We start from the raw sequence: 144,179 nt of genomic DNA, 5'->3' as shown, positions 1-144,179 counted from the left end.
GAGGCCTCATGATCTAATAACTTACCAAAGGGACAGCCTCTGAACAGTGCTACACTGGGGACCTAGCCTTCAACACATGAGCTCTTGCAGGACATTTTGGATCCAACTCATAACACCATCTGTATGAGTTTAGGTAGGTCACCGACCTACCTAAATGTTCTCATTTTTGTCATCTGCAAAAGTAGGTAATAGAGTACTCTCCTCGAAGAATTGTGTTGAGAATTCAATCAGGTGATGTTATGAGGAACTAAACCCAGGGCCCAGAATGGAATATGTTCCCAGTAAGCATTATTTAGTATAATTTTATTATTAATCCTCCTGCTTTTCTTCCAACTATTCAAAGTGAAGTCATCCTTCCTCTAAAATGATGTTTTTCCCTCTTTGCCACACTGAATGTCAGTGTGGACCACTTTCAGGACTTGAAAATGATTCAGCAAAGTGAACCTTTTGGTTAATGTTGTTTACTGGAGTGGGATTTGAGCGGTAGCAATTTAGACACATAGCTGGCAGATGGTCGATGGCCTTGGGAGGCTATGCCATTTGCTTAGAATACAGAGTTTGAAGTCTCTCTTCACCAGTCATTTAAAAAATGAGTCTCACTTAGAATTTCACCGAAGCAAATGAGACTGTAGTTAAAATCCTGGTGAAATAACCACTAGTTTAGCATTTATTTACAGCCTGGAAACCCAGCAGGTACAATCCCAGCAGGTACTTAATCTTAAAAGCAAATTCTAGGATTCCCTTAGAGTTCTCTCTCTCTCTGTGTGTGTGTGTGTGTGTGTGTGTGTGTGTGCATCTAGAAAGATACATTAGAAAACCAGCTTCTGCCCATCTCCTGGTCCCATGACAGAAATAAAAAATGAGGAAAAATTTTTTTCTCTCTAATTTGTAAAGCAAACAAGAGAAATAAAAAGAGCAGGAGGAGGCCAGCTGCTGGAACAACAGCCAAGTGGAACCATTGTCAATAGGTGAGAAATCACAGCCTGAATGAAGCTGGGATGAGGGTGGTCTCCAGGCTTTCAGACCTTTCATCAAATACCGAAGCACCAAGTGGTGACTGGGGACAATGGTGACAGGACTGTGATGAAAAATAATGGTTCATCTTTGTGCAGACAGAGCACAAAAAGCAAAGCCTGATGAGAAGGCTCTTCTATCAATCATCAATGACTGACAGGATAATCTCAGAGCTGGAGGGATGGACCATACAGGGGACTTAGTACAGAAGCACGAAGAGACTTGCCTTGGTTGAATGAGCAAGGTGAGTGGGCAAGGCAATGCACATTGCTCCGAGCTCTGATCCTAATATACTAGCCTGCGTAAAACACCTTCCCTGTGTTCTCCATGAAATGTAAGCTCTCAACACAGATGCAATGGAGGGAGGTGATAGCTAATATAAAGGGATCTCACCCTTATTGTGCCTTATGTATGTGCAGGGATTTTTGCATACATTATGTCAGCTCGTCTTGTGAAGGGTGTGTGGCTGGTTTTCCATATCACAGAGGAAGACACTAACTTTCCAGCAAGTGGCAAAACTCACCTTTCACCCCAAGAATTCTGTTTACAGAACCCATCATCTGAACCTCTAGCCATACTGCATTACAACAAAGAAACCCTCTTCTCTCTGAGTTAATGAGGCCCTACAATGAGGAGGGCCTCATTACAAGTGTCATTACAAGTGTCATAGTTTTGATCTGAATGTTCCCCAAAGGCTTATGTATTGAAGGAGTAGTCTCCAGCTGGTGGTGATTTGGTGAGGTGGTAAAACCTTTAGTAGGAGGAGCCTACTTGGAAGAGAAGTGTCACACGGGTTGTGCCTTTGGAGACAAATCTTGTCACTGGTCCTTTTCTCCTTTTCTCATTCTTTACTTCCTGGTTTCTGTGAAATGTGTTTCTATTTTTTCTACCACACTCTCCTGCCACAGGCCCAGAAGCCTTGGAGCCAGGTGACCATGGATTGATACTTCTGAAATTATGAGTCAAAATAAATCTTTCCACGTCTATGTTGATTTTCTCAGGTTATCTTGTCACTGCAATGGAGTGTTGACTAACACAGGAGGCAGAGAACAAAGAACCATGTACCTACTCAAATGTTTCTCTGGTGAGAGTTGCTTCATTCCTTTGGGGTTACACTTCAAGACACTGAAAAGCAGAATTTGGCTTGTTTGAACAGTGAGTAGGGTCTGTTTACCCAGTGGCAACAAGGGGCCGCAAAAGGGCCCAGGTCTCCAGACCCCTGTCATTTTTATGTTTAGCCAAGGTGTTCTGGTGAAGCCCATATTCTATGCTAAACACTGTGGGGGAGAGAAGGAACACAAGAAGTTGATTAAAACCCATTTCTTCTCATAGAAATTGCACCCTCTACAGGGAAAAGACAGACAAATTAATAATTATAAAGCAGCCATACCCTCCTGCTACTTGGTTTAAACCAAGTCCTTAAAGATCACAAAAGAGAAACTGAAGTGGAAACAAGAAAGTTCAGAAGTAAAATATCTGAAAGAAGAGGTTTCTTTTTTCTTTTTTTTGGTACTGAAGATTGAACCCAGGGCCTCTTACAGACTAGGCAAGTATTCTAACATTGAGCTACATCCCAAGCTCTTCTTTAACAATGTATTTTATGTTGAAGACAGGGCCTTACTACGTTGTCCGGGCTGGTCTTGAATTTATGATTCTCCTGCCCCACCCTCCCTGGTAGCTGGGATTACAGATGTGTGCCACCATGCCCAGTGGAGAGAGCTTTCTACATCAAAAGCGATGGCAGAGCCAGGCGCAGTGCTCCATGCCTGTAATTCCAGTGGCTCTGGAGGCTGAGACAGGAGGTTTGCGAGTTCAAAGCCAACCTCAGCAAAAGCAAGGCACTAAGCAACTCAGTGAGACGCTCTCTCTAAATAAAATACAAAATAGGGCTGGGATGTGACTCAGTGGTTGAGAGTTTAATCTGGGTACACACCTCCCATCCCCCCAACTCCCCCCCAAAAAAGCAAAGGCAGTAAGTTCCACAGAAAATAGAAGTTTATTTTTCCATGGAAACTTTAAAAAGTGGAAATTTAATAAATTATCATATATATGGCATATACCTATATACACATATACAAACAGAAAGAGAGATTATGTAAAAAATTCAAGAAAAGGTGGGAAAATATACATGAGGATGTTCTTATAACATCATTTATAATAGTAAAATATTCAAACTACTGACAATGTGAGAATGGTTAAATTAACTAAGAAATATTTTTATGGTGGAATACTTTTAGGAGAGATTTTTTTTTTTTGCAAATTATTAGGCATTTATTAGGTGAACTGTGCTAGATATATGGAGCTTATGCAATGATTCAATCCTTTAGAACTTACTTAAATATATACCTACCTGTATCTTTTTAACCAGATAATGTGTCTTATTGGATATGTTCCACTAGGATTACTTTTAGAAACATATATTTTTAAAATATTTTAGCAAATATATATAGTCATAACATTGTCCCCAATTCCATTACATCATTTTGTGATCTCCCCCTCCCAATCCTCAGACACCATTTATCTGATTTCTTTTTTTTTAATTTTTATTTTTGGCTGTTCAAAACATTACATAGTTCTTGATATATCATATTTCACACTTTGATTCAAGTGGGTTATGAACTCCCATTTTTACCCCATATACAGATTGCAGAATCACATCAGTTACACATCCATTGATTTACATATTGCCATACTAGTGTCTGTTGTATTCTGCTGCCTTTCCTATCCTCTACTATCCCCCCTCCCCTCCCCTTCTCTCCTCTCTTCTCTCTCTACCCCCTCTACTGTCATTCATTTCTCCCCCTTGTGTTTTTTTTCCCTTTCCCCTCACTTCCTCTTGTATGTAATTTTGTATAACCCTGAGGGTCTCCTTCCATTTCCATGCAATTTCCCTTCTCTCTCCCTTTCCCTCCCACCTCTCATCCCTGTTTAATGTTAATGTTCTTCTCATGCTCTTTGTCCCTACTCTGTTCTTAGTTACTCTCCTTATATCAAAGAAGACATTTGGCATTTGTTTTTTAGGGATTGGCTAGCTTCACTTAGCATAATCTGCTCTAATGCCATCCATTTCCCTGCAAATTCTATGATTTTGTCATTTTTTAATGCAGAGTAATACACCATTGTGTATAAATGCCACATTTTTTTTTATCCATTCGTCTATTGAAGGGCATCTAGGTTGGTTCCACAGTCTTGCTATTGTGAATTGTGCTGCTATGAACATCGATGTAGCAGTGTCCCTGTAGCATGCTCTTTTTAGGTCTTTAGGGAATAGACCTAGAAGGGGAATAGCTGGGTCAAATGGTGGTTCCATTCCCAGCTTTCCAAGAAATCTCCATACTGCTTTCCAAATTGGCTGCACCAATTTGCAGTCCCACCAGCAATGTACAAGTGTACCCTTTTCCCCACATCCTCGCCAGCACTTGTTGTTTGACTTCATAATGGCTGCCAATCTTACTGGAGTGAGATGGTATCTTAGGGTGGTTTTGATTTGCATTTCTCTGACTGCTAGAGATGGTGAGCATTTTTTCATGTACTTGTTGATTGAGTGTATGTCCTCCTCTGAGAAGTGTCTGTTCAAGTCCTTGGCCCATTTGTTGATTGGGTTGTTTGTTCTCTTATTGTCTAATTTTTTGAGTTCTTTGTATACTCTGGATATTAGGGCTCTATCTGAAGTGTGAGGAGTAAAGATTTGTTCCCAGGATGTAGGCTCCCTATTTACCTCTCTTATTGTTTCTTTTGCTGAGAAAAAACTTTTTAGTTTGAGTAAGTCCCATTTGTTGATTCTAGTTATTAACTTTTGTGCTATGGGTGTCCTATTGAGGAATTTGGGGCCCGACCCCACAGTATGTAGATCGTAGCCAACTTTTTCTTCTATCAGGCGGCGTGTCTCTGATTTGATATCAAGCTCCTTGATCCATTTTGAGTTAACTTTTGTGCATGGCGAGAGAAAGGGATTCAGTTTCATTTTGTTGCATATGGATTTTCAGTTTTCCCAGCACCATTTGTTGAAGATGCTATCCTTCCTCCATTGCATGCTTTTAGCCCCTTTATCAAATATAAGATAGTTGTAGTTTTGTGGATTGGTTTCTGTGTCCTCTATTCTGTACCATTGGTCCACCCGCCTGTTTTGGTACCAGTACCATGCTGTTTTTGTTACTATTGCTCTGTAGTATAGTTTGAAGTCTGGTATTGCTATACCGCCTGATTCACACTTCCTGCTTAGCATTGTTTTTGCTATTCTGGGTCTTTTATTTTTCCATATGAATTTCATGATTGCTTTCTCTATTTCTACAAGAAATACCATTGGGATTTTGATTGGCATTGCGTTAAACCTATAGAGAACTTTTGGTAATATCGCCATTTTGATGATGTTAGTTCTGCCTATCCATGAACAGGGTATATTTTTCCATCTTCTAAGATCTTCTTCTATTTCTCTCATTAGGGTTCTGTAGTTTTCATTGTATAAGTCTTTCACCTCTTTTGTTAGGTTGATTCCCAAGTATTTTATTTTTTTTGAGGATATTGTGAATGGAGTGGTTTTCCTCATTTCCATTTCAGAGGATTTGTCGCTGATATATAGGAATGCCTTTGATTTATGCATGTTGATTTTATATCCTGCCACTTTGCTGAATTCATTTATTAGCTCTAATAGTTTCTTTGTAGACCCTTTTGGGTCTGCTAGGTATAGAATCATGTCACCTGCAAATAGTGATAATTTAAGTTCTTCTTTTCCTATTTTTATGCCTTTAATTTCTTTCATCTGTCTAATTGCTCTGGCCAGTGTTTTGAGAACTATGTTGAACAGAAGTGGTGAGAGAGGGCATCCCTGTCTTGTTCCAGATTTTAGAGGGAATGCCTTCAATTTTTCTCCATTCAGAATGATGCTAGCCTGAGGCTTAGCATAGATTGCTTTTACAATATTGAGGTATGTTCCTGTTATCCCTAGTTTTTCTAGAGTTTTGAACATAAAGGGATGCTGTACTTTGTTGAATGCTTTTTCTGCATCTATCAAGATGATCATATGGTTCTTATTTTTAAGTCTATTGATGTGGTGAATAACATTTATTGATTTCCGTATATTGAACCAGTTTTGCATACCAGGGATGAATCCTACTTGATCATGGTGCACAATTTTTTTGATATGTTTTTGTATCCGATTCGCTAGAATTTTATTGAGGATTTTTGCATCTAGGTTCATTAGAGATATTGGTCTGTAGTTTTCTTTCTTTGAAGTGTCTTTGTCTGGTTTAGGAATCAGGGTGATGTTGGCCTCGTAGAATGAATTTGGAAGTTCTCCCTCTTTTTCTATTTCCTGAAATAGCTTGAAAAGTATTGGTATTAGTTTCTCTTTAAAGGTTTTGTAAAACTCTGCTGTATACCCATCCGGTCCTGGGCTTTCCTTAGTTGGCAGTCTTTTGATGGTTTCTTCTATTTCCTCAATTGATATTGGTCTGTTTAGGTTTTCTATATCCTCCTGGCTCAATCTGGGCAGATCATATGACTTAAGAAATTTATCTATGCCTTCACTATCTTCTATTTTATTGGAGTATAAGGATTCAAAATAATTTCTGGTTATCTTCTGTATTTCTGAAGTGTCTGTTGTGATATTGCCTTTTTCATCCCGTATGCTAGTAATTTGAGTTCTCTCTCTTCTTCTGTTCATTAGCATGGCTAAGGGTCTGTCGATTTTATTTATTTTTTCAAAGAACCAACTTTTAGTTTTGTCAATTTTTTCAATTGTTTCTTTTGTTTCAATTCATTAATTTCAGCTCTGATTTTAATTATTTCTTGCCTTCTACTTCTTTTGCTGTTGTTTTGCTCTTCTTTTTCAAGGATTTTGAGATGAAGTATGAGATCATTTATTTGTTGGTTTTTCCTTTTTTTAAGGAATGAACTCCAAGCAATGAATTTTCCTCTTAGAACTGCTTTCAATGTGTCCCATAGATTCTGATATGTTGTGTCTGTGTTTTCATTAATCTCTAAGAATTTTTTAATTTCCTCCTTGATGTCTTCTATAACCCATTGATCATTCAGTAACCTATTGTTCATTCTCCAAGTGATGCATGATTTTTCCTTCCTTCTTTTATCGTTGATTTTCAGTTTCATTCCATTATGATCAGATAAGATGCATGGTATTATCTTTACTTCTTTATATTGTCTAAGAGTTGCCCTGTGACATAATATATGATCTATTTTTGAGAAGGATCCATGTGCTGCTGAGAAAAAAGTGTAATTGCTTGATGTTGGGTGGTATACTCTATATATGTCAATTAGGTCTAGGTTATTAATTGTGTTATTGAGTTCTATAGTTTCCTTATTCAACTTTTGTTTGGAAGATCTGTCCAGTGGTGAGAGAGGTGTTTTGAAGTCTCCCATGATTATTGTATGGTGGTCTATTAGACTCTTGAACTTGAGAAGAGTTTGTTTGATGAACATAGCTGCACCATTGTTTGGGGCATATATATTCATGATTGTTATGTCTTGTTGGTGTATGGTTCCCTTGAGCAGTATGTAGTGTCCCTCTTTATCCCTTTTGATTAACTTTGGCTTGAAATCTATTTTATTTGATATGAGTATGGACACTCCTGCTTGTTTCTGAAGTCTATATGAGTGATATGATTTTTCCCAACCTTTCACCTTCAGTCTGTATGTCTTTTCCTATCAAATGCGTCTCCTGTAGGCAGCATATTGTTGGGTCTTGTTTTGTGATCCATTCTACTAGCCTGTGTCTCTTAATTGGTGAGTTTAAGCCATTAACATTTAGGGTTATTATTGAGATATGGGTTGTTGTTCCAGCCATATTTGTTTATTTATGTTACTAAACATGGTTTGTTTTCCTCTTTGATTATTTCTCCCCCTTTACTGTACTACCTCCCACTGTTGGTTTTCATTGTTATTTTCCATTTCCTCTTCCTGTAATGTTTTGCCAAGGATGTTTTGAAGAGATGGTTTACTAGCTGCAAGCTTCCAGCTGTTCTGTCCCTCTGCAGTCTTGGGTATTGTGCTTAATTCTTTCAGCAAATGATGTATAACAACACATGAGAAGACATTTACACACAGAAGTTCACCTGAGCCCTGGTGTGCAGAGTTTTCCTGGGCACGACTAAATCAGTCATGCCATGCTTATGACTAACTGCTATTGTGTCTCCACACTTCACCCCAACCCCACCTGAGCAAAACCAGGCATTCATCATAAATCACATTATTAGGATGAACTTATCAAACCTGAATGGCATGGTGCAAAGCTTCAGGCATACAACTCTGAGAGTGGACTAAGCACTCCAAGGGACAAACTGAAGACCTTTCTGGGGAACATCCAGGGTTTGAATAGCCCAGCTGAGTTACCCCTTTTTTTGAGCAGTCATTGTGATGTTAATTTACTTACTTAACATCTATTAATGTTTAGTGTACTTTTACATGCTAAGTTATCAGTAATGTCTTTTCTCTGATCAAGTGTCCACATCTTTGGACATTTTTAAAGATTTGCTTTTTTTGTGTTCTTTTTATTGTGCTGTAAGAGTTCTTTGTATATTCTGGGTACAGATTGCTTATCAGGTGTGTATTTTAAAAATAATGTCTCCAAGTGTTTGGCCTGTCCTTTCTGTTATTGGCTTTCAAACATTAGAAGTTTGGTTTTTTTTTTTACAAAGTCCAATTTACTCATTTTTCCTTTTATGTGTTATATTTTGTATCTTCTTTAAAAAATCTTTCTTTACCCAAGTTGACAAAATATTTATGTATTTCTCCTGTTTACCTTGTGATTTGCTTTGTATCTATATAATTTCCTAAGCTCAAATGTATCTTCTCCTCCTCTCCTGAGGGCAGATGGTGTTTGGTTTTATTTCTCTCCCAGAAGCAAGTTACTTTTGCCTTGTATCCTCAGCTTGCTAATGAGCTTAAGACAATTTATACTTTTGTAAATTGTCTTGATTTTTCACATTTTTAGTGTGAGAGTGACATTCTCTTGCATCTTTCTACCCCTTACATTGAAGATAAATTCTCAAGAGAAATATTTTAAAATCTGGGGAGGTTCTTAGGATTTTTTTAAATGCTAGCCATTTCCAAAAGTAGAAAATATTGAATGTACAAAACTGTATTTACAGTGTAATCTCAAAATTAATAAACCTTTTGGTAGGTACTCATGAGCAAGATTGATATTGTGAATTCTTGCAAAGAAATTATAATTAACATTCTTCTACATAAGCATGGAACATATCTGTATATCAGAAAATAACATAATCAGAATTAAAAATGAAAGAATGATCTTGGGAAAACATATCTAACAAGTATGACAAAAGTTAATATTTTTATTGTGCACAGAACCCTTGCCATGTAGGCAATTACAGTGAACTTATAGTAAACATTGTCTCTGCTTCATTCATCCTCCCTTGGACACTACTGTCTTTGTCACACTGGAGGCTGGTGTGTGTTCCCTTCCAAACACGAGTACCTGCATTTCTTCTTTGAAGCCTGTTCTTATCCAAATTGAGCATGCTTTGACTGGCTGCATGGAGAATCAAAACTGCTAGGGAATACGAGTTTGAATCCAATCTCTCCTGACACAGGATAGTCCTATGAAGAGCCAAGAGGCAAAGCTCCCATGTCCTCTGGCCAGGAAAACTTAGAGTTGTCACCTCTTATTTGAAGGCTTTCCCTGGGGCAGGTACGACAAACCTGCTTGCTCTTCTTCCCTTCCTGTCCCACTTCTCCACTCCCCTATTAGTCTTGCCTAGAAATACTTCCTAAGAAGTCACTTTTATACAAATGCTCATCTCAAGGATCTTGAAATAGCTCAGTTCTGTGGCATGAATCAAAATTAAAATACTAAGCACAAAGGAAAGAAAAGAAGCTAAGGAGGAAGACTAGGAATTCATAGGAGAGTAAAACACATCCCATATGGATAGCTTTTACTTAATGTATTTTCGGGGAAAGGAGACATTTTCCTCCTTGACTTCCATAGCTTCTCCACAGTGCTCCCACCTCCCCTTTTCCTCTCAACTCTACTTTGAGTACCTTCCCACTTTCCTGATGCCACTAAGACCATCAAATTTTTCTCCCTCAACTTGATACTTTCACTACATTGTTGGCTTCTGTGAGTGGGGTGATAGTAGAAATAATATTTTAATTTACTTCCCTCTATAAATACGTCAGAAAGTAGACAGAATGTTCAAGGATTGGTAGCACTCCTTTTTTTTTCTTTTAAAACATTTTTATTAGTGCATTAGAGTCACACATAATATTTAGACTCATTTTTAAGCTTATATTTTTAAATTTTTTATTAGAGATTTATAGTTATACAGAGTAATTTGACTCATCTTGACAAGCTCATACATGCATGGAATTCAATTTCAGTTTGTGATTTCTTCATTCCCTCCCCACTTTCCCCTACCATTCTCCCTCCCCTCCCCTGTTATCCTTCCTCTACTCAGCTAGACTTACTGTTGCTCATCTATTTATTTATAGGTGATTTGTTCTTTTTACTTATGCATAAAGCTGCAATCCCCTGTTGTGTATTTATATATGCATGTAACATGATTTTAAGAATTCATTCTGCATTGCCTCTCTTTACCATCCTTTCACTCTGCCTTCTTCTATATTACTGGTCTTCCCTTTATTTTCTCTTATTTTATTCTAGTTTTTGTGTATGAGAGAAAACACTTAGCCATTGAGTATCTGACTTTTGCTTATTTCACTTAAAATGATTTTTCATCATTTCCATCCATTTACTAGCAAATGCCATATATTTCATTCTTTTTATGGCTGTGTAGAACTTGTGTGTGTGTGTGTGTGTGTGTGTATGTGTGTGTGTGGTATGATGAAATCTTAATGTTTTTGGTGGTTCCATCTCTAGGTTTTTGAGGAATCTCTAAACTGCTTTCCAGAGTTGTTCTAGTCTGAAGTCCTACCAACCATGTACAAGTGTTCCTTTTTTTCCCCCATAATTTCACTAGCAGTTATTATTGTTCATTTTCTTGACCATTTTCATTCTTATTGGAGTCAGATGAAATCTTAATGTAGTTTTGATTTTTAAGAATTCATTCTGCATTGCCTCCCCTTACTGATCCTTCTACTCTGCCTTCTTCTACATTACTGGTCTTCCCTTTATTTTTTTTAAACAATTTTTTAAAATTATTTATTTATTTTAATTAGGTATATATGACAGCAGAATACATTTTGATTCATTGTACACAATTGCAGCACAACTTTTTATTTCAGTGGCTGTACACGATGTAGCATCACATCATATGTGTAGTGATACATGTACCTAAGGTAATGATGCCCATCTCACTCTACCATCTTAGTTATTTCTTGTCTTCTACTAGCTTTGGAATTAGTTTGTTCTTTTCTTTCTAAGCCCTTCAGGAGGTGCATAAGCTCATTTACTTGGGATTGCTCTATTTTTTTAATGTAAGAATACTCAATGCTATTAATTTTCCTCTAAGAACTGCTTTTGTCCCAGGTATCTTGATTTCTGCTCTCATCTCTTCTTTGATTCATTCTTCATTCAAAAGAGTACTGATCAATTCCTGTGTATTTTTGTGTTGGCTATTATTTTTCTTATTGTTGATGTCTAGCTTCATGCCATTCTGATATGATAGGACACACGGGATTATATAATTTTTTCTTTTTTGTATTTGCTAAGATTTGGTTTGTAGCCTAGAATATGGTCTATTTTGGAAAAAAGTTTCATGTGCTGCTGAGAAGAAGGTACATTCAACTGTTTGGGGATAAAATATTATTTATATATATGTTAGGTACACTTGATTTATAGTATTATTTAGGTTGGAGATATCTTTATTGATTTTATATATTGATGACCTAATGGTAGTCAGGGTGTGTTGAAATCACCAAGTACTATTCTGTTGGGCTCTATCTGGGATTCAATGTCATGTAGTATTTTTTGTAAATGTAATTTGGTGCCCTGATATTTGAGTCATAAATGTTTACTATCATTATATATTATTGCTGGATTGTTCCCTTTACCAGAATTTAGTGGCCTTCTTTTCTCTTCTAATTAATTTTTGCTTGAAATCAGCTTTGTTAAATATGAGAGTAGCTAATCCTGCTTGTTTTCAGGGCCCAAATGCGTACAACATTTTCCCCCATCCTTTTACCTGCATCCCGTGGGTGTCTTTGCCTGTAAAATGAGTCTCTTGTAAATAGCATGTAGTTAGGTCTTGTTCCCCACCTCCCATGCTAATCTGTGTCTTAATTGGGGAGTTGAGACCATTAACATTCAGCATTCATATAGATATATTTTGGCTTTCTGCCATTTGATATTTTCTGTATTTAATTTTCTCTTGATTCTCATTTACTGCTTCTGTTTGGGAGCTTGGGGAACTGTTTTTTAGTTCTTCTGTGTTTAGTTTATCTTTGATTATTCTTTGTAGTGCTGGCTGAGTGCTAATGAATTCTTTAGTATTTTCAAGGAAAGTTTTTATTTCCTCCTTGGATTTGTAGCTGAGCTTTATGGTGTATAGTAATCTTGGCTGGCAGTTGTTTTCTTTTAGAGCTTGGAATATCTCATTCCAGACCAGCCTTGAATTTGGGGTCTGAATTGAGAAATTAGAAGTGAGCCTTATTGGTTTGCCTCTGAATATGTCTTGGCTTCTATCTTTACCAGAATTTAGTGGCTTTTTAATGTTCTGTACTTATGTTATATATTTTAGATAGCTTCTCATTTGAATAGGTCTAGTTAGGGTCATGTAAACCTCCTGTATGTGGATATCTCATTTCTGATATGGGAAAAGTTTTCTGTAACTATCTCATTGAAAATTTTCTTTATGCCTTTAGTTTGTATCTCCATGTTCTCTTCTATCCCGATGATTCTCAGGCTTGATCTTAAAAGCTGTCCCATGTTCTTGTGTAATCTGATCATGTTCTACAATTTTTCCCCATTATTGAATTCTTTATGTTCAAGATCATATACACTGTCTTCAAGGCCTGAAGTTCTATCTTTTAAGGATTGAATCTAATATTTTATTGATGCTTTCAAGTGAACTTTAAAATTTGATGGGTTGTGTCTTTCATTTCTGGGAATTCTGATGGGTTTCTTTTCACTATTTCTATTTCTTTATTAAAATGGTCTTTTATCTCTGTATTTGCTCTCTTTATTTATTTATTTATTTTTGTGAGGTGCTGGGGATTGAACCCAGGGCCCTATGCATGCGAGGAAAGCACTCTACCAACTGAGCTATATCCCCAGCCCCCTGTATTTGCTCTCTTAATTCCTTCTTTGGATCTTCTTTTAGTTCATTGAACATTTTGGTAATCAGGGTTTTTTTAAAATCTAATGTTTCTTTGGGATTTCATCCACATCACTGTCAGTGGGATTCTTTCTTGGGGGATCATAAAGTTTGGGGAGAGATTTGTTTGCCTGCTTCTTCATGTTTTCAGAGGTCTTGGACTTGTACATCAATTTAAATGAATTCTTCTTTTTCCATGTGTCCTCTTGTGTGTAATTATGTTATTTGTTTTGGGACTTCTTTCTTTTTTTTGTTATATAAGTATATGTCCAGGGGGGGAGATCTGAGGTTCCTCTCTCATTGTTTTCTTTGGGTCCTTTGCTGTTGGTTTGAGGCTTTTGTATCCTGAATTCTTTGAATTGGAATAATGTCAGGGCTTCAGTGGGATAAATTGTGTGTGGAATGAATCTCACTCCACATGGTTGAGATGTATTTCTCAGATGTAGGGTCTCTATTCTGTGATCTTTAAGTGTCACAATCTCTTTCTAGCCTTTCTCCGAGGGAACTCGGAGCCAGGAGTGGCACTAATGTCAGCAACAGATGTACTGCTTTATAATAAATGTCTGGTGTCTGTGTTGACATTTATAACACTAATTGCACCTATACACAAATGGTGTGGTCAGCATTTAACAACAGTACCAACAATAAAAAAGAAACATGAACTGGATCAGGAATTTGACAGCAGCTGTCTACTATGTTGTCTAGCATATTAATGGTCACATCAACTTGAATGGGGTATAGGAATTTCATAGTATAATTTTGAGTTTTGTTCTTGGTTTCTTCTATTCTTTGTATAAAAGCATAGCTGAAGACCAAGTGCCATTAATTTTTGTGTGCGGCAAGTCTTGCTGTCTTTTTGTTGAGTGTGTTTCAGCAGCAGATACTCTGCCCTGTGAACTTTTAGTGCCTGTCTTAGTCAGCTGTTCCACTTCTGTGACTAAAAAAACCTGACAAGAACAATCTTAGGAGAAGTTTATTTGGGGACACCCAGTTTCAGAGGTCTCAGTCCCTAGATTGCTGGCTCCATTCCTTAGAGCTTGAGTGAGGCAGAACATCATGACAGAAGAACGTGGAAGAGGGAAGCAGCTCAATACGTGATGATCAGGCAGCAGAGAGAATCTCCACTCACTGAGTACAAAATATATACCCCAAAGGCATGCCTCAATGACCCACCTCCTCCAGCTGCACCCTACCCTTCCGAGCTACAGTTACCACTCAGTTAATCCTTATCAGGGGATTAGTTCACTGATTGGATTAAGGCTCTCATAATCCAATCATTTCACCTCTAAACTTTCTTATTTTATTTCACACATGATCTTTTGGGGAACCCCTCATATCATATCTAAACTATAACAGTGTCCCTGTAAGTTCCTAGCACCTTAAAAAGTGGGGCAAAAAAATTAGGAACAACCACTGCAAATGATACACAGCATTACAATAAACACCTATTTTCCTCCTCTGACATCTTCCACATTAATTACCACAAATAAACAGGAATGGTGGGGTAAGCAATTGTTAAGAGTGAAAACAATAACCATGAACTATACTTACTTTAAAGTAAACAGCAGGTGTCAACTATGTAATCCACAGCAGTAATGATTGCATCAACATTAATGGTGGGAGCAGGAGTTATATAAACAAATTAGTTCTGAAACATGGCAAAAATACAGAAATTTGGAGAAAAAATGCAGTAGGAAGACACAAAAGACTTTATAGTTTCAAAAAGTGGACAGAGAGAATACAGGAGAGAGGTAGTAGGTGATGGTTATAAGGAAGGAGGGAGAAAATAGGAGACTAAAGTAAAGAGGAAGACAGAACAATAGAATTTTGCCATTATCAGGAGAAGAAGAAAGAGAAACAAATGATTGAAAACAAAATAAAAACAAAATATACAAACTAAAAAACCCGAACTCTCAAAAAACAAGGCAAGGGAAAAAAACACTTTAAAAATGCTAAAAATGAGAATAAAAAGGAAACAAGTGCATGTATATATGTCCCTGAACCAATGAGCACCAGCAAGAATTCTCTCCCTCCTTTCCTCCCTCTCCCTCTCCCTCTCTCTCTCTCTCTCTCTCTCTCTCTCACACACACACACACACACACACACACACACACACACAGAGACAGACACACAAACGATTCTCAGTGAAAAATGAAGGAAACACCTCCAGTAAGGTTGTCAAAATTATTGATCAGAATGGATGGTTACTGTCTGTGTTCAACTCTATTTCTTTCCATTTCTTCTTGATCTACATACGGATAGAGCAAGGGCTGGGTGTGTTAACCCTTCCTGATTTTGTATTGCTCTCTGAGCTGCCAGTTGGAGAGACTGAAGACTGAAGCTCTTTGACATACATTTCAGCTTCCCTTCTCACCAGTATGAGGTGGGGTGGATTAGGAAACACTGTCAGTTACAGTTCTGTCCACTCAGACCAGATTGGGTGCTCCCAGGGTGGGGCTGCTGCAGAGTTTGATGAGTGGAGTGCCAGTGGGTAGGGCTTAGGTCTAATCAGACCTCAAGTGCTTTGTTGGGACTTAGGACACAAATTCCCTGAAATGTCTGGAGCTGCTCAGAGCCCTGCTGATCACAATGTCAAGAAAACCTACTTGGAAACAAAATGAGCAGAAAAGAAAATAATGTTTTTTAAAAAAGGAAAATGGCGGGGCTGTGATCATGATTTTAATAACTGGATAGAGCTCTTGCATTTCAGTTACTTAAGCCAACAAATGCCTATTATTGCTTCAGCTATTTTGAGCTCAGTTTCTGTCACATGTGACTGTGTAAATTTTGATTTATGTAATTGTGAAAAGAACACACTCATCTCCCACAGGCAGCCAATATTTTTCAGAAAATAAGGAAGAGGAGACTTTTCTTACAGATACTGTGGAGCCTCACTTATTATGCAATGTTAATTATATTTTTTTTCATCCTACTTTCAAGTTATGCCCAAGGACTTACTAAACAACAAACCTAGAAACCTTTACTTACTGAAACATAAAACAAGAGTTTGTAAGTTAATGTTCACTCTACCTTCCTTCCCTGCCTCTCTTGGGCCAAATCAGAATGCTAGGTCAAACTCTCTCCTCTCCTTGGATTCTGCAGATAGAAGCAATGCAGAAATTAATCTTCTCCCTGAAAGAGGAAGGCTATTATGAACAGTGTACAATACAAAAGCTTAATGACTATTTTATATGGGAAGAAAATATTTCTAAAAATATGTCCAGTGATGACATACAATTTACCTCTATCATATTAGAAAGTTTTGATACAAGTTGGTACCCACAGATGGATGTGGCTTGGTGAAATAAAGACTCTTTCATAGAATTGGACACAAACTTACTGGAAAGCAATCTGTCAGTATAGAAGCTCATATATTTCTATTATCTTTTGGTCAGCAATTCTACTTCTAAGACTGAATATTAAATAAATGATCAGAAAATCAGATGGAAATTTATACTCAATGGTATTTTTACCAGCATTGCTCATAATGCAGAAACGTTGGAGAAAAAAATCTAAATAACTTAAACTAAATGAAAGGTTAAAGAAATTAGGGTCCAAATATACAATGAAATTATCATCTCTAAAAAGGCATTTTCAAGAATTTTAGATATAACTCTGATATACTATTTAAGAAAAATCCGCATGCAAAATAATTTGATCTCACATAAATAATGGTAAATAATTTGATCTCACATAAAAATGCATACCCCTCTTGACTCAACTTCATATAGGCTGAGAAAATTCTATTATCTTTGTTTTCACATCTGCTAAGATTTCACCCACTTCCCCACCTGGTGAACCTTTGCTTTTCCTCCAAAACCTACCTTAAATACAATGCCTTCTGGGTAAGTTTTCCTGGAAAAGTAGTATGTAGGACAGCATATCATTCTATTCTGAAGAATAAATCACATTTTAATCTAAAAATTTACATTTTTCTCTCTCTGCATTTCTCTGCAGCCTCTACCATCCATAAACATTTATACCTGAGGTGAGAGCATTGGCTATTCTGCATCTTTGCTTTCCCAGGGGACCTCTGTGGGACTGGTCAGCAAGGACCACCGAGGATACCCTGGATCCTGTTATAAATGAGGTCCCCTGGTTGGCAGCTCTGAGCAGGACAATTATAGATGCATATCATTTTTAAAAGATCTCTTTAGTCTACGATACAGTATTTCATAATTATGACATGTTGATACACTTTACAAAATATGGACTTATGCCACTTTTAATGTGTCAACTATTGGGTGGATTCCATGAATAAAATCAGCCAAGCTTTAAAAATATATATTATTGTCTCTAGAAACCATAAGGGAACCATGGAAATAACTCTGTTACTAACACAAACTCCAGCGGGAGCCCTGCTGCCTCAGGCAATGTGAAACTACAACCTGGTGTGACAAGTGATAAGAAGGTGAGTTCTTGTCCTGTTCTTAGTTGTATATTAAACAAATGAGCAATGCTATCAATATGCCCCCTGAACTTGATTTCAATGTGTTGCCTTCTCCATCAAGGGTCCTTTTCTGCCCAGGTGGTCCCATTTTCAGTTACTATGCTATTATTATTATTATGACTAATGTTTTGTCAATAATTCATTGTTAATGACGCTAAAATTTATTTTTACGACCATAATTTTTTCATAAAGGACAGGTAGCTTTCAGATAAGCTTTTTTGACTATGTTCTTAGGTAGTTTACTTAACATACTTCAGGACTGGATGGAAAATTTTAATGTAATATAGGGGCAATAATGAGACTGATGCTTAATAAAGGGTTGTAAGGCTTACAGGAGATAGCGCATGTGAAAATGTGTATATGTATCACATATCAAGTGCTTAATATATGCCAGTCATTATTATTAGTTTGTTTATGGTTGTTGTTTTTGTTGTGGTTATTGGATAGATATGAGGAGGAAGTGATCCTCCCCACTCTGCATTGATGGTGGGTCCCCACCATTGAAAGTGGGAAGAGAAGAAAACATTTTCTGAGTTGCCCTTGGTTGGACAGAACTCTTTGAACTGATCAAGATGGGGTTCAAGTTGATGCCTGGCATTGAGCTGGGGTTGTCTCTCCTGTTGACACTCTGGGGAAGTAAACATTGTCTAGAATATTTTCTATGGGGTCCTGATGGCTAGTAAGCACGTTGTCTTTATGCTTCTGCCTCGTGGAAGCATAGGAAACATTCTGCAAATGTTTAAGTGACAGTTATTAGATTAAGTGGCAAGGTTTTGTTACACCCTGGAATGATTGAAAGAAATACCTTTATGGAATATCTGCATTTATATTCCTGTAGCCTTACATTCTTTCCTCCAATATTGCTTATCAAATTATTGCTGTGTCTTTTTCTTTTGTTTATTCTGGATGCTCTTGAGGGTAGTAATAGAGAGTCCATTATTCATTCATTCAAGAAATACACCAAACTGTGTGGAACCCAGGCCCATAGTAGGCCTAGATCCATCCCTCCACCAGCAGACACCTGCTGGAGCTCAGGTTCCAACACAGGACCACCTCTTCCTATCAGCAGACCACCACAGGAGCTCAGGCCCAGTCCAGATCTGCCCACATTGACATACATGGGACCCAGGCCCAGGGTAGGTCCAAGTTCGCCACCCTCCCCTCACCTGGGAGCTCAAGCCTAACCCACTTCCATCTTGGGACACTGCATACATTGCCATAGCTTTCCCCATGCAGTAGCTCCTACTTTTTTGACAATAGACAGGGCCTAGAAGCAGCTACATCTCAAAGCAAGCATCCCCAAGACAGTGTAAGGCCCACCTTTTCAGCTCCATCTCTGTAAGACATTGCATTCATCTTGGGGCACCACCTTTACTTGTACCACCATCCATTGAGGGACACCAACATCAAGGTGAGATACAGACAATCTGCACGGGTACCACAAGAATGTAGGGAAGAAACTGTAATACCTTAGATCCACACTGCAAGAAAGGAAGACACATAGATAACATGAAAAAACAAGGGAGGAAAGTGCCCCAAACAAACCAGGATACAATAATAACAGAACCCATGGACAGTGAAGATGATGAAATGTCAGAGAAGGAGTACAAAGTTTCATAATGAAAATGATCTGTGAATTAAAGAATGACCTAAATGAGCAAATATTGGCAAAAATTGATCACTCAACAAAGAGATAAGAGAGCAAACACAGGTAGCAAAATATTACTTCAAGAAAGAGTTAGAGGCTCTGAAAAAAAGCCAACCAGCAATCCTTGAAATGAAGGAAACAATAAACCAAATTAAAAAAATCAATAGAAAGCATAACCAATAGACTAGATCACTTAGAAGAAAGAACATCAGATAATGAAGACAAAGTGTACAATCTGGAAAATAAAGTTGATCACACAGTGAAGATAGTAAGAAACTATGATCAGTACATCCAAGAATTATGGGACAGCATCAAAAGACCAAATCTAAGAGTGATTGGGATAGAGGAAGGTACAGAATTTCATACTAAAGGAATGCACAATCTCTTCAATGAGATAATATCAGAAAATTTCTCAGCATGAATAATGAATTGGAAAGCCAAATACAAGAGGCTGACAGGACAGCAAATGTACAAAATTACAACAGATCTATACCAAGGCACATTATAATGAAAATGCCTAGCATAAAGAAAAAGGATAGAATCTTATAAGCTGCAAGAGAGAGGAATAAGATCACATCTCGGGGAGGGGGAGATCAATTCATATCTCAGCAGATTTTTCAATCCAGACCCTCAAAGCCAGGAGATGGTGGAACAACATGTACCAAGCTCTGAAAGAAAATGGGAGACAATCAAGAATCTTATATCCAGCAAAATTAAGCTTTAGATTTGATGATGAAATAAAAACCTTCCATGATAAACAAAAGTTAAAAGAATTTACAAATAGAAAGCCTGCACTACAGAACATCCTCAGCAAAATATTCCATGAGGAAGAATTGAAAAACAACAATGAAAATCAGCAAAGGGAAATATTACACTAAAGGGAAAACTAATCAGAGGAGAAACCAAGTCAAGTTAAATACCAAAAAATAAACAAAAATGGCTGGGAATACAAATCATGTTTCAATAATAATCCTTAATGTGAATGGCCTAAACTCACCAATCAAAAGACATAGACTAGCAGATTGGATTTTAAAAAAAAGACCCAACAATATGTTGACTCCAAGAGACTCATCTCATAGGAAAAGATATCCACAGACTGAAGGTGAAGGGTTGGGAAAAATCATAACACCCACATAGACTGTGGAAGCAAGGTTTCCATCCTCATATCAAATACAGTAGACTTCAAGCTAAAATTAATCAAAAGGGATAAACAAGGACACTACATACTGCTCAAGGGAACCACACACCAACAAGACATAACAATTATAAATATATATGCCCCAAGAATGGAGCATCTACATTCATCAAACTCTTCTCAAGTTCAAGAGTCAAATAGACCACAACACAATAATTTTGGGTGACTTTAACACACCTCTTTCACCACTGGATAGATCTTCCAAACAAAAGCTGAATAAAGAAACTACAGAATTCAATAATACAATCAATGATTTAGACTTAACTGACATATTCAGGATATTTCATCCATCAATGAGCAAATACACTTTCCTCTCAGCAGCACATGGATCCTTCTCTAAAACAGACCATATGTTATGTCACAAAGCAACTCTTAGCAAATATAAAAAAGTAGAGATACTACTCTGCATTCTATCAGATCAAAATAGTATAAAATTAGAAATTAGATATTAGAAGAAATAAAAGCTACTCCAACACCTGGAGACTAATATGCTACTGAATGAACAATGGGATACAGAAGATATCAAGTGGGAGATTAAAAAATTTTAGAGGTGATTGAGAACACAGATACAACATGTTGAAATCTCTGGGACATTATGAAGGCAGTTCTAAGAAGAAAGTTCATTGCATGGAGTTCATTCCTTAAAAGAAGAAAATATCAACAAATAAATGACTTAACATTACATCACAAAGCCCTAGAAAAAGGAGAACAATTCTATACCAAAAGCAGTAGAAGAAAAAAAAATGACTAAAATCAGAGCTGAAATTTAAAAAATGAAACAAAAAAGTAATTAAAAAACTGACAAAACAAAAAATTGGTTCTTTGAAAAAATAAATAAAATTGACAGACCCTTAGCCATGCTAACGAAAAGGAGAGAAAAAACTCAAATTACTAACATATGTGATGAAAAAGGAAATATCACAACAGACACTAAAGAAATACAGAAGATAATTAGAAATTATTTTGAAAACTCCAATAAAACACAAAATATTGAAGGCATCAATAAATTTCTACTCATATGATTTGCCCAAATGTGATATACACAACTTAAACAGATCAATTTCAAGTGATGAAATTGATAAAGAAGATATCATCAGAAGCCTACCAACAAAGAAGAGCCCAGTACTGGATGGATACATAGCCACATTGAACAAGACAATGTGGTTAGTTCTTTAAAGAAGAACTAACACCAATAGTCTTCAATTTATTTCAGGAAATAGAAAAAGAGGCGGCACTTCCAAACTCATTCTATGAGGCCAATATCACCCTGATTCCAAAACCAGGCAAAGACATATCAAAGAAAGAAAATTTTAGACCAATATCTCTAAAGAACATAGATGCAAAAATTCTAAATAAAATTCTGGGAAATTGAATACAAAAACATATCAAAAAGATAGTGCAACACAATTAAGTGGGGTTCATTCCAGGGTAAGTTTGGTTCAACATATGGAAATCAATAAATGTAATTCATCACATCAATAGACTTAAATATAAGAATCATATGATCATCTCAATAGATTCAGAAAAAGCACTCAACAAAATTCAGCACCCCTTCATGTTCCAAACACTAGAAAAACTAGGGATAATAGGAGCATATCTCAACATTGTAAAAGCTGTCTATGCTAAGCCTCAGGCCAACATCATTCTAAATGGAGAAAAATCGAAAGCATTCTCTCTGAAAACTGGAACAAGACAGGGATGCCCTTGTTCACTACTTCTATTTAACATAGTTCTTGAAACACTGGCCAGAGCAATTAGATAGATGAAAGAAATTAAAGGGACATGGATAGGTAAAGAAGAACTCAAATTAGCACTATTTGCTGATGATATGATTCTATACATGGAAGACCCAAAAAATTATACTAGAAAACTTCTAGAACTAGTAAATGAATTCAGCAATAGCAGGATACAAAATCAACACCCATAAATCAAAGGCATTTCTGTATATTAGTGACAAATCCTCTGAAAGGGAAATGAGGAAAAAACTCATTTACAGTAGCATCAAAAAAAATAAAATAAAATACTTGGGAATCATTAAAGAAGACCTTAGAAGATGGAAAGATCTCCCTTGCTCTTGAATAGGCAGAATTAGTATTATCAAAATGACCATATTACCAAAAGCACTGTACAGATTTAATGCAATTCCAATCAAAATCCCAATGACATTCCTCATAGAAATAGAAAAAGCAGTCATGAAATTCATCTGGAAAAATAAGAGGCCCAGAATAGCTAAAGCAATCCTTAGCAAGAAGAGTGAAGTGTATAGCATTACTATACCAGACCTTAAACTATACTACAGAGCAATAGTAACAAAAAAGTATGGTTTTGGAACCAAAATAGATTTGTAGACCAATGGTACAGAATAGAGGACACAGAGACTAACTCACATAATTACAGTTATATTTGACAAAGGCACAAAAAACATTGGACAAAAGATAGCCTCTTCAACAAATGGTGCTGGGAAAATTTGAAATCCATATGCAACAAAATGAAATTAAACCCCTACCACTCTTTGTGCACAAAACTCAACTCAAAGTGTTTGATCAAAGACCTAGGAATTAAACCATAGACACTTTGTCTATTAGAAGCAAAAGTATGACCAAATCTCCATAATGTTGGATTAGGCCCCAACTTCCTAAATAAGACTCCGATAGGGCAAGAATTAATACCAAGAATCAAAAAAAATGGGATGGATTCAAACTAAAAAGCTTCTCAGCAAAAGAAATAATCAGTGAGGTGCATAGAAAGCCTATAGCTTGGGAGCAAATTTTTATCACCTCCACAGCAGAAAGGGCACTAATCTCTAGAATATATAAAGAACTCAAAAATATTAACACCAACAAAACAAATAACCCAATCAATAAGTGGGCCAAGGAACTGAACAGACACTTCTCAGAAGAAGATAAATAATCAATCAACAAATATATGAAAAAATGTTCAACATCTCTAGCAATTAGAGAAATGCAAACCAAAGATTTATCTCACTCCAGTCAGAATGGCAGCTATTAAGAATACAAACAACAATAAGTGTTGGTGAGGATGTGGGGAAAAAGGCACACTCATACATTGCTGGTGGGACTGCAAGTTGGTGAAGCTAATATGGAAAGCAGTATGGAGATTCCTTGGAAAAGTGGGAATGGACACCATTTGACCCTGCTATCCCACTCCTTGGTCTATACCCAAAGGACTTAAAAACAGCATACTATAAGGACACAGCCACATCAATGTTTATAGCAGCACAAATCACAATAGCTAAACTGTGGAAGCAACCTAGATGCCTTTCAGTAGATGAATGGATAAGGAAACTGCGGTATATATACACAATGGCATATTATTCAGCATTAAAAGAGAATAAAATTATGGCATTTGTAGATAAATGGATGGAGCTGGAGAATATAATGCTAAGTGAAATTGGCCAATCCCCCCCCCCCCAAAAAAAAAAAAGAAAAAAAACAAATACTGAATGATTTGTCTGATTTAAAGATGCTGATTCATACTATGATGTAGGGGAAGAGATGGGAGGATTAAATGAACTCTAGATGGGGCAAAGGGAAAAATGGGAGGAAGAGGAAGGGCGGTGGCATAGGGGTAGGAAAGATGGTGGAATACAATGGTCATCAGTACCCTAAGAACATGTATGAAGGCACAAAGGATGTGACTCTAATTTGTAACAATCACAGATGTAAAAAATTGTGCTCTATATGTGTAATATGAGTTGTAATGCATTCTGTTGTCATATATAACAAATTAAAATTAAAAAAGAAATACTTACTAAGCAATTGCTAGGGGTCTATCATGAATATTAAACTGTATTTTCAGTCATTAGAGGACTAACTGGCACATTACACATGTTCAAATGTGTTTAGTTTAATCCATGTGAAGAAGAGGGATGCAATGATCACAGTATGAGATCACAATTTATAAAGAAAGAAAATTAGAAACTTCCTCTTACAGATATACTATAATATTTAGAGTTGCTTAGCAAGTGAATATTGCTTCCCTGAACAAAGGTAGTGGTGACAGCAGTCAATGAAAGGGATAAGTGGAAGGGAAAAAATAGAGTATGGAAGAATGCTAAATTTAGGCTAGAAGTATCCTCTGAGTAAGAGGTAAGACATAGTGGGATTTATTTATATTTGTAAAATTGTATTTCTTAAGTTAGGTGGTGGGTAAAGGGACATATATTTTCTCTGTATTTTTACATTTTATTAAAAATAGAAGGGTCATTATTGATTCTTCATTATGCCTAAATATTTTTATATATTTTAAATTTCTTGAAGGTTCAGTGAGTTCTTCTATTTGTCCTGAAATTTAAGCTTGGCTGTTTCCAAGCTATCTCCTTCTCTGCCCAGCGAGGTCTTTTTACTTTGTTAGATGAAGTTGAGAATCGCCAGTCTTGCCTAGAAAGGACATCACAGTTTATTTCTTATTTACCTTTGGTCTTTCTCCCACTGCAGGATACTATGTTGATGTCACATAGCCCACTTGATCTCCCCCGCCTAATCTTACCTAGCATGCTTTTTCTCAGTGTTTGCACTGATGCTGTCCATTACACTCGAAAAATGAATGCAAAACCGAATGACTTCACTTTGCTTGTTCATTTTGGGGAATTGCCTAATAGGAGTCATTATTATCTGGGAGCCTTGGGTAAGTGTAAGGCTAATATTGAATATATTAATAATTAATAAGGGGGCAGACCCGCGACCCAGTGGTACATGGGTGTGGTAGGAGGGGCAGGGCAGAGCCGCCGCCCGCGCTTGCAAGGTAAACAGACCTGTGACAGCCTGGCGGGTCAGGCCCAGTGGCCTGCCAGTGTGGTACACACGTCACCCCAACTGGAGTAGGGGCAGAGCAGATCCTTCTCCCACGCCCGAATCAGGCCCTGCCAGTGTGGTGGCCACGTGACCCCAATTGGAGTGGAGGCGGAGCGGAACCGCCACCCGTGCCCGCAGGGTGGGCAGACCTGTGACCAACCTGCAGATCAGGCCCAGGGGTCTGCAGGCGTGGTAGGAGGGGCAGGGCAGATCCGCCGCCTGCGCCTCCAAGGTAGGCAGACCTGCAACAGACCGGCAGATCAGGCCCAGGAGCCTGCCGGCGTGGTACACACACCACCCTAATTGGAGTAGGGGCAGAGCAGAGTCGCCACCCGTGCCAGGAACAGGCCCAGCGTCCTGCAGGCGGGGTAGTCACGACACCCCAATTGGAGTAGGGGCAGAGCAGAGCCTCCACCCGTGCCCGAAAGGTGGGCAGATCTGCGACCGACCAGCAGGACAGGCCCAGTGGCCTGCCGGTACGACAGACACGTCACCCCATTTGGAGTAGGGGCAGAGTAGAGCCGCCGCCCGCGCCTGCAGGGTAGGCAAACCTGCAACTGACCGGCGGATCAGGCCCGGTGGCCTGCCAGCGTGGTACACTCGTCACCCCAATTGGAGTAGGGGCAGAACAGAGCCGCCGCCAGCGCCCAGAACAGGCCCAGTGACCTGCCGGCGTGGTAGCCACGACACCCCAATTGGAATAAGGAGAGAGCAGAGCCGCCGCCCGCGCCTGCAGGAAAGATACGCAATCAGTATGAAAAGACAAGGAAAGAAAGGACCACAAGCAATGCAGGTCAACACAACTTTAGAAGAGGTAACAGCTGCAGCAGATGGAATGTCAGATAAAGAATTCAGGATATACAAGCTTCAGACGATCTGGAGTATCAAGGAAGACATTAAACAGCAAAATCAGACAATGAAAGATCACTTCGACAATGAATTACGCAAACAAATCCAGAAAGCAAAGGATCAACTATACAGGGAGATAGAGGTTATAAAAAACAAACAAACAGAAATCCTAGAAATGCAGGAAGCAATAAACCAACTTAAAAACTCAATTGAGAATACTACCAGCAGAGTAGAACACTTAGAAGATAGAACATCAGACAATGAAGACAAAGTATTTCAACTGGAAAATAACATAGACAGCTCAGCAAGACTGTTAAGAAACCATGAGCAGAACATCCAAGAAATATGGGATAACATTAAGAGACTAAACTTAAGAGTCATTGGGATACAGGAAGGTACGGAGCTCCAAACCAAAGGAATGAGCTGTCTATTCAATGAAATAATACGAGAAAACTTCCCAGACTTGAAGAATGAGACAGAATCCCAAATCCTAGAAGCCTACAGGACGCCGAATGTGCAAAATCATAAGAGATCTACACCTAGACACATTATAATGAAGATGCCCAACATACAGAATAAGGAGAGAATTTTAAAAGCTACAAGAGAAAGGAAGCAGATTACATTTAGGGGTAAGCCAATCAGGATAACAGCTGATCTTTCAACACAGACTCTGAAAGCTAGAAGATCCTGGAATAACATATTTCAAACACTGAAAGAAAATGGGTTCCAACCAAGAATTGTGTATCCAGTGAAATTAAGCTTCAGGATGGAAGATGAAATTAAAACCTTCCACGATAAACAAAAGTTTAAAGAATTCGCAGCTAGAAAACCATCTCTTCAAAACATCCTCGCCAAAACATTTCAGGAAGAGGAAATGGAAAATAACAATGAAAACCAACAGTGGGAGGTAGGACAGTAAAGGGGGGGAAAACAATCAAAGAGGAAAACAAACCATGTTTAGAAACAGAAATAAACAAATATGGCTGGAAGAGCAACCCATATCTCAATAATAACCCTAAATGTTAATGGCTTAAACTCACCAATCAAGAGACACAGGCTAGTAGAATGGATCACAAAACAAGACCCAACAATATGCTGCCTACAGGAGACGCATTTGATAGGAAAAGACATACATAGGCTGAAGGTGAAAGGTTGGGAAAAATCATATCACTCACATGGACTTCGGAAACAAGCAGGAGTGTCCATACTCATATCAAATAAAATAGATTTCAAGCCAAAGTTAATCAAAAGGGATAAAGAGGGACACTACATACTGCTTAAGGGAACCATACACCAACAAGACATAACAATCATAAATATTTATGCCCCAAACAATGGTGCAGCTATGTTTGTCAAACAAACTCTTCTCAAGTTCAAGAGTCTAATAGACCACCATACCATAATCATGGGAGACTTCAACACACCTCTCTCACCACTGGACAGATCTTCCAAACAAAAGTTGAATAAGGAAACTATAGAACTCAATAACACAATTAATAACCTAGACCTAATTGACATATATAGAGTATACCACCCAACATCAAGCAGTTACACTTTTTTCTCAGCAGCACATGGATCCTTCTCAAAAATAGATCATATATTATGTCATAGGGCAACTCTTAGACAATATAAAGGAGTAGAGATAATACCATGCATCTTATCTGATCATAATGGAATCAAACTGAAAATCAACGATAAAAGAAGGAAGGAAAAAGCATACATCACTTGGAGAATGAACAATAGGTTACTGAATGATCAATGGGTTATATAAGACATCAAGGAGGAAATTAAAAAATTGTTAGAGATAAATGAAAACACAGACACAACATATCGGAATCTATGGGACACATTGAAAGCAGTTCTAAGAGGAAAATTCATTGCTTGGAGTTCATTCCTTAAAAAAAGAAAAAAACCAACAAATAAATGATCTCATACTTCATCTCAAAATCCTTGAAAAAGAAGAGCAAAACAACAGCAAAAGAAGTAGAAAGCAAGAAATAATTAAAATCAGAGCTGAAATGAATGAAATCGAAACAAAAGAAACAATTGAAAAAATTGACAAAACTAAAAGTTGGTTCTTTGAAAAAATAAACAAAATCGACAGACCCTTAGCGATGCTAGCGAAGAGAAGAAGAGAGAGAACTCAAATTACTAGCATACAGGATGAAAAAGGCAATATCACAACAGACACTTCAGAAATACAGAAGATAATCAAAAACTATTTTGAATCCTTATTCTCCAATAAATTAGAAGATAGTGAAGGCATAGATAAATTTCTTAAGTCATATGATCTGCCCAGATTGAGTCAGGAGGATATAGAAAACCTAAACAGACCAATATCAATTGAGGAAATAGAAGAAACCATAAAAATACTACCAACTAAGAAAAGCCCAGGACCGGATGGGTATACAGCAGAATTTTACAAAACCTTTAAAGAAGAACTAATACCAATACTTTTCAAGCTACTTCAGGAAATAGAAAAAGAGGGAGAACTTCCAAATTCATTCTATGAGGCCAACATCACCCTGATACCTAAACCAGACAAAGACACTTCAAAGAAAGAAAACTACAGACCAATATCTCTAATGAACCTAGATGCAAAAATCCTCAACAAAATTCTGGCGAATCGGATACAAAAACATATCAAAAAAATTGTACACCATGATCAAGTAGGATTCATCCCTGGGATGCAAGGCTGGTTCAATATACGGAAATCAATAAATGTTATTCACCACATCAATAGACTTAAAAATAAGAACCATATGATCATCTCGATAGATGCGGAAAAAGCATTCGACAAAGTACAGCATCCCTTTATGTTCAAAACTCTAGAAAAACTAGGGATAACAGGAACATACCTCAATATTGTAAAAGCAATCTATGCTAAGCCTCAGGCTAGCATCATTCTGAATGGAGAAAAACTGAAGGCATTCCCTCTAAAATCTGGAACAAGACAGGGATGCCCTCTCTCTCCACTTCTGTTCAACATAGTTCTCGAAACACTGGCCAGAGCAATTAGACAGACGAAAGAAATTAAAGGCATAAAAATAGGAAAAGAAGAACTTAAATTATCACTATTTGCAGATGATATGATTCTATACCTAGCAGACCCAAAAGGCTCTACAAAGAAACTATTAGAGCTAATAAATGAATTCAGCAAAGTGGCAGGATATAAAATCAACATGCATAAATCAAAGGCATTCCTGTATATCAGCGACAAATCCTCTGAAATGGAAATGAGGACAACCACTCCATTCAAAATATCTTAAAAAAAAATAAAATACTTGGGAATCAACCTAACAAAAGAGGTGAAAGACTTATACAATTAAAACTACAGAACCCTAAAGAGAGAAATAGAAGAAGATCTTAAAAGATGGAAAAATATACCCTGTTCATGGATAGGCAGAACTAACATCAAAATGGCGATATTACCAAAAGTTCTCTATAGGTTTAATGCAATGCCAATCAAAATCCCAACGGCATTTCTTGTAGAAATAGAGAAAGCAATCATGAAATTCATATGGAAAAATAAAAGACCCAGAATAGCAAAAACAATGCTAAGCAGGAAGTGTGAATCAGGCGGTATAGCGATACCAGACTTCAAACTATACTACAGAGCAATAGTAACAAAAACAGCATGGTACTGGTACCAAAACAGGCAGGTGGACCAATGGTACAGAATAGAGGACACAGAAACCAATCCACAAAACTACAACTATCTTATATTTGATAAAGGGGCTAAAAGCATGCAATGGAGGAAGGATAGCATCTTCAACAAATGGTGCTGGGAAAACTGGAAATCCATATGCAACAAAATGAAACTGAATCCCTTTCTCTCGCCATGCACAAAAGTGAATTCAAAATGAATCAAGGAGCTTGATATCAAATCAGAGACACGCCGTCTGATAGAAGAAAAAGTTGGCTACGGTCTACATTCGGTGGGGTCGGGCTCCAAATTCCTCAATAGGACACCCATAGCACAAAAGTTAATAACTAGAATCAACAATGGGACTTACTCAAACTAAAAAGTTTTTTCTCAGCAAAAGAAACAATAAGAGAGGTAAATAGGGAGCCTACATCCTGGGAACAAATCTTACTCCTCACACTTCAGATAGAGCCCTAATATCCAGAGTATACAAAGAACTCAAAAAATTAAACAATAAAAAACAAACAACCCAATCAACAAATGGGCCAAGGACCTGAACAGACACTTCTCAGAGGAGGACATACAATCAATCAACAAGTACATGAAAAAATGCTCACCATCTCTAGCAGTCAGAGAAATGCAAATCAAAACCACCCTAAGATACCATCTCACTCCAGTAAGATTGGCAGCCATTAGGAAGTCAAACAACAACAAGTGCTGGCGAGGATGTGGGGAAAAGGGTACACTTGTACATTGCTGGTGGGACTGCAGATTGTTGCAGCCAATTTGGAAAGCAGTATGGAGATTCCTGGGAAAGCTGGGAATGGAGCCCCCATTTGACCCAGCTATTCCCCTTCTTGGTCTATTCCCTAAAGACCTAAAAAGAGCATGCTACAGGGACACTGCTACATCGATGTTCATAGCAGCACAGTTCACAATAGCAAGATTGTGGAACCAACCTAGATGCCCTTCAATAGACGAATGGACAAAAAAAATGTGTCATTTATACACAATGGAGTATTACTCTGCATTAAAAAATGACAAAATCATAGAATTTACAGGGAAATGGAAGGCATTAGAGCAGTTTATGCTAAGTGAAGCTAGCCAATCCCTAAAAAACAAATGCCAAATGTCTTCTTTGATATAAGGAGAGTAACTAAGATCAGAGTAGGGACGAAGAGCAGGAGAAGAAGATTAACATTTAACAGGGATGAGAGGTGGGAGGGAAAGGGAGAGAGAAGGGAAATTGCATGGTAATGGAAGGAGACCCTCAGGGTTATACAGTGGAGGGGGTAGAGAGAGAGGAGGGGAGGGGAGGGGAGAGGTGGGGAGGGGGGAGGGTGGAGGATGGGAAAGGCAGTGGAGCACAACAGACACTAGTATGGCAATTTGTAAATCAATGGATGTGTAACTGATGTGATTCTGCAATCTGTGTATGGGGTGAAGGTGGGAGTTCATAACCCACTTGAATCAAAGTGTGGAATATGATATGTCAAGAAATTTGTAATGTTTTGAACAACCCACAATAAAAAATTAAAAAAATAATAATAATTAATAAGTAAGTAGGTGTTGGGTATATACTGGTAGTTAGAGTGCCAAGAATAGCATTTCCTCTTAACATAGTGGGTTGTCTGTATAATATCTGTTCAGCTGTGCAATGCAATTGACCAAATTGTACTGTTATATCATATACACACACAAATACATAACAACAAATCCCCCTATTACATATCATTAAAATGCGCCAATAAAAAATTAAAACAAAACCAAAAATACCTGTTCAGTGAAGTTGAAATTTAAAGCAAATAAATATTGAGATTATGATACTAATATCACACAAATGAAAAAAATAAATTGGATAAAAGGTAAGAATTTGATTTTTGTTAGTTTTTCTACATTTCTTCTATAAAGAATGTGTGCTGATATAGGAGACAAAACAATGGACTACAAATCTTGCATTTGATCATAATTTTTTGGTTATGTGCTTAAACTCTTGGAGTTTCAATTACTTTTCTATTGCTTGAGTCACAAGATTAAAATTTAGAATATAATCTGCCTTGTTTGGTTGGAAAGACAAAAGTCTTAATATTTCCGAAACTCAGTAGAAAATTCCTGTCCATTACCTACTGTAGAACAACTTTCTATGATGGGTAAGTTTGCATCTAGTGTTCTATGAATCCCTTGTAGTTATATGCATGCAAGGAAATAGTCTTGATTTATTATCATGTTGACTTAATAATCATGGATTAAGTGTATAAGATCAGGACATACTCTATAAGCTTTACCATCTTGTCTTTTGTAATACCTGCTGGTAATACCTGCTGCAGTTCCAGAGTCCAAATGGTGGAGAAGGCATCAAGAGAAATATTTACTGGCTTTTTGTTTTCATTTTAGAGAACCCCTAGGAGGTCCACTTTTTTTCTACACAACTTCAACCCTAAAATGCCACTTTTATAATTTCTTCTTATTTTTAAGACTTTCATTAATACTGTCTACATTTAAAACCTCTGGGGACATTAAAAATCTGAGAAAAGATGTGGGAGAAATGGAGATTTACAAAATGGGGATGGGAGTTGTAAGTGTTCATAATCAATATTAAAAGATAAATACTATGGAAATTGAAGTCCCAAAGTTCAACTTGTTTCTCAGTTTTGCTAAAACTTAGCACTGGTGTATTATTATTTTCCCAATAAAATCTATGTATTCTAAATGTGCAGAAACAAAAGATGCAGTGGTAGATATTATGGTATATTAGGTTGTCATTCAGCAAATATTCATTTCATGTCCTACTCCTCCTGTCTCCATGGGAGATTATACTCCTTACCCATTGATGTTGGGTTTGATTTTGTGACTTTTTTTGCTTCTGGTGGTCAGGAACTGTAAAAGATCGGATATTTCACCCTATTTACAAGCTAGCATAGTTTCATGCAGGTGGGAAGGAGGCATGAACCTCCTGTCAGAATTGAAGAACTTTATTATTCATGGTAAAAGCAGAAGTTAGATTATCCATATTTCTTGGTTTGGTCGCCCAAACCCAGTTTCCACTGATTTGTATGAAGAGGGCCACCTTAGGCTTATATTCAGTGAGTTGCATTACAGGAAAGAAACTCTGAGTTTAGGTAATCCAGATCTTTTATAATGCCCCTTATAAAACCCATTGTTATATGCCAGAATATCTGCCTTTTATTCTGAAGGGAGAACGTATTTCTGTCTTCCAAGGCTGTTTACCATATCTCTTTGAAAAGAGAATCTGGGGGCTGGGGATGTGGCTCAAGTGGTGACATGCTTGCCTGGCATGCGCGGGGCACTGGGTTCGATCCTTAGCACCCCATAAAGATGTTGTGTCCACTGAAAAATAAATATTAAAAAAAATCTCTTAAAAAAAGAAAAGAGAATCTGGAACAAAGGTAGTCATCACTTCTGTCCACAGGATGTGCAGGAGTGTAAATGACTCATGAAACATTGTCTATAAACATAAACTCTGCCAGGAAAACATTTCCCAGATATCTGCTGCTATGTGGGGCCAAACTCAGTCAAGTTACACCCTGACATAGAGTCATCACAGCCAAATTTATCCTGAATTAGCTAAACTATAGTCACCATGAAGATACATAAATATGGGAATTAATTACTCTAAATTACTGAATTTTCAAGTGCTTTCTTAAAAAATATATTGTAATAGCAATAACTGATTGATATGGAAATTAGTGATGGAAATGAGGTTTGATCATATCAAAACCTCAAATATTTGACTGGCTTTGGGCTCACTGAATAAGTGATGAGGAAATTTAAAGGAGGAAGGAAAATGGTGACATATATTATAAAATGACAAAACAGTTGATAAAACTATTGCTTCCAATTACCCAGAAAATAGAAAAGGCACCTACCTAATAAACTTACAACACTTGCAAATCTAAAAAGCATGAGCAGACACCTGCTAATCATGAGTGATAAAATGCTTCAAGAATATGAGCTCAGCAACAACTGGTTGGTTTGCAAACAGATTTAGATAATAGAAAGCCTAGAAATCTCAGATTTGCAAAATAAATTGGTTTCCTATCAAAACAGAGATGTGGTAATTAATTATAGAGACTAAATCAATGATTGCTTTAGTATCATTTTTTAAGACATATGAGCAGATTAAAGTCTTTTCAGCTAAATGAAAAGGCTTCTAGAAAAACACAGGCTAGATAACACAGATGTCTAATGTATTCAAAGTGTCCACAATTAAGTCTAGACAGAGATATGCTTTGCAAAGAATTGTGTCTGTGGTTCTTGACACTTGTATTAAACTATATTTAAGTACATGGGGGGGAAAACAAGCTTTTGAGAGATTTATATTGGCAAAACACCCATCAACTTAGACTGAAAGACACCAAGGCTGTTATAGATATAAAAAATCTCTTGCTCCCCAAATTTATATTGTGAAGAATTGAACTTAAAAAGTTGTTGGACCACCCAAAGGGGATTATTTTCAAGTGCCTTCTTAGACGTAGTCAAAAAGAATGATGTTAGAGAAAGGACCTCCAAGAGGGCCAACTGAAATCTGTGGAGATAGTGAAGTGAAAGCTATTCTCAAGGAGCAAAACTTAGATCTTTTTGAAAAATATACTCATAATTCCGTTATTTATGATCTCCATAAAACATTAGCAGAGGATAAATTCGATCACTTTGTGTCAACTCGTATACTTGTGCAGATACAAGTTCCCAATTATTTTTTGGTTCAAAGCGACTCATCTTCCTTCTATGAGAAGATGCACAGGTGCCATTCAATGCTGCTCTTATAAGACCTCTAATTTTGGTCAATCTTTAGAGTAAGAGTAGTTAGCAAGCAATGATTTAAGCTCCCTAATGTTTGAAGATCTGATGACATTGACTCTGGAGGTTCTAAAATTACTATGGACTTGAGACCATTAGGTGCTTTCCTTTCCACCCCTTTTAAATACAGGATTATCTATTGTGGAAATATCCAAGTTACACAACTATATATTCTATATATCAGGTATGTAGAAGCAGATAACTTGTGTTTTTAGTTCTTAGGTCAGTGAATTAAAAAACTGCATCCAGACCGATATAGAGATATAGATGATGAGATTCTGGATTTTGAATATGATGCTGTTTGTTATACAAATGATATTTTGCATATGGGAAGACAGAATATTTGAGAACAAAAGGGGGTATTGTGGCAAAATTTGTTATTAAGTAAATATTTACTCTATCATCCTACTTAGATGTAAAGAACATATATCGCTTCTCACTGATGTTAGGCTTGACTATGTAACTTTTGTCAATTTGATGCAAACAGAGGCTTGAAATACATTTGCATGGTTGGGTTTATCCTTCTGCACTTTGGCCATTACCCTGGGAAGACCTGCTGGCCTTCCAGTCTGGGCACCAGTGTTAGATGAGTGAAGCAGACTTGTCTCAACCCACAGCCCTGCAGCCTGAAGCAAATCTGCCTCAGCCAACTTGCAGGTGCATGAGAGAGTAGTACATGCTCTTTGTTATGCAAATGAGATGTGATGTTTTTTTTTTTTTTTTTTTTACTTTGCAGCAAAAGCTGATTTACATTTAAAGACTATGGTACAGACAATGCTTCCTTTAAGAAGAGAGCAATGGTAAAATTAAGGGTTTTTGCTGGTGGAGAGAGGGCAGGGACTAAATCTCAATTCAACCAAGAGTTCCAGGTAGATGATCAGCAGTGAGTTTGTGAAGTCTGTGACCTTCTGAAATCAAATGCTTCTCTACTTTTTATGGTGAATTATTTTGAAGAACTTCTGTCCAATTCCATGAACCTTTATTTGCTTTTTAAAAATTTAACACTAAGTGTTGCTTGTTTGTTTGCAGTATGTAAAATGCTGGCATCTAATTCCCCTGGGAATGGTGAGCAGGAGTGGAGTTTGGGCTCACTTGGAGTGCGCTGACTTAGCAGTTGATCACATTTTGCAGAATTCTATTTGCAAGCTTAGAAAATTACCACACACAGTTCACCATATGGCACCACTGACTTTGCTAAGGGAACTATTGTATTTGAAAAATCAAAAACACTCACTAAATCCTCCAATCTCTTTTTTCTCCTACTGTCATGGTTTCCATGACTACATTTCACAGCCCCATGTTACATTTTAAATGTAAATGATTTTTTACAAAAAAACACTATAAAGTATTTTCAGAAACAAGAAAGTAACAGAGACATTTAACCTCCTGGGCAAATGGTATATTGTGGTCACCACATTACAAATACAGAACAAATAAGAAGTCAATTTTTAAAGCATGATTTCTTATATTTATATATATTTTTGGAGTACCAGGGGTTGGACTCATGAGCACTCGACCACTGAGCCACATCCCTTGCGCTATTTTGTATTTTATTTAGAGACAGGATCTCACTGAGTTGCTTGGGGACTGGCTTTTGCAGAGGTTGGGTTTGAACTTGCGATCCTCCTGCCTCAGCCTCACAAGCTGCTGGGTTTACAGGCATGTGCCATGATTTCTCATATTTTTAAGATGAGTTCTGTGATAGGATATACATATTGTACGTGTAAGACCTCAAATAGAAGATAAAAGTGGGAGAGTATAGAATTGTATCTAGCGAATTGGATTCTAATACCTCTGAACAGACTTTAAACATTTTGCTTTCCTCTCTCTTCGATATGGTTATTCTATATGTCTTATTTTAAGATGTATTCTGAGCATATTCTTTTTGGGTGGGAAAAGGGGAAACCACATAAGTTTTCCCTTCATGAATCTATTAGGATAAAAACAGATAAATATATCTTTTTTTCTAACTAGTAAAGGAATATTGAATTTAATTCTACCTGTACTACTTAAAAACATTCTTTAAGGCTGACCCTTCCTAGTTTACCTTTCGCTTTATTGATGGCCATATGTTGTTTTCAGTTGCATGAATACTGCCTAGTCTACAAAGTTATTATTTTGTTTAAAAGGAGTATTACTGAGATTCTGGAAGTCTGAATCCAGATCCAAGGGTCTTCACTTGTGTGTTTTATAAGTTCTGGTGCGAGGGCATTATTGTAGTTACTAGGAAAGAAAACTCCAAATATGCCTCATCTTATAAACACACAACACTGTATAGAAGCTTTCTACTCCTTGTTGTAGAACAACATCATTCTGCTAACACTTGACAGACATGTTTGATGCAAATAGGAATTACTTTCTTTCACCTGTATATTTCAATGTTTAGCACCTTTCTTTGGTTAGCAATTAGCATAACTAAAATTGGCCCAACATAAGTATTGTAATCTTTGTCTTGCACAAAGGAAGGTTTTTAGTGAAGTCTCAAGTTGAAGAATCAACATTGGGTAGAACAAGAGTTGGGTGATATGAAAAGACAGAGGCCACATCAGAAGCTACTCAGCATATCTAAAATAAAGTCCTAGATCTTTGTTTCCTATTTCTCACCTAAAGGGGCGTGAGTGTGTAATATGAAGGGAGACTATTTGCATTCCCATTTTATTTTTTCTTCAAGTATTGAAGACCAAAACGTATGGTGAAGGTTGAAGGATGGTGACATGAACTGGGAAGATCATTACTCTTACAGGAATTTTTGCAGCTGCCACACTGGAGACTCCACTTGTTTGACATCTGAAAAATTGGAGTCCATTCAGTTGATATGCATGTAAGGACAGAAATTAGTCAATGCTGGAGCACAGTGGGAACTCAATGGGCTTAAGGAGGTCACTTTTGTATTTGTGTGTGTGTCCATGATTATTAGAAGATTTTTCAAATAATATGTCTCCTTTTGTGGCTACTTGTACAAAACTACATATGTATGTAGATATAAATGAAAATTTATTAGTGATATGTATTAAATGAGATATGTAGAAAACTCAATGTTCTAAAGCTGAGCAAAAAAAAAATTCATCAGATAGATGAATTTAAAAATATGTATCAAATTTGGTGATAGGTTGAGGACTTCAGTGATAATGGCAGAGGAAGGAGTTGCAAACATCTTCTCCATAAAATCATTGAAAAATAGCCAAAACATCCCAAATCATTTTTTAAAAAAAAAACTGTAAATTTAAAAGAGTATTCATTATCAGAATTTTAGAGTTTTAATAAAAACAAACAAACAAACAATACTATTATTTCTGTAGGGAATGTGAAATTTGTGAACACTTTAACTGGACCTTTTCTGGGTTCCCTACCCACCTCTGAGAAAACCTTGAAAAAAAACATCTTGCAATCTTAGATCACTTAGCCTGGACAGTCTTTTCTCCAGAGGAGAAAACAATGGGAGGCAATTATTTAACACTGTGCCTGCCCGAGGTGGTACGTAACAATGGGGGGCAAATAGGCTAACCAAAAAGTTTAAGAAGAAAACCCAGAGAAGAATATGTCTGAAAGAACTTTGAAAAACTGTAAGGTATTTCTGGAAATAAAGAAGTCAACACTCATATGTTGGATTTTGCATATGTCTAGGAACTTGTGTTGAGAAAAGATTGGGAAAATCTCTGTCCTCACATTTGACCAATCTCTAGACTATTCCTGAGTAGGAAGTGAAGGCTGAAGTCGAGTTATAAATATCCTGGATGAATCCAAGGCATTCCACAACAGACACGTAGAGAATCTTGGCAAAGACTGGAAGGCTTGACTGGTTCTGGGCATTTAGAAATATCTCTGTCCAATCATTATTTGACCACTAAGCAACATGAGTAGAGATTTCCGTGATTACAAATGAAAAAGAACACAGATTAGATAATTAGTTCAGAGAAGTCATTAAGACAGTAAGTGACAACAGATAGTAATTAAGACAAACCTTGGGGAAGGATTAGAATCTGACTTCCATAGTTTTAATTTTTTAAAATGCTCATTTACAAATTTTTAATTTGAACATTTTAATCATGTAAATTAATATAAGGTGCTCAATTAGAATTAGTTAATGAAGGGGCTGGGACTGTAGCTTAGTGGTAGAGTGCTTGCCTCACATGTTTGAGGCACTGGGTTCGATCCTCACCACCGCATAAAAATAAAGACATAAAAATATATTGTGTCCATTTATAACTAAAAAATATTTTAAAAAAGAATTAGTTAATGGAATTTATGTTAATGTTTTACAGAATAAATTTCAATTAAGAATGTACATATCTAAAATTTTAATTTAAGATGCACATCAAAAAGTACTTTGTTTGGGCTGGGGATGTGGCTCAAGCAGTAGCATGCTCGCCTGGCATGTGTGGGGCACTGGGTTCGATCCTCAGCACCACATAACAATAAAATAAAGATGTTGTGTCTACCGAAAACTAAAAAATAAATTTAAAAAAATTCTCTCTCTCTCTCTTTTAAAAAAGTACTTTGTATCCTCAATATCCTTAACATATACAATTTCCTTTTTAAAATTATTTTAATTAGGTATATATGACAGCAGAATGAATTTTGATTCATTGTTCATTTCCTACACAATTATAGCACAACTTTACCTTTCTATGATTGTACATGATGCAGTGACGCATCATATGTGCAGTCATACATGTACTTAGGGTAATGATGTCCATCTCATGCCACCATCTTACCTATCTCCATGCACCCTCCCCACCTTCCTTTCCTTTGTCCAAGGTTCCTCCATTTTTCCCATATTCCTCCCAATTATGGCTCAGTATCCACTTATCATAGAGAACATTTGACCTTTCGTTTTTTGAGATTGGCTTACTTGACTTAACATGATATTCTCCAACTCCATCCATTTACCTTCAAATGCCATAATTTTATTCTCTTTTAATGGTGAGTGATATTCCATTGTGTATATATACCACGGTTTCTTTATCCATTTGTTTATTGAAGGCCATTTAGGTTGCTTCCACAGTTTAGCTATTGTGAATTGAGCTGCTGTAAACATTGATGTGGCTGTGTTACTATAGTATGCTATTTCTAAGTCCTTTGGGTATAGACTGAGGAGTGGGATAGCTGGGTCAAATGGTGGTTCCATTCCAAGTTTTCTAAGATGTTTCCATACTTCTTTCCAGATTGGTTGTACCAATTTGCAGACCCACCAGCAATGAATGAGTGTGCCTTTTCCCCCACATCCTCGCCAACATTTATTGTTGTCTGTATTCTTGATAACTGTCATTCTGACTGGCATGTGATGAAATCTTAGAGTAGTTTTCACTTGCATTTCTCTAATTACTAGAGATGTTGAACATTATTTCATATATTTGTTGATTGAATGTAAAATATTCATTTTTAACCAAAAAAAAGAGACAACAATAACTATGGTCCATACAGTGGAAATAGTAGTCAGTTGAAACTGATACTGAGGAAGCCCCAATGTTGAACTCATTAAATAAATATTTTAAATCAGTCATTTAAAATATTGAAAAAAATGAAGAAGTAACACCCAAAGAACTAAAGAGAAGAGATAACGACGTCTCACCAGATGAAGTGTATTAATAAAGAGGTAAAAATTACAAAACTAAAAACTTCAGAAAACAATAGTGAAGTAAAAATTTCACTAGAGATACTCCAAGGCATATTTGCAAAGGTAGAAAGCAGAAGTAGAGAACCTAAAAACAGGTGAACCAAGGTTTTGTTGTCTACAGAAGAAAAAGAAAAAGAACAAGAAAAATTGAACAGAGCCTTAGAGATCTATGGGATACGACTAGGAGTACCAAAATATGCACAATAAAAGCTGCAGGGAAAAGGGGGGGGATAGAACCAATATATGAAAAAATAATGGCTGAAAATTTCCAAATTTGAAGAAAAAACAGTCTATATGAATCTATACACCTGAGTGTGACACATCAACAAAATCCAACTAGAATAAGTTCAGAGATTCACCTCTAGAGTACATCATAATTAAACCCCTGAAAACCAAAGCAAAAAGGAAATCATGAAAGCTTTCATGAAAGTGAAAGATTCATCATGTATCTGGAATCCTTAACATGATTAGCAGCCGATTTCTCATTAGAAATCGCAGAGGCCAGAAGGCAGTGGGATGCTGTCAACATGGTTTCTATATCCAGCAAATTTATTCTTCAAAAATGATACTGAAATCTCAGATTGAAAAAAAAAACAAAACAGAAAATCCATTGCTAGCAAACCCAGTGCACAAAAATACTGAAGGAAGTTTAAGTCAAATTTAAGATTTTGGGCAATAAATCAATCATTCTTAAGAAATAAAGAGCACTGGTAAAGGTAATTACATAGGTATATATATAAAGGACTATGAAAATATATTTTCTGCTTGTAATTCTTTTTTTTCTCATATCTTTTTAAAAAGATCACTGAATTAGTCAATTATTATACATTTGTGTTGATGGCATTTGTGTAATTTATATGACAATAACAACTCAAAAAAGAGTTACATAACAAAGTTTTATATAGTAATAAAATTAAATTGATATTGATCTAAACTAGTTTGTTATAAATTAAGATGTTAATTAAAATTTTCAGAATAATCACTAAGAGACTAACTCAAAATATACAGTAAAAGAGTGATAAGAAAATTAAAATGATATATTAAACTTATCTATTTAACATAGAAGAAAGCAGTAAATATAGAAAGAGCAAAAAGGAATAAGATATAGAAAACAAATAAAATGACAGGAATAAATCCTACCTTATCAGGAAATATATTAACTGTGAATGGATTAAACACTCTAATTAAAAGACAGAAAATGCAGAATGAATTTAAGAGATGTGATCTTATTATATGCTATCCATGACAGACATACTTTTTATTCAAATGTATAAAATATATTGAAAGTAAAAAGATGAAAATGGATATACCATGAAAATAGTAACTAAAAAAGAGATGCAATGGCTATAATAATATCATATAAAGATTTTATATATTGTTCTTGTATTCCACAAACTTGCTAAACTAATTTTTTTTTAGCTGTACACACACACACACACACACACACATGCATACACACATACTGAAAAGGTGTGATAATGTTTGTTACTCACAAATAGTGAATTTCTTAAAAGAGAAGTCAAATACCCAAACTTTTGCAGAATGGCTTGAGCAAAGGGGCAGGCTGTTTCTTTTGTAATTTGGGGGTGGACCCAAAATAAATATGCCCGTGGCTGAGTTTTGCACTCGGTGAATTTCCACTTCTGCACCAAAAGAGAGAAGGCTCAAACTTTCTTATTGATTTTCTCAGATATAGGCAAAAGGGAAAGAGGGAATAATAGGATCTGAAAGCTGTCAGTGTTGAAACATAAAAAATGGAGTCAGACCCTTTATAATATATTTTCATTTCTTTGATGTCAGAGCCTAGGAGTGAAATTGTTGCGTAAAAGGGTAACTACATACCTAGTCTCTTAGGAAACTGCTGATCTTGTTCGTCCGCCATAATGACTTGATTTGATTTGATTTGCCCTACTTCTTCCCCCTCAAATACTATTCTTAGTCTTTTTTATTTTAACTATTCTAGTAGATGTGAAATAGTATCTCATTGTGATTTTTCTTTTTCTTTTTTAATTTTAGAACCTTTTTCTTTTTTATTAATTGATTTATCTTAATTAGGTATGTATGACAGCAGAATGCATTTTGGTTCATTGTACACAACTGCAGCACAACTTTATATTTCTATGATTGTACACGATGTAGCGTTGCACTATATGTGCAGTCACACATGGACCTAGGATAATGATGTCCACTTCATTCTACCATCTTTCCTGCCCCCATGCACCCTCCTAACCCTCCCTCCCCTTTGCCCAAAGTTCCTCCATTTTTCACATGCCTCCCCCCTCCTCATTATGGATCAGCATCCATTCGGCCTTTGGCTTTTGGGGATTGGCTTACTTCACTTGGCATGATATTCTCCAACTCTATCCATTTACCTGAAAATGACATAATTTTATTCTATTTTAATGCTGAGTAATGTTTCATTGTGTATATATACCAAAATTTCTTTATCCATTCATCTATTGAAGGGCATCTAGGTTGCTTTCACAGTTTAGCTATTGTGAATTGAGCTGCTATAAACATTGATGTGGCTGTGTTACTATAATATGCTGATTTTAAGTCCTTTGGGTATAGATTGAGGAGTGGTTCCATTCCAAGTTTTCTAAGGCATTTCCATACTGCTTTCCATATTGGTTGCACCATTTTGCAGTCCCACCAGCAATGAATGAGTGTGCCTTTTCTCCCACATGCTTGCTAACATTTATTGTTGTCTGTATTCTTGATAACTGCCGTTCTGACTCAAAAAACTTAACACCAAAAAAACAACAACAAAAAAATCCCAAACAACAACCCAATCAATAAATGGGCTGAGGAGCTGAACAGACACTTACTGCAAGAAGATATACATTTGATCAACAAATATATGAAAAATGTTCATCATCTCTAGTAATTAGAGAAATGCAAACCAAATTCTAGGTCTTTGATCCATTTTGAATTAATTTTTGTGTAGTGTGAGGGATAAGGGTTCAATTTTATTCTTCTACATATGGATAACCAGTTCTCTCAGCACCATTTATTTAAAAGGCTGATTTTTTTCCTGCAATGTATGTTTTTTGTAACTTTGTCAAGGATCAGTTGACTGTAGATGTGTGGGGTTGTCTCTATGTCTTCTATTCTGCACCATAGGTCTATGTGCCTATTTTTATGCTTTTTCCATGAAGTTTTTGTTACGATAGCTCTATGGGAGAATTTCAAGTCATGTATTGTGATACCTATAGCATTGAGGGTTTTTTTTTAAGCTTAGAAATGCTTTGGCTATTCTGGGTCTTTTATTTTTCCAAATGAATTTTAGCCTGTGATCTATTTGAAGTTAATATTGGGTTTTGGTGTGAAGTAAGTGTTAAGGTTCTTCTGTTTAAAAATACAGGCATGCATTTTGTCCAGTGCAATTTGTTTTTATAAAAGTCCATTTGACATTTCATATCTATAGCATTTTTGTCAAAAACCTGTTGACCATGTATATGCAAATCTATTTCTGTCATGTTTATTGTGTTCTAATAATGTAGATGTCTATCTTTACATCATACTATGTTGTCTTGTTACATGTAGCCTTAAAGCAGGACTTGAAGTCAGTCAAAACAGAGCCAAACTTGGTTATACTTAATTTTAACTCTTTTAGGTTCTTTATATTTCTATATAAATCTTAAAATTAACTAATTTCAAGTCCTACCCCCAAAATGTTATGATGTGTTATAGTTTAGATATGAGGCATCTCCCAAAAGCTCATGTGTGAGACAATTCAAAGATGTTTAGAGGTGAAATTTTTGGGTTATGAGACCCTTCACCCAATCAGTGTATTAATCCCCTCAGGGATCAATTAGGTAGGAACCATAGGCAGGTGGGGTGTGGCTGGAGGAGGTGGGGCACTGAGGGTGAGACTTTGGGGCTTATATTGTGTCCCCATGGGGAGGGGGGCTTGCTTTCTGCTTCCTGGTGCCATGATCCCAGATACTTTTCTCTGCCACACCCTTCTTCCATGATGTTCTGTCTCACCTCAGGCCCCAAGGAACACAGTCGGCTGTCTACGACTGAAACTCTGGAAACCGTAGTGAACCCCCAAATAAACTTTTCCTCTTTTAATCGTTCTTGTCAGGTCTTTTGGTCACAGCAGTAAAAAAGCTGAGCAAAACATGATAAGAATGGGGGTGCATTGAATTTATAGGTTGATTTGGTTATTATTTGCCTTGGTATAATTTTTCAAGATTTTTCTGCTTGGAGTTGTTCTGTGGGATTACAGTTTTAATCAAATTTGGAAGCAATCTGGCCATTTTTTCCTTTAATACCTTTTTCAGTCTTTCCTTTACTCATCTCTTAGGGATTCTAATTGCAGTATTTCTGGCTGCTTGAAGCTACCCTAACAGTTCACTGAAGCTCTCTTCATTTTTATTCATTCTTGGTTCTCTCTGAGTTTTATTTTGTATGGGACAAAAAAAATCATATCTATATCTATCTCTCTCTCTCTATATATATGTCTATATAGACACACATATATATATAGATATAGATAGATATAGATATAGATATAGATATATAGATATCTTTAAATTCAATAATCCCTTCCAGAATATCTTTCCTGCTGTTAATCCCATCTAGTATATTTTTTCATCTCAGATATTTTAGTTTTTATTTTCAGAATTTCAATTACAGTCTGCATTACATCATTCATATCTCTACTTAATATGTTCAATATTCTGCTTTCATAAACACAGAGTGCATATGTCACTGTTATAATGTCCTTGTTAATGAGTTCATTTGTGCTATTTTTATTAACTGATTTTCTTCTTATTCATGGGTTGCATTTTTCTATTCTTTTCATGTTGGGTAATTTTTGGTTGATTACCAGACATTGTGAATTTTGCCCTACTAGGTGTTACTCATTTTCTAATTCTACAATTATTGTTGACCTTTTGTTTTGGGATGTGATCAGACTTCTTGGAAACAGTTTGAGACTTTCAGGGCTTGCATTTAAGCTTTGCTGGGTGAGATGGGACTAAAACTGCATTTAGTTTAAGGTTAATTTTCCACATTACTGATCCATGACTCTTCTCAGTACTCTAACAGATGGATACCCAAATATGAGGTGTCCCATTCTGGCTATTGGCAGTAAGTAGTATTTCCAGCTCTGTGTTTTGACCTGAGCACTGTCCCTCCACTTACCTTGGCTGGTTCTGTCCTTGGCCTTGCCTCATTTGTATTATCTAACTTGTACTCAGCTCAAGACTTGAGGGGACCACATGCAGACCTCTGGGACTTTCTCTCTATTTAGTTTTGGCCTCTGTGGCACTCTGCCTCGTGAACTTAGTTTCCAAGGTTTACTAGATAGTTGCCTCCTTATCCTCAACTCAGGATGTCTTTTCTGAGATCTGCCTGGTTGCCCCCTCTTTGGATACTTCCTCCAGACAGGTGATCACAGTACTTACCTCACTTGTTCACCATCTTTCAAGAATCAGCATCCTCTGCTACCTGATCTCTAATGTTCTTCTGTCATGGTCCATCTATTTTGTCTGATGTTGTTTTAGGTAGAGGTTCTGTTCAGGCCTTGCCACTCCATCTTAAATGGAAGCAGGGAGATTTTTTTTTCTTTTGTACATAGAGATATATTTTTTAAATATAATAGTATTCAGTGTTAATCAGGATATAGCAAAATGAGCACTCATACGCTTATGGGGTTATTAATTTGTTAGAAGTTATTGAAAAGAACTTTGACAATATATTTATACCAAACAGTCCATGTCCCCAAATTCCATTTCACAGAATATGTTCTAAGGAAATAATATGAAATACTGATATAGATTTATACAGAAACTTAGACAATATAAGATTTTCTATAATAGCACAAACCAAGAAAATCTAAATGTTTAACAATAGGGTAATACTTGAATGATCTATACTCAGTTCATTGATGGAATATTATGGAGTCATTTTAAAAAGTCTTTGAGAAACAGGAATCATAGTTAGATTCTTATTATATACTTGGGGTAAGAAAAGAAGATTAGGAAATTGTAAGACTTTAATATCTTCCCTGTATGAAAGTGTTTATAGAGAAGCATTGAAATGTGCCAAAATGAATTAGTGGCTAACTGTATTTTGATATTACATTATTTTCAATTCTCTATAATGTCTAAATTTTTATACTTAGCATATGTTATTTATACAATAGCCATATAAAGATCATAATATCAATATAAATTATTTTATAATTTATTAGAATATTTCATAATTGGATATGAATTATACTAAGGACCTAAGTTGAAATCCTAACCTCATGTGGGTGGAGTAGAAAGACTTTTCTAGAACTCATTCAAAGTCATCAAGCCATTTTTTAAACATTTTTTATCTGTGTATTATTTTAGCAGTGATCTTAGATTAGATCTAATGGCTAGATTACAAAAGGCAGCAGCATCCTCAAAGCAAGATATGATGAGTGTGTACCCCAGTATTTCAGAATGGAACTCCAAGTTGATCAGTAGGAAATGTGTGAAAGGGTGGGATGTAGAGATTGGTTATTAAGCTCAAGTGTTCCTTGAAACTTGTCCTTACTATTTTTAATATATTAATGAGGATGGTAGACGTCTAAAAACAAAGTAATTTCAAACTATGAGAATTATGTGTTCTGTGCTGCAAGCTGTGGGTCTAGGGCAGTCTGTTCCTTTGATCTGGAAAAGCTCCCTATGGGGAATGGTGAAGAATTGCAGCTAGGAAAGCTGTTATAGGTGATATTGCTCTAAAGGACTAAAGTGGTATCACTTGTGATAAACTCACATTTTAAAATCCGAAATGTATTTCTTGTGCATTTAAATCTCTTTAAGAGAAATGGTTTGTTTTTTCCCTAAAGGTTCAGGGGAACATTTTTTTCCCCTTTTGCCTTAGTGAGATTTCTCTTTTGTTGGAGTGGCTGCCGACAGCAGACTGGATGCTGGGAGGTAGAAAGCTGAAGGAACTGATTTCCGCATTGACTTGGTCAGATGGTGCTCAGTGATATTTTTCAAGGACCCCTGGTGATACTTTGAGGTAGGATCGGTTTTTCAGACCAAGGCACAGGATATTGCTGGGTGCAGAAACTGGGCAAATATGGTACAGACCCCTGAGACTTTTTTTGGTGGAGCTGAGTACCTACAGGAAGTATCAGCACCTGTTGGAAAAAGCAAATGGAAGTACACACCTAAGTCCTGTCAGAGGTGACCCAGAGGGTGCTAAGGTCTTGCCTGGGAGGTGGATCTTCAAGTGTTTATAATTCAGCAATGGTGTGAATGCAACCTCAATTGTATGCACAGGTTAGTAAAATTTATCCCACGCTGGGTACAGTTATTGAGAAAAATGATGTTCTAATTTTTAGTTCTAGAAAACAAAAATAATATGACACCAAAGATCATGCCCTGGCTTAATATGTTCGAAAGTATGAGCATTTTTTAAGATTAATCTATGCCTGGACCCACTTAATGCAGTGTGGTTATCAAATGTATCTCTCTCTGAAGGGGTCATGCTATCACAGAGTCATTGCCTTTGTTGTTGAATTACTTTTCTTTAGAAGTAGGAATTTGAATGTACTGGTTAGTAATTCATTACTTTACGACAAGAACCTTAGACCTCTGGAGTTAGTGGGGTTGAATTTTCTGCATGTACATGTTTTAGAAGGCTCTATTTTTTTTTAGAGAGAGAGAGAGAGAGAGAGAGAGAGAGAGAGAGAGAGAGAGAGAGAGAGAGAGAGAGAGAGAGAGAATATCTTTTTTTGTAGATGGACACAACACAATGCCTTTATTTTTATGTGGTTCTCAGAATCGAACCTGGGTCCCGCCCGTGCTAGGCGAGCTCTCTACCGCTGAGCCATAATCCCAACCCAAGGCTCTATTTTTTAAAAACAGTTGTTATCATGAAGTTTACTGCACACAGAATAATGTCACAATAAGGTTAGTGTCTGTACATCTTTTATCTAACTGTAAAGATGATACATGAAAAAAATATTCTGCCTCTGTAATGTGACAGTTATGTTTTCAATAATTTACAGTTCTTAGAGTCAAGGGTGAATCAGATCTGTGAATTAAGAACATAAAATATAACGCAACATGAGTAAAACATTTTAGAAATGAATAGCTTGAAACTATTCTTTCCTTCATTTTTATACTTGTTGGATTCTCTTATTAATAAGAATTATGTCTTTACTAAGAGTCAAAAAATCAAAATGCTAACACCCACCAGTAAACTATGCTATTAATGCAAAGCATGGTTAAGTGTGTATACAAGAAATTCCTTCGAGTGCAGGGAAACCAAGGCTAAGAATTGGTTTTGTCTAAAGGTATTTCAATAGTAAGTTCAGGAAAATAGAGGAAGTCATTTCTTTATTCTTTCCTGATTTGGAAGAAATTGAATAGAAATAATCTCATTAGATAATATGTACAATTTTATGAAAGCATATGAAAACCTTGAAAAAGCATTGTATATATGCTTAGTTTATTGGGTGATCAAAATTTGATTTGGATCCCAAATATTTTTATTAAATAGATCATTATGTATTGGGGATATTTGTTTCTTACAACAGAAAGTTTTACTATAATCTTTTAATATAGTGAGCAATATTTTGCCCCAAATTCTTGCATACTGGGGTAATCTAGTAGGATCTATGTAATAGAAGTTGAGAAATTTCATACAAACAATATGGAGATAAAACTGGGTAATTATTTTCTAAAGTTTCTTTTTTGTCAATTATTACTCTTTTAGTAACTGCCTTTGGAGGTCCTTGGAGTGAGGGAAGCAAGAAAACAGGATCATTTGGTTTGGTTTCCACTTAACGCAAATTCTGAAACAGAGACTCAGTGATGAGGTTTGTCTGTGGGAGATCAGAGGAAGTAGAAGAGAAACAAAATGGGAAAGTAAGGCAGGTAAAGGAGGAAAGTGAAGAAAGCCTGTGTTAATGTAAATAGGGGACAGCTGATCCAGATGGATTGGAGGAATCAGAAAAGCCATGAGGAAATACTTAAAATTTTTCAGTGATGGATGGGGAGACTAGATGTTCATCTTCCAATTCCATTTCCCTTTGATTGACAGCTGCCTTCAATACATTGATTCCTCTATTCTCCTGGATTACATCTGAGAAGATGGTAGATTCCGGTCTTAAGGTAAACAGCTGGCAGCATGCTGGGATTTAATTGTTTGCAGCTGTGAACTGGAGTTCATTTTCCTATTCCCATATACAGGTGCCTTCTAATTTTTCCTTCTATATCTCTATATCTATATATCTCTAGGTGCCTTCTAATTTTTCCTTCTATATCTCTAGGGGATTATCCTTTTCACACAGACTAAGATGACCTACAACACCTTGTCCACATTCAGCTATAAGAAAGTCAGAAAAGGGACCAGAAGTTGACATGCTTTCCTTTTAAGGGCTTAGCTCAGAAATGGCACATATAATTTTCCCTGGTATGCTATTGCCAAGAACTTAGTACTGACTCTAAGAGATCTTAGAAGGATCATCCTTCGTTGATATAACACATTTAAATAAAACCTGGGGTACCCTTGTCTGGAAGCACTGGAATGTCTTCAAAGGTCCTGCTCATCCACAGAGATATACCTTTATAATCTCTGGCCCTCTCCCTGACATGCTGGGAAAATTCTCCCACTGATAAACAGAGAGCACAGCCAGCAGAGGGTCAAATAGGCTCGGGGTGATATCTTCTGAGCACAGTGACAGGTGTTGAGCAAGTCTCAATATCATGGGTGGCTGGGGCCAAGTCTAAATGATGGGGGATCACTTTTCCCTGGTGAGAGCCGTGATGGCCTTCATCATTTGAACTGTGGTTCCTGAGCTTCAGTGTGCACTCCCAGACTCACCTCATTTGAACTTCACAAGACCTGGTGGGTAACATTGGTGATGTAATTGGCTCTATTTTATGGAGTGAAAAGACCTCCACTCCTTATGTAAATTGTGAACTGATTTGGTCATGATGTGGCTAATCAATGGCAGAATCAGGATTGGACTTGGTTTTTATGTTCCCTAGTTTATTTCCATTGCTATTATGTCTTGCTCTACCTCTTCTTCCCTTTGTTTGTATAATGAACCCCCTCTCATCAGCCAGAGAGAGGAAGGAGATTATTAAGCAAGCCCGCTGCTACTGTAGAAATCTCTAAGATAATGTTTATGCAGCCCTATTTTAAACAATGCAAGTAGGGAGCAGGAATTCTTTTTCCCTTCAGTGTCATGGTTTAAAAGTTCTACCCACTTGGCAACCTGCTTTCAGCCTCATATCATTTTGCACAGTTGACTTATGAGTCCATGTGTCCTTGGTGCCCTTCCCCCCTTCAGTAAATTGGGTTTATAATAGAAACACTAACTCAGCGTTAACTAAAGTGATACTGTCAGGTGATGTGATAAGACTGCTGGGTGATGTTTTATGGCAATAGATTCTCTTTGGGCTTCCTCTCCAAGATCATGAGATGATGTCTCTCCTTTAAAGGGCAGTCAGAAAGTGTGGAAGTCACAGCAGAAGGAAATCTAGGGCAAGTTATGTCTCCATTGTACCTTCCTTCCCAGCTTGGTGAAAGAAACCAAATGTGATCTTTTGTTAAAAGAAAACATAGGCAAGATTTTTGCAAAAAGGATACCTAGATAGTGAGAGGGGGCCTATAAAATGACTCACTATGTTATCCCACCCATAAGCTTGGCTTCCTAAGTGGTCATTTTTGCATATTATAAGAATCTGTTTATTCTAATCCTTAGATCTAAAGTTATATCAATCCCTTTCTTGGTTTCTCTTGCCTAATTTAAGGCAGATAAAAATTCATAGGAAAACAAAAAGGAAATCAACGCACAGAAAAGATAAAGAAATATAAAGAATATCAGAACTATTGAGCCTTACAAAGATTTCTGTTTCTGTCTTACTAACTTCTAGTGTCTAAGGATTGAAAAATTTCTGTAGGTTTCTTGCCAGGCTTAGATGTTTCTAAATATATCCTTTATGTCAGAACTTATCTTAAAACTTATCTATAGCCTTATAATCTGTGTTACACGTTGCAGGCTACAATACCTTTGAAAAATAATAATAATCAAATCTAAAAAATATGAATAATAAATGCACTTATGCCATTGGATTATTGGTGGGACCAAATGAGATATTTTTAAGTATTTAGTATTTTGTCTGGCATAGAATAAATGCTGATTAAATATTATCTGTAATTATTACCAGGTATCTTGATAAACAAAAGTAGCCTCCTCAAAAATTATATTACATAGGTATATAATTATGTCAAAATGAACCTTACTAATGTGCATATGTATAATACAATTAAAAATTACTGAACTTTCATTCATTAGTTACGAATTCTGAAGTATTTAGGGGGGAATGAACATATCTGCAATAATTTACTTTCAATAGACCAGAGGGATGCTACATGAATGAGTATAGTAGAATGTTAAGATAACTTTGATAGGTTTTCTGTTTTGGAGGTTTGTTATGTAATTATTTCAACAAGCCTGTAATTTTGGAAATTTTCACAATAAAATTATAAGGAAAAAATGCCAGGGTCCTCAGAATGCAGGCATTTCCCATGCCACAAAAGAAGATTCTGAATTCTCTCTCCTTCTATGGCCAACTCACTTAGATTTAGCTTTCTAACAGAGGAACATATTCCTTTCTCAGTACTCCTATGATGCAGTGAATAATTTCACCTGTTAGCTAAAGTTTCTGCATTCTTGAGGTGGTGACACCTCAAGAGCTTGTCTTATACTTTACACACCTGCCTGTGTAATTTCCTATGCAGAATTTTAGAAAACCACAGGGCTATGGGCCTGTAACTGTTATGTAGATATTCAAGCTATTGGGATCTCTCATTGTGCTTAGTGGGGATATTTACTGAAGGAGAGTTCTTCAGAATTGTTATTATTATTTTTTGGTGTGAATTTTTTCTTGGGCAAGATATAAGAAATATTTAAAATTCTCTTGTTTGAGTTATTTTTGTGATGAGCAGAGTATAAATATATATACAGGAGATTGCGACATTTTGAGCAGAGTGCCCTGAGATTTGTGAGTTTGTAGAGTAAGTCTAGTGGTTTCATATCCCTTCTTGGTCTAAGGAACATTCTGTTTGCACATAAGGATCAGGAGGCTGTGTTGGACAGAGGGCAGATGGTTGAATTTTTCCAGTGAGCAGATTGCTCAACCCACAGAAGGCTTGCACCTGGTTGCCCTCCTGCCTGGCTGCTTGGAAGTCTACCAGGTGACTTGGTCACCACTCATCCACAAAGGGGAGTGTGCATTTGCTCATGTCTTTTCAGTCTAGAAAAGGACATGGACACTTAGGGTGGACTGACATCTAATCTGAGGAGAAATCTCACTCTGAGCAAAATGTTGCCTAGCAGCTGTGTTTCTCTGTACACTGTATAAATTTCTAAGATTCTTCTCCCAACTAACTTTTTTTCTTCCTTCCTTCCTTCCTTCCTTCCTTTCTTTCTTTCTTATGAACCCAGGGATACTTTACCACTGAGCCACATCCCCACAAGTTGCTGAGGCTGGCTTGGAACTTGAGATCCTCCTGCTTCAGACTTCTTAGTTGCTGGGATTACAAGTGTGTAAACCCCTGTACCTGGCTTCCTGTTCCAATATTCAAAGGAAAATATGACACACTAATAAAATACACCTTGAAGGGAATGGATTGGAGATCTGTTTCCTTCTTTTCACTACACAGATAATTCACAATGTAAAGAAAATCCCTAAGGGACTTTACCCTGGGAAAGCAAGAACCCAATATGAACAGAGTTACTGTGACAACATTTACCTCACCAAGCACTCTGGTTGGAACTGTGCTCATAGATTTTGAACATACATTCCTTACTTAGATCTTTCTGACAGCCTCAAAAGGGGGCAGATTGTCTGGCAGGAAGTAATCATGGAGAAAGGAAAATGGGTTTAAGAACTAAGATTGTATAATTTTGCAGTTGTACTTTTTTTCACTGAAGAAAAGCAAAGAAGTTTAAAGATGGGACCCTAGAGTTTGAGGTCTGAGACATAATAACTGGCCCCAATATAAAATATGATTGGGCATCATGACTTTCTGACCTGTGTGGGACTGTGGCTTACTTAGAATGTCTTAATGTGATGGTGCCTTGGAGGTGACAGGATACAACCCTGAGTGAGCCACACTCATCTTTGATACCATTGTATTTGAAAGCTGAGTTGGTGAGTGGGGGGCAGATGGGCTGGGGATCAGATCAGGGATTCTAGGGCCCATGCCACCTTGATGCTGCCGATGAGAACCTTATAGTGTTAAGGTTGCCTGGCGAGTAATTGCCAGGATGGAGTGCTAAGCAAGCAGCCGCCGTGTCAGAGAATCTGACCTTGGGAAGATAATGAGACAAGGAGAATTCAGAACAGATGAAAGCCAAGAGCACCTACTTTATCTACTGACAGCCAGAGAACACCTTCATGCTCAATCAGTTCCTGCTAATGAGACAAGATGGGGCAAGATGGTAAAACAGCAGTAACAGGAAAACTTTTTTTTTTTCAGCTTAATGATCTATAACTTAGTTAGATAAAATTGTCTTTTAGGTCAGGCAGCAACATAAGTCTGAGCATAAAAAACACAAAAGCTACACCTGAATCATTTAGTTTTGTTTAGTTTATAAGGGGAGTGATGAAGTTGAAGAAAATAATGAAATTGTGAAGGTTGGAATTGAAGGGAGCCCCTGCATGCTTTCAACATGCCATTTCCTGGTAGAGTCTACAAGGTAGACAGCATTTTAATATGGCTGTGCCATGGCCAGTGAATTCCTTAAATCATTCTCTTTTACAAATCCTGTCACTAGCTGTTTTAACATCCAACAGGAATTTTAACATGCGCCTGACACTTTTAATTAATCAGTGCTTTAATCTTTCTTTTCTGTGCTGCTGCAAGTTATTACATGCCTCCTGCAGATGACATGGCAATTTCCATAAAGATTTGAATACCTATCAAGGGGGGAGTTTTGGGATACCTCCTACTCTTTTTGCAGTTGCAGTAATGGTGCCCAGGTCATGGGAGGAAGGATCATTTTCTGGGTGACATCATGCTGGGTGCTATATATATAGGATCACATTCAATGTCTCCTCAATCCCTGTGTGGCAGTGCTTTACTCAGCTGTTTATAGATGAGAAAACCGAGAACTCACAGGCATTATGAAAGTTAAACAGAGTTTGATGGATAGAATATCAACATTTACCATTTTATTACCAGAGTTCCCGTCCTTTTCACTGTATCCCTATGGTCAAGTTTTCAATATGAATACATGGGAAGGGGGAAGTCATAATCCAGAAAGCCAGAATCTGTATCTTTAATATATGGAAAAGCTGTTTCTGAGTGGACTTTTATATATGCAATAGTTTTAAAGTAATGCAATAAAAGCTTAGTATTGTCATGGCATATGATAGAGGTACCTTGTGGCGGTTAGAAACAGGTTAGTAATATTTTCATAGCTGAAGATATTGCCCTATTAGATGCTACTGAGACCTGCAGGAGAAAGCTCTCACCTTCTGAAAGAGGGGGAAGCTGTCTTAATTTTCTCCTCTTGCATTGTTCCTCCTCTACCCCAGCATATGCGTGCTTACACACACACACACACACACACACACACACACACACACACGCCCACCAGTTCTGTCAATCCCAGGCTAGCAGAAGGCTGCTCTCAGGAGTGACAGATGAAGGATCAAAGGACTCCCATGGAGATGGGAAGTGGAGCTCTCTTTTGCATAGGTTCTCTTAGAAGTCTTGATCTACCTCTCACCTCTGCACACCTCTGAATGACCGAGCCTTTGTGAGCAGTCAGCATCATAGGTTTCATTTGTCATAGGTTTCTCTGGGTTGGTGAAACATGTATCCGAGGAAATGCTTTTAAGAGTAAAATCGTGGTCTTTTTCTCAGCCTGGCTCATGCTGACACTGCTCCGCTGTTTTGTAAGTTCAGCTTTTGTAATAAAATGGCACTGTAATGTGGCCTTGGGGACTGTGTTGAAGCTGCCCTGTGTTTTTCCCATTTCCTTACAGAACCTGCTCAGCAACTCCTGGATGGAGTTGGGGGAGGAGGCAAGGTTAGGGGTAGAAATGGGCCAGAAAGGATAAAGGCAATTAGTTCATTATTTGGTACCACAGGTTGAAAGAAAGAAAGAATTGCCACTTTTCTTCCTGTAGGAAAAAGCACTGCCACTTATCCATATGTTTCCATGACAATAGTCAACCTTTTTCCCTGCATCAAATTACTCAAAAGTCATGTTAGGTTTTCATTTGTCTCCTCCTCATTAAAAGAAAATTGATCTTATAGTACAAAATTTTAGTTTTTGTAGAAAAAATAGTAAAGGCATATAAGTAAAAAGAAATCTATTTTACTATAATTATACTTCTAGATATTAAATATTGTGGCATAGTGTTCCATTTCTATTTCTATATATACTTTACCCACATGCATAGAAATAAATGAAACAATAACACAAAGTTGTTTTCTGTAAACTATTTTCCCTACTTATCTATATATATGCATAATATGTATATATGAACATCTTCCATATCAATATATATTTTTCATATCAGCACCTTAATATTATACATGACATTCTATAATTTGTAAATACCATGCTATATTTATCAATTGTTGAAATTTAAGGCTATTTACAAATTTCTGATGTTGTTCAATGTGCTAGAGACTATGTTTTTGTATAGCTATCTTTTTCATACTTGTCCAATTGATTCTGGTAATAAATGTTTTTAGATGAAATGTGTGGGTCAAAGGATACATGCTCTTAAAAGTGCTTTCAATTTTTCTTGGAAAATTAGAGAAAAAAGGTTTTACTTTGCTGTTTTAATTTGTAAATCTTGAGAAATGCTACTCACACAGGCATTCAGTGCCTTCAACCAGAGTTGTCACCTCTTTTGCTTTGGAGCAACTGTCTTAATAGAAGTCATTACCCTTCACATTAGGATTACCCAAGGGAATTAGTTCCTGAATGAGAAATGGGTCCCCATGATTTTTCTCTCACATATGACATACACACAAGACCTGAAGGTACAGAGGTATATGAATATCAGGGAGTTAAGAGAATAAAGAAGATAAGGGCTAAATCCTACAATGGCTAAAACAAACCAAAACATCTATGGAATTGCAACCCAAGTTTAGGCAATTTATATTCTCTGTAGTGGAAAACACTTGAAAAGGTGATCCTGGAAAAATTACTGAATATCTTAGGAATCATGGCAAATCTTTAAGGTCAAGGAAAAATGTTTGTTTGAGATGAAAAAAATACTCTTTCTTAATTTAAATAAAGGAAATGTGTATGTGTGTGCATGTGTGTGTGTGTGTTTGAAAGTACTGATGAAATTTCATTCTATCACCAGAAAAATGCTAGAATAAATTATTTAAAAGGTGAATTTTGGAGATGGGGCTATAGCTCAGTGGTAGAGTGCCTGCCTTGTACTTGTGACACACTGGGTTCAATCCTCATAAAAATAAATAAATAAAAATAAAGGTATTGTGTCCATCTACAACTAAAACATTTTTTTAAAAAAGGTGAATTTTGAATGTCTGCAAAGGAAATAATAATCAGTAGAAATCATTATTAAATACTTAAAAACAAGAAATATCAAATCATCACCATTTATCTCTGCCAATAAAGCCATTGGGTGGGTGGTCCTGGGGAGTGTCACCGATGTGTGTGCTGACATTAATTGGGAAGTTCATCACCTCACTCACAACTCCCCTGCAGGAAATTAGGAGACTTAGGCAGTCTCTATGAAAACTGTAATCATAAACAGTCTAAGGATGTGTCAGGACAATGGAGATGTCTTCAAACTAACACAGGAGAGTGGGGAGATGAAGCTCCAGACCCTGGTTCTTATATGCCCATGAAAGAAAATTTGAAGTCAGACAGGGGAAGCTAAGCAAGAGAACTTCATTATAAGTGAAAGAAAAGTAAGCCTCAAGCACAAAGCACTCTATCCCCCCCACCCCCACCCCACTCCATATTATGGTTCTATGGATTATTGGTAATATTTTATGAATAATGTGTACCTACTTTTCTATTTTAAAATATATGCCAAAGGAGTTTTTCCCTTTAATTTTCTTGAATATTTTCAGTTTTATATTTTATTTCTCCTTATTTCTATAGACATAGCATTTATTGTTGATAAACTTCTTTCTACCTGACTCATTTATCCATTCAATAGAATTTTTGTAGGTAAAATATTTTCAAGTATTTTATAGATGAAACAAATAAACAAAAAGAACAAATGATTAGGATGTGGGCTTTTACACACTGTGCTAAATTCCTTTTCCCTGTGCATCTCTCCAAGAGATGTTTTCCCCGTAATTTGAAATTGTTAGGAACAGAAGAGGTCTCTTAAGACAGCCCCAAACTGATTTTATCCCCTCGCCCAGTTATCTATGGTAGCATTTGAAAACTGTTACGTTATTTATCAGATGGTATACTGCAGTCAGTCCTTTAGACTGAATGTTTTGAAGGCAAAGGCTGTGTTAAGACATAGTAGGTGAGCTTGAATGAATGATTGAATTGTGATAATACAGTTGTATCTGGGGGGTGTGGTAGAAAAGACCCTAGGCTGACAGGCAAAGGATCTTTGCCATAGACCTGATGCATCTGGTACTCACCATATAATCCTCAGGAATTTGCTTTTCAGTTTCCTCACTGCTATGATAAAAGAGTTGAGTAGCTGTCCTCTTCTAGATCAATTATATGGCATATTTTTCATAGTGACATTTAAAGTCATTTCCCAATCACCCATGATAAATGGTTCTTTAACAAAGGAAGAGGACAGAGAGGGGGAAGCAGGGTTGAGAAGTGGCTCTGAAAGATCTGGGGTGGTGGATCATACCCTAATCTTGTTTCTTGCTTTTTGTAATTTAGCAGATGGCTTTTCCTCCTCACCATGTTTCCCTTTCCTAATTGCTTGGACAAATATTCAGAAGATCTTATTTTTCATTCTTTGAGTACCTGTCACTAATGTCAGGGGAAGGTGTCTCAGATCCATGCTGGGTGGGGGGCTAGCAGGGAGGAAGATAGTGGGGATTAAAATATGACCACTACTCAAAAAACAATCATTTCTAAGCCTTTATTTCAGTAAAGTGATTTTAGCCACCTGGATGAGAGCTATTTTTTTTTTAAATCACTCTTTGTGATTGCACCTTCTTATGGGCATGATGGATGGTCAGGGTGACAGGCAACATCTGCCCCTGACGGCATGTTATGTTGTCGTGCAGAGAGGCAGTGTGGCCTAGTGCACCTCTCAGGTGGGGCGAGTCAGGGAGCACACATTCTAACCCCAGCTCTGTCCTTCAAACTTGTGGGGTCACCTTATGGAAGATACTTAACGAATCTCTAGCTCTTTTTATCATCCATAAACATGGAGGAAATAAAAACTTTTTGGCTTTTAATGAAGGACTAGCTAATAAATCATGGGAATGTGCTTGGCGATAAAATGCTCTGCAGAAAAAAAAGGCAGGCTAACAGCATGCAAATTGACTAGAGATTGCATTTGTGTGGGGAAAGAAATTTTTGCTCAAATCCAGTCCAGGAGAAATGAGCATAGTCCCAACTTAACACCTTTGAAATGATGAACGAAGGTTTTATCAGTTTTTCTAGGTTCTCTGGACACAGTAAGTAGGCTGGCTAGGTGCCAGGGGTGGGTGGGGTTGTAGCTCAATGGAGCTCAGGTTGGAGAATGTGGCCCCTTACGTAGCACCTGTGTCTTACTGGAATTCTAATTATGCTGCAAAAGAGAGTCTGAACTTGATACCAGTCCCCAAAAGTTAATCTAATCAGTGGGCTGATAGTTTGGGAAGGAGCACATGGAAAACCTTTGAAGAGAGAGCATCTATGGATAGTGATATTTTAATGTAATCATCTTTGTGCTAATGTGTCCATACCTTCAGTGGCAACATCTCAGAGTTTCTCAGACTAAAAATATTGCTTTCTCAATAGTTTGGATTTTTAAAAATCTATTTAGATCTCACCTTGAGCTTCAATTTTTAAATTGCTCTTCACTGCAGTGCTAAATTGCTTTCTCTTCTGCCCATCTTTTCAGTATAGATCCTACCCAACCTTCATGACTCCTTCCTCTAATAGTTTCTTCCAACTTTGGGCCTTTACCTTTGATGACTTTGGATTCCAAAGAGCCTCCATCTGTGCCTTTGGCTCATCTTGCTGGTCTTGACTGCAACTAGTGCATATTGTAGCTTTTTGCAAATATGATAAAGGCTCTCTAGCCAGGAGAGAAATAAATGACAAGGCTTTGAATTATCTACTCCAGTCCCTGTCCTTTCTTGCTCCCTTCTCTCCTTGTCTTCTCCTGCCCCCATTTTTAATGCACAAACTTCTTGGTCCTCTATGGGGCCCTGTGTGCCTTATCTTCTGTTTCTGTCACTGTGGCTTGCAGTGCTTTCTGGGTGCAGGTGCTGAAGATTACTTTGCTGCAAGTCCAGTTTCACCTGGAGCCCAGAGCAGCACTGACCATGCCAGGTAGACACCCTGAGGATCCTGTAGCTGCAGGATTCATGACCTGGCATGAATCCTATGGTCTTGCTCTCATCCTGTCCACACGTGTCCCAAATATCCACTGTTATTTTTAGTTCTCATGATTGAACTGTGGTTTGGTTATCCTTTTTATTCCCCAAACACTTTTGTTCTCATTATGGAAACAAGGCCTTCTCTTGTAGAAATAACTGGAAAATAAAGAAAGATAAAAAACAGAAAATATAAGCCATGCAGATTGCCAGCTCCTAGCCATGCATCTCAGTATTACCCCATTTTGTGTGACTTTCTTTCTAGTATATTTTTAAAATGTAGACACATGCATGCATGTGCACATTTATCAAAATTGAAATAATCCAAAATGTGTATTTTATACATGGAAGTCTTAGTCAAAAATAAACAATACCTTTCATACTTGTTGTTAAAGTGATTGGAAAAATGATTCTGAGTAGCTATACGTTGTTCTTTTATATAGGAATACTAAAACTTATGAAATAAAACCCCTAATTTGGAAATTTTACATTGTTTCCAAATGTTGCTCCTGCAAATGAAGTAAACATAAACCTATCTTCAGTCTCTCAATCTCTCTCCATCTCTCTTGCCACCCCCTGGCCCAAGTGACCATGGTTTCTCTATTGCATGACTGAAGGTGAGCATGGTGATTCATCATGTATTAGAGCCTGTTTGATGAATGTGGCCTTTGGGAAGTTACTTGGTTTCCCTTTGCCTCGGTTTCATCATCTGACATATGGAACCTATTGAATTCCTCATCTGCTAATAGAACCTACTTAATTCCAGCTGGCATATGAATAATTATTCATAAGTACTGCCTTTTAAACAACTGGATCACCACTTTTGCCTGAATTTGTTCTCTGTGTCAATCCCCTTATCTAATCCAGATTTGCAAATACATAAATGTACATTGAGTATATGCAGTACAGCTTCTACTAAGATTTACAAGGGGAGTTCAAGTGTACATGGAGTGGAGAAAGGGACATTTTTCTTCCATGCTTTCAGAGGATGATATAAATTGTGCTTTGAAACATTTCCTGACATTCATTAAGCCTTTAGAATGGGGCAATAGAACGGTGTTTTCTGTATTTTTCAAATATTATGCCACATATCACTATAATTTGTCCCTAAGTTCACACCTCACCTCAAACAGAAGTTTCCTGATGAGGTCATTAGAAGTCTGTAATGATTCATTAAGAAATTTGTGGAAGAAAGCAACACAGATTTTATTTTATAAATTCTTCAGAACATAATTTAACATCTTGTTCTCTAAAAGTGTTCTCTTTGGTGGTGACAATTATCAGGGATGTGAGCAAAGCTGTATTTGAATCATTTAAGACCTCAACATTCATAAATAATGCCCAGTGGAGCTTATTTCTAAGATTGATGTTTAGGCAGTAATTCATATAATGAAGTCTTATTGTGTTTCAAGAAAATCAGTAACCCAGTAAACAACTTGTTCTGTATGGAGATGAGTCAATACGGGCATTCTACAATTCTCTCACTTACTTAAGAAGGACCATTATTGAAGCACTGTGGGGTTTGTAAAGGTGTAATTCTCTGATGAAGTATTTGTTTGGTATAGTAGGGTTATGGGACAAGTTTGAATTAAATTATAAAATGTGCCAGCAATGATAAGCCTATGAAATTAGTCAAACTAAAAGACATGCATAATTTCTAATTATTACCTAGAGATTAACTCAAATTCATGCTTTTAATGAAGCTTCTTCCACAGGGAGTGATTTTGTCTGACTTTTGGCAAGTTTCTTTCCAATTACTTTAATACCTTATAGGGTTATGAAAGTCTTTGGGTGTTAAGAGTTCATAATTTTCAAAAACCAAATCAAACTGTTAGAAAAATAGCAAATTTATGAGGATTAAATATGTTATATTTTACTTTTTGTCAGGAGCTCTGTGTGTGTGTGTGCATGTATGTGCATATATGTTTGTATGTGCATGTGTTTGCACACACATTGTAGAGGTTGCCTTTTGTGTAGTTCCAGGACAAGTGGCATGAGCTATTTAATATAGCACAGATAGATTTTTTTTATTTTAAAAAATTTTTAAATTTTATTTATTCCTCTTAGTTATATATGACCGCAGAGTACAATTCAATTCCTATTACACAAATAGAGCACAATTTTTCATGTCTCTGGTTAAACACAAAGTAGAATCACAACATTCATGTTTTCATCCATGTACATAGGGTAATGATATCGGTCTCATTCCATCGTCTTTCCTACCGCATCCCATTCCTTCTCCTCCCTAACCTTTGCGCTATCTAGAGTTCCTCTGTTCCTCCCATGCTCCCCTCCATCCCCATTATGAATCAGCCTCCTTTTTCAGCATTTGGTTTTTGGGGATTGGCTTACTTCACTTAGCATTGTATTCTCCAGCTCCATCCATTTATGTGAAAACACCATGATTTTATTCTCTTTCAATGCTGAATAATATTCAATTGTGTATGTATGTATGTATGTATGTATGTATGTGTATATATGTGTGTGTGTGTGTATATATATATATATATATATATATATATATATATATCACATTTTCTTTATCCATTCATCTACTGAAGAGTTTCTAGGTTGGATTCACAATTTAGCTATTGTAAATTGAACTGCTATAAATATTGATGTGGCTGTGTCACTGTAGTAAGCTGTTTTTAAGTCCTTTGTGTATAAACTGAGGAGTGGAATAGCTGAGTCAAATGATGGTTCCATTCCAAGTTTTCCAAGGATTCTCCATACTTCTTTCCAGATTGGTTGCAACAATTTGCAGTCCCACCAGCAATGTAAGAGTGTGCCTTTTACCCCACATTCTTGCCAACACTTATTGTTGTTTGTATTCTTAATAGCTGCCATTCTGACTGGAATGAGATGAAATCTTAGAGCAGTTTTGATTTGCATTTCTCTAATTGCTCGAGATGTTGAACATTTTTTAAAATATATTTGTTGATTGATTGTATATCATCTTCTGAGAAGCATCTGTTCAGTTCCTTGGCCCATTTATTGATTGGATTTTTTTTGTGTTAAGACTTTTGAGTTCTTTATATATCCTAGAGATGAGTGTGCTATCTGATGTGCATGTGGTAAAAATTCGCTCCCATTCTGTAGGCTCTATATTTACTTCACTGATTGTTTTTTTTTTTTTCTGAGAAGAAGCTTTTGAGTTGAATCCATCCCATTTATTGATTTTTGATTTTAATTCTTGCTCTATAGGTGTCTTATTAAGGAAGTCTGGGCCTAATCCAACATGATGGAGATTAGGGCCTACTGTTTCTTCTATTAGGTGCAGGGTCTCTGGTTTAATTCCTAGGTTCTTAATCCACTTTGAGTTGAATTTTGTACATGGTGAGAGGTAGGAGTTTAATTTGATTTTGTTGCATATAGATTTCCAGTTTTCCCAACACCATTTGTTGAAGAGGCTATCTTTTCTCCAATATATGTTTTTGGAACCTTTATCAAATACAAGATAACACTCATGAGGGTGATTCTTTGTATCCTCTATTCTGTACCATTGGTTTATCAGTCTATTTTGGTGCCAATACCATGCTGTTTTTGTTACTATAGCTCTGTAGGATAGTTTAAGCTCTGGTACAGTGCTGTCACCTGCTTTATTCTTCTTGCTAAGGATTGCTTTAGCTATTCTGGGTCTCTTATTTTTCCAGATGAATTTCATTACTGCTTTTTATATTTCTATGAGGAATGTCATTGGGGTTTTGATTAGAATTGCATGAAATCTATATAGTGCTTTTGGTAGTGTGGTCATTTTGATGATATTAATTCCCCTATCCAAGAGTAAGGTAGCTCTTTACATCTTCTAAAGTCTTCTTTAATTTCTTTCTTTAGTATTCTGTAGTTTTCACTGTACAGGTCTTTCACTTCTTTTGTTGATTCTCAACTATTTTATTTTATTTGAGGCTATCGTAAATGGGGTTGTTTTCCTCATTTCCCTTTCAGAGGATTTGCTACTGATATACAGAAATGCCTTTGATTTATGGGTGTTGAGTTTATATCCTGCTAGTTTGCTGAATTGATTTACCAGTTCTAAAAGTTTTCTAGTGGAATTTTTGGGATCTTCCATGTATAGAATCATATTGTCAGAAAATAGTGCCTTTTGAGTTCTTCTTTTACTATCCATGTCTCTTTAGTTTCTTTCATCTGTCTAATTGCTCTGGCTAGCAATTCAAGAACTATGTTAAATAGAAGTGGTGAAAGAGGGAATCCCTGTCTTGTTCCAGTGTTTAGAGTGAATGCTTTCATTTTTTCTCCATTTAGAATGATGTTGGCCTGGGGCTTATCATAGATAGTTTTTTTGATGTTGAGATATGCTCCTGTTATCCTTAGTTTTTCTAGTGTTTTGAACATGAAGTGGTGCTGTATTTTGTCAAATACTTTTTCTGTGTCTATAGAGATGATCATATGGTTCTTATCATTAAGTCTATTGATGTGATGAATTATATTTATTGATTTCCATATGTTGAACCAACCTTGCATCCCTGGAATGAACCCCACTTGATCGAGGTGCACAATCTTTTTGATGTGGTTTTGTATTCTATTTGCCAGAATTTTATTGAGAATTTTTGCATCTATGTTCATTAGAGATAATGGTCTGAAGTTTTCTTTCTTTGATGTGTCATTGCCTGGTTTTGGAATCAGGCTGATATTGACCCCATAGAATGAGTTTGGAAGTCTTTCTTACTTTCTATTTCATAAAATAATTTAAGTATTGGTGTTAGTTCTTCTTTATAGGTCTTGTAGAACTTGGCTGTGTATCCTTTTCATCCTTTTCTTTTTGGTAGGCTTCTGATGGTGTCATCTATGTCATTGCTTGAAATTGATCTGTTTAAAATGTGTATATCATCCTGGTTCAGTTTGGGTAAATCATCTGACTCTAGAAATTTGTCGATGCCTTCAATATTTTGTATTTTATTGGAGTACAAGTTTTCAAAATAATTTCTAATTATCATCTGTATTTCTGTATGTTTGTCATAATATTTCCCTTTTCATCATGGATATTGAGTTTTCTCTCTCCTTTGTTAGTATGGCTAAGGGTTTGTCAATTTTATTTAATTTTTCAAAGAACCAACTTTTTGGTTTGTCGATTTTTTCAATTGTTTCTTTTGTTTCAATATCATTGATTTCAGCTCTGATTTTAATTATTTGTTGTCTTCTGCTTTTGGTGTTGATTTGATCTTATTTTTCTATGGCTTTGAGATGTAATGTTAGGTCATTTATTTGTTGACTTTTTCTTCTTTTAAGGAATGAACTCCATGCAATGAACTTTCCTCTTAGTTCTGCCTTCATAGTGTCCCAGAGATTTTGTTATGTTGTATCAGTGTTCTCATTTACCTCTAAGAATTTTTTAATCTCCTCCTGGATGTCTTTTGCAACCCATTATTTATTCAATAGCATATTATTTAGTTTCCATATGTTGGAGTAGCTTCTATTTTTTATTTTATCATTGATTTCTAATTTCATTCCAGTATGATCTGATAGAATGCATGGTAGTAGCTCTAGTTTTTCATATTTGCTTTGAGTTACTTTGTGGCATAATATTATGTCTATTTTAGAAAAGGATCCATGCGCTGCTGAGATGAAAGTGTATTTGCGCGTTGATGGATGACATATCCTGTATATGTCAGTGAAGTCTAAGTTATTGATTGTTTTATTGAGTACTATAGTTTCTTTATTCAGCTTTTGTTTGGAAGATATATCCAGTGGTAAAAGAGGTGTATTGAAGTCACCCAGAATTATTGTTTGTAGTCAATTTGACTCTTGAACTTGAGAAGAGTTTGTTTGGTGAACATAGATGCTCCATTGTTTGGGGCATATATATTTATAATTGTTTGTCTTGTTGAAAAGTGGTTCCCTTGAGCATATGAAATGCTTTTGTTTATCCCTTTTGATTAACTTTAGCTTTAAGTCTACTTTATTTGATATGAGGATGGAAATCCCAGCTTGTTTCTGTAGTCCATGTGAGTGGTATGTTTTTTCCCAGTGTTTCACCTTTAGTCTGTGGATGTCTTTTCCTGTGAGATGAGTCTCTTGGAGGCAGCATATTATTGGGTCTTTTTTAATTTTAAATCCAATCTGCCAGTCAATGTGTTTTGATTGGTGAGTTTAAGCCATTAACATTCAGGTTTATTATTGAGACATGATTTGTTTTTCCAGCCATTCTTCTTTATTTTTGGTATTTAACTGATTTGGTTTCTCCTTAGATTAGTTTTCCCTTTAGTGTAATATCTCCCTCTGCTGATTTTCATTGTTGTTTTCAATTTCTCCTCATGGAATATTTTGCTGAGGATGTTCTGTAGTGCAGGCTTTCTAGTTATAAATTCTTTTAACTTTTGTTTATAATGGTAGGTTATTATTTCATCATCAAATATAAAGCTTAATTTTGCTGGATATAAGATTATTGATTGACATCCATTTTTTTTCAGAGCTTGATATATATTTTTCCAATTTCTTCTAACTTTCAGGGCCTGGGTTGAAAAATCTGCTGATACCCTAATTGCTTCCTTCTATGTGTAATCTGATTCCTTTCTCTGGTGGCTTTTAAGATTCTCTCCTTATTTTGTTTGCTAGGCATTTTCATTATAATGTGACTTCATGTGGATCTGTTGTGATTTTGTACGTTTGGCATCCTGTAATTCATTCTTCATGTTTGAAAAATTTTCTGAATTTATTTCATTGAATAGATTGCTCAATCATTTGGTTTGGAACTCTATGCCTTCCTCTATCCCAATAACTCTTAAATTTGGTCTTTTACTGTTATCCCATATTTCTTGAATGTTCTGTTCATGGTTTCTTACCATCTTCATTGTGTGATCTACATTATTTTCAAGATTATATGGTTTGTCTTCATTGTCTGAGGCCCCGCCTTCCAAGTGGTCTAATCTGTTGGTAGTGATTTCTATTGAGCTTTTAATTTGGTTTATTGTTTCTTTTCAAGGGTTTATGTTTGTTTGTTTGTTTTCAGAACCTTCATCTCCTTATTGAAGTAATTTTTTGCTTCCTATATTTGCTTATGTAGCTCTTTATCAAAATGATCTTTTGCTGCCTGTATTTGTTCTCTTACATCATCTTTTAAGTCACAGAACATTTTAATTATGTTCATCCTGAACTCCTTTGTGCTAGCCATGGATTCTAATAATGTAGTATCTTGATTTTGGGGGGCACCTTTTTTCCCTTGTTTTTTCATGCTGTTTGTGTGTCTTTCCTTCTAGCACTGAGGATCCACGGTGTTACTGTTTTTTAAGCTTTAGGTTTACAGTGCCCCTTCAGGGTTCCAATACCTGTCCTGCAAAGCCAGTATTCCAAGCTGGGAGTTGCCACAACTAAAGATGGCGACAGTAGTGTCCCAAGATGGAGGCAGCTGATTTCAGCAATGGAGTGTCAGGTTGGGTGGGGGTGCCAGGCAGTGGTGTTTAGCAATGTATTCAAGATGCAGATTGGATCCAGTGCGGGTTCCGTGCTGCATTTTGGCAGGGCTGTCCTGGGCCTGCCTGTGTTCTGTGGATGTTGGCAGGGCTCCAGATACATTATTTTAGAGCAGGAAACAATAATTTTAAATTGGTGGATATAATTCTTTCATTTTGACAAGTAGAAAAGCAATCACAGAAAACTTAAAGACTTACAGCAAAGTTACACCATATTTCTAATTTTGGGTAAAAGACAAAACAAGATAACTTCACAAACTTAGGTATAGTGAATAAGATTGTGCTTTCTTAACTTGGATGGGGGAAGGTAAAATTTTCCTCCCAAAGGAGCATGGTGAAATTGTGGCTACAGTGAGTTGATTCAAAGCTCATGAGATGTTTTCCAAGGGAGCAGTTAGCCTCTGCCCAAATCACCAGGGTAGGGATTATAGCCCTAACTTTCCTTGGCAAGAAACAGGAAGAAAAGCACAGGGAATGTGTGGATAGACAGAGATTTTTCAGATTTACTTTCACATGAAAATGTTTCCTTCCTTTTTTTTTCTACATTAAAATGAATCAAAATGTAAATTCCTCCATTTTTGAGGGAAGAAGAATAAGGCTATTTGGGGAGTTTTAGTTTAAAGAGTTTTTAAAGACTTTTGCAATTAGAGAGTAGTTCATATTGGGGATTAGAACACTGAAGGAAAAGGGAAAATTAAGTGGTGTGGACACAATGTGTTAGGCAAGCAGTAAGGAAAATGGGTTTTACCCTCACACTCTAGACTAAGGGACTTTCTCCAGACTAGGGGTGTTGGAGAGAAGCCTGTGAGTCAGGTCCCAAGCTCTGAGGCCTCACCTCTTGGCAACATCATTCCAGAGGCAACAAGTCATGAGACAAGAGAGAGAGAGCTGTGAGATACAGCTGGATCAATCAGGATGGGGACTTGGTGGATGTCCTTTGTTAAACAAGAGGGACATTAAGATGTACAAGTTCAGGGACTTGTAATGCTTTCATACTAGTTTCTGTTTTTATTTTTTTTAAATTTAATTAGGTATATATGACAGAAGAATGCATTTTGATTCATTGTACACAATTACACCACAACTTTACATTTATATGGTTGTACACAATGCAATGTAGCATCACACCGTATGTGCAGTCATACATGTACTTAGGGTAATGATGTCCACCTCATCCCACCATCTTTCCTGCCCCTGTGGACCCCCCCATCCCTCCCTTCCCTTTGCCCCATCAAAGTTCCTCCATTTTCCCCATGTTCCCCCCCACCCCCCACCATTATGGATCAGCATCTACTTATCAGAGAGAACATTTGGCCTTTGGATTTTCTTTTTTCTTTTTCTTTTTTTTCTTTTTTTTTGGAATTGGCTTACTTTGCTTAGCATGATATTCTCCAACTCTATCCATTTACCTGCAAATGCCATAATTTTATTCTCTTTTAATGGTGAGTAATATTCCATTGTGTATATATACCACAGTTTCTTTATCATTCATCTATTGAAGGGCATCTAGGTTGCTTCCACAGTTTAGCTATTGTGAATTGAGCTGCTTTAAACATTGATGGCTGTGTTACTATAGTATGCTAAATTTTTCACCAGGGACTTTTGTTGTGCATTAGTATCTCAGGGTCCAGAGAGACATTCAACTCATTAACACCAAGCATCTTATCAAGGGATGCTTTGTAACCAACCGTGGATAGGCTCTCTCTCAACACCAGAGCACATAAACCTGTTGAAAAGTGAGTGAGGACCTGGATACCTAGTGGAGTGAGATTTTGAAGGCAGGAAAGCCCTTTCCTTTAGATTCAGAGAGGCTGAGCTGAGTTATCTTAGACTAAGTTGGAAAAATAGATTATGTCATTCCACTAGAAGCTTAGAAGCCCCAATTATGGGAGTGTTTTAAAATGTCTAATATGGATGCATCTTTAAGTCATTTTGGTATCTCTTAAGTTTATTGACTCTTGGGACCTTAAAAAGTAGCATTTCTCAAACTCCAAATAAAGATGAAAATTGCATTACTGTATTATGGAGAAGCAGGCTTTCCCCCAAAGCTCCAGCCATGACTCTGTCCTTGTGCAAATCTCTTTTGATCTTCTCCAATAAAAAGGTGCTGAATGCAGACATAAATGTAAACAAAACACACTTAGGTCTTAGTTGTAGTTGCATCTACTTTAGTTCTGTCCTTCCTGCTATCATCTATCAACCTGGGGCTTGCATAAGGCTGCAGAAACATGTGGCTGAGATTTCTGTGGCTATACCAAGAAGTCACAATGGAAAGCCTAGGTCAGTGGATGTCTCTGTGATAAAAGCATGTTGATATAACATAGTCAGAATTTGGGAAGTTTCTCCATATTCTACAGGGCAACTGATCTTTTTTGTGGGACCAGGGATTGAACCCAGGGCCTTGTGCATGCTTGGCTATATCCCCAGTGAGCTATATCCCCAGCCCCTAGGAAAACTGATCTTGTCTCCTTAAATGACAATGGCATAAAAAGAATGGGGGAAGCAATTATAAGTTTAAATAACTGGAGTCATAACAAACAAATGCAATGTGTGGACCTGTTTCTGATACTTATTCATACAAATCACCAGGAAAGAGAAACTTTTAAGGCAATTAGAGTAATTTAAATGTGGTTTAGTATGAGATAATATTGAGCAATTATTCATTCTATTAGTTATGATGAAGATATTGTTTTAAGAAAATGTATTTTTAGAGATGCTTGTGAAAGTACTTATGGATAAAATAATGATATCTGATGTCGGCTTGAAATTATCTCAACCAATAGAAAGGTACAAATATGGAAAAATTTTAATCAATGTTAAAGGTAGATGATGGGTGTATGTAAATTAACTCTACTATTCAGCTATTCTCTCCATTTTTTACTTCTGATTTTTAAATTTTCAAATAAAATGACTTTTAAAACACACTGACACAAATTTTCAATATTTGTTAATGTGAAAAGCCAGTGTATACTCTTGGTTTATTTGGTTGTTCCTGCCAAATAAATGAATTGCTATAGAAATGTCATTGTATTTGATCCACCTTAGTGTTACCAAGCGTAGTATAATGTAGATGTCTTGAGTTTGCCCAAGCATCTGTGACCGTTATTCATTTGTTCCTTTATTCAGACATCCTCAGCATTTAGTACCAGCTACATTCAAGACTGGAATGCTTTTCCCATTCCTCCTTCAGGCTCTGGACCTCAGTGATAGTCTTTTTTTTTTTTTCTGTGCTACCATCACCACTTCCCCTCCCAGGCTTCCCCCTTTCCAGGTCAACTATAACCTGAAATTTGCTCTCTCAGCATATCCCTTTTGAGTGGGGAAAGAGGCATGTCAGAAGAAAAGTAATGATGAATGTGAGAAGCAGATATGAATTCAACTTTTGGCTCTTGGGTTGGACAATTGCTTGCTCTGTGACCTTTGGGGTTCTTATCTTGTCCTTTCAGATCATCATCATAAAGTAGAGGCAACAAATGCCTAATGCCTAAGGTATCAGGATCCTGGTGAGACATCATCCACATCCCATTGGTCCTTATGTTCCCTTATATGCCAATAGCTTCTCACTGCAGGGATCTGTGCCTCAAGGCTCTCTGGACAGAGGGAAGGCTGGCATGGAAGGCTAATGCTCTCAGGGATGCATTTAACCAGTGATGGGAAGGAGTTGGAGAATATCCAACTTCCTTGACTCTTGGGTTGAACCACACTGAGATGTGTTCCATACCATCTCACAGAGATCCCAGTGGGATCCAGTCCCAATTCTACACCTGTACCCTGCACATTAACACATCCTGTATAGGCTTTCTTCCCTTCTCTGTCTCACTTCCCCATCGCTTATGATCCTTCTTAGAATCACTTACCAAATCAATTACTTGTGCTCAGATCTTTGTTTTGGGTCTGCTTCTGAGGAGCTCACCTACCTAAGTCATCTGCCATGGAATAGTAACTCAGTAAAAAGCAACTGTTATTACTGCCACTGAAGAACATCACACCAACTTTTAATGTGATCTTCTGGTGATTCAGTGATAAGAAATAGTGTTTTGAGAAGATGTCTTAGGTAGGTGAGTTTTTCAGAATAGGATCCAAGATAGAGCCGAGGTAGGATCTTCCAGAACACACACACACACACACACACACACACACACACACACACACACACCTGAGAGAAGCAGTGCTGTAGAGACTGCATCAGGCTCTGGAGAAGTAGCCAAGGGTTCAACTGGAATCTAAAGATTTACAAGCCTAATTATAAGCCAGATTCTGTAGGGGTGGGAGTGGGGGTGTGAATATAGAGATGGGAAATCCAGCAGGTAGTTAGTACTCAGGAATTGTGTGATAATCAGACAGGAAATATATTCTGAATATCAAAATGAATAGCTACTGTTTTATTTGCTTGAATCCATCCCTTCTCCACCCCTATCTTTTTCTGCTAAGAAATGTTCTTTTAATAATGTTCTTTTGGGAGGAACTTGGAACCTGAATCTTCTGAGAGATTCTTACTTCCCTGAGTCTTCTGAGAGTCCTTTTTGTTGGGGGCTTGGAGTATTTATATTTGAAACTAAGGGAACAATGGCAGTTCCTTTAGGGTAATGGAAAAGGTAGGTAATCTGGAAACATACGAGTCTGGAAGCCAAGAGTGACCGTGGTCACTGTTGAGCAAAAGAAGGCAGTTCCCAGGAGGAGAGAGCAGAGGTGACACACAGAGAAGCAGAGAAGCAGAGGTAGGTGTGTGGGTGTGTGTGTGTGTGTGTGTGTGTGTGAGAGAGAGAGAGAGAGAGAGAGAGAGAGAGAGAGAGGAGTCAGCTTTTCAAAACTGGGACAAAATACATGAGAAAAACAACTTAAAAGAGGAAAGATTTGTCTCCTGGCTTTGGAGGAGCTTTCAGTCCGTGCTTGACTGGCTTCAAGGCACAAACATCAGGGTGAAGGGCATGGTGGAAGAAAGCTGCTCAGCTCATGGCAGCCACAAAATAGACTGGGAAAGAGAGAAAGAGGCCCTTGCAAGATCTACTCTTGCAGGGCTTGCTCCCAGTGACCTTCTTCCAATTAGGCCCTACCTCCTGACATTTCCACCACCTTCCAATAATGTTATCAAGTTATTAATCCACTGATGAGATCAAGAGCCCTCATAATCCAGTCACTTCCCAGAAGCCTCACCTCTGAACATTTCTGCACTGGGGACCAAGCCACCAACACATGAGCCTTTGGGGAACATTCCAGATCTAAACCACAACAGTGTGCATTCATGTGCAGGTGTGTGTATTAGAAGCAATAGTAGAAGAGAATCTCCTTGGCATTGAGGTTCCTCTTTCCAGATATCCTGAGATCCATCAGAGCAGTCTTCTCCTTCTGCCAGATCTTCTTTGCAGTAACTTCTCCCATTCCTAAGCTACTCCAAACTGAGTTCCTGTCACTTGCAATTTAAAGAATCCCAAATAACACATGAGTTTATCTGGGGCATATATCCCCATACTGTTTCATTTTGTTAATCCACTTTGAAAAGAACTACCATAAGTATCACAGAAAGTCTCCAGTTTTAGAGTCAGGGAGCACTGTTAGGAAGAGTAAATATTAAGAGTTCTGGGCTGAGGGTCTGGACTAGGGAGGGATAGCTGAGTTCAGAGCAATAAAGGTGTGCTGGGCAGCTTGAATTTGTAGCAAGGAGGAGAAGCTGGGGCAGTGCAGGCTCCAGAAGGCCTATCAAATGATCAGGCTTCTACCAGACAAGGACAAGCTGCTCGAATACTTTTTATCTCAGTCAAAATACCTTAGCTTGGGCTGCTTTTTTTGCCAGGGTGGAGGTGGGGGTGGGGGCAGGAGCCAATGGGTGAAGAACTTGTGCTGAGATTAATTAGAAAGGCAGAGGAAGGGAAAAGGTGCAGAAAGATGATGATATTTTTAGAGTTTTACTTCTTTTTTAAAAAAACTTTGGTGCATGCATTCCACTGTTTGTCTGGATAGGTTTATTGTCCCAGTTCATGGGAGAAACTTCAATAACCTGCTTGTTAAGATTTGTCTTCCATTCCCCACTTGGTAAATAAAAAGTCTAACTTTAGGCCACCAGAAATCAACAAACATCTCAGGGGCCAGGATCAGTCATCCTTTACCTATCCCTATGGATTCAGACTTTCTTATCTTTTCTGGCTTCTAAGAAAATTCTCAACTTTCTTATAGAACTTTTACTGCTATCTAACATCTTTGATGTGCATATATAACTCGTATCACTTCATCCATCATATTGTGAAATGAAACATAAATGCCTGTTAAAAATTATCAACATAGGTGTCTCCTTGCAGTGGTGAGGAGAGTCAAGACAGGATGAGCATTTGGCAAGTTTCTTTCACTCTTTGAACATGTATTGGTTGGAAGGAGTGCAGCTAAACCGTAACCAAAGGAGGCATTATGCTTCCAGAAAAATTTGGAGGAAAAGTACTGTAAGCTACAATGATTAGCTGTGGGATCAGGCTCTAAAGGAAAGGGAAGGGAGATCCAAATAATAAGTGCAACAGTGGGAGATGAAGCTCTTCTGCCCAAACATGGAGGCACCAAAGGATTGTTTCTTTAGAGATGGGGACATTCTTGGAAAATCTGTAGAGTGAAATAAATCACTACTAAAATGGCATTGTGTGAAGCTATCCATTCCACTAAAGTTCTGAAGTCTTTCATCATGTAAATAATTTCCATGTCTCTCTTCTATATTTACTGGATGATAATCTAATCTAAAAAAATTACAAATATTAACAGAGGGGAGAAAAAAGCATTAGCTTTGGAAGGAAGAAATATCCTTTTCCAATTCCTCTGCATGGGAATTAGCATGGGCTCTAAGAAAAACTATAACCTCAACACTTGTGCCATTTCTCATTTTTGCAATAGGCTGTGTTCTTAATCCTTCTGGAATCTATATAGCTGTAAGCTTTGGGGAAAGTACTGCCATGGGCCACTTGACTAAATGACATATCACTTTGGAAATGGTAAAATTTGGGTCAGTTGGCCAATAAGATCCTGCATCTTAATTTTGGAGAAGAAAATTTTCAAAAGAGTTTACCTACTTGAGCTCATCATTTTTGGCAAATCCTGAAAATATTTGGATATGTCCTAGAATTTAGGAGAGGTCTTATAATTTAAGAGTTCTTACATTAAAAATTTTTTTTTAGTTGTAGAAGGACACAATGCCTTCATTTTATTTATTTATTTTTATGTGATGCTGAGGATCAAACCCAATGCCTCACACATGCTAGGCAAGCACTCTACCACTGAGCTAACCACGGCCTCAAGAGTTCTTACAATTTTAAGGTAGGAGTTCTCAACTATACTGACCTGAGTTTAAGAACAATAAAGGAACTCACCTGAAAGGGCAAAAATAATGGACAATAGAGCAGTGATATCTGGTAATAAGCTTCAGGCTTTTCTTTATTTTGCTTCCATTTCCCTTGTGTGGTCAGGATATTTGGGATACACTTTTATTAAATACTTGGGGTCTGAATATATGAGTAAGTGGGAAAATGGGAAAAAGAAATCATAAAATAAAACATGGCAATTGACCAGAGCAAAGGGGATAACTGGTGAAGAGAATTGGGAATTATAAATTCTTAAGAATTCTTGCAAGTATTTAAGGGTGATGTCTGAGTTTTCCATGGGGATGGGTGACTCTATAATCCTGGAAAGCTTGGGCACTTAATTACATAAAGTTTCCAACATTAATAGATTTTTCAGAAGTCAGATGATTAAGATGTAGAAATTCTGGAATATCCCCCATAAATCAGAGAGAGCAAAAATAAGTTTAAGAATAATGATTCAATTTTAGAAGGTGGTTCATGATTAAAATTAGTGTCCTAGGGAGTATGATCTTATAGGTGGAACAAAATCTTAGGCATTTCTTTTCCAAAGGAGACTCTCTACTTGGTTCCAGGCAGTACATGTAATTTGGAATGGAAAATCAGCAAGCAATAATGTTTTTCACTTGTAAGTTAGAGATAATAATAGTACTTACATCACAAGGTTTTTGTGACAAATGAATGCATGTCTACATGTAAAGCACAACATGTATATAGTGTATGCAAAATAAGTTTGCCTAGTTACTATTATTGCCTTCCAATATGCTAGGAGAGAGGTGTGGGGAGAAACTGGAAGTTTTATGCTCTCAGTGCTTCCTTTGGACACAATGTATCCTATACCAACATAGGAAATATCTACAAAGTTATCCCTAACATATCCACTTTAATCTCACAGGAGGCATCACTACCCGCAGGGGACAGGGCTTATGGAAGGTGGGCAAAACAAATTTCCTTCTTTCTCACTTTTTTGCATGTTACCACTTGGGAGGTTTTTAGAAATCTCTGCCATGAATTTTATATCATTTTGGATTTTGTGTGTGTGTGTGTGATGCTAGGGATTGGACCCAAGGCCTTGCACATACTAGCATACTAAGTGCTGTACCACTAAGCTACATCCCCAGTCCTGAATCTTAGTTTAGCAATAAGACTTTATTATTCTTCTCTGACACAAGATGAAACAGCCCTGTTTGTATTAGAAGTCCCATGGAGTTGCTCATGGTGGCCTCAGTTTGATTTTGGTTTGGCTTGGCTTTATACAAAGGATCTCTTTAGGTATGTAGTTATATCCTCTTGTATTGTAAATCTTTGTTTAGTGAAGATGGTATATTCATTTGGGCCCCAAAATTCAGCACATTTTAAATCTCTTCCCATCTCTCAATGATTTCTTGGCATTTTGTTGTTCCTGCCCCATTAGACAAGATCTTCCAGCCAAACTGCTCAAACTAGTGGAAGAATCAAGTAGAAGAGGATACTCTGGGGCTGGGGATATAGCTCAGTTGATAGAGTGCTTGCCTTGCATGTACAAGATCCTGGGTTCAATCCCCAGCACCAAAACAAACAAACAAACAAAAAAACACTCTGAGTCTATCTCCATGAAGTTTGACATTTGGACTTAAATATGTTTGTCAGTCATTTCTGAAAGTTACTCAAATGTAAAAATATACAAACACACACACTCACACAGAAGCTTCTTGGGCTTTTTTTTTTTTTTTTTTTTTTTAAATCAGCATTCAAGTTTTTGGTTCTATTCTCTATTAAATGATTCCAGGTTTTTGCTTGCATTAGTTAAAGATTTGCTTCTGTTATTTGCAACTAGAAGAGGTTTAGTGAAGCCACTCTCACAAATATTAAGGACACACTTCTTACTCTTTTTAATAATACCCTGACCTCTCTCTGGAAAACTTTCCTCTTCCTTGTTCCTCTTGCAAAAGTGTGTTCAATCAGCCTTTTGTATCTGCAGGTTCTTCATCCATGGATTCCATCAACCTTGGATCAAAAATATTCAAAGAAAAAACTGTATTGTGCCAGATGCAGTGGCACACACCTATAATCCCAGCGGCTCAGTAGGCTGAGGCAGGAGGATCATGAGTTCAAGGTCAGCTTCAGCAATTTAGCAAGGCCCTATGCAACTCAGTGAGATCCTATATTTAAATAAAATATAAAAGGGCTGGGGATGTGGCTCGGAGATCAAGCCCCCCCTGGGTTCAGTGCATAGTAAAAAACTGTATTGAACATATACAGACTTTTTTCTTGCCATTATTCCCTTCACAACACTGTGTAACAACTATTTGTGTAGCATTTACATTGCATTAAGATATTGTCAGCACTCTAGAGATGATTACAGTATACAAGAGGATGTCTGCCGACACTACATTATTTTATACAAGAAACTTTAGCATCTGTAGATTCTGAAGTTGGTGGGAGTCCTGGAACTATTGTCCTTTGAATTCTGAGGGAAAACTGTCTGCATCCCCCACTCTTATCTCTTTCCTCACACTTCACCTCTCATAAGTCCTTTCCTTTTCCTAATATGGCTTTGGCTTCTTTCAGTCAATCTTCAATTCGTATGTTGATAATAGGTTCCCACCTTAATTGAAATATTTGCCTTCACTTATTATGCTCAGCTAAGATCAGGGTCTGTGACATTGGCATTAGTTGCTACCATCCAAGAAGCCTTCCTACCAGCTTGTAACTTGACTTTTTCCCCAGACTTCTGACAGACTCTCCTTTTCTGCTTTAATATGCCTCTGTTTCAAGACAGTTGCTGCCAGCCATAACTGAGTGGCCATATTGATCTAATTTTCCCACTGAAAACAATTATAAAAGTTGGAGAAGATAAATAAAACAACAGTTTGAAGGCTTTTGGGAGTAACCAACACAGAAAGGACATGGAGCTTTGGCTTCGGAGAGGAAGGAAGAACTGAGGTATGGATTACATTCACTCCTAGGTTATTTTTCCCTAAAAGCATCATCTGTTTTAGAAGAGGAGGATTAAATTTCAGGGGAAGACCAAGCAGTTCCACTGGATGAAGCAACAGAGGTCTGAATTCCAACTGTTGCAGCAGACATTTCAGTAGAAATCCCAGAAAAGCCACAGCATAGGAGTAAAAACTAGAATTGAAACAGAGTAGCCTAACATCAAAAACAACCCTTAAAAGGACTAAGGAGTCCTACTTGTACTCTTTATACCTACCGAGGAAATGTACCTTCTTTGGAAGTAGAGAATATCATTTAATGCTGATAATTTTTCATATAGAATTTTTGGCATTTTATACAAAACTATTTGTCGTAAAAATAAAACAACAGGGCTGCGTATGAAAGAACAAAGTATTTCCATGGGTGATTCAAATGTTAGAGTTGTTATATCCGAACTTTAAAATAACCATGATAACCAAGAAAATAGGAGAGAAGATGGAGTACTGGATTTTATGAAAAAAAGAAACAGAAAGAAGAGATGTGGCACCTATTTAATAAACCAAATGTAAATTCTCGAATTAAAATATACAATATTCAAATAAAGATTAATAAATGGGGTTAAAGAGACAATTAAGAGTCAAAGGTTAGAAAAGTAGAAGTCAAATCATTAGAAGAAAAAAAAAGTATGAAACACAGCAAGGCGCCTAAAATACATATGGAATCTGTTGAACCAGATTAGTATGTGAATTCCAGAAATAATATTTAAACAAATCAAGAACTATACTTGTATTTGTTTAAATATTAATTATATCAGGGCCAAACTGCTAAGACAAAGAAAGAAAATCATAAAAGCAGTTAAAGAATAGGTAAAAAAAAACATTATTTATAAAAGATCAACAATAAAACTTACAGCCGACTTTTGAACATAAATTGTAGAAAAAAACTTACAGCTGACTTTTTAATATAAATGGTAGAAACTAGAACACAATAGAATATCTATATCAAGGTAAATATGATTAACAAATAAAAGTGAAATAAAGACATTTTCAGACAGAAACTGGGAGAATTATTGTTAGTAGATCTATAGTAAAGGAAATATTTAAACAAGTTCTTCAAGTGAGAGGACTATAATCCTATATGGAAACCATGGATGTACAGGAGGACATAAAGGACTACAGAGAAAATAGAGTTGATAAATATAAACAAATATTGACTGCTTAAAATAATAGTCTTGTGGAGTTTATGATAGATTTATCATAAGTAAATAAAGAGATACAATGTATGGCAAAAACAATAACAAAAGTTAAAATAGTAAAGTTAAACTGGTGTAAGGACTGCAGGGTAAAGGTATTAAATGAAGGTGGACAGTATAAGTCAAGGCTTCATTTTGAAATCTCTAAGATAATCACTAAAATAAAAATACAGATGTCCAACAAATCTGCCAATAAAGTGTGTTTGGGAGCACACCTGGCATTCTGTTAAGACTTACTGAAGGTAGGATCTGAGAAATGGGTTAGCCGCTCCACATTGCAGCATCTCTTTTGTTAGAGTCTGTAAACAAGTCAGGATGGCGCCTGGCATTTTGCCAGAGAAATGTTAGAGTCTGTAAACAAGTCTGGATGGCGCCTGGCAAAATGCCAGAGGGAGTGGTTTGTGAAGTAACACCAGCAAGCCATTAAGTGTGGAGATTTCTTATTGGTTGACTGATGTATCTAGTTTATGTTAATTAAGATAAGCTGTGTGAAATGTATAAATACCTCTGTTGTCCTACAATAAACGGCTTCCACTCCTGCTGTATCAATGTGCACAAGTTGCTCGTCACCTCCCGGTTATTTTGCTGCAGCCAGACTGCGGCACTCTTTCTCACTACAATTTGGAGTGGCTAACCCCTTGGCTAATTCTAAAATCATTAGTAGTTGAATTCAGAAGGCATTCATTTTTTCACAAAGGTGTCCACTCTTTGGGGAAAATATGTCATTTTCAATCAGTTATAGAATGAGTAGTATGGGCTCAAATGGAAGTTAAGATAGTGGAACAAAGATTACAAGGCTCTTTGCTTGTGGTACCCTTCGGGTCTCTAGTGGGGACCATGGAGTGGCAATTGGGTATCTTGAGTTCTGGTACACCTACTTACCCTCACGTCCATTCTGATGCAGGGGGATTCCTTAATGCTTTTCCCCAAATCCTGAAAGTATGGTCTTCTCTCCTTGTTCAATAAGGGGTATTTCCAGAATGTAGACATTCTAAGGTGAGAAACAGGTCTTGAAAGCCACTATACCTATCTTCCTCATCTCACCAGAGGTACCCACACACTCATGCTTGGCTTGAGGCTCTGAGGAAGCACTACATTCCTATTACTCATTCGATATAAGTTCCCCCACATCATTCTGGCAGTGGATCTTGGCTTTTGGTGAGGGGCTAATGTTGATAAGCCCTGCACAGATGGCCCAAGACGTCTTTACAGATTGAGTAACAAGATTACCCACTCTCTAGCCTTCTCAATCTAAACCAAGAAAAGGGGTTAGAAAATCTCATAAAACACTCTGCTCTAATGCAGTGTACTCATTCCTTTCTCCTTTAAGCGTGTTTGTGCAATTTGTCAACAACACAAGGGAGCTTCTGGATTTTCCTGCTCTGCTCATCTGCTCTAAGATAAGGGAAACTTAAGAGGCCACATTATGATCCTTCATTTGTATAGTAATCTGGAGCTTTTAATGCATTTTTAACATTTGTTATATTCTTACCATACACTTTGAGTTGATCTGAGAGGTTGTGATTGTTCCAAACTGGGCTAGTAAACTCCAGAATACTTAACAAACTTGTCTTGGTCACAGAGCAATGGGAACTTAAGGCTAGTTTACCCCCTGGTGGCTGTCTTAATTAAAGAACAATGGGAAAAATCACTTAAACAGTCAATTGGGTTGAAATATAATATGGCTTCACCACAAATGAGTTGGAATTCCTGCCTTTTCACTTTCCTTCCTAATCTTAAATTATTGGGATTCAACTGTATTTCTTCTTTTCACTTTTGAAATGAGGACGTCTTTGAATTTGTAGTTTTGTGCTTTTATAACCAATTTCTCCTATCCATCTGTTCTAGTCAGATTCTTTGCTGCTGTGACCAAAAGACCTGACAAGAACAATTTTAGAGGAGGAAAAGCTTATTTGGTACTCCCAGTTTCAGAGATCTCAATCCATATATGACTGGATCCAGTTGTTCTGGGCTGGAAGTGAAGCAGAACAACATGGCAGAAGGGCATGGCAGAGAGGAAAGCAGATCAGGACCTGGTAATCAGGAAGCAGAGAAAGAAAGCTCTATTCATCAGGAAACGGAATATATACCCCAAAGGTGAATCCCCAGTGACCTACCTCCTCCAGCGACACCCTACCTTCCTACAGTTACCACCCAGCTAATCCATTACAGCAGATGAATGTATTGATTAGCTTAAGGTCTTCATGACCCAATCATTTACCTCTGAACTTTCTTGCATTGTTTCACACATGAACTTTTGATGGACACCTCATATCTAAACCATAACACCATCCAACTCTAACTACCCTTTGGCAATGTTCTTAAAGCTCTGCTGTTTTAAGAAAATATAGTTTATTGGGTATTTACCCTCCTTATAAAAGAATTCCTTTTCATAAGGACAATTCAATTTATACTATTACTCTCTAGATATAACAATTGTTAATATTTTGATTTATATTTCCTTAGTCTTTTTTTCTGCCTGCATTCCATATATATTTTCTTACAAAATTTGGCTCATATTTTTGTAAACAATTAAAAACATATTAACATTTTCCTTTCAGTAAATAGTCTCATATATTATTTTAAAAACATTAATGAAAATACAATGGCATCATGTTATCTCCATTGTTGGCTTTCCATCCCAATTTTGCTAACAAATGATGAAATAATGGACATCTTTCTATACAAATCCTAGATATATTTTAACTACAGGAATGATTGATTCATCAGAATAAACTTATAGAAGTGAAATTTCTGAATGGGGAAGCAATTTTTTACAGAAACATTTTCATTTGAATTACCAAGTAAGTCTCCAAAAAGGGGGTTCCAGGTAATAACTCCATCTCTTTTTTCCTTTGTTCAGTTCTTTATTTCATTTTTTTTAAATGTGGTGCTGAGAATCGAACTCAGTTCCTCATTCATGCTAGGCGAGTGCGCTACCACTTGAGCCACATCCCCAGCCCCAACATTTGTTCAGTTCTTGCCCTGATTTTTTCTCATTGCGAAGCTCTATGTTAATTTTTATTATTTTCTTCAAAAATATTTGGATAAGAAAAGTGAGAGCAAAGAGCAAACAGGAAAACCTATTTTTTTTCTGTCCCCTGTTTGTGGGTGTCTCTATGTCAGCACTATAGGGAATCAGACACTTTCCAGGCTGTGTTACCACAGTTTGCCTTTCAGATTTCTATGGCCAGTTCTTGGTAATCCATTTAGGTTATTAAATAAGGCAAGGCTCATGTGGATGTGGAGAACAATAAACTTCAAACATATTTTTCTCTCAGGTAGTTTTCCTGCAGAACTCTCCCAGGTCAAAAGCTGCAGTTCTCTGCAGTTACCACTAAGTGTCAGGCAGGGAACGGTCTATGTCGCACATGCTTTGATTTTTTTTTTTCTTCAGACTTTCAGACTCTTTTGCATGGGAATGTTCAATAAGAAAGCACATTAAATAAGCACACGGTGAATGTTCTGTTCCATTCCTCTTTAGATTTTGAGATGAAAACAATAATCTGATGCTTTTCTCTCAGAAGTAAAAAAAAACAAAACAAAAAAAAAAACTATTCACACAAATGTCTGTCCCATTGTTCAGTTACTTGGCATTTTAACCACTTTTTGATAATAAGTTTTTATTATAGTATTTATATTTCCAAGAAAGATACCAAAAAAGACACTGAATGCAAATCAAAACCCAAATACTCCAAATTAATAAACTGTCTAAAAATAAAATACTCATTCAACTTCAACTACACATTTGAAAGGACTAAACAAACACTCCCCTCTAATCCCTACCCAGGATTTTCTTATTAAGATCACATCAAGAAGATAGCCCTCACAGGCAGCCCTTAAAAACATGATTAAAAAACATAAGACTCAAGATATCATTGTGCTCAACAATTTCATAAATAACTTGTTCTGGGAGATGTGAGAATCCCAAAGTTATTTCCTGTTGCTTAGAAATATTTTCTGCCCAGATAAACTCCTAGTTTCAGATTGGGAAGGTTGACAATTATTGTGGAAAAATTCATTCTTTCAGGGACTTTTAGAGAAATTAAAACACTTTGACCAAAGAGCCAAACAACTTGTGGAATTAAATGTGTTCTATTTCTATTTAACTTTACAACATATACAGATCTATTTTAAGATTTGCTTTTTCTATGGTTTGGATTGTGTCATTCCCAAAAATGATATGTTGATACCCAAATATCTCAGAATGAGACCTCATTTGTAGAAAAATAATCAGATCTCTGCATCCATGGGGGATTGGTACCTGGACTTCCCACAGAAACCCAAATCCTCAGATGCTCAAGTGTATTATATTAAAATGGTGTGGAATTTGTATGTAATCTAAACACATCCTACTATTTATCATCTTTATATGCTTATATTATTGACTACATGTAATTGTATTAAGTATAGAAATATATTTATATAAATATATAAACAGCTGTTGTGCACCATTTAGGGAAGAATGAAGAGAAAAAATGCCCATGTACAGGTAAGTCTTCTTCTTTGAATATTTTTGACCCATAATTGGTAGAATTTAAGGACATAGAACACACTGATCAAGAGGGCTAATGATGATTAGTAAAGATGAGGTCATACTAGAATAGTGTATGTCCCTAATCCAGCATGACTGGTGTCATTATAAGATGCTGGTATCATTATAAGATAGTGAAGACAGACACACTATTAAAACTCCATGTGATGACAAAGGCAGAGATTTAAAAACTGCCAGCCAAGAAATCCTCCAAACTGTCAGAAAGCCTCCAGAAGGCAGGAAAGGGCAAAGAGGAATCCCCCACAGGTCTCCGAGGGAGCATGACCCTGGTGATCCCCTGACTTATGAATTCTAGCTTATAGAACTGTGAGAAAACACATTTCTAACATTTTAAACCGCTCAGTCTGTGGTACTTTGATATGCTAGCCCTTGAAAACTCATAAAGCTTTGTTTAGAATAATAAAAATTCATCAAAACTGCTTAAATGTCTACCTGTTTGTGAGTTAGGGAACTAGTTCAATTGATGATTCATATGTATAATAAATAACTAGACACAAGTCGTCATCCCTTGGTATCTGTGGGGAAATATTTCCAGGAACCCTATAGATACCAATTTCCACAGATGCTCAAATCCCTTATATAACATGGTGCAATACTTCCAGATAACCTGTGCCCATCCTCTGTACATCTCAAATCAGCTAGACTACTTATTATACCTAATACTATGTAAGTGAAATGCAAATGATTGCTATACTGGGATAGTTTAGGGAATGATGATCTCAAGAAAAAAGTCTATTTATTCAGTACAAAAGAAATGTGTTATGTAATATTTTTGATCCAAGCCTGGTTGATATCAAAATTGTGGATCCCATGTATACAGAGGGTCAACTGTATTCATTATTGTACAAATACACTGGAAGAAATACTTACCAATTTGTTAATTAATTTGTTTTGTAATGACATACTGTACTGTCATGGATTGTTATCTTACAGTGGAGAAAATCAGTGACCTTACAGAGTGCCCACCAATAGTGTGATGTCATTGGATGCCTGATGTCTATTTGATGCCTCTTTAACTTTGCCTGCTTATATACATACTCATATATATCTGAAGTTTCTGAAAGTTTCATAAGGCCTATTTTTATCTTATATTTTAAAATTTGTTCTTTTTAGTTGTACACAACAGTAGAATGTATTTTGACATATTATACATACGTGGACTATGATTTTTCATTCTTGTGGTTGTACCTGATGTGGAGTTACACTGGTTGTATATTCATATATTAACGTAGGACAGTTATGTCTGATTCATTCCACTGTCTTTACTATTTCCATCCTCCTTCTCTTCCTTTCATTCCCCTTTGTCTAATCCAATGAACTTCTATTTTCTACCCCATCCCCCCTTATCCTTTATTGTGTGTTAGCATCTGCATATAAGAGAGAATATTTGGTTTTGGCTTAGTTCACTTAGCATGATAGTCTCTAGTTCCATCCATTTACTGGCAAATGCCATAATTTCATTCTTCTTTATGCCTGAGTAGTATTCCATTATATTAGCTATTGTGAATTGAGCTGCTATAAATATTGATGTAGCAGAGTCACTATAGTATGCTGATTTTAAGTCCTTTGGGTATATGCTAAGGAGAGGGATAACTGGGTCTAATGGTGGTTCCATTCCAAGTTTTCTGACAATCTCCGTACTGCTTTCCAGAGTGGTTGCACCAGTTTGAAATCCCACCAGCCATGCATGAGTGCATCTTTCCCACCCCCCCACATCCTGGATAAGGCCTGTTTTGAAAACTGGAGCAAGTAGGGAGGGCCCAGACCAAGTGCAGTGCTGGGATCATGTCATATACGTAAGGCAATATCTCTAGCAGAGATCTGTGCTTAGGAGATAACTCGTAGACATCTATTGAATACAATTTTAAAAGAAGTTACTTAGGAAAATATTTTGCTGAGATAAAAACATGCTTGTTAATTTACTTACTATATATTATCAAATGTTATGAATATATATTCATTAAAAATAAAAAAAACACATGACACTATTTTAGAACAAAAAAAAAATGAAGAGATGAGGGAATGTACTGGAGTAACCACAGTTCATAACTCAGTCTCCATGTAAGGAAAGACTGATTTTGTTTAATAAATATGTGATAATTCACTGCCTAAATTTAGCTGTGAGGTGTAATTTAAGGATAGGATTTTAAAAATTACTGATTATTTTAAAAATTACTGATATTAACCAACTATGGTGGCTCACGCCTGTAAACCCAGAAGCTCCAGAGGCTGAGGCAGGAGGATCAAGAGTTCAAAACCAGCCTCGGCAATGGAGAGGCACTAAGCAACTCAGTGAGACCCTGTCTCTAAATAAAATACAAAATAGGGCTGGGGATGTGGCTCAGTGGTTAAGCACCCCTGGGTTCAATCCCCAGTATCAAAAAAAACCAACTGATATTATTACATAATTTCTATACTAGTCAGTTTTTCATTGTAATGACAAAATGCCTGACATAAACAACTTTAAAAGGAAGAAAGGTATATTTTGGCTCACAGTTCACATTCTGTTGGTTCTGTAGTTCCTGGAGCCTGTGATAAAGTACTACATCATGACAGAGGGGTGTGGCAGAGCAAAGCTGCTCATTTCCTGGCAGAGATAGAGAGCATGAAAGGAAGGGGACAAGACACAAGATGTACCCTTCCATGTCACACTCCTAGGGACCTACTTCCTCCAACTAGACCATACCTCCTAAAGTGTCCACCACCTCCCAATAATCCACTCAATTATGCATGCACCCATGAATCCACTATTGAGAGTAGAGTCCTCTTGACCCAATTGATTTCCCCAAAGCCCCCCTTTCTAACATTACTGCATTGGAGACCAAGTCTTCAACACATGAGCCTTTGGGACATTTCATATTTAAACCACAACAATTTCAAAGTGTCATTACACTCTCTGGGTTTCTGAAGCACCAATATATAATTTTTTTACTTTTAAGTGTTGATGTTCAAGACAAATTTTAGACACCATTTGCTGAACCTTGAATTGTGAAATCTTAGCCAGAAAAAAAAGTGATTATATCCTCAATTCTATGCTGTGAAAAGAAATAAAACTCCCAATTTTTCACTTAGTGGGAAGGTTGCAGATATGAAAGATCTGGAATTCTTTCAAAGAAAGGACTCACATAAATCCCAAGTATTACTCTCATCACAAAAATGACCATATATAGAAGGTGCACAGTGTGCTCCACAGACATGAGTGACGCGTTCCATCCTCAGTATCATGTGGGAGATATTGATGTCAACAGCAGAGCAAGTGAGGTTAGTAACTTACCCAGGTCTGACAGCTGGTAAATGCTACCGTGGGGATTTAAACAGGAATTTTGTCTTAAGAGTCTTTGAACATGTATGGTGCACCTACTATTTGTTGAAAGTGCCACAGTGAATAAGACAGAGATCACAAGTGTTTTAGTCCATTTTTTTTTTCACTGCTGAAACCAAAAGACCCAAGCAGAACAATGGTAGAGGAGGAAAAATTTATTTGAGGGCTCATGCTTTTAGAGGTCATAGAAGGCCAGCTCCATTCCTCAGGGTTCGAGATGAGGCAGAACATGATGGTGGAAGAGTGTGGTAGAGGGATGTAGCTCACATGATGATCAGAAAGCAGAGAGCGAGAGCAAGAGAGAGAGAGAACACTCTCCAGATGCAAAATGTGTACCCCATAGCCATGCCCCCAATTCCCACCTCCTCCAGCCACAACCCACCACTTCAGTTACCACTCAGTTAATCCCTATCAGGGAATTAATTCACTGATTGGGTTAAGACTCTCACAACTCAATTATTTCTCACCTGAACCTTCTTGCATTGTCTCACACTTGAGCTTTTGGGGGATACCTCATGTCCAAACCACCACAACAAGGGAGGTTTGGGTTCTTGTATCCTGTAAGTCTGTAGCATAGATGGTTATTTCCCTTTCTTCAGATTTTTTTCTTCCTCTCACTTAGTAAACTGATTCTTGTTCCCAATGCACTGTCAGGATTTTTTTCCCATTTGGGTGATTTGCACAGTTAAAATATCAGGTGCTTTGGGAGTGTAATTGTTTTGTGGACCTCTGACTGTAGAGTGGATGGCACCAAACCTTGGATCTAATTTGTTCAGACTACATCCAGTTCATTCACAAAGCAAGAAGCACCATCTGACTAATGTTTTGCACATATCATTTCACTTCCAAATGTCAAGTACTATTTTTTTTAAAACTGTAAAGTAGTTAACAACACACTTAAGAGCCTTCAAATGTGTTACAGTTGAGGTATTCACATGCACATAAGTTGTGGTTGAATCTTACTCACTTTTCACATGTTTGACAAACATGGTTTTACTAGCAAGTTGAAACTCAATCCAACTGACCTTCATTTTGAAAGGCTCACATGCACGTTTCTTCACAATGGGTCTTTGTCCAATATACACAGTTCTACAATTGCTGTTTTTACAATTGGCAAGCAGGGATTCTACTCTCATTCAGGCCACTTTTAACCCTAAACCTGCCTTCAGGTTTTCAATGTCTGTGCTTTCTTTTGCATTTGGAGTTCAAATTAAACTGAGCAGTTGCATCTCCAATTGTCAAAAAAAAAAAAAAAAAAAAAAAAAAAAAAAACCAACCCTCAGGGCAAACAAGGCACACTTTGTTCCTGGGAACAGCATCACTCTCAAGAAAAGGTTTTGGTTTTGGCTGAGACATATCTGTATTTTTGTTGGAATACCCCAAATTGGAAAATTACAGTTTTCTAACCAGGCTTTGGTCTCCAGGCTGCCTGCCTGACACTTCAGATGACATTTACCTTGCTTCACCCAGTGGCACATCCTTCCCTTGATCAGCATTTTCCTCTCTGGGGTGGATTTTTAGTTGGGAACGTCTGCCTCAGTCATGAGATGATTGCACATGGCCACTCAGACTCAGGAAATTGCATTTGATTCTGTAGAAAATTGTCAGAAACCTGGAGGAGTTTCCTGAAAATTCCTCATTCTGAAGGATCCCTTCCCAGGATCCATTCTGTTCCCACTAGCATTCATGCTTCTTCTGTGCTTAGTCACCTACATTTAGACCTAACAGTAGCTGATTCTTGAAAATTTCCCCTAGTTATAGGGAAATACAGAAGGAAGTAAGATTTTTTTTTCATTGAAGATTATGAAAAGAGATAGGGTTAATGAAATAATTTTGATCTTAGCATCACCAAATTTAGGAATAAGAACAGCCAATTTCCTAGCAATTTAGCACATTTATTCTTTCAAGTCAAAGAGCACATCTGATCTGTCTTGAATGCAAAGTTCTTAATGTAGGGCTGGGCACACTCTGGCACTCGATAACTGTGACTGACTGACTGACCACACTACAACTGTTTGACTGAGGTTGCCAAGAAGGTTTGGCACACATGTCCTCAATTAACAGATTGGATAGTTGCTAATTATCTGGATGAGGGATTTGGCTCCCCGAGCTTGCCTTTTCCTGCAAACAGGAAGAAAAGATTCCACCATAGTGTTCTGAATTATTGGAATTTGTCCCCTGCGGCCTACCATGATGTCACGCTGACATTTTCTCACAAGTAACTTTGAGGTAAATTTGGAGTTCAGAAAATTAACCAGGTGGATTACAAAAAAAAAAAAAAAAGACTTAGCACTGAGAGAACCAAAAATCTGAATGTTCCAATAATTATGAGCACCATAGAAATGCATGTTTTGGGAAATGCTATTTTTAGGGTATTTAATGATCTCTATGATTAACTACTAACAATCTGGTGATAGACTTCCCACCAGGTAGATTGTCTAGGACAAACTGTTTGTGTAAACTGGATTCCTTTGCTATTCAATGTACTCCGGATTCCTAACAATATCAGGGCCCACTCTTGTTAGTGATAAAAATTAATTTCATAATAGCACAACACAATTTCATTACAAAAGGAGTTTTTTAGCCAAAATATAGATTTTTTTTGTATTGCACATAAATAAATATGCAGAAGTTAGTTAGAAATCCTATTTGCCTTTAATTCTTATTGCAGATTATTATTATAGAACAATTCATTTTGTTATTAAGTGGTGAACATCTTTCTTTGATGAGGAAATCAGGTTAGATCCCAGAGACTTCAATTTCAACATCAATTTTCATCACTGGTATCCATGATTGTGTTGGAAGACAAGTGATGAGACCAAGTGTACGCCAATTTCAAAGTTTGAGAGTTCTTTAATGACATAAAATAGGCAAAAGGAATATACTAAGAATAATGACAAAAATAAAACTATAACAAAAACTAGCCAGAATATTAATTCTTTGGCCAAACTTTACCAGGATTGCAAATGGCTCCCCTCCCTCCTAGGTATGTGAATGAAGACAATTACTTCAGTCTTCTGTTCTTTTTTTGTAGGGATTAAACTGGGGATTGAACCCAGGGGCACTTTACCACAAAGCCACACCCCAGCCCTTTTATTTTTTTATTTGATTTTGAGACAGGGTCTTGATGGCAAATTGGTGCTCCTCCTGTCTAGCCCCCTGAGTCACTGAGCTTACAGGCATGCACCACCCCACTTGGTATGTCCTTCAATATCTTCCACTGTAAATATGGGTGATGATATCCATCTCATAGATTTATCATAAGGGTTAAGTGAGTAAATGATTTGTGCAGGGCCTGACATATGTATACTAACATCATTTCATGTTAGCTATGGCCACTTGACTTATTCATTTCAAACTTTAAAATACACTTGTAGGAAGTTGGCCAAGGTGAGGTAATTTTAACTAAAACATTTTCAGAAGAGCTACTTGTTAGGAGATGACTAGCAATTTCAGCTTCTAGGGATGAAAATTATTATTACTGGGCTGGGGATGTGGCTCAAGCGGTAGCGCACTCGCCTGGCATGCGTGCGGCCCAGGTTCGATCCTCAGCACCACATACAAACAAAGATGTTGTGTCCGCCAAATACTAAAAAATAAATATTAAAAAAAATTATCCCTCTCTCTCACTCTCTCTTAAAAAAAAGAAAAGAAAATATTACTTTGTCTAAGAGGAGTTTCCGAGTTAAACAAAGAAGACTTCCTGGAGAATACTGAGAAGCTGTGTCTGCGTTGACCCATGTTCTGGGTATAGAAGTCAATACTCATATCATTGTCTGTGATTTTTCAAGGCAGAAGAAAGCATGATTGTTTTGCAAAATTCAAGATTTAGATTGAAATTTGGGTGCCCCACACAAGTTAAATATTCTAGATCTGGAAAGTTTTCTTAAGACAATTATTTTCCCTTTTATCAGATTCTGCAGGATGCTTTCAACTGGTATGTGAGAAAGAGTGGTGGCTCAGGAGAAGACGAAGTCAAGGCCTGCTACTAATGGAAGTTCTGACCCTTAGATAAGTGCTATCTTCACCTAGAACCCAGAGATATCAGTGCCCAGAGCAAGGCAAGTAATGGTGAATGGACATGTGTTCTGGATTTCTTGGAATGTTCAGGTTTACATTCATTGTTTAAGGTAACAATTTGCAATGATGGCTGTGGGAAATGAGACCCTTCAGTGTACTAGCTGAATAGGTGACGATAGATGTCCGGAGAGCTCCAGGGGCTTTCTAAGTTCACAGGAGCAAACTGTGATGAAAGCACAACCAAAGTCCTATTTTCATGACTTGCATCAAATGCTCTTTTATTTCCTTCCAAGTAATTTTAGAAATTTAGAAATTTTTCTAGAGCTATAATGGTGCTTTATTCTTCAATAGGGACGTGCATGCATCTGGGTAAAAGCTACCTGGTCAAGTGGAGCTTCAGATAAACAAATCCAGAACCATGCTTGACAATGTGTGGAATATGAAATATGCTTCAGTCCACTCCTGCTCTCTAGTTCTACCACTTCTATTTCTGTGTGCTGACAAAAGCAGAGGACACTGGAAAAAGCTTTGTACACAATTAGCAAGCCACCCGATATGCAGAAGGACAGTTTGAAGCCTGTCTCCCCATAATTAGGGGAGGCAAAGGTGTTTCCAACATTTATTCCTGAGTTATGGAAATGAATATCTTGAGCTTTCCCCTCCAGCAAAGACTGTCTGTTAATATCCAAACTACTTTCAGATTTATTGTGACAAGTGATACAGTACCATGTTCAAGGAAGAATTTTGGGATGCGTGCCTTGGAAACTTTTTTTTTTTTGTTGCCCATCTGTTTTGCTTGTCGCAATTCCTGTTTGTTTAAGATGTACGTGTGCCAGAAATGTGGAAAGAATGTGTGTAGCGACAAGTGCTATCGAGCCATTTTCACACTGGACTTATGGGAAGCATGTGCTGCCCATCTGTGAAGTTCTCATTTTATGCAAATTTAGAAAATATATTCTTATGTCATGTTGCCTTAATGCCCAGGGGTATATTAGAACATACATAAGGAGGAGAGAGACAGGGAGGAAGTAACCCCACTGACCATGGCAGGGTGGCTTTGCCGTGACTAGAGGAAGGTCTGAAATGCTTGCTAGTTGTCAGAAGGTAGCAGCTGCAAGGGGAATTTTCTCTCCAAAGTCACCTACAGTAAAACACTGTCTTCAAGATTCATTTTAATCTATGAATGAGATTTTAAAAGCCTCTGTCTCAAGAAAGTTTGGTAGAGATAGAGAGCACTTGCTTAGGTGTGGGTCTTTTTTTTACCTCCTAGAATATTCTGGGCCAATGGTCTCAGATGTGCTCTGAGTTCTCAAAGAGAACTTTTTTTTTTTTTTTTTTTTTGAAGGAGGACATCAGTATGTTGCCAGGTCAGCATCTATTTCTGAGATGTTACTTTCTCTGCACTGTTAAGACTATAACTATGCCATTTTTCAATCAACAATTTAAACTAAAATCAATTTTAGTTAATGAAGAAAGAAATTACCTTGGAACAAAGCCTTGGGTGGGGAGAGATGTATTAGAGAAGCAACCTGGAATTCTGGTAGCTTGGTGGGTTGTGATGAGACTAAGTTGGGTGAAGGGTCTAATGTTAAGAGTACTGGCTTCCTTAGTGTCCCCCACATTCATGATGTTGGGGGGAAACAACTCCTCAAATGTCATGCCAGACTATAAGTATTTGAAATGTATCTAAATCTACTCTTAGTCTTCAAAAAAATAGCACAATATAAAGCTAAATATAAATGTCATTTTAATTGACTGAGATAGGACTCTAAGAAGCAGATAGTGAAAGAGCTAGAATGATGAGGTAGGGTTGGTGGCAGTCTGACTGCACAGGAGCTGAGATAACCTAAACTCAGAGAACGACTAAGAGTCCACCAGGGCCGGGGTTGAGCCCACATTGCCCCATGCTTAGAAGCATCCTGGATTTGGATGAATGCTCTGCTACAACCATCTTGAAGTTTTTAATGATTTTTCAAACAGGAAACCCTTTATTTTCATTTTCACTGAGTCTTACAAATTATGTAGCTGGTCCTGTTAAAGATAAACACAAGCAAATATTTATAAACTCAAACAGAGCTCAAGAAATTGAGGTTTAAGAGACAGAAGGACCAAATATAATCAAGGGTCAACTCCCCCTTTGCTCCCTCCTCAGAACTCTGCCTTTTCTAAGGCACAGTGAGGACCTGGAAGTTGCAGCGATTTCTTTCCTATGGGGGCTTCTTGGGGCTCATTCTTACATTCACAGATGCCAGTCACTTCCAGCTTCACCTTAGACCACTGTTAATTTTGCTGCTGGTAAGTGCCTGGAACTCCTTAATGTAAGTTCCTCTGTTAAATGTTGCCCTGACCTGAGCTCCAACAGAGAAGATCCCCCATTTTCCCTGACACCTTGTCCCTTTCTTCCCGACCGCTTCATCAGACAATGCTTTCTGAGTCTAACTTCATGTCAGTAATAGGTACTAAATTATTTTTCCTGAAATTCAAGAGTAACAACTGAAGGATCCTTTCAAAGACATTCCTCTGTGGATACATGCCTGCTCTTAGCCTGCTCTTTCTCTCCTTTACATCTGTTATAAAAATGTTCTTGCCATGACATGGAAATATTATTGCCTCCTTCAAAAATTGTTCCCACTGAGGATTTATATCTCATTCCAAGTGGTACATTACTCAAGTCTGAGACTAAAGTAAAAGAAAAGTTCTGGGGAATTTCAGCAGAATTGTTACTGATGGTCAGTGATACCTCAAGTTCAAAATAAAGTTGAAAGGCCAGTATGATATTGAGCCCTCCAAAGCCAATCTTCTTAAGACCTCTCCATTGGAATAAATTTCTGGCCCCTTTATTCTTCTACTAGTCCAGTGGATAACTGTTTAAGTATATATGGGCATCTATATACCAAGAACAAACATGAGTCCTTAAGACAGCATATTCTAGATTCATAGAAGAGTTAAGAAATATTCTCATCTCTGACCTATAGTTTGCAAGGTGCCTCTCTCAAAATAAAAATCAATATTTTGCATTGTTATGCACTTATGGGATTGTTTTTCTTTCATTTATTCAAAAATATTTTCTCTTTTATCCATTCTAACCATTTCCTTTAGGCCTAACAGGATTAAAGAAGTCAGTCCATCTGTTATTTGGTCTGCCCCTTGATAAATATTTATTTCTTACTGTAGATGCTGGGAATAAAACTATGAACAAGTCAAACAGAGCCCTGCCCTCTAGAAACTTTCTTTGTTGGGAAAGGACAATGAACTCATTAACAGACACTTATGAAAGAAAATGTTAGGTACTCTTAAGTGCTCTGGAAAAGATAAAGTATGATAACCTTGTAGCAAGGGCTGTGGCTTCAGCTTAAGAGGTCAACAACAGCCACACGGGAAGTGACATTTGCACTGAGACTTGAAGACTTATAAGGAGTGCCATGTGATGATAAGGAGCAGAAGCATTCTAAGTAGAAGAAATAGCAAATGTGAGGCATGTTTATGGCAAAGATGAAAGGCAGGAAGACAGTATGAGAGGTTGCTAATCAATAAAGTGAGGAGGTGATAGGAAGGAAGGAAAGTCAGGGAGATGTATAGGAGCCACATCATAAGGGTTCTGTTAGGCTGTGGGCACAAGTTTGACCCTTATTCCAGTTGTCATGGGAAATCACTGGAGATGTAAGTTAATGGTGTGATCCATATAAAGCCTTGTTGAGATTGCTCTGGAAACTGTATGAAGGATGGACCATGGGGTGTGGAGAGGCAAGACCAGTAGCAGAAAGTCAAGCCAGAAAATAGGAGATTATGGAAGTTGAGATCATGATTGTAGTTACGGAGATTGTGTTAGCTAGCTTTCCATTACTGGAACAAAACACCAGAGAAAAACAACTTAGAAAAGGTTCATGGTTTCAGCCCATGGTTGACTGGCTCCATTGCTGTGGGCTTGTGATGAGCCAGAACATCATGGGAGAGAGGGAGGCCATGGCAGAGCCAAACTGTTTACCTTATGGTGGCCAGGAAGCATAGAGAGACAGACAGAGGAAAGGCAAGGGGACAAGATATAGTCCCCAAGGGCGTGCCCCAGAGACCCAATCCTTTCAACTAGGTCCTACCTCCTACAGTTTATTTCACGTCCACATAGTCTATTCAACCATCATGGATTTTGATGGGGCTAGTGCCCTTATAATCTGATTTCCTTCTACAAACTCCACTTCTGAACACTACTGCAGTGGGGACCAAGCCTTCAATACTTGAGACTTTGGGGGACATTCCAGACCCAAACCAAAATAGAGATGGGGAAAGGTGATCACATTTGGGATCTGGTGTGCTTTGGAGCTAGAGCCAATAGAATTGACTGTTAATGTAGCATGTGAAGGAAGAAAAACCATCAAAAATTACTTCTCCTAACTGGTGGGGTTCAGTTCTCTTTATCCAGCACATGGTGTGACCCGTGGAAGCAGGGGATGGGGTATGAAAATTCAAGAGTTCTGTGTAGGTTAGGTTAAGTCTGAGATGTCTATTCATGAGCTAGTTGAGATATAATGTGGGCAGTCAAGACTAGCTATGCAGAACTCAGAATATCTAGAAGTTGATGAATTCAAAGTTCCCATAATTTTACTTTCATGATATCTACTTCATTGCTGTACAATGATCCAAAGATAGCTTAAAGATTATCCTTCATAAGGACTCATTACGATCTTAGCTAAAGACTTCTTTCAGTTGGCTAGAGAAAAAGGAGGAACGGGTCTTTTATTTTTTTTTAATCCACATTTAATCCACTTTTATGAAAGAAGTAGGCCACTAGGTGATGTCAACAAGCTCAGGGATGGCTTGAGATAGAAGGATGCAAAGGAGCAGCTGGAGATAGCCACACTTGGCTGAATGTTTTTAATTGCTGTATCCTGACTCTTTTTAGCAGCCCACTGTGTTTGGCTGATAAGGAATTTATTGACCTGACCATGGGTCCAACAACCCAGTACATACCAGGTACATATATTGGGAGCTCCATAAACATCTGTGAGATTAATGGAATGACCTAGAAAAAAAAATCTCTTCAAATTGAATATATGATTATTTAGGTTCATATGATCAGGGAACCTAGTGCTATTCACAGTCTCTGTACCCATACATAGAAGTTTTTGCCACCATTCATATTATTCATTATTGATTTACACTGTGTGTGGTATATGCTAGAGTCTGAAACGCACACACACACACACACACACACACACACACACACACACACACGAGAGGTAAGAGAATGGCCACTGGTTAAAAAAGAAAGGGACTCTTTCCTCTTTGTACAGTTTAGAACTTAAAAATGCATCTCTAGTAAATTCCTTGAGAACCTTCACCACGTCCACCCAAGCAGCCACTTAGGTATGTCTCTATTAAACATAAAGGAAAAAAAATGGACAGAAAAAAAAATGGCACATTTCTTGTTCACAGAATAAATAACATGTGTTGGGAGAACCAAGTTTAGACTCTCTACAGCACAAAATTTCTAAAGCCAAGCTCCTATTTTGTTCTATGCAACTATTTATGGCACCCCGTTCTATCCATCTGTTGAAGTCCTTGGCCCAGGAATAATCTTTGATTCTTCCATCAATAGCATTTAGTCCATCAGTGGGCCCTATTGGCTTTACTTAAAATCTTTCAAAAGTGCTCCTTGCTCTCTGTCTTTATTCTCACTTCCCTATATCATCTGGACTTTAAAAAAAAAATAGTCCTGTCTTCCTACATCCTCTCCTGCCCACCACTTCATCCACCTTACACACAATAGAGGTGTCATGATCATCTATGCCTCAGTTTCCTCATCTGTAAAAGGGGAACAATAATAGGTTTCATCTTGTAAAGTTCTCATGAGGATTCCACCACAGTGAAAGGAAAGCACTTAGAACTGTGCATTATACAAACAATTTTAGTTGCTGTTACCATAAATACTTAAACAGCCAGGTGCAGATTGGGAGGCCAAGGTAGGAGGATCCCAATTGAAGGCCAGCCTCAGCAATTTAGTGAGACCCTGTAATAAAATAAAAAAAGAAAAAGGGCTGGGGGAAATAGCTCAGTGGTAGAGCACCCCTGGGTTTAAGCCCTAGAACTGAAGAGAATAAAAAAGGCTTAAATAGGCTTTCCCTTTTTATTTGCCCCCTGGAACTCACTAAACACAGCCAGAGAAGTTTTTCTAGAATGCAAATCTGACCTTGTTCTTTCAAAAGCTTCTCCTTGATTTCAGGGTAAATTCAAACTTCCTAGACTGATTTATATGTCTCTTTATAGTCTTTCTTTTACCTACATCACTTACCACACCTTTTGCCTCAATTTCTCCCATCTGTCCTCATTTAATGCACAAATATCTTGCATCTCTCTACTCTTCAGCCAGCCGTACAGAACCTTAATGCAAGTACCAAAAAGGAACTCAGTCTAGGTAGTTGCATATGTTTTTTTGATTCGAAATGCCTTTCTTCCACTCTCACTACTTCTCCTGCTACACACATTTGAGTGCCCCCAGTCCTTCTTAGTGATTCAAGCTCCACTTAATTTTCTGTTCACATTCAGTTTTCCCTAAATCCCATGTGACTGAGGTAGGTTTGCCTTTATATAAATCTATAATAGAACATAGCATCCTTCGTGTGTGTGTGTGTGTGTGTATGTGTGTGTGTGAGTATATGTGTGTATGTGTGTATATATATATGATAAACACATGGATCATATACAAACACACATGTATATACACAAATACACACACATATGATACAACTTCTATCAGAATGTGAAAAATAAAGTCATAGCCAAGTTCAAAGAAATAGTGTCCTGAAGGAGATCTAGAACACAAACAAAATTTATAAAGAGATACTTGAAAATGGTTACTTGACTTTCCAACCCCTTTAACTGCATCAATATAGGAAAGAGAATAGAGAAGAATTAGGAGAAGCATTTCTTTTATGGGACTCATCCTGTAAATTCAACTTTCTCTACCTAAAGGAGTGGTGGGGTGTTTGTGTGGGGTGGGGAAGATTGCCACCAGAAACTTGTGGGAGAAAGAGGGCACAAGTTCTTAGTCAAGACTCCAGGTCTCATCTCTCCACTGGCTGCATAACCTTGAAAAAAATCATTAGAATTGAAAAGGACAAAGTAGACTTCAATGGTTCTTTCAGATTCTAATATCCACGACTGTACAGTTTAGAAAAGATGAAGAAGTCTGTGTCAATAGGCTTACTTGACCAGAGAATTAGAGGAGATACAATAGCTTATTGTGATCTTTCACCTGGGGGAGAGAAAGCCAGAGTGAAAACTGAAGTTTCCTGGAAGGAAGAGAACTGACTCTTCAATTCTGAAGGTGTGGTGACCCACCCCTCTGTCTATCATCTCCGGTCCAACTATTCTGTGTGGCTTTTCCATCATGAGTGCCTCTTGTCTTGCTGTCTTACTGCTAGGAACTCTCCTGCAGTAGGTTGAATGGTGCGCCCCAAGATGATTTATCCACAGTGTAACCCCCAGGACTTGTGAAGATTTCTTTACTTAGGAAAAGGGGCATTGCGGATGGTATGGATTCAGCTTAACATGACTGTAGCCATCTGGAGTCATAACTGCTGAGTTTGTTGTTGTTGTTGTTTACTGCATAGTCTCCCTACATAGAATTGCTAGATATTGAAGCCCAAACTATAGAAAGACAAAACTGGTACCGGAGTATATGATGTGGAGCTTTACAACTTAGACCCTGGTGCTAGGACTATGCCTGATATTATCTTAAGATAAAACATGTACATTCCAACTAGGATGAAGACATCTTTGTTTTTTCTTTCATGTTTTTTTTCTTTTAGTAATGGGGAATTGATCCTAGGGGTGCTTAACCACTGAACCACATCCCCAACCCTCTTTATTTTTTATGCTGAGACAGGGTCTCACTAAGTTGCCTAGGGCCTCACTAAATTTCTGAGGCTGGCTTTCAACTGTGATCCGCCTGCCTCACCCCTCCCAAGTTCCTGGGATTCCAGGTGTGCCCCACTGCACTGGGTACCTTTGTTTTAATATTAAACCCCTTGTTCTGACCCAAGTTGCAGGGGTCCAACTAGTCTTTCTGGGTCCAGGGCTATATTTCTAACAATAAGCCCTCAATAAACTCTACTGTGTACAGTTCTGGATCTGACTCATTCTTTAGTCTCACAGCAACTTGGGGCTGGTTCTCACACACCAGGACTGGGTTGTTCAGGAACACTGAGGAAATTCACCTAAGTAATTCAATAGAAGGTCATTTTCTATTATGCAGGTGGGTCCTAAATCAAATGACAACTATCCTCATGAGAAAGGAGACACATAGGAAGATGATGAGAAGGCCATGTGAGACCAGAGGAGGAGATTATGAAGTCACAAACTAAGAAATGTTTGTGATCATCAAAGGCCAGAAGAGGTGAGGAAGGACTCTCCTCTAGAGCCTTTAGAGATAACATAGCTTGCTTGCTATCATCTGGATTTTAACTTCTGTACTTCAGAACTGCAAGGCAGTAAATTGCTATTGTTACATGCTTCCCAGGTTGTGGGACTTAGCAGCCCCAGGAAACTAATCCTTCTGAGCAAAGCTTTCATTCCAGAATTGTTTCTCACTGCACTTCCTCAAAGTGCAACTGCCTGAGAAATACTCCTGAAGGATGCAGCATGGTGAATAAGCTGGGCCATTGGATAAACCAAGATATATCTGCATGTCTTGATGATTGTGAATAACATTCACATTTTTTTTAGAGATCCTCCTATCTAAAGGAAACTACCCCAAATGTTATTATAATACTTTGTATTTTAAAAGCATTTTCAGGAACACCATCTTATTCTTCCCACATGTGCCTTTAGCTAAGTGAAGGATATCATCATCACCAACCTGCAGGTGAGGAAACTGAGTACAAACAGAATAGGTGACATACCCTTGTACACCCATATAAATGGAACTCAAGTAGCTTACCCTGTTCAGGCTACTACAAAAATGCAAAATACTGGGTAGTTATGAACAACAGGAAATTTATTTCTCACAGTTCTGGATGATGGGCAATCCAAAATCCACGTGCCAAAGATGAGAACCCACATCCATATAGACAGCTATCTTTGTATTCTAACCTTTCCTGGTGGAAGGCTCAAGAGGGGTCTCTGGGATCTTTCACAAGGATATTAATCTCATTCATGAGGATCCATCCTGAAGGCTCCACTGCCTGAAGACCCCACTTTCTGAAAGCTCTATCTCTGATATCATCACATGCAAACTGTGGAAACACAAACATTTAAACAGTAGTGCCAAGTCTTTGACTTAAAGGATACTAAGGCGTCTCTCCTCGCAGGACCAGTGGGGAGGTATCTTGAACACACTAGTATGACGACACTTCTCAAATCACAATAAAGAGGCAAATACTGAGCAAGTTACTTACAAAATACCTAACCTCTTACCAATACGATGAAGGGAAATAACTTCCATTTCTCTTAGAGGAAAAGTGAAATGCATAATGAGTCTTCGGGATCTGGCCCCACCTCAGCCCAGCACTGGCCTCTCTGCCTGCTCTCTGCTGTTCCAATGCTGGCTTTGGTCCTCATTTATCTGTTCCCTGCTCCCTGAGACTTACCTTTCCTTACCTGTAGTATCTGTCCTCCAGCACCCTTGCTGCCAGTGTTGGGACTCAGAAAACAATACACCTGAAGTACAGGGAGGGATTTCTCTGGAGTTCCTGTATCTGTCAATGAGAGTTTCTGCAGAAGAAATGTAATTATCATGAGCCTCTCCTTATAATCTCATCAAACAATGAAGATTAACTTGAAGGAAAGAAGACTAGACCTATGTGACACCACACCTGAAGCCCCAAACAAACATTTGAGGCTTTGGATGTGATGGGCAAATGTCTGCTTTTAGGAGTTCCTTTAGCTCCTTTAAATATCCTTTACTAAACTAGGCTTGATGATACATGGCAACTCCAGCAACTCAGGAGGCTGAGGCAAGAGGATTGCAAATCTGAGGCCAGCCTCAGTAATTTAGCAAGATCCGGTCTCAATAAAAAACAAAAATTGTTTTGGGATGTAGCTTGGTGGTAGAGTACCCTGGGGCCTAATCACCACTACTGAAAAAAAAAAAATCATTTTAAAATTGCCTACAGCTCCTGCTTCTCTCTTTCCCAGGATAAAGGGCATATAAGCTTCAAAATCTCATTGTATTATTAATACTCATTTTTCTTTCATGTGTGTTTGTAATAAATTTGTATGTCTTTGCTTCCCATTTATCTGTGCATTGTAAATTTATTTTAGCAGATGAAATTACCAAAATCTTGGAGGGCAGAGGGAGAAATTTCCCTCACCCTTTCATCCGCTCCCCAACTTCCTTCTGACTTCTGTTCACTTTTCTGGATAGTTCTATCTATGCCCTCTCTAATGAAAATCAAATCTGATTCCCTCCTCTTATTCTGTTTTTGTTTTCCTGACATTTTTTCCATATTATTGTTATTCTACTGATCCTGAAGGATGAGTGACAGACACTATAAAAGTTAAAATGGAAAATTGGTAGGAAAGGGCAGCTTTATCCAAGAAAACATCATGAACAAAGGAATGAGTAATAAAAGTCCAGGTTTGTCCTGGAACCAACATTAAAGGCCAGACCTGCACTTTTAAGTTTCTAAGTCACAGGACATAGCTAGGGCTTTGTTTGCTGTACATTAGAGGGCCTGTCGGGTGGAGTCCTCTGGGCTCTGCTCTGTTGTTTCCAAACCAGAATTTCAATGATGGTTCTGGAAACATAATAGCATAACTGGATGCCAAGTAAATACTGATTTGAGAAGTTTTCATTTTTTTTCTTTATGTTCAAAGAAAAAAGAAAATGTACCAGAAGAGCAGATAAACCTTTTTTGCCTGAGATTTTCTGGTATACATAGGAACTTGATCTTGCAGATGTCACATTCACCCATGACAGCTCAGCATAACTGAGCCAGTGTGGCACCTTATCCACTACACAAGACTCCCAACTTTCCCAGAGCGAAAAATGAAAAATATTTTCAAAGCATGGAATATGGACATTATAAAGGAAAATCAAGATTTAGTCAAACTATTCTTCCTTACCCATTCTATCATAACATGAAGTGTTATGCATGCATGAAGTGGGTGTGCAGCATAAGTCTGGAAATTCAAAGTCTTGTCCTCAGAACTTTGACATGGATAATTTCAAGCTGGCAATTCAATTCAAGTAAAAATAATTGAGTTTCTCCATATTTTTGATTGTGTAATTGAGAAATAATGAACTGAGTCCTCTCTCTACCCCTCTTGCTCCATTTACCCTACTACAAGACCAAGTCCTGGCAGATCACAAAGGTCACTAAACTGCAGTCCCGCAAGTCAATGGGCCTGGATCAAAATCTCATCTTTTTATTTTCAAGGCAAGTGAGTTTGGATAAGACCTTAGCTACCCCTAGCTCCTCTTGCTTCATCTCAAATACTCTAATCTCACCTGCCTCAAACACTTGCCGTAAGAACTCAGTGTTGCCATAAGAAGGGTCAGTATTGTGTTAGCAGAGAAGGCAGACCACTCCTGTTAAAAATCAGCTCTACCTCATGATGATTGTGCAAACTTCTGAAAATTGTTTAAATTTGTACAATGCAGTTTCTCATCTGCAAAGTGGGAATAATAATAGTGCCATCTTCATGGAGGATTTTATTTTATTTTATTTTTTAGTTGTAGGTGGACACACAATATCTTTATTTCATTTTTATGTGGTGCTGAGGATGGAACCCAGTGCCTCACACGTGCTAGGCAAGCACTCTACCACTGAGCCACAACCCCAGCCCTCATGGAGGATTTTAAAAATCCACAAAGAGCTGCTTAGTGCCTCCATTGGTAGGACCAATACACATTATCATTATTATAACAAGAGTTATAATTTTTGGTTAATTAAATAATTGTTATGATTATTTAGAATAGGTTTGCTGTGAAGAAGGTGCTTGGGAAATAAGAGCAGATGAGTTGAATTTTACAACTACCTTTTTTTTCAGGCAAAATATGCAGTCTCCACTCACATCAAGGTCCACGCTGGATAATAACAGATCAGATACCAGAATAACTAGGTGCGCTCTGCTGCTCCAGGATTCATATTGGGGACTAAATACACTGGGGAGGCATGGCATTGATCAAATTTACCACTTTTAGCAGTGAAAGACCTAAAGAACCACATCAATTTACACTTTTTTTAAAAATGGGGGAATTAAATGGACAATTTCATAGTTTCCAATATGCATATAGTTATTTTGATGTCCCCAACAAATCTATAGGTTGATATTGCTTCCTCCACAAATTTCTTTGATTCAGATTCAGGCCCGATTCTAAAACCCACATAACTAGCCACTTAGCAGAATAAATCCAGGAATAAGACCAAAGCCCTTAGATTTAACGCATTTATCAGTGTTACTGTGGAAGTTAAGGTACACAAGGAAATAGTAGAAGATAAAAAACACAAATGTCTCATCTAGGAGTCTGATTATAAATAGAGAAAGTGGATGAGGATCAAGATAGATTTTAATGAGGGAGAATTTGAGTTGATTCTAGCTAAAGATTTTTTTTTCTTTGTATTGGGGATTGAGCCTGGGGACCCAGGGGGTAGTTATCACTGAGCCACATCCCCAGCCCTTTTATTTTTCATTTTGAGCTAGGGTCTCTATAAGTTGTTTAGGGCCTTGCTGAGTTGCTGAAGCTGGTCTCAAACTTGTAAGCCTCCTTTCTTAGCCTCCTCAGTTACTGGGATTGCAAGCCTGCCCCACCATGCCCGCCCAATAACGGCAGGGGATGGAGACAGAATGTCACATCAAGAGCCAGAGAGACCTGCGCTTTTCCAGTTCTGCCACTTGGTGGCTCCCCGACCAGGCGAGTTCTCTGAGTTCTTCAGTCTCCTAGGGGCTTCGTAAAGATTAGAGATCATGCGTGCCTGGGGGTGGACTGAATGGGAGACGATTTTAACTTTTAAGAAGAAAAATCATGATTGCTTTGCTCACTACCTTCTTGTTCCATATCCGGAGGCTCCCCAGGAAACAAAATTTATGTACTTCCTCCCGTCTTGAGATTCTTTAGTTGCAACACTAGCTGACTCTCCTGAAATGTGGGGTCTGGTCAAGGAGGCCGATCCCAGAAACGTGGCATATTTCTCACGACCACAGGACTCAAAAAAAAAAAAAAGCACTCCCAAACAAGCGGCAACCCAAAAAAACAACATATTGCCATCCTGCAAAAAAAAAAAAAAAAAAAAAAAAAAAAAAAAATCTAAGTGTGCTGAAAAAACAACAACATATGGTTGGGTGGGGTGTGACCAAAAGGAATATAGTTATCACGTTTTGAACATTCCTTTTACAGACTTGAGCAAAAAGAAAAATTTTCTAGGACAGAACATGGAGCAGCCCCAAAGCCTGTCTCTTTTGAAAGCATAATCGGGGACAGGAAAAGCAAAGAAGGGTTTGTTCCAGGTGAGTTACAGCTGAGAACCAGGAATGGAATGTCACCCTTGACCCAAGAACATGCTGAAAAGAACCAAAGCAGATAAAAGTGGAAAGGATTGGCTGTGCTCGCTGCTTTGTAACTGCAGTGCCAGTTGAGATGAAAACAGGGAGAGGAATGGAATGTACTTGAACATGCTCATTATCAACACCAAAGCCACAATAGACACTGATAATAGCTCTGGGGTGCCATCATTATGTACCTAGAATCTGGGTTTCGTTTGAACAAAACAGAATCAGCTTCAAGTGCAGTCCTCTGCTGGGGATCTCAGTTATATAACTGTTTCATAATTCAAGGTGAAGTCATATAGCAGGGATAGAAGAAGGCTGGAAAATGAATTTTTAAAAGTTTGTGACTTTTGGTATTTATTTAAATCTGGCCTCCTTATCCAGGAGTTACACAAACTGGGAGTAATCTGCCAGTGAGCCCCTATCTATAGATTGGTATTGGGCCATTGATTCTTTTTAGTATGAAGTATGAACAAGCCCTGTGTAGAGGGGGAGATATAAAGATGCACAAGAAAGCTTCCCATCCCTTGTAAGCTCCCTCTACCTCACCCCAGTCTGGAGGGAAAGAGTTCCATGAACTGGAGGGGTTCTAAGCAGGCCATCCTAAAACATGCCATTCTGGCATAAGGATTATTTTGAGCTGAAGACATTTGATGTTCAACAAAAGCAAGAGGCTTTCTCTAAACTCCCCTTTATTGCCTAAAAGCAGAGACTTCCCAAAAAACAAAGATCATCTCTCACCACAGGTGAGGATATCTACCAGCTGTTGTTACAAGACCTATCATCTATTCTGTCCTATCTCCTGAGGGCCCACTTATCTTTCCAAAAAGCCATTGCTTTCTTCATAGTGCCCCCTTTCCCCTCCTAATTGGGTATGTAGACCCTAAATTTTAAGCACAGCATTGAGTTATTCATCACCAAGTGCTCCCCAGTGTGTGAGCCTATGCGTGTTATTAAACTTCTGCTTGGTTTCTCTTGTGAGTCTCTATTTTGTTAGTCTAATTTGCAGGGCACCTATCAATGAACCTACTAGGGTACAAGAAAAAATTTTCTCTTTGCTACAGAACAATCATAAAGTTTTAGGATGGTGAATGATTGCATGATCACAACTGTCTATACAACTATCCAGGGTATTAAAAAAAAAGAAAAAAAAAAAGAAATGCTCTCTATTTTTAAAACTAATCTCAACCTCTTCTTGCTTTCCCTCTACCTCACCCCAGTTTCTGCTTAGTGGTAAAATAAAGACATTAAATTTCTCCATTTAAGGTATGTCACAAATGGCCTCTTTGAGATAAATTCAGTCTATTTTGGATAAATATATAATTTTGTATTTTTTTCCATTACTGGGGATTGAACTCAGGGGTGCTTTGCCATTGAGCTACACCCCTAACCACTTTTATGTTTTATTTTGAGACAAGCTCTTTTTAAGTTGCCCAGGCTGGCCTCAAACTTGCAGTTCTCCTGCTTCAGTCTCCCCAGTTACTGGGATTAAAGGTGTGCATGATTGTTCCTGGCAACTGAGGGAAATTAAGTTCTGGATTCCTTGTTTCCACCCCCACCCTTTCTTCTGCCTTTTTCTCTAGGAGACTGAATAATTTGAAGTGACAAAGGGATAAGTCCCTGTGAGAGGTGGTGCCTGAGTATCTTTTGGTTCCACGAGGGAAGGAGTATCTGAGGTCTATTTATGATGTCTTGGCAAATTGTTTGCTATGCAGGGTCAACAAATATTCACTGTTTTGGGCTTCTGGACATAGCTATGGATGGAATCTATAGTTTCTATTATCTGGGCTCTCCATGTTCTAATCCCAGGTCTTTCCTAGGCTTGAAATGTCCCTAAGCTTCTATAAGGCCAGGAAAACTTCTCTGGTCTGGATTTCCTGCACATTCTTGATTCAGTACCATGGCTAGAGAATGCTCATACCTGGTGCATATTTTTCCCAGCTTCTACTCTTCAGCCTCTATACAACTACAAGGGCTTTCACATCTCCTCTTGGGCAGGGACTGCTCCTCTGCTGTGGCCTGAGGTGGCATCTGCACCCCATTTTTGTGAGATAACATGTTGGAATGGCCACAGGAAGAAACAAGACAAACAAACAAAAATATTAAGCTAGGAAAGTGGTGAAATGGATCAAGAGGTATTTTTAAAAATAAGGCCTTTACAGCAATGCTTTACTAAATCAGACTTTTTTCAGACAGTTGCACTCCGAACTATGAAAGTATGACTTTTTTTTCATCCTTGATTTCTGCCCCAAACTAGCATTTGGATATAGCTGGAACACAAACCCTTTACTGTTACTATATGATTATTATCCGAAGTCAACTATAAAGCATATTGCCATCTCCAGAAGCACCATGCTTTCAGATGCATAAGATCTGTGAGTCTGGACATTGAGAATTCTAATACTTAATATGAAAATATTAAAAGTCATTGTGATTGAGACATGAAATTTTCCAATTATATTAAATTATAATAATTGTATCCAGTTTTAATTTCTAGAGATATCTCCCATCATATGTGTTCTAAGTGTAACCTTGCCATTCCCCAACCAAGATATGGAGTCTAATTCTCCTTCCCTTGAATCTAGGCAGGGTTGTAACTGTTTCAACCAGAAGTATGGTGGAAAGGACACTAAGTGACTTACCAGGTAAGGTAATAAGAGGTCACGCATCTCTTACCTTGCCTGCAGTATCACTCAGGTTTCCCGAGTTCCATGTGGAATATCTAATAATGCTGAGACTGCCGGAAGTCAAATTGATGTAGAAGCCAGGTACACGGGCTCTGTTTAACAGTGTTCAAGTCATCTGTGTTATTTGGCTATTTATTGCTGTGACAGCTACCTGAGAAAAACAACTTAACAGAGGAAAGATTTATTTTGTGCCATAGTTTCAAAGGTTTCAGACCATTTGGAACCTTTGGTTGGCTGGCTCCATCGCTGTGGGCCTGTGTTGAGGCAAAACATCATGACAGAAGAGTGTAGCAGAGCAAATCTGTCTACTTTATAGCAGCCACAAAGAAAAGAGAAAGAGAAAGAGGCCAGAGACAAGACTTAGTCCCCATGGACAGGCCCCCAAAGACCATGTCTTCAACTAATTCCCACCACTTGCAGTTTCCAACACCTCCTAATAATACCATTAAATTATTAGCCCATTGATGAGGTCAGAGCCCTCATGATCCAATTTCTTCCCCTAAGTCCCACCTCTGAACATCACTGCATTGGGGACCAATCCTTTGACACATGAACCTTTGGGGTATATTCCAGATACAAACCATAGAATCATTCTTGCCCAGAAAATGAACCTTGAGGCACCAAGCCTTCAGATGACTGCAGATCTAGATAGCAGACCATTCTACGTCTTTCCACCTGAAGCTGAAACTACCCCTGAACTTCCTTATTCTAATTCCTGACACACAGAATCTGTGAGCATAAAGGAAGTGGTTGTTTTATGCAACCAAATGATTAGCATTGGATAGTTATGCAACTTTGTAAGTAGAACAATGACAATTGGTATATTTGCATATTTTCAAAATTGTGTTATTAAAGGCCTAATGAACCAGGTTCTCTTTAAAGAACTCAATAGTCAAAAGTGAGCACAAACCACTCAATTCTGTTCCATCTCTTAAGAAAGGCAGGAAACACATTGTGCTTTCTGTAAATTGCACAGACCGGAGTTTAGTGCATGAACATTTTGTCAAGTTTTGGGACAATTTGGTCTGGGGATAATCTAAGTAAATTTTTCTACAATAAGTAAAACTCCCTGGGTGGGAGAGGGGAGAATAAACAGCATGCATCATTTTTTTTTCTTGTCTCAGATAAGGATCTGCAGAATTTACTTAAACTAAGTATATTTTATGAAGCTTATAATGAAAAGTACAATATTGTATGGAGCAAAATTTTGCTCCATTATTTGGGGGCTTGAGATGGAAGAGTAAATGGCATGAAGCTTTGACTCATGCTTCCATTAAGTAGAGAAAGTACACCATGAATTGTGGGGAAGAGTCAAAGGAAGGGTTTTGCCTCAGGCTTGGGCAAAGTTTGCTCTCTGCCAAGAGTCTGAGGATTTTATATTCTGAAACTACTGATTCTGGTAAGAGGGAGGGGCTTCCTAAAGTCAAGTTGGCTTTGCTCCTGTGTTCCTTGCTGTGTTTCCACAGATATGAACTGACAGGTCATGGATATATACAGTCTCAGAGTTAGAAGGTAATACTCACTCTTGATACATATGAGCCATGTAAAATTCTTGGGGAACAGATTCTGACCTGAACAAAACTCTACCAAGGACCCAGCCCAGTTCAATGCTTGGTCAACCTTTGCTATGTGAGATACAGTAGCCACAGCACTGAGGACCCAAGGATGAATAAGAAATGCTCTTGGCAATATAAATGAATAATTACACCAGAAAGTGATTCCTGTGCATATCCTTATGATAACATTTATTACATTGTGTTGAAATTGTCTACATATGTGTCTGTCTCTTTAACTAGGGAAAACATTCTGTCTAACCCATCTTTCTATCCACAGCATTGAGCATAGATTTTTGGCTCAGGGAAGGCATTCAATACATGCCCCATAAAAATAATTGAGCCACAAGTAAAATAATAGACATTAAGCTATATCTATACAGCATAGTGATTCTGCAAGTCAGAAACCTGGGACTTGTTCTGGGTCTTCTCCCTTTTTTCTCAGCCTCTACATGCACCTGACCACTAAGCTTTAATGTTTTTGCACTCTGAATCTCTTGGAATTTGTTCCCCTCTCTCTTGCCCTACTGCTATTGCCTTGGCCTCCTGACCATGTTTTCCCTGGGCCACTGTAACTGCTGCTCACTTGCCTGTTTCTCTGGCCTCTTTCTTGCCTACCTACAATTCATTCACCAAACTGTAACATTCATTCAGCCATGACAGTGATGTTTCTAAAAATCAAATATGCTTGTGATATTTCTCTGTTGCAAAGCCTTCACTGTCTCCATTTGTCTACAAGATCAAGTCCAAACCACCCTTAATGACATTCAGGGTTCTCCCTGAACTGAAATAGAGCCAGTGGAGGTTCATTTCTCATATATCCAAATTCCTCCTTACATTTAATTCAAATGATCCCCTGTCACCTTCACTGAAGATATGAATCTGGATGTCTGCACATCCTGTTCTCCTGACTATGAATCCAGTTCCTCTTTCTTACCAGCTATATCTTTAATAACAAAGTTCTACATATCCTCTTAGACCCAATCAAGCCAAATGGAGCTGACCAGATCCTTCTTTGCATATCACTAACCTTTTATGCTCCTCTATCAGAGTGACAGTGTAGTGTGACATGTAAGGATGGCCTCTGGTCTGAGGCTGCCTGGACTCTACTCTGCTGCTGACACTTACCGGCTGGGTGATCTTGGCCAAATACTTAACCTCTTGGTGACTGTCAGTCCATTTTGTGCTACAATAACAGGCTACTACAGGTTGGGTATATGTAATGAACAGAAACTTGTTTCTTACAATTCTAGAGACTGGGAAGTCCAAAATCAAGATGCTGGCATCTGACAAGGACTTTTTTGCTACCTTATAACATGGCAAAAGATGTCCATGGTAGAAGGACAAAGAAAGACTCAGAGGGGAACAAAGGAGGGGTCAAACTCATTCTTCTGTAAGAGACCAGATCTGTGATAATGACATTAATCTATCCATGATGGCACACCCTCATGGCCTGAATCACCTTAGTAAAGGTCCCAGCTCTTACTACCGCTACAATGGCAATTAAATTTCAACATGAGTCTGAGAAGTGAAAAACACACAAACCATAATATTGCCTCAGTTTCTTCATCTGTAAAACAAAACTTCTGGGTCTTGAAATGTTCGCTTTTATGGGCAGCCCCAAGGGAGCCATGTGTTCAGTTAAGACAGGGAAGTTCAGGTCTCTTAATTCCATCTGCTACCCGGAATAGACTAAGCCCTGGAAAATCAAAGAATTTGAGGCCTACAGCATAAAACACTGCAGAGAACAAAGCAAGCCCATTAATGGGGCCAAGCTCATTGCTTTGTCAGAGAAATCACTTGCCAAATGGAGTTGGCTGGGTAGGCAAGGCTCTAGGGCAGAGCCCTTGGGAGAATAAGGACATTGCATTGCAGCAAGCAGACACAATTAGGCCAAAATCCATTCTGCATGGTTCCCTTTGCCAGATAGCTGGCCTTGGAGACCAGATTTCCAGGGGTGAGCCAGACGGCAGGCATGTAAGTGCAGTCATGCGGTCCAGTCCTGAAACCCCATGTCATTGCTGAAGGAAAGCCATAAAAACTTGAGAGTTCACTGTCCAAATGGCGAGAAAGAGCTCCCTGTAGGAAATCACACAGATACTGGTTCTCTGCACCTACTTTTCTCTGTGTGCTTGCTAGTAGTTAATTTGTGAGAAAAAGAAGGCGAACTATGAGTCACTGGCATTGGGGGGTAGCAGAGGCCATATCTGCTTTCCTTGACTTTGTAGAGATAGAATCTAGTATGATGTGTGGATACCGTGGGTGCTGAACTAAAAGTCTGATTGAATAAATGATTGAGTGAGTGAATCACCCCATAGATGAGTGAATGAATAAGTACCATATGCCTCTTCTTTGGGCTTTTAGATAACTAGCTATAGTTGAATTGTTTTTGTTGCTATTGCTCCTGTGAAATAAAAATGATATCCAGTTACCAAGAAGGGACACTTAGAATAATTCTAAGACTGAGATTCAGTAAGGAAGTTTGCTATGCTAATGATATGCAAATATTGACTTGAGTATTTAATAGGCATTTCCATCCAAAGATTTAATCTATAATTAAAAATTTTAGTAGCAGTAATACCAGTCCCAATCCCTGAGTCAAAACCCTTGGTATAATGTTTGTTAAGAGTTCAGAATTTGGGAATTTTAGAAAGATGAAGTACATACACCATATATTTCATAATATCCACAGTGGGATCTGAGCAACATACCATAATCAAACATAACACTATTTCTGTAGCAAAACACATGCTTATTACACTAAATGAAAGAAATAAAGAGTTTGATTGCAACAGCTCAACTAAGGTTAAATTTTGACACCAAATGGCTTGGCTAAAAGCTTGCAGAAGCTTTCAATTTTCTAAACTGTTGGATTAAAAACTGAGAATTGGGGACTGTGGTTATTTAGAAATAATATTTGTATTATTCAATATTTACTGTATGTTAGACTGTACTACACACTTTACATATATTAACTTTTTTAATCCTTAGAAGATAGAAGCAACTATTAATATACCCACCCAATGTTGGAAAATGCTCCAAGAGAGGTTTTGTAACTTGTTTTTGCTCCCTTAGCCAATTAGGTGATTTAACACACACAAAAAAGTAGCAAAATCAAGCAAAAACCTTCTTATACTGGTGCAGGGTCAAGCTACATCTAAGGTTGTCACAACAAGGTTATCTATCTGATGAGCTTCTTTTAATGTACCATGTTTCCTTTTACTACATAAGAAAAAAATTTTCTAGATGATTATTGAATGCTTTATTTTGTTGAAGGATTCATGGTGCAGCGTTATAAGCTTATAAAGAATGTTTTTAATGTACAGCTAATACACATAGGAGAATGGTACTTAGGAATATTGAAACGTTCCATTATAAAATGAACTGAAAAAAATCAACCAAGGTGAATAGATTGTAATTCTCAGGGTTTGTACATGTTGAACAGTGGTGGGAGGAAAAATGGAACCTTAGGAGTAGGGCTTTTTATTAATGTGAACAATATTTTCTGAGTTAGCCATTGCTCAAGGCAACTTTGCTAATGAATGGTGACAATATTGCCAATTGTTCTTGGAGTGACCAGAGATCTTCTGTGGATGTGATAGGTCTTACTTTCTCTTTGGTAGCAACAATATTTCTTTTATTTATTTTTTGCTATCTTACACACTTTACTACCAAATTCTCTACTTGACCACAGAGCATGGAATAGGCAATCCTCAAAATGCTCACCTCATTATGCTGCTGTCCTGCAGCTAGAAGAGGTGATTGCATTGAGCAATGTTTTCATCTGACATAGTAGTCTTTGGTTTTGATTATCATTGAAGATGGCTAAGTGGTTCACAGATCCGTAAATTTTCTCATGTTTGGTGGATGATGCTTTACCTTACCCTGGTTCAAGTTACAGACATTCTCAAGTGAAGTTTGTTAAGGAAGTGTACTTATTGTGCAACACAGTATATGAGAAAGAAGAATATTATGTGAAAATGGCCCCAGTCTAGACAGGATTCAGAGTTTTGTCCAGGTTTTGTTACAAATCCTTTTTGTAACCTTCAGCAAGTCACTTAAAATCTTTGGAACTCTGATTCTTCACTTAGAAAACGACCAGATTAGATGAGATGACTTTAAAGGTCCCTCTTAATTTCTTCTCTTTCTTTCTTCCCTCCTCTCCCCCACCTCCCTTTCTGTCTTTTTGTTTGATTTTGATACTGGGGATTGAACCAGGGGCCTTTTACACTGAGTTATATTTGTAGCCCTTATTATTTTTTAAAATATAAAGACAGGGTCTCACTAAGTTGTGAAGGCTGGTTTTGAGTTTGAAATTCTTCTGCCTCAGCCTCCTGAGTAGTTGAGATTAGAGATGTACCCCACCACACCCATTTTTAATTTTTTTTCAAAACAGGGTCTTGCTATGATGCCCAGGCTGGTCTTGGAACTCTTAGTCTCAAATGATCCTCCTATTTTAGCCTCTGAAGTAACTGGAACTACAGACATATGCTATTGCACCCATCCCTGACAATTTCTAAGGTTGGAAAGTTTAAGATCTTTGGAACTCTTTAAGTATAAAGAATTTCAGATTGTTAGTAGAAAATGTGTAGAGTACAGCCTAAACTAATTATTAAATTCTGGGAATGGGGCAAGGCAGTGAACTACTCTGAGAATCAGTTTTCTCAGATAAAAATTTTCGGAATCATAAGTTCAAGATCACAGAACTATTGTGCGAAGTTAACAAGATAACAAATGTTAAAATGCTGGAAACTTTAGATTTTGCTGTTGGCGTTTAAATGATGCCTAACCCTTAGGACTGCCATCTAGTGGCCACAATAATAATTTCGTGCTTGATTCCTTCACTTGGACCCCTTAAACCCAGGAACTGGAGGAAAGGTGATCACATTACCTTTGAATTTCCCCAGACCAGTAAATGCCACTTATAACCTAAATTACTTTATTTAAATGTTAATAAGAATGGAAAGAATAATTTTAGAGTATCTTATTAGTGTATTAGGCCTTTTTTTTACTTTTTATGTGTCAGTCTTATTTGAGTAATGGTACCAGGTTTTCTTTGGAGGGAATTAACTTTTCCTGATAGGTATGCATAGGGAAGGTAATCCAAGCTGGAGTTTGGACTTTTTTTTTGTACTGGTGATTGAACCTAAGGGGACCTTACCATTGAGCTATAGTTCCAGTCCTTTTAATTTTTTTGTTTCTTTTGAGACAGAGTCTCACTAATCACTGCTGAAATTCTCTCAAAATTGCTGAAGCTGGCCTCATGTTTGTGATACTCCTGCTTCAGCCTCCCGAGTCACTGAGATTTCAGGCGTGCACCATCTAATCTAGCTGAGCCACATCCTCAGACTGTTTTTTTATTTTTTTATTTTGAGAAACAGGATCTTGCTAAATTGTTTAGGACCTCAATAAGTTGCTCAGTCTGGCCTTGAACTTGCAATCCTCCTGCCTCAGGCTCCAAAGTCTCTGAGATTACAGGTATGTAGCACCACACCCTGCTGAAGTTTAGATCTTAAACAGGGTGACTACAAGACAAAAATAGTAAGTGTGAACATACATACCTGCCAAAATAGCTATCATTGCCTGGACCCCAAAAATTATTTGTTAATTCTTATTTGCGGAACTCAAGTCTCCAGTTTCTATTGGGTTTCTAAGGGCTCTTAAAAAATTTTAGTAAATCTCCATTTTATATATGTGAGGCATATTTATTTTGTTTTTTTGCAACCTAAGTGCCCAAACTTGTATATCAAGTGCCCAAACTTATATTTCAGCTCTGGTAATATTTACAGAAGAACAATGGCCATAAGAGCTTCCACTTACTATCCTTAATATGGGCCTCTACTAAATTTTTTAAAATTTCATTTATTTTTGTGGCGTTCGGGATCTAACCCAGGGACACATGATTACACCAACATTCTCAGGCTGCATCTAAAGAAATGTAAGCTCCGAACAAAAAATTACAAAAAGAATAGTATTGCTATTCTTTCTTCTTGTACATGCTAGGTTAGTGTTGTTATATCCTTGGCCCTTCAACAAAATTTTTTATCATGTGCTAATTATTTAATCAACACAACCATCCTTTGAGCTATTACATAAATTTCCCTTTTAAGATAAGGAAGGCAAAGTTGGAAGAAGTGAAATAACTTGCCTAAGGGCATATGGTTAGTAAAAGGCAGAGCCTGGGTAAACTCCAGCCATATTTAGTAGCCAGAAGAAAGAATAGCAATACTACTTCTATTTGTAATTTTTAATTTGGAACTATGTTTCTTTAGATGCAGTTCGAGAATGTTGGCGCAGTCGTGTGTCATTTAATGACTGGGGTACCTTCTGAGAAATGTGTTTTTAGGCAATTTTGTTATGCAACCATCACGGAGTATATATTGCAATGTACATCATCCTCGATGGTAAAGCCTACTACACACCTATTGTACGCAATGGCGTGTGCTATACATTTATACAGCTGATAACACAGTAGGTTTGTTTATACCAGCAGTACTACAAACACGTGAGCAATGGGTCATGCTAAGATGTTAGGACAGCCATGATAGGAATTTTTCAGCTCCATTATAATCTTATGGGACCAATTTCATATGTGTTGAATGCTGTTCATCATATATGTGCTCCCTTGTTATGTGGCACATGACTGTAGTTACATCACATTATGAGCTTGACTGGCCTTGTTGACCCAAACCTTAAACTTGGATTACTACCAAGCACTGTCCTGTCATTTACGCATGCGTTGTCCTTCCTTGTTAATCAAGCAGACCACCAGGACTTTCTGTTGTCCCTGAAGTCTTTCTTTTTCATACTGCCCACACCAAATTAGGTCCCCATGAGTGGCTAAAAGCATGTGTGACACTCTAATCAAAGCATGACTAAACTCTTCTTTTTTTAATTGTTTTTTTTAAACAGACAAAAATGAGTGAAATTTTTAAGAATTTGATCATTTATTGTAAGTGAGAAACTATTTCCATTTTTGAAAATAAATAAATAACAGCAGCTTCTACCTCAAGGCCAGTCCTAAGGAAGGGGGTGTGACCATTGTCCTTAGAAAAACTCACAGAGCCTTTCTAGGCAGATAACCACCCTGCTGAGTTGGTTGTCTGCAAATAACAGGAGAGATCTGCAGCACCCGGTGTCCCTGACTCAGTCAGGCTAGGTGAGGACCCATGGCAACCCCCCTAGCAACCACCAATCAGCATGAGACAGGGAAAATACCTGGGATGCCAGATGACCCCCCAGTAGTTTATGGTGGTTGATAACATGTTGGGAAACCATGTAGTTTAGCACGTAAACCCCTTGTGGCCTAAACCAATCAGTTCAAAGGAATCCCCCTCTTATACTAACCAATCACCCCTACCCAACTTGTTCCCGCTGGTGAATATGCTAATCAATGTTAAGAGTTGTTGTTTGATTTTCCCGCGTTTGGAATGATTTGCTGTGTGATGTTGTGAGGCATAGAGAATCCCCCCAAAACCTATAAAATCTCACTGAACAAAGGACCGGGACTCACTCCCTGGGACCGCTGAATCAGGAATGGTTGTGAGTCTAGGCTCGAGCTTGCAATAAAGACTCTTGTGTGATTGCTTCGGATTCGGCTCCTGGAGGTCTATTGGGGTCCCACGAATCTGGCATAACAGTAGTAAAACAAAGACAGGAATTCCCTGAGACAAGATATAAGATATCTAAGAAATGGGATTATTACAAAGTACAGATTTTTGATGCTTGACTACCAATTCTGTTAAAATGGATCCCATCAGGCCTACGAAGAAATTAAGGCTTTTAAATTTTGAGTTATTTTCATATTTTCTTCTCTTTGAGAACAGAGATCTTTGTCATGAAGTTCTTCAGGGGAAAGAAAGAAAAGAAAAAGAAAAAGAAATCCTCAGTTTAACAAGTTAAGCTTTAATACATCTCTGAAGAAATAAATGAAGACCTTGAATTGCTTTTAGAACTGGCCAGCCCAGACACCTCCTCCTCCTCCACAGGGACTCCTTTGCCTTCAGTCCTGCTGCCTTCTCCAAGTAGCAACCAGGAAGATACGTGAGTGATATAGTCATCCCAGACCCATGTAGCCCAGGAGCAGCGAGCAATATTGTCACCATTCATTTGAAGCCAGCAAGGAGTCAGTGACATACCCAGAGGCAGCAGTTTACATTAACGAAGTTTCCCCAACCTCAAATCTATTAGTTTGACCACAGTTGGTTGTTAGCAGCAGCATTCCCATGTCAATGATGGACGCAGGGAGGGACCCAGGGAGCTAGTGCCCAGCCTCTGCTATCTAACTTGTCACAGAGCCTGTTAAGAAGAGGCATCCTTTCCTTCTGTCTAGTTTTTAGGACAGTAGTCATCCAAAGCTGGTTAATGAAAGAAGAACAAAAAAGCCTTTGCCTGTGACTTAATATGTTTCCTTTTCTCCCAACGACTTATACTGGGCCACAGCGGAGTCGGGATGACGCCTGGCAATTTGCCAGAAGTAATGGTTGAGAGGGAGCCATTAAGATGATGCTGGATTGATTCAATTGTATATAGACCCCTGCTGTCTGCCTCAGGTGCCGGCTACTTTGGAGTTCTCGCAGGATTTCCTGGGGAGTTCGAGTTGGTTAGTGAAGTTCCGGAGGAGGGAGTTCCGGTTGAGGTGGTGTGCCGGAGAGGGCCGCGTTTGGGAGAGTTCCCAGGGAGTGTGCGTGGAGTGCTGTTGGAGTTCAGGCAATAAAGTTTCCTGTTTGAACATACAAGTGCTTTGTGGCGGCTCAGTGATTTGTGCCCAGCCAGACTGCGGCATTATACACTTCAAACAACTTTATCACCCTTTTCTGAAAAAAAATTCTATCTAGACTCATACAGTGGTTAGGAACCTCAACTTCAGAGAACCTCAACTTCCGAGTTCTAGTCTTCTCTAATTGCATCACATTGAGCAAATAAGTTCCCTGAGAGCAATTTTCTCAGCATTAAATGGAAATATTAATAGCCCTACCTATAAGGTTGTTGGAGATGTTTATTTAAAAAAGTTATATATATACATATGTGTGTGTGTGTGTGTGTGTGTACACTTAGCACAGAACTTAACAACCTGGCAAATTTTCAATAAATAAACTAATAAATATACATATGCCTAGTACAGTTTAGGTGACTAACAAATGTTAGGGTAATATTTGTAAACTATGAGGCTCTATTCAACTGTAACATCTGAATGTTATTAGCACTTGCCTTTGAGCTGCAACTCTCAATTCAGTCATGGTCCAGTAAGAGACGAGTCAGAGGAAAATCAGGCCACACAACAGATGGCTTTCCCAAGCATATGACTTACTCAGTCTTCAAAACCAGCTAGGCCCTGGTCCACTAAAGTTCTTGTATTTTTTGTTTATTTGTTTGTTTGTATGAACAGCTCTCAAGTATTTTCCTCTCATTCTATGCTTGTTACAAGATATGCTTTTTTTCCCCCAGAATATTTGTTGAGGAAAGCACTAGAAGAGCAAAGTTCGACTTTGACCTTTCCCTTAGTCTAGATTCTTTTCCATTCCAGTTTTGGGCTGTATTTCAGTCAGGTCCATGGGAATGAGAACTGGAATCTGAACAAAGGTCCTCTTTAGTTTCCCTTTGAGCTGTTTAAGAAGAACTCAACTGCAATCCAATGATTCTTCAACCCATCACAGTGAAGTTGTATGTTTCAGGCTAACAAAAGACCATCTCCTTTGTTCTGCATATTTCCATCCATTGTTTGGGATGCTCTTGCCAGATACTAGGTATGTCAGGTAAGAAGCAGAGCTGCCAGGATCCAAAATGGACCAGAATTGATAAGGAGGCATTGCTATGATGAGATAAGTAATTAGGTGCTGTCAGGTCATGCTTTTTGATCCTATTTGAGTGTGTGTAACTTCATAAGCTCTTAAAATATTTTTGAGGATGCAAATAATTTATGGCACATTTTTCCTCTACTTCAACAGTTCCCAAAGCATGGTTTGTGGATCTCTAGAGGGCCTTAAGACTCTGGGGTTCCCTGAGGCCAAAACAATTGTCATAAGAATACCAAGATGTTAATGCGCCTTTTTCAATGAGCTGACATTTGCACTAATGATGCAAAAACAGCAGTTAGTAAAAACTGCATGAATCAAGAATACAGTGGTATCTAACTGCACTCTTTATTTGCCAATTTCTTCTTGAACACCACACACTGGCAATAAAAAAAGGAAACATCCTATTCACTGAAAGAAGCCTTAAATGAAGGTGTAAAAAGTATTAGTTTTATTAAATATAGACCTGTGAATACAGGAAGCACCATTCTAATTTGAAAGAATGTCAGGCAAACTATGATTATTCAGACTTGAATGTTTGGCAGACAAATTTCTTAAAAACTGAACAAATTAACCTATTATTTCAAGGAAATCAATTCACCTCATGGTATTGCCAGGGATAAAATCTCAACTTCCAAATAGAAATTAGAAATTTTGAAGACTTGAATTCACTACAGTGAGAGTGACTGCATCCTAATGCTTAAAGAGTTTTCTGACGAGATTAGTGGTAATATTAACTAATATGACCTTTCAATGTTATATAATTGAATTCTGTGAATATTTGGAAATTTTGCAAATTCAGAAAACCAATAGTTTTCAAATGACCAAAGTGTGAAGGTAAAAAATGCTTAAGATAAATCCAACATTGTCTTCACCTTTAAGAAACTACTTTTCCATCAGTTTTGATGTAGTTTCAAAGAAGAATATTCAAATTACCTAAAAAGTTTATAAAAATATTCCTTTTCCCAAATACACATCTGTGTGAGGCTGAATTTTCTTCCTGTACTTCAACTAAAACAACATATCACCACAGAATAATGTGGAATTAGATATGAGAATCTGTCCTCCATTCAGTCAGACATTAAAGACATGCAAAATTATAGAACAATGCTGATCTTGTCACCAAATGTACATAAAAACCAAGTCATTTATGGTCATATATAATGGTTTTATGACACATTTTAATATAATATAGCTTTAATTTCTTCTATGATAGATTTTGATTCGTACAATTCATATCCATAAAAGATATTTGGGATCCTCAACTTTTAAGAGTTTAGAGGGATCCTGAGAGCCCTGGTCTACTGCTTCATGACATTCATTCAACTCTTCTTTTCACATTGACTAAGTCCTTACAATCTGCCAAACCTTGTGCTAGCCTAAGAGGGGATCAACTTGCAGATTATTAGAAAGTGACATGATAAAAAGATGTATACCAGTACCATTGGAACACCAAGAAAGAAGGCACCATGGTTGAAAACACATTCAAACAGGTCTTTATATGAATTAGAATTCAGTGAAAAAAGACGTCCTGAAATAACATCTGTAAAAACAGAAATAAGATGGGGGGAAGCATAGTATAGATGCTTTCCGACTTAAAATGGGGTGGCCTCCCAATAAATCTATTTTAAGTTTAAAAAGTCAAAATGCATTTAATACACTATGTAAGTCAGTTTTCTATCACTGTGACAAGATATCTGAGATAATCAACTTATAAGGATGAAAGGTTTATTTTGGTTCACAGTTTCACAGATTTCAGTCCATGGTCATTTGGTCCCATGACTTTGGGACTGTGGTAGCATAGCACATCATGGTGGGAGTCTGTGGTTGAGGAGATGCTTATCTCATGGCAGCTAGAAAGCAAAGAGAGGAAGTGGAAGGGGCAGGGTTTAATATACCCTTTAAGGACATCCTCCCAGTGACCTAACTTCCTCTAAGGAGGCCCTACTTCTTAAAGATTCCTCCACCTCCCTGTAGTGCCATTGTGTGGGGACCTCACCTTTAAATACCTGGGCCTTTAGGGATACTTTAGATCCAAACTATAACAATTCACTTAATATTCTGAAAGTCATAACTTAGCAACACAGTACACTTTAGAGAATCAGTGATTGTGTGGTCCCCTGGGAGCCGCCTCGAATCGTGATGAGAGTATTGTATCCCACCGCACCAGCCTGGGAAAAAGCAAAGTTCAAAATTCAAAGTACAGTTTCAACTGAATTTGCATTGTTTTAGCACCATCTTATGTTGAAAAATCCTAAATTCAGCCATTTTAAGTTAAGAACCTTCTTCATTTTCAGTTTTGGGTAACTGCAAAATATATGTGTAGAGGCAATGGAGAATTCAGTAATTCAGAAAGGACACAGCAGAAGCCTTTGGTATCCTATGGCATATCCCTACCACCCTTCCAGTCCTGCCACAGCTGTGGTGGGTAGCTCTGTGCAAGCCCCAGGCTACACATGACTGGTAGCCTCCCACCCCAAGTATGGGCCAGGTCTTTCTATTCTCTGCTTTCTCCCTTAAGGTCCTCTGTCCCTGTGGATCTTACCTGATTGCCCATAAATTAGTGGCCATGTGATAGAGGAGTGAGGGTATTCCAGTCTCCTTTCTGGTAAAAAATCCTAAAAGGAATTTTTCACTTCTCACATGTTGGTGGAAACAAACCCCTCTGCCTATGGTGGTGACTTTGATAATGGACCCTTCTGTTGGCTTTTCCTTCTAACTTGCCCCTGCCTCATTTTTGTTTCCTGTTTGCACCCAAGTTATTGGCTCAGGCTCTGCAACAACCTAAACCTCTGTGTGAGTGACCCATAGGCATACACGGCACCAGTATCTGAGAATGTATTGCTGAAAAAAAAAGCCGGTTTGTACCCAGCACTGGAACCTCCACAATGTGGATGATGTGGATCTATTGAGTGATTTTAGGCAGGATGATAATGTAATCAGGTTTTTTTTTTCCATTTTGCAATGTTTCATCCATTTCAATAAGTGTCTATAATCTTTATGTAGAGAAAAATAACACTCATGTGCCTTCAATCCACATAAAGAAATAGGACAAAAACAGTGTCTTAGAAAGTCCATATGTGCCCTTCTCCATGAGAAGATTTTAGTTTTTAAAACATCACTGGGAGCCGGGCATGGTGGCGCATGCCTGTAATCCCGGTGTCTTGGGAGGCTGAGGCAGGAGTTCTGACAGTTCAAAGCCAGCCTCAGCAAAAGCAAGGCACTAAGCAACTCAGTGAGACCCTGTCTCTAAATAAAATACAAAAAAAAAAAAAAAAAATAGGGCTGAGGATGTGGCTCAGAGGTTAAGTGCCCAGAGTTGAATCTCTGGTACCAAAACAAACACACACAAACAACAATAACAAAACATCATGGTGCCTAGTCACAGTGGCACATACATGTCATGCCAGTGACTCAGGAGATGAGGCAGGAGGATTGCAAGTTCAAAGCCAGACTCAGCAACTCATCAAGGCTGAAGCAACTAATAAGACCCTGTCCACCAGCCCCCCACTCCACCCCCCCCCCCCCGCCAAAAAAAAGAAAAGGACTGAGGATATGGCTCTGGGTTAAACACCTCTGAGTTCAATCCCAGCACAAAAAAAAAAGAAGGAAAAATAAGAAAAGAAAGAACGGACCACCTCCCCCTGCAAAAAAAAAAAAAAAAAAAAAAAAAAATCACTGTGGCAGGACTCCTGTTTCAAGTTTTGGGCTTTGTATCACTTTTCTGAGTCTTTCCTCATGATGTCTGGATTGAATTCTCTTCTTGCCATTCCTCCTTAACTATATTAACTATATTTTTAGTATGACAAGTAAATTCTTTATAGAACTTACTTTATTCAGCTTTAAAAAACAGCTGTATTAAGATATAATTCACATACCATGCAATTAACCCATTTATTGTGTATAGTTCAATGATTTTTAATACAAAAATCAACTTTAGAACATTTTCATGACTCCAAAAGAAATACCATGTCCTTTAGCTATTACTTACTTCTAAACCCCACCCCATGTACACTCTCATCCTCAATCACTAATATATTTCAGGAACTTCATATGAATGGAATCATGATTCCATTTAACTCAGTATAATATTTTATACACTTTTGCTCAGTATAATATAATATTTTCAAAGTTCATTTAACTTGTAGCATGTATCAGTATTTCATTTCTTTTAATGCTGAATAATACCCCATTATACCAATATACCATTATACAGATATACAGATATTTTGTTTATCTGTTTATCCATTGATGGATATTTAGTTTGTTTCCACCGTTTGGCTATTATAAGTACATCTGCCATAAATATTCATATATAACTTTTGTGTGGACATATGCTTTTAATTCTCTTGGGTGTATTACTAGGAGTAAAATTGGGTTATATGGAAATCATACTTAATCATTTGAGGAACTTCTAAACTGTTTTCCAAAGTGACTGCATCATTTTATATTCTCACCTGCTACATATGAGGGTTTCAAATTTCTGCACATCTTTGCCAACACTTGTATTATCTGATGTTTTTAATCTAGCCATCCCAGTAGGAATAAGACTTCCATTGCAGGGTTGGGGTTGTAGCTCAGTTGTAGAGTGCTTGCCTTGCATGCATGAGGCCCTGGGTTCGACCTTCAGCACCACATAAAAATAAACAAACAAACAAACATATATAGTACATCTACAACTAAAAAATAAAAATAAAAAATAAAGACTTCCCTTGCTATCAGTACTGAGAACTTCTGAAAAAATTATCATCAAATTTTATTCATATTTTTGTTTCCAGTGGTTAACATTGTGCCTTGGGGGTAGTAGATACTCCATTTATTTAGTGCTCAGGTGTTAACACAACAGAGGACCGAAGTTGAAGAGAAGAACAGAGGCAGTTGCAATGGGAAAACAGACAAGGATATCAGGGCAGGGAGGAGCCAGAGACTTCAGCAACTGGCAATGTTAGAGGTAAGAGTGAGCATGGACTGTTTCGGCTCTCATTCTCTTCAGTGTTTTTTATGAATTAGAATGGTCTACACCACTCAAGTAGTGCTCAGAGACCTTTCTAATCCAGAGGAACTTAGGGTAGGGCATTCAGCTCTTTGCTTCTTCTCTCCCATCTGCAATATTAACTTATGTTTGCAGAACACTCTTATAATTTACTTGTTACACATTTTTTTGTTTTTATTTTAGTTTATATAGTCATAATACATGGGCATACGTATCCCATGTTATGAAAACAGAAACTGAATCTCAAGGATCTCACCCCCTAATAGTATGGAGCAGAGCTATGACTGCCTGACGTGTCCTGCTGTACAGTAATAAATATTATCTCTCTAACACAAACATGCCCCTGGATCCCCTCTAAAGAGGAATTTTTTTTTCTAATTTTATATAAACATAGAGCCCAGTAATAGGGATTGACTACAAACTACTGATAAAATGCTAAGGAAAGCCCCTCTTAATTCAAGTTCTGTCCTTAAATGAAGGAGCTTATTTATAATTTTGGTGTTTCTTAAATAAAAGTTTTCCATCTATAATTGTATATTCAAGGAAAAAGTTTGTGTGTTGGTTAAGTATGTGGGTTCTGCAGTAAGGTAGACACGTGATGTACCTAGAGGATTTTTTTTTTTTCAGTAATGGAGTTGATATTTCTGAGGGATAGGCAAATTTTGAAGAACTTCCAGAAAGGAGTCATTTGGTTAGTAAGGCATGTGTAAATAATTTGGTAAGAGGAGCTGGTGAAAGAACTGACCATTGTTAATCTAGGAAAAGGAAAAAAAAGAGGGAACAAAGAATTGTGAAATAATGAAAAAAGACTTCTTGTAAAGAAGAATGTTCTATTCTAGGGCAGACAAATGACAAGTGATAGAGAGGTAGGATTTTGTCCAGAGCTGCCACATAGGAGTTGAGCGCCCCCTAGCTTTGAGTGATGGAAATATGGAGACTGACTTCCCTGACAGGGAAGCAGGTGGATCCCTATCTCCCTCAGCAGAGGAGCAAAGCTTTGGAAGTGTGTGTTACCCAATGGGAGTGGGCTGCCCCTTGAACATTAGCCCCCTGCCTTATATGGATAGATTGTTCTTTCAAACAGCCTACCCCAATAAAACCAGGGTTCAAGTTGTGCTCTTTCTTGCTTTCCCAAAGAAAAAGGTAGTTTCTCTCTGTGTAATTATTTTGTGCCATCCCAAATTCACCTGAAGTGAATTCACCTGTCATGGCAGGATTTATTTAACGGTAATGAAACACTTCATACGATAAATACAACATCCCCATAATGGAGTGGTTGACCTGTCAATGTACTGAGTTCCTTATCCATGAACATAGTTAAATAGTCAATATTTCCTTATCTTTATTAAGAATGCTGTATCATGGTTTCCACCCTCATGGTAATGGACCTTCACTTTCAGGTGTCTTTTCCAGATCTCAGATTCTCTGACCTTAAATACAATATGTGCTTTTGATAATGTAAGCAGCATCATATTCTGTTTTTTTTTTTTCAGAACTGTATTTCTCTTGCAAAGTAGCTTACTCTTCTGTCTTTCATACATTAATTTTCATCTATCTATTAATTTCCAGTCACATAGGCTTAAAAAGTGAGTTGCCATTTGCTTCTCCTATACCTCCACTTTCTCTTTATTTTGCAAATCCAAATAGTTAAAAGTTCTATCAATTCTATCTCTGCCATATTTGGTTTCTCCCCACTTTTTAATTTCTAGTTCAGTCCTACAAAGACAGTCTCCCTACTGATTATGAAACTGTTACGTACCTTCCTTGGTTCTCCATCTTATTTACCAAGTGGATATATGTGGACCTTCCATTAACTCTCCTAAGACACAGCTCTAATAAATTCACTTTTTTTATTTGCAATTCAATCACTCCATTGACTACTCAATAAAGTCCTAGTACTTCCATCCTTCAAATAACTGTTAGAGGCCAAAATTCTATTGGTACTCAACACTCAATCATATTTCAGGTGGGTCATGTAATTATTGATCCATCATATATTTGTAATTTGATGATGGAAATTACACTAATTCCATTGGAATCTTATCCATTTGTATTAGTACATTTTTTTTGTTGCTATATCTAAGGCTTAGTGACTTAATAAAGAAAAGAGATTTAGGTTCTTCGTAGATTTGGAGTCTGAAATTCCAAGATTGGGGCACTTACCAGTTTGGCCTCTGGTGAAAGACCCCTTGACTGAATTAAACATGACAGAGAATCAGAAAGGAAACTGGCAGAAGGGATCAAGTACATGAGGTGAGCTCATTTTATAATAATGTACTCTTGGGGGAACAAAGTCTCTCCATGAGACCAGCATTAATCTCTTCTAATGGCAACAGCTCAATGACCTAATTACTTTGTACTAGGCTCCAACTTTTCAGTGTTCCACCACCTCTACACCTTCACAGCGAGGACCAATCTTACACATGAACCCTTGAAGGGCACACTGAAATCATATCCAATGCCCAAGTTACATGGTACAATAGTATAAAATGTCCTTACTCTTCTCCTGATCTCCCAACTGGCTGGGATATTTTTATTTTTTTGTATATGAAATCTAAAGTCCTTATTTATATTTCTACTACTTAGCCTTCTATGGTAAATGCTATCTTTTACAAAGTTTTCTTTTTCTTTCTTTTTTTTTTGGGGGGGGGACTGGGGATTGAACCCCAGGGTGCTCTACTATTGAACTACACCCCAAGTCCTTTTTATTTTATTTTGTGACAGCGTGTCATTAAGTTGCTCAGGCTGGTCTCTAAACTCCTGCCTCAGCCTCCTAAGTTGCTCAGATAGCAGGTGTCCATCACCATACCTGGTCAATGCTATCTCTACTAAGAATATCCTTCTCTCACTAGTAGTTACTTGAGAATAAGAACAATAATATACTATCTTGAACATATTGTCTCTGTCCAATAGTTGTGTGATAGATATTTAAGGAACTAATCAGACTAAGTAAGCTAATAAATACCAAATTAGTTTAACTATTAATTCGCTTCATAAAAACAACATGAAAGATGGGAATGTACTTTGGTGGGGGTTCTTACTTTCCTTTGAAGGCTCTGACCATGACAGGAACATGTTAATGATTCTGGACAATCTTGTCACTAGACTCAGGAGAGAATTCGCTAGCATTTGTTTTACTGAAAACTTGTTGAGAGTGCAATCCACTCATTTTAGAGAAAACTCATCAAAGACTGAACAAACAATATTAGTGTATGTCCTAAGTACCCTTGTAACAACGACAGAGTATCAAAAAGCAACCTACTGACTTAAAACCAAGGGAACTTTCATTTCTCTTATAATAGGTTAGAAGTTGGTCTGTACCTTAAACTCTATTGGAGCCTCAGTGTCTCCAAGCCCACCTCAGACTCTTGTGTTTGTCTCTCCACAAACCCAACTTTAACTGCAAATCTCTTTATATTTGCTTGTTCCAGACTGTGCTGATTCAGATCAGTGCTAACGCAAAGTAGCAAAATTGGAGGGAGAAACTTCTGCAGATAAATTTTCACGTGAATATGCACTTTATTGTCACCCTAAAGCCTGGGGAAAGAGTGTCTATAAGAAGAAAGTTGTGATATTTCAGATTTGGAACTTTAACCATTCTGGTTCTTGATTACAATAATAATAAAATAATTTCAAAGTTCAGTTAAAACTTGAGTTTCCATCTCACCCACTACATAATGAAAAAATACATTAGTATATCATATTACATAATCTGCACAGAGGAATAAACATTTTTAATGGTTTGTTATTATTTCTAAGTTCAATTTTTTTTGGCAATACTAGGGATTGAACCCACGCCCTCATCTATGCTAGACAAGCACTCTACCACCGATTTACTTCCCCAGCCCTCTTCATTTTATTTTGATTCAGGGTTTAGCTAAGTTGCCCAGGCTGGCCTCAAACTTGTGACTCTCCTGCCTCAGCTTCCCAGAGAGCTGGAATTATAAGTGTGTGTCACCACATCTGACTTTTCTATGCTTGATGTTTAATATAAGAAAGATGATTCCAGAATCTTTGCTTACATTTTTAATAAATCAGTATTAAATCTCAATTTTGAACATTTTTATCTTCAAGTGCATGTTGCTTGACATATCTTAGTCATTTTTCCTGTTTGTTTCCTTTAATAACTTTAAAACTACAGCATAATTATGAATAATTAGTTTCCTTTTTGGGTATCATTATTAGTTATAATAAAGAAAGAATTAAATCAAATTCTTCTGAGAACATTTCCTGAACCCATCTTTGCTTATCCATTGGACTGGTCACTAGATGGCACCAGCAGCTAAGCTGGTGAATGAAATTCTTTTTGTTCAAATCTGCATTGCCAACACCTGACAAGGGTTGTCATTATCATGACTTGAGAGTTTGCATTTTTCAAAAAAGAGAATATTGCTACCTGAATTGTTGCAATTACAGGTGTATATTTTTGAACAAAATATTGCCCAGTCTTAATATTTATTATATCTAGGTGTAGTGTTCTATTGCCTTCAGGCAATTTGAAAAAAAATCATTAACTGAATCTCCAGCTATAAAAGGCTCTGTATTCATTGAAAACTTAGCAAAGGCAAATTGTTGAAATAATTTAGGACAAAAAAAAATGTATTCTTGTATCGAATTTATCAAGCAACTCTGACTTCTCCTTCCTCCTGAATTGGTTTCTCAGTCTTAGAGTCGATTTGAATTTTGCCTCCTCTCTAGCCCTTTGGTTGATGCTTGAGAGGAACTGAAATGCTGCAGCCTGTTGACATGCATATTTGGACAACAGCACATTGTGTGGACACAACAACCTTTCTATTTCCACATCTCCCTTGCTCACAAACTAAGGGAACTGATTCATCTCAGGAATTAATGTGAGAGTCTCAGGCTAGAATTAATTACTTGTAGAAATCTGTATAAGGCCAAACCTTTACATATTCATACTGACTCTCCATTTTCTCAGGAGTTCCTGGAATTGTGAAGACCTTCTATCTTATCGCAGGTAACTGCCCACAGATGAGGGTAATTTCCTTGCACCCATTCATAACAAGAGACTACACCTCAACATTATTTCTTGCTCATCTCCAGCCTGAGTACTCCAATTCAGTTTCTCAAATACATTCATAATACCATGCTCAATCATCTCTCTTTATCTTTGCTTGAGATTTCCCACTGCCTGGATATCTTGTTTATTTTCTCTACCAATGTAAACACAGCCATTTCCTTGAAAGCCATGTCCTCGAGAACTGTCCCTTATTCTGTCTCTCTCTATGTGGTAGTTTTTTCTTCTTGATTGCCATAGGGCTTACATTCTTTATTAGAATACACAGTCTAATATATTCATCAAAAATGCAACCAGTATTTTATGAATATCGACTATCTCCAGATATTGTATTGAGACAGAGCAACAATTAAGAAAGATACAGATGCTCCCTCCCAGCATTTAGGATCTCACAGGAAAACAGACTCTAAAATAAAATTATTTTCACAAAGGATATGATAGGGAGGTCAAGACTATTATGGCTAATATAGGCTGGGAAATTATAAAATGCCTCTCTGGGGAAGGTATAAGAGCAGAGATTAGAAGAAAGAGAAGAAGGTAGTTGGATGATTGGGAATAGCAAAGAAAAATGTTTCAGAAAGAGGAAACAGTGCATAGAATGTTTCAGGGGAAAACAGAGTGAGACACATCACGTAACTGGGAAAAGATCAGTATGGACACAGCATAGTAGGCTTGTTTTGCAGGGGTCGGGGGTAGAGGGAGCAAAGGGATTGGCAAGTTTGATGGTTATCCCAAGAACAGTAGAATGTTTTGTGATTGGCATGGTGCCCAACTTCTGTCTTGAAGTACAGCCCATATAGGCAAATAAGCAATAAGAAGACCAATGGGTCAGATAGCACAGTGGTTCATGCAGAGGTGGTGTATGCTAATATTTGGGGATGCTGAGAAGTAGAGGTTTCTAGATACACTGAAGAGGGAGAATAGATAGTATGTGGCAGCTCTTAGAATGCGATGATGAGGGAAAGAAAGAACTCAACAAAGACCCTCGAACTTTGGCTAGTCTAGTACTGGATGAAATGTGTTTTTATGAACATAAATAGGGAGATGATTGGAGAAGTAGGTTTGAGGGTGAAGGATAATTTGTTAAGTTTACTCTTGGAAATTTAGATACGTATAGGCAGGAAACATCCAGGTGAAGATAATTGAGTAATCAGTTGAATCTACTGAGAGAAGAAGTCTGGGATGAAGGGACATATTTTGGAATAATCAGAATATAGAATATGGATGTTAGGGATTTTAGAATGTATATAAACCTCCTGGAATCGAATGCAAATTGTATGCCTGCATGTGGTTGTGAATTTTTTTAAATTCGCATCAGAAGCATACCAAAGGAGGGAGAGAATCTCGAAGCTAAGGACAGACCTTTGGTGAACACTAACATTAGGAGATAGGCGAGGAGGCTCATCTAACAGAGGAGCTTGAGAAGGGGAAATCAGAGAGATGGAAATTAATAAGGCTTTAGCTGAGCATGGTGGTGCACACCTTTAATCCCAGGGACTCAGGAGGCTGTGGTAGGAGGATAGAAAGTTCAAGGCCAGAGTCAGAAAATCTGTGAGGCCCTAAGCATCTTAGTGAGACTGTCTCAAAATAAAAAAAATAAAAAGGACTAACTAAAACTAACAAATAAGAATTTTAAAAATACTAATAAAATAAAAAGGCTTGGGATGTGGTTCAGTAGTTAAGCATCCATGGTTTCAACCTCAGGTATAAAAAAGAAGAAGGAGGAGGAGAATAAGAATAAAGGTTTTTGAAAAAGAACTAAGTGTTCAGTGGCATCAGGTACTGGAGAGAGGTTAAAAATAAAGCAATCACTAAAGACTTTCAATGAAGTTTTGCAAAATGAAGCCCATGTTTGTACTTTGGGCCTGGAAGGGTAGATGAAGGTGTAGGAAAGGTGAATGGACATGATCAATGTATCTGTATGCATGCATGAAAAAAATCACAGTGGGTCCTATCACTATTACAATTAATGTGTGTTAAAGAAAGACATCAATGACATTTCAGTGGAACAGTTGTGACAGGTATTGAGAATAAGAGAAAACACTGACAATTCTTTCAAGAAGTCTAGATGTGGAGAGGAGAGCAGGCAGGAGATGAAAGGAGAGGAGGATCACAATTTTTTTTTGAAGACGAGAAATACTTGATCAAATAGAGAAACCATCGAGACAAAGTCATCAGAGAGGAGAGATTGAAGACAAAGAAGAGAGTAGGGATTGTTTTACAGCACTCACAAGCTGGCATCCAGACTATAGAAGGATGATTGTTTATATGAAAGAATAAGGACCCTTCTTCCACTAAAAAAAAAAAAAAAAAAGAGGAATAAAGAAAAGAAACAAATGGGTAGCTTTAGTGGCATGGATTTCCACAGCTGGTAAACTAGGGATCTATGACTTGAGCTTAGGTAGTGTGGCTTCAGATTTGGCACTCAGAACAACTATCCCACACACTAGACAACCAGAGTATTGTCTGCCAGCTCAGCAAATGCTTGTTACATGGGCCTGGCAAAAACTACCACTGTTTCTACAGAGTGGGGGGTTCCTCTGCTCAGCATTGCCTGAATTTTACATTGAAATTTCATCCTAATCCTTAGACTCGCTTTTGCTCCATTTTGTTAGGGAAATTGGCTTGTGATTCCTTCATTCACTCAAGAAGTCTTATTAAGAGCCTGCCCTGTTCACCTCTCTAGGCATGGAAGGGTCATCACGAGCAGACAAAAACTTGCCCTCTCATCATTTTGTAATGTTGAGAGGGAAACAGACACGCATCCCAGTAATGTTTTAAAAAGTTCACCTGTGGTCACCTGTGATCATCTCTATCAAAGAAAATTATATTGTGTTCTCAAAGCCTCTAATGGGGTAGGGGGATCCAGTCTGAAATCGAGGAAAAGCTTTCCTTAAAAAGGATCTTTGGAGTTGACTAGTCATTAATGGGCAAATTTGAAATAGCTGGTGAAAGGGAGGAGTGGAGAGAACATCTGGGGCAGAGAGAACAGAGATATAGAGTCTATCTCAATGGGAGTGACAGATATTGTGGAGACATGAGGAAGTGGGTATGCCCCAGGTGAGACTGAATGCAAGGACATTCTTTAGCTGGGAGCCAGCTAAAGAATGAAAGAGCTATAAACAGGGAGGGAAGAGGCTGGAGCCCACCATCAGATGTCCATTTAAAAGATCAGCTTGTTTTAAAAGTGGAGGAGCAGAGATCAGCTGAGGGACTCCAGCAATGGTCCAGGATAAATGATGATAGTTTGAACTAAAGAACTGGAGCAGGAGAGAACAGAGAGAGATGTTTGAGAATTAGTATTGATAGAAAATAACATAAAGAAAAGATATTATGAACAACGGGGAAATGTTAAGGTAATGTTCAGATATAACACATTCGTTTTCCATTCAAAGGCAAGGAGATCTGTATAAATTGTCCCACTCTGAAAGCATTCATAATGGGCATTTAATCTAGCATAGATTACAGATGCGTTATTGAATGTTCTTCCATTGATCATTATAGCATGCAATAGAGCCATATTCCAGCATTTCCTATGTGATAAAGTTTTGTATGATATAAAAAAGAACAGAAATAGCTATAGCAATAAATTTTCAATGGATAGATTCTTCATAACTGAGGAAGGATAAACAAAGATAAAGTTTTGAGAGTTTTTCCAATTCACTCAGAGTTTTATGCAATTTGTAGACAGTTTAGCTATCACTAGTTGATTAGTCTTGTGTGAACTAGAATAGGAAAGTGACTAATAGGGGTATCAAAGTTAATGATTTAGGACTAAAGACATCTGAATATAAAGATGCTGGAGTTAGTGTCATCCAATAGAACCTTCTGTGAATATGAAATATTCCACATTATTCATCCAATAAAATTTTCACTAGCCACATATAAATATGGAGCAACTTAAAGGTACCTGTGGCCACCGAAAAACTAAATTAAAACTTTTTTATTTTAACCAACTTAGATTTGAATTTAAATAAGCACAGATAGCTAGTAGTATTGTTTTGGAGAACACACATCTAGACCAATACCAAAACAAGAAAATACACAAATATCTCTTGACTAAAATCTTCACCATGAATTCAATTAGTATCAGAACTTTATTTATATGATGTGTTATTTGACACATGAGATTGTGTTTAACTGTTGGTAATTTACATGATTCCAGCTTCCACACACTATTGCCATACCTAGCACATTATAATTGTTTGGTAAATGTTAAATGAAATGAATTCTAATAAAATAATACTACACAATAAAATAATGCATTGTCGCAGTGCTTATCACTTAATAAAAGCTGAATGAACAGTATATTTTATTGTTATTTAAAAAGTCCAAGTAAACTTTGTAGTGCCTTTTGTGAAGCTGTGAGTTTGAAAAGTGTTTTAGAACAAAAGATCTTAACCTACCAGACCACCTCCAGTAGGTTTTCTATTGAAACTCGGCTTCATTTTCCTTGACCTTCTTTTCTGGGTTATCCCTGCATGATTCCCACTTAGCTGAGAATTGCTTCACTGACAGAGGTGTTTCTCTTTGTATTCTTTAATTTGAATTGAGTGTTGTTTTGAGTATATAAGCAGCACCCCTATAACTAAATAGACCAGAGGAAAATAAGAAAAATACCAAGAAAAAAATAATTGGCAGCCACTATATCCAACCTGTTTAGAACTACACAATCACCAGAAACTTGGCATTTGACCTAGGAGGGAGCATTCTGAAATGTGGTCAGGAGATATTGCTTGATTTTCTTTTCTGCTCTTTGTTATAGTTTAGATCTGGAATGACCCTGGAAGGCTCATGTGTTGACCTCTTTGTCCTGGGTGCAGCAATGTTTAGAGGAGGGGCTTTTAGTAAGTGATTGAATCATGATGGATCAATGGATCAACCCACTGATAGTTTCATAATTGAACAGTCTATTGGGAAGTGGTAGAAACTGTTAAAGATGGAACTTGGTCAAAGGATGCAGGTCATAGGGTTGTAACCTGGAAGGGTCATTCTTGGGCCAGACCTCTGTTCTCTCTCTCTCATTCTCTCTCTCTCTCTCTCTCTCTCTCTCTCTCTCTCTCTCTCTCTCTCCTTTATGGCTATCATGAAGTGCTCAGCTTTGCTATGACATACCCTTCTGCTAATGATGTTCTACTTTACCATACACTCTTCTAATCTTTTTTTTTTTTTTTTTTTGTATCAAGAATTAGACCCAGGCAGGGCACTTTATCACTGAGCCAAATCCTCAGCCATTTTTACTTATTTATGTTTTATTTTAAGACAAGGTCTCAGTAAGTTGCTTAGAGCCTTGCTAAGTTGCTGAGCCTGGCTTTGAACTTCTGATCCTTCTACTTCAGCCTCCCAAGTCGCTGGGATTACAAGTGTTCATCACCATGTCCGGCCACACTCCTCTAATCTTGTTGGTTATTAAGTCATTAAATAAATCCTCAAACCCTTTCCCATTGTCTTTCAATTATGGCAATGGGACACTTTCTAGGAAAGGATGCAAGGGTAGAAGATGTTATCTTTATTGGTGGGCTGTACATATCAGACTAGATACAGCCTAAATGAGGTTAGTTGTCAAAGAACTGAGAAGAAATTCTTACTTCCTGAACTTGCTTTGAGGTGGGAGATGTACTAGCTAGTAGAAGTTTGCTACAACTCTAGAAGATGAGGATTTGCTGCTTTGGGTTTGGGGAAGGAACTTAATACAAATGAAAAGAAAATTCACTTGAGAAAGATGAGGGGGAAAAAGCCAAATCATCCTTCTTTCTTGGTTTAATCCAGAGCATCCCAAGAATGGCTCTATTGACATTTAGTAGGGTAATGCTTTGTTGCTGGAAAAAGGTCTCCTGTGCGTTGTGGGATGTTTGCCAGCATCCCTGAACTTTATACATTAAATTCCACTAGTAGCCCCCATCTTTTCAATTATGACAATCAAAATATTTCCAGGTTTTACAAAATATCTCCTGGGGGACAAAATCACCACAGGTAGAGAACCAACAGTTTATGGAAGCAGCACTGGGCATGTAGATGTCGATGGGTCACTTGTGGAGTGACCCATCAGACTAATAAATAAAGTGGGGACAAAGACCAGAGGAACACAGTTCTCTTTAGTTCTTACTTTTAATAAAAGAAAAATAAAGACTCAGAGCCATTGTGAGCAATGTGTTGTAAAGGACGTCTTGGGGACAGTTTATATCATTAGGGATTTCTTCTTATATAGAAAGTTTGGAGGGGAAATAGCCTGCTTTTAGACCAAGGGCAGGACTGGAGCTGAAAAGGCAAAAGCCCAGACGACTGCTGAGCCCCAGGTGTGTTTGTTGTGTCTGTGTAGTGTGGGCCCACGCTCTCCATCAAGCCGTTTTCTGGCTAATTCTGTACAATTTTCAAAGAAGCAATTCCTCCAATTTCTTCTTCAGGGAGCACTGGCTGCTTGCTATATTATACTCTCCAGACTTGAGGTCATGCAACAAAACTTCTCTTTATTGCTCGGCACCAATTCAGTGGACAGTTCACCTTCATTTTAAGGTTTATCTTACCAAGAAAAATAAATCCCTTGGTAGCATTTTTATTGTATAGTGTCAATTACTGTGCAATATTATATCTCATAACTATAATGGGCAACCATCCTAAAGCAGGCCCTATTTAGCCCAGGATAAAACATGAAAGGACTGTGCTCTTTAATTAAGATAGCTAAAGATAAGATTTAGAAAGCATTGGGAAGGAATTCATCATATTTTTTAAGTGCATATATACAATAAAATTGGAATTTTATAATATTTACTATATTATTCTATTTTATTTGTATTTAACATTTAATTATAGTTATTACATTTAACCTTATTCACAGAAAATATGAACTTAAAATATTAATGACAGATAAAATCATATGCCTATAAGTTTCCGTCTCTCTATCCCTGACTCATCCAGTCCTCTTTACAAAATGCCCACCAGGAACGAGCAGTTAGTCACACAGAGCTCAAGGTGGAAAAAGGAGGGGAACTGAGGCCATTAGACATCTCTGCCTGATGGCCAGCTGCTACCTGTCAGAGTCTGGAAAGGTGGATATCTTGGCCACTCAGGAAAAGATGGTGAAAGCCAGATTTTTAACCCAGTAATTGTTTCTTCTTAAAATTAATAAGAACAGAAAATCTGTTCTTTTTTTTTTCCTTTAATTTTTATTGTTGGTTGTTCAAAACATTACATAGTTCTTGACATATCATATTTCGCACTTTGATTCAAGTGGGTTATGAACTCCCATTTTTACCCCGTATACAGATTGCAGCATCACATCGGTTACACATCCACTGTTTTACATATTGCTATACTAGTGTCTGTTGTATATTCTGCTGCCTTTCCTATCCTCAACTATCCCCCATCCCCTCCCCTCCCATCTTCTCTCTCTACCCCATCTACTGTAATTCATTTCTCCCCCTTGATTTTTCCCCCTTTCCCCTCACTTCCTCTTGTATGTAATTTTGTATAACCATGAGGGTCTCCTTCCATTTCCATGCAATTTACCTTCTCTTTCCTTTTCCCTCCCACCTCTCACCCCTGTTTAATGTTAATCTTCTTCTCATGCTCTTCCTCCCAACTCTGTTCTTAGTTACTCTCCTTATATCAAAGAAAACATTAGGCATTTGTTTTTTTAGGGATTGGCTAGCTTCACTTAGCATAATCTGTTCTAATGCCATCCATTTCCCTGCAAATTCTATGATTTTGTCATTTTTTAATGCAGAGTAATACTCCATTGTGTATAAATGCCACATTTTTTTATCCATTCGTCTATTGAAGGGCATCTAGGTTGGTTCCACAGTCTTGCTATTGTGAATTGTGCTGCTATGAACATCGATGTATCAGTGTCCCTGTAGCATGCTCTTTTTAGGTCTTTAGGGAATAGACCGAGAAGGGGAATAGCTGGGTCAAATGGTGGTTCCATTCCCAGCTTTCCAAGAAATCTCCATACTGCTTTCCAAATTGACTGCACCAATTTGCAGTCCCACCAGCAATGTACAAGTGTACCCTTTTCCCCACATCCTCGCCAGCACTTGTTGTTTGACTTCATAATGGCTGCCAATCTTACTGGAGTAAGATGGTATCTTAGGGTGGTTTTGATTTGCATTTCTCTGACTGCTAGAGATGGTGAGCATTTTTTCATGTACTTATTGATTGATTGTATGTCCTCCTCTGAGAAGTGTCTGTTCAGGTCCTTGGCCCATTTGTTGATTGGGTTGTTTGTTCTCTTATTGTCTAATTTTTTGAGTTCTTCGTATACTCTGGATATTAGGGCTCTGTCTGAAGTGTGAGGAGTAAAGATTTGTTCCCAGGGTGTAGGCTCCCTATTTACCTCTCTTATTGTTTCTTTTGCTGAAAAAAAAACTTTTTAGTTTGAGTAAGTCCCATTTGTTGATTCTAGTTATTAACTTTTGTGCTATGGGTGTCCTATTGAGGAATTTGGAGCCCGACCCCACAGTATGTAGATCGTAGCCAACTTTTTCTTCTATCAGACGGCGTGTCTCTGATTTGATATCAAGCTCCTTGATCCATTTTGAATTCACTTTTGTGCATGGCGAGAGAAAGGGATTCAGTTTCATTTTGTTGCATATGGATTTCCAGTTTTCCCAGCACCATTTGTTGAAGATGCTATCCTTCCTCCATTGCATGCTTTTAGCCCCTTTATCAAATATAAGATAGTTGTAGTTTTGTGGATTGATTTCTGTGTTCTCTATTCTGTACCATTGGTCCACCCGCCTGTTTTGGTACCAGTACCATGCTGTTTTTGTTACTATTGCTCTGTAGTATAGTTTGAGGTCTGGTATCCTTATACCGCCTGATTCACTCTTCCTGCTTAGAATTGCTTTTGCTATTCTGGGTCTTTTATTTTTCCATATGAATTTCATGATTGCTTTATCTATTTCTACAAGAAATGCCGTTGGGATTTTGATTGGCATTGCATTAAACCTATAGAGAACTTTTGGTAATATCGCCATTTTGATGATGTTAGTTCTGCCTATCCATGAACAGGGTATATTTTTCCATCTTCTAAGATCTTCTTCTATTTCTCTCTTTAGGGTTCTGTAGTTTTAATTGTATAAGTCTTTCACCTCTTTTGTTAGGTTGATTCCCAAGTATTTTATTTTATTTTATTTTTTTGGATATTGTGAATGGGGTGGTTTTCCTCATTTCCAGTTCAGAAGATTTGTCGCTGATATACAGGAATGCCTTTGATTTATGCGTGTTGATTTTATATCCTGCCACTTTGCTGAATTCATTTATTAGCTCTAATAGTTTCTTTGTAGACCCTTTTAGGTCTGCTAGGTATAGAATCATGTCACCTGAAAATAGTGATAATTTAAGTTCTTCTTTTCCTATTTTTATGCCTTTAATTTCTTTCATCTGTCTAATTGCTCTGGCCAGTGTTTCGAGAACTATGTTGAACAGAAGTGGTGAGAGAGGGTATCCCTGTCTTGTTCCAGATTTTAGAGGGAATGCCTTCAATTTTTCTCCATTCAGAATGATGCTAGCCTATGATCTGCCCAGATTGAGTCAGGAGGATATAGACAACCTAAACAGACCAATATCAATTGAGGAAATAGAAGAAACCATCAAAAGACTACCAACTAAGAAAAGCCCAGGACCGGATGGATATACAGCAGAGTTTTACAAAACCTTTAAAGAGGAACTAATACCAATACTTTTCAAGCTATTTCAGGAAATAGAAAAAGAGGGAGAACTTCCAAATTCATTCTACGAGGCCAACATCACCCTGATTCCTAAACCAGACAAAGACACTTCAAAGAAAGAAAACTACAGACCAATATCTCTAATGAACCTAGATGCAAAAATCCTCAATAAAATTCTGGCGAATCGGATACAAAAACATATCAAAAAAATTGTGCACCATGATCAAGTAGGATTCATCCCTGGGATGCAAGGCTGGTTCAATATACGGAAATCAATAAATGTTATTCACCACATCAATAGACTTAAGGATAAGAACCATATGATCATCTCAATAGATGTGGAAAAAGCATTCGACAAAGTACAGCATCCCTTTATGTTCAAAACTCTAGAAAAACTAGGGATAACAGGAACATACCTCAAAATTTTAAAATCTGTTCTTGTTGAAATCAAAATTTTAATTTTAGTCCTGCAGAATTCTGAAAATAACAAAAAAGAAGAAATGACAAAAATTTGCTTATTATTCTCACAAAGAGATGTTATATCATTTCTATCCTGGCAGAACGTGGGCCGCCCTCCATAATCTCAGCCTCTGTAGTCCTATGAGACAATTCCCACGATGAATTTCCTCCTGGAAATCTTTACATAGCCTATCAACTCTGTTTCTCTGGAGAACTCTAATGAAGCCTTTGACTCTGTCAGTTCCACACATCTAGAGATGATGAAAGGAAGCAGAGTGCATGATGAGCTCTCTAGGATCATGTGAAGGGAGCATCTCTAGAGAAAGAGAGTTGGGGTCAGGCAATTTGTGGATTCCCTCAGCCCTTTCCCTTTAGGAAACTGTCTTCCCAAAGATCTGGGGTATTGAATGAAAATGAAGAGCATGGAGAAGAATACTCCAGACAGTGAGCCCCAGTCATCATCATGACTGCTTCTAAAGAGAAACAGTAAAAAATTAAAAAGTCTGTTCTGAAAATTCATATTAAATCCTCTCCTAGAAAGAGTAATATATGATGGGGCATAAGGTTGGGGAAATATATAGGTGCTCAAGGCTGGTCTGACCTGATCAAAAAAAGGTGCCATTCAAAATATAATATTGTAAATTTAATCTGATGCCCTTTCTGCAGATCTCTTCCACTGATTTTTCTAAATTTGCAACTGCTCAGTATAAACTGTGTGTGTGTGTGTGTGTGTGCACTTGTTACATTCAAGTTTAACCTTGTCTCCTGGTCTCAGTTGCCCAGAGAGCACAATGAAGTCATTGCTAAAGCAAAGCAGCCTCCAGCACCTGCTAGCACACTTACCCCTTTGAATCTCTTCAATCTGATTAAGGGGACATTAGGGAGTCTCCTTTGCCCCCTGAATAGCCACGGAGCTCTCTGCATGTGTCTTATGGAATGCACTATTGGCATCTTGATTTCTGTTACACTGCTCCCTGAGTGCTGGACTGGCTGCCTTGAACTCTAAGTTGCCTCAAGCTTTTTAAATTTTTATTTCTTTGATCCAAACTTTTATTAAAAATTCTGATTTTAGATTAAGGCCCATGATCTCAGTAGCCAGATTTTGAGATACCCAATTAAATTTAAATTTCAGATGAATAATTTTTAGTGTAAATATGTCCCAAATTTCATTGCATAGGACGTACTTCACTAAAACAATATTTTTATTTATCTGAAATTCAAATTTAACTTGGTCATCCTGTTTTACTGGCAATGTTTCAGCTTCATTCAAAATGTTCTTAGCTTTTGCCCATAGTGAATGTTCTCAATCTACCTTCATGGGGAAGGGTAGGCTTCTCAGGTAGAATGTTCATGGGGTAAGGTCTGGAATATGCCCTCAGATTGCTCAGGGTATCTTTGTTCCTGGTAAGCAACTTTCAGCCTAAGCACACCATGGAAGGAAACCCCAAATACCTGGTTCTTGCTGCTTTTTCAGATATCTGCACCTGTGTTTTAATTCAACAAAGCTAGTGCTCTTTGTCTGGAATGATTGCTAAATAAGTTAATGTAAATTCTAAATAGAGTGATACTTTATCCAAAAGTAATAACATCAGAGGGCTTAATTCATTACCTTAAAACCCAACTTGGGTTTTTTTTATCTAATTCATCTGCTATATTAAAATTCTACTGTTGATCATAATAGAAGTCTAACATCCCTAATGGATATTAGATTTTCAAAATTTTCACATAGTAAATAACTATATTAGGAAAGCAAAATGTTGGTGAAGCATGACTTTATAAAAATTTTCTATTAGCCAAATTAATAATTGAAAGGAGAATCCTTTATATTATAAACATTTATATATTTGAATAATCTATACACTGATTCTTTTATCATGTATGATAAAGTATAAAATATCATAGAATGGGAAGTTTGAGGGTCAAGATTACAGTTTGAGCACATACGTCTAATTTTCCTCTATCTAAACATCTTTAACAATAAAGTTGAGGGATTTTTTAAAAACATAAGACCATGGGAATGATGAAAAAAAGATGAGAGCAATAACAACAAAATATTGGAAAACATAAAAGCAAATGACAACTGTTCTGAAATTTATGGTAGAGAAAACTGAGGATCAACCCAAACTATTACCAGAGAATTCAAAAGTCCCTGTGATGTTTAATAATATGTGTCAATTAGATTGGGCTAAGGGATGTTTTTCCAGGTACTGGTAAAACATTATTTCTAGGTAGGCCAAAAGGGGATGAGCATTTGTATCAGCAGACTGAGTAAAGCAGATCCACCTTCTGTGGTTGGGTAGGCTCACTTAATCTACTGAGGACCAAGATAGGACTAAAAGGTAGAGGAAATACTAATTCACTCTCTTTTCTAGAGCTGTGCTTTCCATTTTCTCTTCCCCCAGACATCTGAGCTCCAGTTTCTCAGTCTTCCAATTCTGGGTTTCCCACCAGTGGAACCCCACCAAATTCTGCAATTTTTAGGACTTTGGACTTAAACTGAATTACACCACCTGCTTCCCTGGGCCTCCAGCTTGCTGATGGCGCTGCTCATGGGCCTCCATAATCTCAGCTTCTGTAATCTTATAAGCCAATTCCCAAAATAAATCTCTTCTTATATATCTGTGTATATCCTATTGATTCTCTTTCTCTGAGAAGTTCTAATGTAGTCTATGAAACTGTCAGTTCCAGAAATAGAAAGAAGATGAAAGGAGACTCTTAAGTAAGAAAGAGAGTGGGTTAAAAAATAGGTAGACTAAGAATCCCATTCCCATGCCAAGCCACTAAGAAACTGCCTGTCCTCTTTGTTAGTGGAAGTTTCCACCTTGATTCTGTGGAAACTGTAAAGAGTAAGGATAGGAAGATGTCTGAACTTGAGGCTTTAGGACTGGATACCCTAACCAAAAATAAAAGAAACTGACGTTGTGTACAATGAATATGCATGCTGAGGACCCTCAAACCCACTCTTTTTCTCCAGTCAGTTCCCAGAATACCATCAGCCTTTCATCTATGTAAGTGGCTGAAAATCCCCTCTCAGTGAACAGCACAAGGAGATCTAAAGTTTGATTTCCCAAATCAGGTTTCCCAAAAGCAACACATACTGACCACACTGTAGGCAACCTTCAAGGCAGCAAGCCCATGTGCTCAGATTTTCTGGTCATCTTTTAAGTCTCCCACTTTTGATAATAAACACATCAAGGATGATCAGAAATATCTATCTGGAAAGCCTCTTTATGAAAGAGAAGTAGACATATGTATTGGAAAACAGTAAAAAATGAATAATTGGAAGGAATACATTGATTTTGGGGAAAATACTTCATAATTAACTGCAGAAATATAAATCCAATTCATACTGATGGAAAGAAGATTAGGAGTTCTCTGAGACCTGGAATAGGGAAGGAATTAACTAGAACAAAGTGCAGGGGAATTTTTGAAAGACTGTGGAAATGGTCTATATTTTCATTATGGTGTTGGTTATAAAAAAAAGTATCCATTTGTGAAAACTCATTGTATATTTAAAATGGGTGCTATTATATGTGTTATATACATCAATAAAGATGATTTTTTAAAAAAATCTTTGTTTAGTTGTAGTTGGATAGAATACTTTTATTTTATTTATTTATTTTTATGCAGTGCTGAAGATCAAACCCAGCGCCTCACACATGCTAGGTAAGTGCTCTACTGCTAAGCCACAACCCCAACCCCAATAAAGATGATTTTTTAAAATTTTCTTATTGTTATGTTCTTGAAAAGACAAGTTATGTATCCATGAAACAAGAGCAAGTTGCCTTATGAAAGTAGAGAGATACAGAAATTTTAAAACAATGCTTTAAAATCAAAATGTCAAAAAGAAAAGAAAAAAGTTGGTGTAATCAAGAAAGTAGAGTGAGAACTAATGAAATAGAAGTTGGGAAAGGAAAGGAAAATAATTAAAGGACCTCTCTGTATCCAAATAACAACAAGTTTAGAAAGAGAGGATGTGTGGACACATAAAAGAAATCTTAGAGCTGAAAGTCATGACTTGACAGTTTGAAAGGGTCTATCAAATGCCCCAAAAAATAAAGTTCAAAAAATCTGAATAAAACTTGACCCATATCAAGGACCATCATTGTAAGATTTTGGGAATGGTGAGATGAAAGTAAGAAGGTTCTATAAGTTTCAAAACAGAGAGAGAAAAACATTGTAAAGAAACAAAATATCTGGGATAAAAATAATTTTGGATTTCTTAGCAACATAATAAAGCATAAAAACAATGGGACAGTATCTTCAAAATTTTATAGGACTCTATTTCCAACCTAGATTCTATACCAAGCCAACAATCAACATGAAAGTGGACTACAGACATTTTTTGAACAGGTAAGTGTGATTTAAAAATCTCATCAAGAATGCTCAAAGATGAATCCCACTTGGTCATGGTGCACTATCTTTTTAATATGTTTTTGTATGTAATTTGCCAGAATTTTATTGAGGATTTTTGAGTCTATGTTCATCGGGGATATTGGTCTGAACTTTTCTTTCCTTGATGTGTCTTTGTCTGGTTTGGGTATGAGGGTAATATTAGCCTCATAGGATGAGTTTGGAAGGGTTCTCTTCTTTTCAATTTCATGAAATATTTTGAGGAGTATTGTTGTTAATTCTTCTTTGAAAGTCTTGTAGAACTCAATTGAGAATCCATCTGGTCCTGGGCTTTTCTTAGTTGGTAGACTTTTGATGGTACTTTCTATTTCATTACTTGAAATTGATCTGTTTAAATCATGTATGACCTCCTCATTCAGTCTGGGAAGGTCATATGTCTCTAGAAATTTGTCAATGTCTTCGACATTTTCTATGTTATTAGAGTATAAATTTTCAAAATAGTTTCTAATTATCTTCTGTATTTCAGACAAGTCTGTTGTGATACTTCCTCCTTCACCTTGTATTTTAGTAACTGGAGTTTTCTCTCTTTTTCTCTTCATTAGCATGGCCAGGGGTTTATCCATTTTATTTATTTTTTCAAAGAACCAACTTTTTGTTTTGTTGATTTTTTTTTCAATTGTTTTTTTGTTTTGATTTCATTAATTTTAGCTCTGATTTTAATTATTTCCTGTCTTCTAGTGCTTTTGGTGTTGATTTGTTCTTCTTTTTCTAGGGCTTTGAGATATAGTGTTAGGTCATTTATTTGTTGACTTTTTATTCTTTTAATGAATGAACTCAATGCAATGAACTTTCCTCTTGGTACTGCCTTTAGAGTGACCCAGAGATTTTGATATGTTGTATCAGTGTTCTCATTTACAACTAAGAATTTTTAAATTTCACCCTTGATTTCTTCTACTATCTACTCATCATTCAATTTTGTATTATTTAGTCTCCTTTTGTTAAAGTAACTTCCATTTTTTATTTTATCATTGATTTATAATTTCATTCCATTGTGGTCTGATAGAATGCAGGGTATTATCTCTGTTTTTTTTTTTTTAAATGTTGGCAAGGATGTGGTGAAAAAGGTACACTCATATATTGCTGGTGGGACTGCAAATTGGTGCAACCACTGTACAAAGCAGTATGGAGATTTCTCAGAAAATTGGAAATGGAACCACTATTTGACCTAGCTATCCCACTCCTTGGTTTATACCCAAAGAACTTAAAATCAGTATACTATAGTGACATGGCCACATCAATGTTTATAGCAGCTCAATTCACAATAGCTAGATTATGGAACCAACCTAGATGTTCCTCTATAGATGAATGGATAAAGAAAATGTGGTATATATACTCAATGAAATATTACTCAGCTTAAAGAAGAGTGAAATTATGGCATTTGCCAGTAAATAGTTGGAGTTGGAGAATATCATGCTAAGCAAAATAAGCCAATTCCAAAAAAC

General features: G+C 37.5%; 1 pseudogene; it reads left to right on the top strand.

Moving 5' to 3' along the window:
• The first annotated feature begins 26,154 nt into the window (after nt 1-26,154).
• On the top strand, nt 26,155-73,847 carry LOC114090610 (10 kDa heat shock protein, mitochondrial pseudogene; annotated as a pseudogene).
• Nucleotides 73,848-144,179: the final 70,332 nt, after the last annotated feature.

The sequence above is a fragment of the Marmota flaviventris genome, chromosome 15 (assembly GCF_047511675.1).
Source record: "Marmota flaviventris isolate mMarFla1 chromosome 15, mMarFla1.hap1, whole genome shotgun sequence".
Taxonomy (NCBI): domain Eukaryota; kingdom Metazoa; phylum Chordata; class Mammalia; order Rodentia; family Sciuridae; genus Marmota; species Marmota flaviventris.
The sequence above is the reverse complement of the archived record's forward strand: the minus strand, read 5'-3'. Positions and strand labels throughout refer to the sequence as shown.